At 51.6% G+C, this 137,980-nt stretch overlaps 6 protein-coding genes and 1 long non-coding RNA gene across 16 annotated transcripts; 4 read left to right on the forward strand and 3 right to left on the reverse strand.

The window, feature by feature from the left end:
- Positions 1–22,275: 22,275 nt before the first annotated feature.
- On the reverse strand, positions 22,276–39,734 carry LOC121480040. 2 transcript variants are annotated; one of them, XR_005984878.1, is made up of 3 exons: positions 39,525–39,734; positions 39,216–39,406; positions 22,276–22,433 (listed from the first exon to the last, which is right to left on the reverse strand). It is a non-coding gene; the product is annotated as an uncharacterized LOC121480040 (long non-coding RNA). The 2 variants fall into 2 exon arrangements; XR_005984879.1 differs by adding an exon at positions 22,634–22,856 and having other exon boundaries at positions 39,216–39,734.
- A 161-nt stretch (positions 39,735–39,895) lies between these two features.
- Positions 39,896–69,138, forward strand: EIF4B (eukaryotic translation initiation factor 4B). 4 transcript variants are annotated; one of them, XM_041736300.1, is made up of 15 exons: positions 39,896–40,037; positions 48,892–49,029; positions 50,024–50,232; positions 53,802–53,918; positions 55,677–55,731; positions 56,352–56,486; positions 60,494–60,631; positions 60,734–60,907; positions 63,926–64,154; positions 65,214–65,326; positions 66,804–67,017; positions 67,566–67,621; positions 68,166–68,274; positions 68,553–68,625; positions 68,955–69,138. In XM_041736300.1, the coding sequence occupies exons 1-15, from the start codon at positions 40,025–40,027 to the stop codon at positions 69,033–69,035; spliced, it is 1,854 nt and encodes a 617-aa protein (XP_041592234.1). In that variant the 5' UTR covers positions 39,896–40,024; the 3' UTR covers positions 69,036–69,138. The 4 variants fall into 4 exon arrangements, with proteins under 4 accessions (XP_041592234.1, XP_041592235.1, XP_041592236.1 ...); XM_041736301.1 differs by having other exon boundaries at positions 68,169–68,274; XM_041736302.1 differs by having other exon boundaries at positions 65,214–65,311.
- A 1,472-nt stretch (positions 69,139–70,610) lies between these two features.
- Positions 70,611–73,928, reverse strand: LOC121479820 (keratin, type I cytoskeletal 10-like). The gene is made up of 2 exons (XM_041735616.1): positions 72,269–73,928; positions 70,611–71,232 (listed from the first exon to the last, which is right to left on the reverse strand). Exon 1 carries the CDS (start codon positions 73,926–73,928, stop codon positions 73,365–73,367), a length of 564 nt encoding a protein of 187 aa, XP_041591550.1. The 3' UTR covers positions 70,611–71,232; positions 72,269–73,364.
- A 521-nt stretch (positions 73,929–74,449) lies between these two features.
- TNS2 (tensin 2) lies at positions 74,450–89,836 on the forward strand. 5 transcript variants are annotated; one of them, XM_041736294.1, is made up of 29 exons: positions 74,450–74,557; positions 78,912–79,020; positions 79,502–79,539; positions 80,404–80,442; positions 80,755–80,793; positions 80,920–80,969; positions 81,096–81,267; positions 81,516–81,566; positions 81,880–82,002; positions 82,096–82,160; positions 83,019–83,102; positions 83,549–83,661; positions 83,753–83,813; positions 84,050–84,125; positions 84,358–84,487; positions 84,581–84,646; positions 84,756–84,869; positions 84,982–86,193; positions 86,317–86,467; positions 86,585–87,177; positions 87,294–87,383; positions 87,590–87,715; positions 87,890–87,982; positions 88,074–88,151; positions 88,292–88,369; positions 88,609–88,777; positions 88,851–88,919; positions 89,051–89,080; positions 89,207–89,836. In XM_041736294.1, the coding sequence occupies exons 1-29, from the start codon at positions 74,480–74,482 to the stop codon at positions 89,343–89,345; spliced, it is 4,236 nt and encodes a 1,411-aa protein (XP_041592228.1). In that variant the 5' UTR covers positions 74,450–74,479; the 3' UTR covers positions 89,346–89,836. The 5 variants fall into 5 exon arrangements, with proteins under 5 accessions (XP_041592228.1, XP_041592230.1, XP_041592229.1 ...); XM_041736296.1 differs by lacking the exon at positions 74,450–74,557 and adding an exon at positions 75,062–76,332; XM_041736295.1 differs by lacking the exon at positions 74,450–74,557 and adding an exon at positions 76,344–77,275.
- A 217-nt stretch (positions 89,837–90,053) lies between these two features.
- On the reverse strand, positions 90,054–105,507 carry SPRYD3 (SPRY domain containing 3). Its single transcript, XM_041736304.1, has 11 exons — positions 105,419–105,507; positions 103,007–103,153; positions 101,503–101,578; positions 100,863–100,987; positions 100,411–100,546; positions 99,360–99,545; positions 93,225–93,374; positions 92,788–92,845; positions 92,023–92,142; positions 91,764–91,936; positions 90,054–91,423 (listed from the first exon to the last, which is right to left on the reverse strand). Exons 1-11 carry the CDS (start codon positions 105,439–105,441, stop codon positions 91,289–91,291), a joined length of 1,329 nt encoding a protein of 442 aa, XP_041592238.1. The 5' UTR covers positions 105,442–105,507; the 3' UTR covers positions 90,054–91,288.
- Positions 105,508–118,833: 13,326 nt separating this feature from the next.
- IGFBP6 (insulin like growth factor binding protein 6) lies at positions 118,834–122,840 on the forward strand. The gene is made up of 4 exons (XM_041735404.1): positions 118,834–119,246; positions 121,512–121,654; positions 121,838–121,957; positions 122,498–122,840. Exons 1-4 carry the CDS (start codon positions 118,916–118,918, stop codon positions 122,618–122,620), a joined length of 717 nt encoding a protein of 238 aa, XP_041591338.1. The 5' UTR covers positions 118,834–118,915; the 3' UTR covers positions 122,621–122,840.
- An 840-nt stretch (positions 122,841–123,680) lies between these two features.
- Positions 123,681–133,165, forward strand: SOAT2 (sterol O-acyltransferase 2). Of its 2 annotated transcripts, none has more exons than XM_041736943.1 (15): positions 123,681–124,143; positions 124,538–124,671; positions 125,183–125,319; positions 125,636–125,695; positions 126,151–126,258; positions 127,121–127,397; positions 127,737–127,806; positions 128,395–128,479; positions 128,984–129,029; positions 129,232–129,361; positions 130,499–130,596; positions 131,010–131,108; positions 131,605–131,740; positions 132,359–132,504; positions 132,707–133,165. In XM_041736943.1, the coding sequence occupies exons 2-15, from the start codon at positions 124,666–124,668 to the stop codon at positions 132,755–132,757; spliced, it is 1,449 nt and encodes a 482-aa protein (XP_041592877.1). In that variant the 5' UTR covers positions 123,681–124,143; positions 124,538–124,665; the 3' UTR covers positions 132,758–133,165. The 2 variants fall into 2 exon arrangements, with proteins under 2 accessions (XP_041592877.1, XP_041592876.1); XM_041736942.1 differs by having other exon boundaries at positions 124,616–124,671.
- Positions 133,166–137,980: the final 4,815 nt, after the last annotated feature.

Here is a 137,980-nt window from a genome sequence, read left to right on the forward strand (position 1 = left end):
TCTGTGTCTCTCATGAGCAAATAAATAAAATCTTTTTAAAAAGGAGAGAGAGAGAGGTAAAAGTAACAGGCACAAAATCCAAAAAGAAAGAAGGAAATAAAATTAAATATTTCCCATCCACTCCAGAGGTAACCACTGTAAAATAATTTCCTAAATTGGACATACATGGACACATTTCATTTTTTTTAAACAAATATTAACAAATATTCAGGAAGTACTTACTTTACACCAGGCCCTGTGCTAGGATGCTGAGTATATACATGGTAGACAAAGTGGGTATTGCCCCTACCTCATCGAGCTCACAGCATTTTGGGGGCTCCCGGCTGACTCGGTTGGTGGAGCATGCAACTCCTGATCTCGGGGTTGTGAGTTCAAGCGCCGCATAGAGTGTAGAGATTACTTTAAAACATAAAATCAGGGATCCCTGGGTGGCGCAGGAGTTTAGCACCTGCCTTTGGCCCAGTGCGCGATCCTGGAGTCCCAGGATCGAATCACACGTTGGGCTCTCAGTGCATGGAGCCTGCTTCTCCCTCTGCCTGTGTCTCTGCCTCTCTCTCTCTCACTCTCTCTGTGTGACTATCATAAATAAATAAAAATTAAAAAAAATAAAATAAAATCAAGGGGTGCCTGGGTGGCTCAGTTGGTTACACATCTGCTTTTGGTTCAGGTCATGATCCCAGAAGCTTGCGCACTCTCTCTCTCAAATAAATAAATAAAAATCTTTTTTAATATAAGGTAAAACTCATTTTAGTGCATTTTTATGGGAGATTTCCCAGTTTTAAGAAGTTGCATGAGAACACAGCAATTATAGATGGTGAGTTTTACTGAAAACCAACACAAGATGGATGCTGACAGCTTCATCTCCTTTGGTTCTCCTAATAGTTAGGACCACCTTGGGCAAATTACCCCGAGTTTCAGTTTCCTTGCCTATGAAATAGGGAAACAGATTCACTTCAAAAACATTTTCTGAGCTCGTACCACAAATCAGGCAGTGTTGTGAGGGTGGGGGAGCAGAATTGCACAAAACAGACAAAAATCCCTGCTCTCAAGGAACTTACATTCTGAAGGAGATTGGAGGGAAGATAAACCCAAACCCCCTTTCCCTTGTCTTGTCACTGATTTAAAATGTATTGTATTTTAAAAATATATAAAATAAATAAAATAAAATAATATAAAATTTATTGACCTTTGTGAAGTTAGCCTAGGCATCCCAATTCTCCTAAAATATATAAAATAAATAAAATAATATAATATAAAATTTATTGCCCTTTGTGAAGTTAGCCTAGGCATCCCAATTCTCCTAAAATAAATAAAATAAAATAATATAAAATTTATTGCCCTTTGTGAAGTTAGCCTAGGCATCCCAATTCTCCTAAAATATATAAAATAAATAAAATAAAATAATATAAAATTTATTGCCCTTTGTGAAGTTAGCCTAGGCATCCCAATTCTCCTTCTGAGTTGCTCACCACTCATTTCTCCTGTGGTTACATGCGCTGCATGTGTAAATAAAATCTGTTGTTGTTTAATTTAAAAAAATCTTTTTTAAAAATCTAAGGAAAAAAAAGTGTGTGCATTTTTATCTATCCTTCAGCAAAAACTTAACCGAATACCTACTATGTACCAGCCACTCTTCCAGGCCTTAGAGATACATCAATGAGCAGAAAACACAAAATCACTATCTTCACAGAGCTTGTATTCTGATGACAGGGGACAGATAAAGGAACACAACGCGTGTGCTAGCAGGTGGTGAGTGTCCTGGGTCTGGAGGAGCCCACGAGGAAGGCCATAGTGGGGAGAAGTCAGAAGAGTGAAGAGATGATACGTGAAGATCCTAGGATAACAGATCTTCAATCTCTAAAACTATGGGATCTCGGTGGAGAAAAGCCGAAGACAGCACTACCCGAGGTGCTTTGGAGGAGCCCAGGAGACTGTGCCCAGACAGGCCGCCCCGAGGGGTGGGGTGGGGAAGCCCCGGAAGGACAGGGTGGGAGTCCTTCACACTGCAGGGCCTGGGCTGCTAAGGGACAGAGCCAGGGCCCCTTCCTGAGCCAGTTACCCAAGAAGCTACCTGGAGCTTCTGCGGGCAGGGACCACGCTGTCCCTGGACTCCTGGGTGCTCCTACCCAGAGGAAACCGTGTAGCTGAAAGCAAGGCGCCCCTGCAAGGGGCTTCCAGCCTTCTGAAGCCTGCCTTCCCGGAGTCACCGCAGCAGTCCCCCGTCCCACGGCTCGTTCAACCCCTACTTCTTGCGCGCCCTCCTCCCCAGTCTCTGTGGGAGTCTACAGGACACAAAGCTTGGAGACCAGGTGGTTGAGTCTCACTTTCTGAGATCTGTTTTAGGAAAGCAATCGGAGTGGTTTTCTTGCCTGTCCCCCCCGCCCCCCGCATTGTTCCGAATCGGTAGGTGTAAAGCTGACTGTGCTCCCTCCGAGCACACAGAAGCCCCAGAGCCCACCAGGCCCGACCCCACCTCCGCGAAGGCCTGCGTGGCCCTGCCTGGCCCTCACTGTAATTTGCTCAGAAGGAATCCAGCTTCCTAAGGCCCCCGAGATGGAGAGACTGATGGCCAGGCAGCCAGATGTGGGACTGCGAGCAACCGCTGGGGATGCAGACCTGCCTGAGGCTGAAGCAGAAAGCCCCTGGCAGAGCGGGAGCAGCGTCTGTGGCGGAGTCCAGCTGACCAGGGTAACCCAAGACGACGCACCTGATATGACTATCCCTCCCATCAGACAATGTCTCACAGTTCCCAGGGCGCTAATGCACTTGATCCCCATTACAATCCTGCGAGCTATGCAGGGCACAGGGTATTACTGGCTCTGACGCAGAGAAGTAGGTGCCGAGGTTCCCAGGGATCATGTGACTTGTCTGAGGCCTCGAGCTAGAAGCTCAGAGTAGAAAACCACACCTCCAGATTCTCAGTCCCAGCTCTCTCTTCTGTGGATTATAACTTAACCCCAGGGGTTCTCAGCCCAGGCTCCAATTCCAATCACCAGAGGCATTTTACCAACAATACGGAGGCCCAGGTCCCATCGGCAAAGATTCTGATGCAGTTATTCTGGGGTGAGGACCCGGGCCCCCTGGGAAGTGTTAAAATTTGACTTTGGTGACTCCAATAGGCAGGCAAAGGTGAGACTCAGATCCCAGCTGTACTTAGGGTCACGACCACGGCCTTCCCTCCTGATGCAAGTCACGAACGTGCCTGTTTTAAATTGCACACTCTTGGGAAAGCTCAAGGCTTCTGGGGCAAACCTCCTCAGCCTCCACTTGGGAAGATGACCGACTTCATGAAGGGCAGGCCATTTTGTCCCTTGAGTGCCAAAGGGGAAAATTAGCATTCCAAGGTTATCATGGGGAGTCATGTGCTTCACCTCATCCAATCCCCTGTCTAGGTGCAATCCAGCCCAGATCCTAAATTAATAAATGCTGCTGGAAGGTGCAGAACTACATGCATCATATACTGACATTTGCGGGGTTTTTAAAAGACAAAAACAACGAGAGATGATAGATGATGATAGATGATAGATAGATAGATAGATAGATAGATAGATAGATAGATAATAGATAGATGATAGATAAAATATGTGTATATTCATTTGTATGTAGCCTGTATATGCAAAGCTCTCTCTGGCAGAATATACAAGAAATCTAAATTAATGATAGACTATGAGAACAGAAATTGGGGTGGGAAGAAACAAAGGTGGGAGGGAAATTTATTTTCCATTGTGTAACCTTTGTACCTTTTGAATTATATATGACTAATACAAACACCAAAAAAGTTTTTTGTTAATCTTTATAATGGTACAAGAACCTACAGCTTTCCACAGAAGATTTTGGGCCCATCTTTCTGACCCATTCATTCAGTCAGTCAGTCAATAAATATTTACTGAGCCCCTAGTATGTGCCAAAAACTGTTCTAGTTGCTGAGGATACAGTGGTGAAAAAACAGACAAATAATCCTTGTTCTTGGCAGAGCTTACATTTTAGCCGATGGAGGCAGATGGCAAATGCTAAACGTAATAAGTAAATTATATTGTATATTCGGTAAGTACTGTGGGAAAAAATAGGGCAAGATCTAGAGAATCGGGAGTTAGTAGGTGTATTAGTTTCCTATTTTTGCTATAACAAATAATCATAAATCTAGTGGCTTAAAACAATATACACTTGTCATCTTATGGTTTGGGAGGTCAGAAGTCCTAAAATCAAGGTGTCAGCAGGGCTGTGTGCCTTCCAGAAGCTCTAGGGGGAATTGATTTTTTTTTTTCCCCAGCTTCAAGAGGCCACCTGCATCCCTTGGCTTATGGGATACCTGCAAACTGCAAAGCCAGCTGCTTATCCTCAACTCTTTCTTCCTCTGACTTCAACCACAAGTCTGATCTCTTTTTCTATGAGTTTGGCTTATGGTTTTTGGTTTATAAATGACATTATTCAGTACTTGTCTTTCTCCAACTTATTTCAATTAGCATAATACCTTTAAGCTCCATCCACATTGTCGCAAATGATAGGATTTCCTCGATTTTTATGGCTGAATTATATTCCGTTGCATACGCACACCACAGCTTCCTTAAGCATTCATCTGCTGATAGACGCAGGTTATTTCCATGTCTTGGCTACTGTGGAGAATGCTGCTATGAACGCGGGGGTGCAGATATATTTTCAAGTTAGTGTTTTCGTTTCCTTTGGCTATATTCCCAAAAGCAGAATTGCTGGATCCTGTGGTAGTTTTATTCTTAATTTTTTGAGGCTCCTCCATACTATTTTCCATAGTGGCTGTACTCGACTGGGTTTCAAGGCAGTGAGGTCTCAGTAACCACATGTAATGGCAAAACTGTAACTTAATTTACCACTTGGGGCAACCTGGAGTGACTAGCCTTTGGAAGGTAAGTCTTGGGCAAACTACACAGCTAATAGACCATTACAGTGGGAAAAAGGAAATCTAGGGCTCTCTGGAGGGATCTGGCTGCTTTGGCTACCCTGGTGAGCTTAGAAAAAGGAAAATGGAAGCTCCAAGTTTTAGATGCTTGGCTCAAAAGTACCAGGCTGCTTCTAAGACTTCCTAGATGAATCTCTCTGTAGTCACAGGACTGATGTAGCTGAAGCCTGACACCGCAGCATAAGTTGAAATCACAACCAGGTCTTATATGAAAGCCAAGGCATTGGAGGAATCCTAAAAATGGGAAAAGGAGGTCTGGGATATCTTTGAGGGTGCTGAATGCCCAGACCATGCTAAATCTTCCTGACTGCCAGAGACAGCCCTTCCGTCTTGGTCTCATGAGGCTGGTTCTATCTTGCTCAGAGACTCTGTAAGGGCTTCGCCTGAGATAGTTAACATGTAATAAATGACTCAGACACAAAACTAGGGGGAATGGGGGCACCTGGGTGGCTCAGTGGTTGAGCATCTGCCTTAGGCTCAGGGCGTGATCCCAGGTCCTGGGATCCACATCGGGCTCCTCGCAGGGAGCCTGCTTCTCCCTCTGCCTGTGTCTCTGCCTCTCTCTGTGTCTCTCATGAATGAATAAATAAAATCTTTAAAACACACACACACACACACACACAAAACCTAGGGGGAATGAATACAAAGTCTGACCTTAGAGAGGACTCACAAGCCAAAAGATTTGCAAAACTTTTCCCAGTTTATATAGATACAAACTTGGGGAATTTGTATGGAGTTGGATTCTATGGGTGCTGAACCAGAAAGGAAGACACAGTTTTAGAGTGGGCTGAATTTATTTATATGGGTTTATTTGTATGGATTCAGAGAATCCAAACTCAGTGTGCCTGCTCCAACAGCCAGGAATGATTTTATCTCTTTCCTTAGTTGATTAGCTAAAATCTGGTCTCAGAGGTAGCATACAATAAGTGAAACTGAGATACAAGAAACTCTATTGCATAATTCAGAGGAAGGAATCTAAAGATTTACCAAGAAAGGAATGTTGGAATGGGTTTATCGTGTACAATCTACTCACTCACCCCTAAATAATTCTCCCAAGAGGGGCTAGAAAATATTCTCTCACTGAGGCATTGGGAAATACACCATTAGGGGAAGCACAGCATTCTTAAAAAGTGCTGTGCTAATTTTTCTCTGTGTGCTTGGGGAGGAAAAGGGAAGGGCCGCTATGGAAATAGGCTTCCGGGTTTGCTAGCAGTGATGGGATCCCAGCATGACAGAGGCCAGGTGGCAACAGCTGACCACCAGAAGCAAAGAGAGTATGGTTGCCTTAAAAGGCAACAGGGTCGGAGCAATAATCAGAATGGTCTGACCCACAGGAATCTTTGGCAATAATTGCCTGATCATAGGGTTCTAGTGTTAAATGGTCGGTCTATTGTAGTCATCTCATTATTTTATTACAAATGTGACTACTAGTGAAGTGCCTGGCTGGCTCAGTTGGTAGAGCATGCAGCTCTTGATCTCAGGGCCTCAGAGCTTACTAAATAAATAAATGTGATGAACAGAAAAAAAAAAATGTCAACCATTTCCAAATCTATGCAAAGAGATACACTCAAAAACACTACCAACTAGGGTGCCTGGGTGGCTCCATTGGTTAAGCATCTGACTCTCAATTTTGGCTCAGATCATGATCTCAGGGTCGTGAGGCAGCTCTGCACTGGGCTCCACACTCAGCACAGAGCCTGCTTCAGATTCTTTCTCCCTCCCTGTGCTTGCTCACTCTCTCTCTCTAAAATAAATAAGTAAACCTTAAAAAAAAAACTACTAACTAATCAAAATGGAGTTCTAAAAAAGTTTAAGCAACCAATTAGGAAGGCCAGGAAAAGAAATGAAAAGCAAATCGAGAAAAAAAATAAAATGGTAGACTTCAGTCCTAATATATCAATAATCACATCAAGTGGTATAAACAAACCAATTAAAAGACCAATAGGGGCAGAGTGGATTTACAAACTACATGCTGTCTAAAAGAAATTCACTTTAGGGACGCCTGGGTGGCTCAGTGGTGGAGCATCTGCCTTCAGCTCAGGGCTTGATCCTGGGGTCCTGGGATCGAGTTCTGCATCGGGCTCCCCGCAGGGAGCCTGCTTCTTCCTTCTTTAGTTATCCTAAAATCTATATGGAAAGACAAAAGAACTAGAATAGCTAAAACAATTATAATAAAGGGGGGGAAATCAGTCTATAATATTTGAAGACTTCATATATAACTATAGTAATCCAGAGTGTATGGTATCGGTAGAGGGGTAGACACACAGACCAATGAAACACCATGGAGAACCCAGAAATACATGCATACAAATATGTCAAACCGATTTTTGACAAAGGCATAAAGCAATTCAGTGGAGAAAACAGCCTTTTCAACAAGTGGTGTCAGAGCAACTGGACATCCATAGACAAAAAACAAAAACAATCTTGACCTAATTCTCACATCTTAATAAAAATTAACTCAGCATTGATCACTAACTTAAGTGTAAAACATAAAATTATAAAACTTTAAGTAAAAAACATTTAAGAAAAAACTGAAAAAAAAACCCACAGAAATCTCAGATCTAGGGCTAAGTGGAGCTTTTAGACTTGACATCAACAGCGTATCCATAAAAACTGGTAAATTGGACTTCTCCAAGATTAAAAGTGTTTGTTCTGTGAAAGAGGCTGTTCCGAAGATGAAGACAAGCAACAGACTAGGAGAAAATATTTGAATACCGTATATCCTACAACGATTGGTATCTAGAATATATAAAGAATTCTCAGGGGTACCTGGGTGGCTCGTCGGTTGAGCTTCTGACTCTTGATCTCAACTGGGGTCATGATCCCGGGGTCATGGGGTCAGCCTGTGGACGGTTCCCCATTCAGCACTGAGTCCATTTGGGACTCTCTCTCTCCCTCTCACACACTCGAGCATGCTCTCACTCTCTCTCTCTCTCTCCCTCTCTCACTAAATGGATAAATAAAATCTTTAATTAAAAAAAAAAAAAAGAATTCTCAAACTTCATGGTACAACACAAACAAGCCAGTTAGAAAATGGGCAACAGATATGAAACGACATTTCCTTGAAGAAGGTACACAGGCTGCAGATAAGCTCCTGCAAAGATGTTCAACATCACCAGATGGAGGGAAAAGAAAATCAAAATCACAGCGAGATGGGGACGCCTGGGTGGCTCCGTGGCTGAGCCACTGCCTTTGGCTCAGGTCTTAATCCTGGGGTCCCGGGATTGAGTGCTGCATGGGGCTCCCCGCGGGGAGGCTGCTTCTCTGCCTGTGTCTCTGTCTTTCTGTGTGTCTCATGCACAAATAAATAAATAAAATCTCTTTAAAAAGTCACAGTGAGGTATCACTACACACCTATTAAAATAACTAAAATAAACAACAGACAACACCAACTGCTGGAGCAGATGTGGAGAAATTGGATCACTCCTACATCGCTGATGGGAATGCGAAATGGCACAGCCACTCTGAAAACAGTTTAGCTGTTCCTTAAACATCTAAACATAGAAAAAATAAAAATAAAAAAAAATCTAAACATAGGGAATCCCTGGGTGGCTCAGCGGTTTGGCACCTGCCTTCGGCCCAGGGCATGATCCTGGAGTCCCGGGATTGAGTCCCGCGTACGGCTTCCTGCATGGAGCCTGCTTCTCCTCTGTCTGTGTCTCTGCCTCTCTCTGTGTGTGTGTGTCTCTCATGAATAAATAAATAAAATCTTTAAAAAAAAATCTAAACATAAAACCCAGCAATTGCTCTCCTGGGCATTTATCCTAGGGAAATAAAAACTTATGCTCACACAATACCATGTATAGGAAAAGCAACTTTCTTTCTTTCTTTCTTTCTTTCTTTCTTTCTTTCTTTCTTTCTATTTTTCTTTCTTTCTTTCTTTCTTGGAGAGAGAGAGAATGTGCAGGGTAGAGGGAGAGAAAGTCTCAAGCACAGTCTGTGCTGAGCACAGAGCCCACAGGGCTGGGTCCCAGGACCCTGAGATCACGACCTGAGCTGAAACTAAGAGTCAACCAGCTGGGCCACCCAGGCACCCTACAACTTTATTTGTAAGAGCTAAAAACTAGAAAGAATCCAGATGTCCTTCAACAGGAGAATGAATGGTTGGACTGGGACACATTCGCGCAGTAGAGTACTATTCGACAATGAAAAAGGAATGAATTTTTTTGATACGGGCAACAGTCTGGATGAACCTCCAGGGAATTACGCTGAGAAAAGCCAATCCCAAAAGATTACGTACTGTATGATTTCATTTACATGACATTCTTGAAATGACAAAATTCTAGAAATGGACAACAGCTTAGTGATTGCCCAAGGGTTAAGGAGGAGATGGGGCCATAGGGGAGTGAGTGTGGCCATACAAGGAAAGCACCAGGGATCCTGTGGTGATGGAAACGTTTTGCATCTTTACTCTTATCAATGTCACCATCGTCCCTGTCCTATCATACCACAGTTGTGCAAGATGATACAAATGGGGGAAACTGGGTAAAGGGTACATGGGATCTCTCTGTATTCTTTCTTACAACTGCATGTGAGTCTACAATTATCTTAAAATAAACAGCTTAATTTTTAAAAAATGGGTATGTAAAAAGTTGTGCATTTATTTTCTCCAAGAGAAAAAAAAAATTTAATACTCAATTCTTACCCTACACCTGTGCGCACACCCAACACCCGAGACTTTTGCCCTTGAATGTTAGGATAGGAAAGAGCTGCCCCTTGTCTCAGGAGCCTGGCGGGGGGGTTGGGGGGGGCTTGCAGGTGCCCTGGGGTTCACGCTGTTTCCCCCGAGTCTCAGGAGGAACTGGAAGCCAGGAGCCCCTCCTGCTAGAGGCCAGGGTGCTGGGGAAGCAGGGCGGAGGCGGGGAGGCTGCGGGGAGCACCCCGAGGTCCGGCAGAGGGCGGGAGGCTGGGGGAGCACCCCGAGGTCAGGTGGAGGTGGTGAGGCTGCGGGGAGCACCTCGAGGTCGGGCACCCCAGGGTCGGGCAGAGGCCGGGAGGCTGGTGGGGGCACCCCGGGGTTGGGCAGAGGCCAGGAGGCTGAGGGGGGCACCTCGAGGTCAGGCACCCCGAGGTCGGGCACCCAGGCCCGGGGAGGCCGCGGCCAGAGCCCCCGGGAGGCAGCGTGGGGCTGGGCGGCCAGGGCTGCCGTCCGGTGAGCCGCTCACTACCTGGCCGACCCTGCGGGCTCAGTTGCCCTTGTCCCGGGACGGGCGGAAACGCACCTGCTTCTGGGGCTCCAGAGGGGACTGAACGACTCAAGCTGTCGACGAGTTTCCGACCCGTCGGCCCAGGGACGTGCTTCCTGAAGCTTGATGTTATGCTGAGGGCCTGAGCACCGGAATTCAGGCGTCCTCTTGCCCCTGGCGTCCCTGCCCCTGCCCCTGCCCTCTCTGGAAGGCTGCCACTTCCAGGCCTGGCAGTCAGTCGCCAGGAATGAGGAGGGCACTTTGCAGACGCCCGCACAGTCCCCCCGCCCCGGCCCAGGCCTCTGGAAAGCCTCAGCTCTCTCTGATGAAGGGAGCCAAGAAGAGAGATGTTCTGGCCTCCACTGGTCTGGTCACCCACCAGGGTGAGAAAAGCTGGTAAGACCTGAAATCTGAATCCATTCCCAGCCCTGTCACACCTCTGTGACTGTGTGTCAGGCTCTCTCTGGGCCTCAGTTTTTCATCAGTGACATAAAGACGTTCCGGGGCACCTGGTGGCTCAGTGTTTAAGAGGCTGCCTTGGGCTCAGGGCATGACCTGGGGTCCTGGGATCGAGTCCCACGTCGGGCTCCCTGCATGGAGCCTGCTACTCCCTCTGCCTGTGTCTCTGCCTCTCTCCCTGTGTCTCTCATGAATAAAAAAAATCTATTAAAAAAATCTTTCTTTTTCTTTCTTTCTTTCTTTTTCTTTCTTCCCCTTCTCCTCCTCCTCTTTCTCCTCCATCTCCTCCTCCTTCCTTCTCCTCCTCCTTCTCTTTCTTCTCCTTCTTCTTCTTTGAGCTCTGCACCCAATGTGGGACTTGAACTCACCACCCTGAGATCCAGAGTCGTATACTCTACCGACTGAGCTCACCAGGCACCCCAAAACATTCTTTTCTTGAACCCACACTTATTAGGTGAGAGACACTGGCCTGGCCCGGCCTAACCATCTAAAGGGTGGTTGTGAGGATCGCCCAGAATAATGCAGGTGGAGGTGAGTCGTGAGGTTCCATACAATTCCGTACATTCTACAATCCTCACATTATAGGAGGCCTTCCAGGTCACCCTGTGCTTGTCTTCCCACCCCTCCCACCCACCACCCAGGGCAGCTCCAGGAGGTTAAGCATTTCTAGTTCATCTTCAGTGGTAACCCCAGCACCCAGCACAGTGCATATAACAGGTGGTCAATAAATACGTGTTGAATAAATGACTCAACGGTTCAAACTTGGCCTCTCGACCTAGAAATCCTCTTTCTGGCCTTCCCGACTTTTTCTGCATGGAGATCTTAAAACAGCACAGCCCCCTTGAGCACTGTAGTTATTAGAACATTATCACTCCTTCCGCTCGGGTGGAAACTGCCTCCTAACCTTCTAGACCAGTTCTGCCCGCTAGAGCTGCACAGGACTCCCCCTTCCACAAGATTTCATCGCGGTGACTCTTCTCCCAGCCTGAGTACAGGAGTCCTGAGCCCTGTGTAAGGAGGAGCTCCGCCACTGGCCTCGGCTCCGCCTGCCTAGGGGTGAACTGAGGAAGCAGACCCCTACTTAGGAGCAGCTCAAGGAATGAGAATTTCAGGGATCCTCGGGTCTTGGGAGGCTGTCTCTACTGAAGGCCCTGATCAGAACACGAGGAAGAGGCTGGCGCTACAGCAAGAGGGTTTTAGGGCAAAGTGGGGATTTGAAGGCATTACAATGCTGTGGGCCCAAAGCCCACCGAGTTCTCTCCACTGAACACCCTACCCCAGCCCTCCCCTGCCCCCGCCCACCCTGGCAGGAGAGTAGAGCAGGCCCCTGCCAAATTGGCTGACCTTTCTCCATTGCTCACCCCATTGAGAGACCTGAAGCCATTCATTTACACGGCTGCGCTGCCCCCAGGCCCTTCCCACACATGCCTGGGTTTGAGTACTGCTTAGTGTCCGCTGCTAGAGCTAATGATTTACACTCAAGGCCAGATGAAAAGGCTGGAGAGCGGAGGCCAAAAGGGGGCAGGAAGTCAGAAGCTCTGAAGCAGCCCAGGTTTGAGGAGTGAATTCTAGCCCCTTGTGGCCACAGGCCCCCACCCCAACTTCGTCCCATCGCCAGACTCATGCTGTCCCACCAGCCCTGCAGTCTCTTCTGGGGCGCCCTCCCCGCTGCATCTGCATCTGCATCGCTCTGCTCGGCTCTGCCCCCAGCACCCTGCCCCACCCCCGCTGACGTCAAAGCAGTGTTTTTCAAATTGCAGGGTCCTGAGCAGGAGAGTTGATTAACAGGAGTATCTGCAATAAGATGAATAGAATAAAGTAGAATAAACTAGATCAAAGTGCATACCACGTGGTAAGGGGAGGGTGAAAACTGCTGTACTATTTCCTGAAACTTCTGAGACAACCCCCCCACCCCCCCATCCCTTCCCCAGGGCACTTGTTTCTATCATTTTGAAGGTCTAGTCTGGGTCTGGGTATATGACCCTTCCGCCTTACCTGTTCCTCTTCTTCTGCCTCTAGGCACCATCGGATAGAACTTTCTGTAGTGGTGGAAATATCTATGTTGTCCGATACGGTAGCTGCCAAGTACTTGTGGCTACTGAGCACTTCAAATATGGTCAATGTGACTGAGGAGATGATGTTTGTATCATACTCAATTTCAATTAATTTAAACAGACCCAGGAGAGACTAGTGGCTAACGGCTACCACGTTGCCACATGGCAGAGCCATCCCAGACTGTAAGCTCCACGTGGCCAAGACTAGGCCACTTTGTTCACTGTTACACTCCTGGGATTTAGCACAGCTCGATCATAGGTCAAGTCACCAATATGGCAAGGAGGGTACGGGGGGGGGGGGGGGGGGGGGGGTCGGGTCGGGGAGGCCAAAAAAAAAAAAAGTAGCCCTGACCTATAGCATTTTCCAATTTCTCTAGTGTAAATACTCCCACAGTGGTGATTTCAAGCTACTAAGGGGTTTAATTCTGGCAAGCAAAATTTCTGAATTCAGCAATCTGCTCTCAATAGCTTTTGTTGGTTTTTTTTGCCTTTAAGATTTTATTTATTTATTCATGAGATACACACAGAGAGGCGCAGACACAGGCAGAGGAAGAAGCAGGCTCCCTGTGGGGAGCCCGATGTGGGGACTGGATCCTGGGACCCCGAGGGGTCACGCCCTGGGCCCAAGGCAGACGCCCAACCGCTGAGCCACCCAGGTGCCCAGTCTCATTAGCTTTTGAATGAATCAACAAATAGAGGAACAAAAAAGCTACCAGAATAAGGCTCTGGGGGCAGAACACCCAAGGGAAGGAGGAACTGGCAAGTAGAGGGACAGTTGGAGCTGTCAACACCCATCCTCCTCCCTCTGGAGCTTCCCTGTACCAAGAAACAGAGCACAGCGGAAGGACGGCTGAAGGTCCTGGCTCCAAGGCGCCCCCCCCCCCCCCCAAGCCCACAGCTTTAAGGGCCTTTCTAAGTCATTCTAGCCAGGGGAAAATCCTACCTGCCACGAAGGCCTTGGGACAAATAAGCAAGCCTGTGGAATGAGCCTGACGCTCTGGCCAGGTAGCTGCCACCGGTTCTTCTGGGCACAGAAATCACACAGTCTCCCCCAGTCACTGAAAGGGCCTCTGTCATGGGAAAGTGCTAAAACTATAAATCTTGCTGTCATTCAGGAATGCTTAGGGCCTTGGGGATCCCTGGGTGGCTCAGTGGTTTGGCATCTGCCTTCAGCCCAGGGCGTGATCCTGGGGTCCTGGGACTGAGTCCCGCGTCGGGCTCCCTGCATGGAGCCTGCTTCTCCCTCTGCCTGTGTCTCTGCCTCTCTCTCTCTTGAAGCCCACGTCGGGCCACTTGCATGATATTTCCTGACACCACCCCCCCCCCAATGCCATGCTAGGCCCCTCTGGGCAACACGACGACGTGTGCTCTACGGGACGAACTCGGGGAGGGACAGAAGGGGCACACACAGGTGGCAAAGCAAGAGTGGACCGAGCAAATTACACTCGATGTCAGGGAGAGGAGAGGAGAGTCTGACCTGGAAGAAAGGGAGGTGGGGAGGGGAGAAACTTGTCCTGGGCAGCGGCAGATGGGCTCCCCGACTTACCCGGCAGCTTTCACAGAACACTTCCCTCCCTGGGCCCGTTTCCCTCCCCATTGAGCCTTCCATCTCCACGGAGTTCCCTTCCACTTTCTGTGATGCCAAAATATCTGCAGGATTGTCATTTAGAAGGGAAAGTGGACCCATCTTCGTGACCCCCAGGGGCACCGCGGGACCAGCGTCAGGGAAGCCGCGGGAGGTGGGTTTCTGCTCCCCCGAGGGACTTGCTCAGGTGCTCCCTGCAGTCCGGGGGGCTCCCAGCCTCACCCCTGCCCCAGACAGGGGGCCTGGGGATGCGGGGGGGGGGGGGGGCGGGCAGTCAGAGCAGCAGGCCACGCCACCCAGAGGGGCTGTGATCCTGGGGGCTGAGCCCCAAGAGAGGCCCCGCGCGTTTGCAGAGCCTTCCCCAGCTTACCAAATGGGTCCATCTGGTTCCTGCTTGCAGCAGGTTTAGAGACCGTGGGGTAGGAGCTCAGGTCCCAGTGCTCAAGCAGGCCTGGGGGCCCAGGACCCTAGACTAAGAGAACATCTTCCGGGGCCCTGAGATTAAGGGCCCTTGCACATTAAGGGAGGGGAGCATATCGTCATCTATGCACATAATACACCAGATGCAAATTATACACCAGAGAGCAGATATATAATCAGTGGGGGCTTAGCCTTGAGGGGCTGGCAGGAGTCTAGGGGACAGGCCCTGTCCTCACAACCTCTGCAGCTGGGCGTTTCTACCCCTGTTCTCTCTCTCTCTCTCTCTCTCTCTCTCTCTCTCATGCACACACATCACACCATTCCTCTTTCCTCCCTCCAACCCCTCCCATCAGCCTCTCTCCCACGTCACCCCCACCCCACCCAGGAGGAGATGCAGGTGCTGCCCTTGAGGACTATGACGTGTGGCCGGGGCAAACCAGACTAACCCAGCCACAGGAAGCCACGGGGGACCAAAGTTCCCCCAGAGTCTGCCCTGCTTTGTCATCAGAGAGGAGAGGTGCACCAAGGGTTACAGAGGAGGAGAGGCGGGGGGGGGGGGGGTGCTTCCTGGAGGCCGTGCATCTTGCTGATAGCAAAGGATGAGTGGAATGTGGGTGGGCAGAGGATGGGGGCAGAGAGTGGTGATGGGAGCCAGGGCTTAGAGAGTCACCTGCCTTGACCCATAGAGAAATCCCCTTCCAGAAGTAAAGCAGGGGCCATTTTTGGAGAGGACCTGGGGACCACGGAGGTGGGGACATAGATTTAATACTATGAAAATACCCCCTCTTCCTTGATATTTGGAAGCCTGCTAGTTAGAGAGAGAGAGAGAGATGGAGGCATCTGTGGTCCCAGAGTCCCAGGGGCCAAATGACACCCCGGCCCCAAGACAGAAGGGCCTGCAGAGAGCACCACCGCACCAAGCTCAGAGCTGAGCCGCGTGTCCCCCACCTTTCCAGCCCTGCCCTGAAGGAGAAATGACTAAGTGGGGAGAACCAGGACATGAAGAAAGGCAAGTGGCCTGCCTTGGGGCAAAGAGAAAGATGAATCCCTTCGTGTAAGAGCAGCTCCAGACGGCACAGGCCCAGATTCCCAGAGACGGAAGCCAACGCGTCCAGCCAGTGCCCCCAGAAGAACAACCCTGGAGAGGTCACCGCCTCCATCCGCTGTCCCTGAGACTTTCTCCCAGACCCCAGGACTCAGGGTGGCTCTGCCTTCCAGTGGACTCTTCCCAAGACCTGACCCCTGAGGGAGGAGGAGAAGGGAGGAAAAGTGGGGGTCAGTGAAGCTTGGGTCTGCGGATCGCAAGGAGAAGTGGGGACACTCTGGGGCGCCTCTGTAGGTGACTGAACCTCCAGCGTGTCCCCAGGGACCCAGTGAGCTTGTTCCAAACCATCTCCCGGCCAAGGTGAGAGCCAGGTGCCCACAATCATCTGGACCCTTCCCTGAAGGATGCCAGGCACTCCGGCCCGGAACAGTTCATCCCGTCCTACGCTACCTGAAAGGCAGAAAGGCTCTGAGGTCCAAGCTTTACTGTGGACAGAACCCCTAGGCAATGTGGACGCAGTGTCTGAGAGTCACTCCGATTCCAGATCTTCACTCCAGGGACTGCTGGGCTGGCTGAGACAAGGGTACCAGCCGAGGGGGAGGTGTGGGGGTGGTAAGAGAGCACGGGACCCTCGCCCTGCTTCCCGAATTACCTCTAAATGGGCATCTGTCCCCCATCTCCAATCCCTCCCCCAATGGTATACACCTCGACGGTCTTCCCACTGCTGAGGGTGTAAGATCCAGCCTCCTGAGCCCTGCATTCCATCTCTTCCCCCACCCCCATAACTGTCTCAGCCTTTAACTCTCCCATCTCCCCCTTCTCTAAACCCTCTGCTTCACCTGAGCTGATCCCAAGCAATGGTTCCCACGCTGCCTCCTGCCCACACCTCGCTGTCCCCCATTCCCCACGCTCCCTCAAGTAGGCGAACCCGCCTCCTCCCTGAGGCCTTCTCTGTAACCGCAGCACCCGCTGGCTGCCGATGCCCTCTCCTCTGGGCACCTCTGATTAGCGCCACCCGCCCGGACTATTCTTTCAGTACTTGGGGTGCCCAGCGCCACGTGTTGGATGGCAGTAGCTGTTCGCACTGGATTGGCCCAACGCTGGGGAGCGCTGTACCATCCCAGAAGACACAGGGTACAGAGGCCCACAGCAGAGGTCAAAATCCCACAGCACGAACCCAAAGAGATACCCACATACTGATTAAAATCTGAGGTCCCCTCCAGGTTCCCAAGCACAGGCCCCGCCTGAGACTACGAAGCCCCTGGGGTTACAAAAAGGCCCAAAGACCGAGACAAAGGCTGGGGAGGGGACATGGAAAGAACTTGAGAGGCAGACTCCTTCCCCCCAAGGGAGACATGACCCGCAGGAACCAGACGGGCGGGACTAGCTCCTGGGAAAGAATGTGGTGTTCACCCTGGAAGACACAAAATAGAGGAGGGGGGCCTGGGCTTATCTGATGTTTACATTCCAGAGGGTCCCTGTTGCTTCTCCTCGGCTTAATTAAAAAATACCTGAGGATCCCTGGGAGCTGGGAGAGAGGAATTCAGGTGCCTCCCCGCCCCCCACCCCCACCCCATCCCGTCACCTCTGACCTCTCTCCCGGCTTGATGTGTCTCCTTGGGCTGATGGGAGCTGGGCTCTGTCTCCATTTCTGTTTCTTCTTCTACCCGGGGCTGATCCTAGAAGCTGGATTCCTTGGGTGATAATGCAGAGAGTCTGGGAACTGTCAGGGCTTCACTCTTATGGGGGCGGGGGGGGCGGGGGGTTCGGAAAATAGTGGCTGAAAGAGCCAGTGGTCTCAGGAGGCCCGCCGTACCCCAGCCCCTCGCCCCCCCACCAGGATGCCTGGGGTGCTGACACATCACCCAGTCGTCCCCCCAGCCTGCCCACCAGCATTACTTACGAGGCCTGCTCGCGCATCAGACAGACGCAGTGCTGCTGCTTAGGCGCCTGTGTAGGACTCCCCATCCTCAAGAATACACGAGAAAAGCTGTAACCCAGCCATAAGCCTGCTGTGCCCCTGGGGACGACCAAGTTGTCTTGTAGGACCCCAGGAAGGTCCCAGAAGCAGTGATCCTGGTTCTGGAGGGTCAGACAAGTGAGCCTGGGCTAAGGCGAGGGCGGCCCTGACTGTGGGCAGAGGGAAGCAGGCAGGAGCAGAGGTCTGGACCCCATCGCCTCCCGCGCACCCCAGTGGACCTTGGCTCTGCTACACCAGCTCTCTCTCCTGCTCCGCCAGATCCTTCCCATTAGCATCCCAGCATGTTCCGGTGTTGCCCACCGTCCAACGGGCCCTGGCCCACCTTCCCTAGCAGCTCCCCCGGGCTCTCTGTTCCTCCCCATAGGCTCTCCTCCTGGGCGCTAGCCAAGCTTCCCGGAGACCCCGCTTGCTAAAATCAGTGGACACTTGCCATCCTCTATGCCCCCTGACTGCTGAGCTTTCAGCCCCAGAACCCTGGCTCCTGTTTGAAGCGCTCCCCTTCCCCGAGCCGCCTGCCTGCCTTCAGCTCTTCCTCCAGCGGTAGCTTCTCAGTGGCTGTCCCCAGCCCACCCTCCTTCATCTGGGCTAGAAATGTGACCGCACCTCGGGGCCGGGTCCTGGACCCTCTTCCCCACTACTACGTACTATTCGCTTGAGTAATCTCACCCTCCGCTGTGGCTTCCATAGCACCTTCCATACAGCCAAGGCTTCCAAACTCAGATGCCCGGCCCAGGTCTTTCTTCTGAGCTCCTACACAGTCTCTGGAACTTTCTACTGGATGCCTGCTTTTGGATATCTCTTAGGCTTCTCAGATTTAATCTGTTCAAAACGGAAAACTGGAATTATTGATCTTAACCCCATACCCACACACACCAACTCAATTATTGCTCATCTTAGCAAATGACACACCATCCATCCACTTGTTCATGCCAGAAACCAGGGAATCATAGTTGACCCCTCGTACTCTCTCACCCCACCCCTCCTGCACCTAATGAATTACGAAGTCTACTTCCAAAATATAGCCAAACCTACCCCCTTGCCCGCACCCGCACACCATGTGCAGGATGCAGCCTCACGCCTCTGTACTATTAACACCTCCCCAGCAGAAGGTCTTCTCTTGGCCACCTCAGCCTGTCCCCTACACCATCTAGTGAGGTCTTCTTTAAAAATCAATCTCGGGGCACCTGGGTGGCTCAGGTCATGATCCCGGGGTCCTGGGATTGAGTCCCGCGTAGAGCTGACTGCAGGGAGCCTGCTTCTCCCTCTGCCTGTGTCTCTGCCTCTCTCGTGGGCCTCTCGTGAATAAATAAATCTTTAAAAAAAATAAATCTCAGCATGTCCCTCACCTACTTAGGATCTTTCAGTGTTCTCGCAAATGTCCACACTACACGGTCAGCCCCCTGCCTCTCTCCAGCCCTGTCTTTGCCAGTCTCTCCACTCCACGCACGCACGTCGCCCCTCATCCAGCTCCCTCAGGAATCTTTCCCTGGCCTTCCAGGCTCTGGCTAAATGCTCTGGTACCCAGGAAGTGCCCAGTGAATATGGGGGAGGAAGGGAGGACCCTGGGAGGGATGGCAAAAGCATGGTGGGAGGGTGAGGCTCAGAGCAAGGTGTCCAGTGGAAGCGGGGAGGGCTGACCGAGGAGCTTGGAGAGGTGCCTTGAGCTGCCCCTTGGGGCCTCTCGGTCCAAGACCCACACCTGTTTCGCTCCTGGCACTTCGTTGTTGTAATGATCCACTTTATTGAACGGCGGCTAAGGGCGATGAGGCCTGGTGGCTCCCGGCGGCCCTGCAGAAGCTCCTCTCAGCCTTCCTCTGCCCCCTGGTGGCCCGCCAGGTGCAGCCGACGGGACTGCCGGGCCGGGCTCCGATCTCCTGTCTTCTAGCACCACCGTTTGGCCAAAACTGCGACCGGTCGGCTTCTCCACCCGCGTGGGCAATCTCCTGGAATCCCGGCCGTTTGGAGGGCAGGCAGGTGTCCTCACTGCGCAGTGTCCCATCCACAGCGTCGTCCGTGCTTGCAGCTTATTCTGGAAGGACATCTGGACGTGCGGGTCCGGTGGCAAATCACCACGGTCCAGCGGTCAAGGGCCCAGCAGGCTGAGTGCCAGGCATGAGGCCCCGACCCCTGCCATCTCCCTGTGCCCAAGCTACCCCAGGGTTCCTGCCCTGCCCCCGCTGCCCTCCCCGCCCCCAAACCCTTTTCACCCTCCTCCTTCACCTTGTGTGGAAAGTCTGGGGCCTCCTCCCAAATGTTTTTCCAGATTAGCTGAGGCCTATTAACACAATCTTTTTTTTTTTCCCCTATTAACAGTCCTTGATCTCTGTCCATCTAATTGTCACCAAGCTTTAAAAATAAATGTAGTTTTCCCTCATTACAAAAGCAGAATATATTCACTGTGGAAAATCAGAAAACACAGATGAGCAGAAATAAAATTCTAAAATCTCCCACATACCACCTAGAGATAAACCATTGTTGGGATCCCTGGGTGGCGCAGCAGTTTGGCGCCTGCCTTTGGCCCAGGGCGCGATCCTGGAGACCCGGGATCGAATCCCATGTCGGGCTGCCAGTGCATGGAGCCTGCTTCTCCCTCTGCCTTGTGTCTCTGCCTCTCTCTCTCTCTCTCTCTCTCTGTGACTATCATAAATAAATAAAAATTGAAAAAAAAAACCATTGTTAATACCTTGATGTGTATCCTTCGGGATCTTTTAACCGGCATTTGCTTTCATTTCACAACAGTGAGATTGCATTGCACCCGCTGTTTTACTTCCTCTTTACACATAATATATATAAAATGGGCATTTCTGTCCTTGTCAATCAATAGTTATGTACAGAGATTCTAATAAAATTAGTTTTCAGGATTGAATAGTTTTCTCGCAGGGAATGCATATACTGTGATTTATTTAACCAGCCACTTCTAGGCTTAGACACTTACGTTGCTTTTTTTTTTTTTTAAGATTTATTTATTTATTCATGAGAGACACAGAGAGAGGGGCAGAGACACAGGCAGAGGGAGAAGCAGGCTCCATGCAGGGAGCCCGACACAGGACTTGATCCCGGGTCTCCAGGATCACGCCCTGGGCTGAAGGCAGGTGCTAAACTGCTGAGCCAGCGGGGCTGCCCCTTACGTTGCCTTTTAAAAGTTCTCTGCTACCATAAACTGAACTGCAACAAACATTCCTCTGGCTAATTTTTTTAAAGATTTTATTTATTTATTTATTTATTTATTTATTTATTTATTTATTTAACAGAGAAAGAAGATGAGCAGAGGGAGGGGCAGAGGGAGAGGGAGAAGGAGAAGCAGATTCCCCACTGAGCAGGGAGCCCAACGTGGAGCTTGATCCCAGGACCCTGAGATCACCACCTGAGCCAAAGTCAGACACTCAATCAACCGAGCCACCCAGATGTCCCCTACCCTGTCTGGCTATTTTTAAAGTAATTTTGCATTGTAAGTGTTCCCTCTGGTGGCACGCTTACCCTGTTAAATTGTAAGGACCCCACAGATGGAGCTGCCCCACACCTCCTTCCCTCAAGCAGAGCCACATAGCTATCTCTATGGTCCATCCCCTTCTCCCCTCCTACAGGCACAGGGGCTGCCCGATGCATTTCTCACCTAAACCCACCCACCCTAGCTCTCACCTCCCCCAGGGCTCCCACGCTCCTCGCTCTCTTCTTACCTAGACATAAAGCGGTACCCATCTATGAATTTGCCTAGAAGTAAGGTGGTATTTTCACCCTGCTGTCTATGTCCTTTGTAATAATTCCTACTATTTGCATAATGTTTTGCAGCTTATCACTCATTTTATTTTTTTAATTTTTATTTATTTATTCATGAGAGAGACACACACACACAGGGGGAGAGAGAGAGAGAGAGAGAGAGAGAGAGAGAGGCAGAGACACAGGCAGAGGGAGAAGCAGGCTCCATGTAGGGAGCCTGATGTGGGACTCGATCCCAGGACTCCAGGATCTGGCCCAGAGCTGAACGTGGCGCTAAACCGCTGAGCCACCCGGGCTGCCTCTTATCACTCATTTTATACGGAGCTACCACTCTTTGAGTGCTCACTGTGTGCCAGGTCCCAGGCTTTGAATTTGGAATAAATTTTCCCCGGGCTTCCCAAGATAGGTAAGTGTTAGCGGCCCTTTGTTATCCGAGAGGAAACTGGCTCAGGGTGAGGCCAACGGCATAGTGGAAAGAGCTTTGAAGTCAGCCCTGACGAAGTTTGATTGTTTATTAGTTGTGGCACAGGCTGTCAGAAAGCTGCCTGTGAACCCCTCTAGGCAGGACGTGCACTTGTGACTTACACACGGCTTTGCATAGCTCCTCTCTGAACCCTGACAGCTTTTGAACTTGAGACCCCTGAAAAATCATCCCAAGTGCTCTTTAACAAGGACCTCGTAAGGAGGGCAGAGCTAGGGGACCAGTACACCCTAGGACAGGCAACAAGAGTACCCTCTTCACCTGTAGGGAACTTAAAAACAAGTAAACTGGCTGAAAGCCTAACTTTTTATTATCTTTATATGTGGGCAATTCTAAACAAGGCCAATGACAAAATTCTTTTTTTTTTTTAAAGATTTTATTTATTTATTCCTGAGAGATACAGAGAGAGAGAAGCAGAGACACAGGCAGAGGGAGAAGCAGGCTCCATGCAGGGAGCCCGATGTGGGACTCGATCCCAGGACTCCAGGATCACGCCCTGGGCCGAAGGCAGGCACTGAACCGCTGAGTCAGCCAGGCGTCCCAGTATGTTTAAATTGTTAATTGTTCTAAAGCTGAAAAGTGAATGAAGAAAATAATGATTATTTGTAATTTTGTCATTTAGACTGTCAAAGGCTCTAGGTATGCCACTGGAGAGACCTAATTTTTTTTAATATATTTATTCATTGGCTAATTAGAATTATTATGAACTAATAACTTATTTGCTGGTTAATTTGTATTGTCTTTGAATTGATAATGTTTGTTCTACAATTACCTTATCAGTCAGAGTTCTCCGGAGAAACAGATTCAGTAGGATATATAGAGATACATAAAAAAAAAAAATCTATAATGGGACTTGGCTCCTACAGTTATGGTGATCAAGAAGTCCCACAATCTGCCGTCTGCAAGCTGGAGAGCCAGGAAAGCTGGTGGTGTGATTCAGTCCAAGTCCGAAAGCCTGGGATTTGGTGCACAATGTTGTAAGTCCTTGTCTGAACCTGAAATCCCAAGAATCAGGAGCCCCAATGTCCAAGTGCAGAATAAGATGGATGTCTCAGTTCAAACAGAGCAGATTTACCCTTCCTCCATTTTTTTGTTCTACTCAGCCCCTCAAGAGATTGGATGAAGCCCACCTGCCCTGGGGGAGCTCACTCTTCCTTATTCAGGATGCTGAATCAAATGCTAATCTCTTCCGAAGACACTCTCACAAATACACCCAGAAATAATGTTTCATCACAGATCTGAGCATCTCTTAGCCCAGTCAATCCTCACAATTACAAAGTTGAATAGTACAAAAGATATACGATGAAAAATTAAGTCTTTCCTCCTATCCCAGATGCCTCACCCCAGATGCAAACATTACAGTTTTTTATATATAGGTAGATATAATTTTAACCCCATTTTACAAATCAGGAAACTGAGACTCAGAGAGGTTTTGTGACTGCCTGAGGTCACACAGCTGATGGAGCTAACAGAACTGACACCACCCTGCTAGCCAGGCATCATCTGTGTTTTTATATATGTCCTGAGTGTGCATCTTGGATTGAGGACCCTGAGCGAGAGAGGACTGCACATGAGAGTTGCTCAGGAAAGTACCCAGCACTGGGCCACTGGGCACTATAGCAGGAGGCCTGGATTTGTCCCCCAATTAACCTGCTGTGTGGTGCTGGGCAAATCTCTTGATTTCCTCACCTGGCCTTCTTATTCACTGGGCTAAGTGGGGACTGAAACAAGCTAAGTAGAAAGATGTTTGGGAGATGCCTGAGTGGCTCAGCGGTTGAGCGTCTGCCTTTGGCTCAGGGCATGATCCTCCATGCATGGAGCCTGTTTCTCCTTCTGCCTGTGTCTCAGCCTCTCTCGCTCTGTGTGTCTCTCATGAATAAGTAAATAAAATCTTAAAAAAAAAAAAAAAGATGTTTGGGAAGGAAAAGTGTCATATAGATTCGAGGAAAGGAGGGGTGGATATTGATGATGGGGAACTCTGTACTTTATACATACTTATCCTTGTTTAGATGTTAAATTCCTAGAAGAGTGTTGCTTGTTTGCTGCCTCTCTTTTTTTTTTTTTAAGACTTTTATTTATTTATTTGAGATAGAGTGAACAAGAAAGAGATCAGAGTGGGGGAAGAGATGGAGACGGAGGAGGAGAAGCAGGCTCTGAAGGAGAGCAGGGAGCTTTATGCGGGGTTAGATCCCAGGACCCTGAGATCATGACCTGAGCCAAAGGCGGATACTTAACAGCCTGAGCCACCCAGGCGCACTGCTGCCTCTCTTCTTTGAAGAGGGTTGACTCTTCAAGCATCAGCCCAGTGCAGATAATGAGCCTATCAAAGGGGCTACGTGGGCACTTAGAAATGGGGCTAAACCATATACCCAGGTAGTGACACTTCCTGCCAGGAGCAGCACAGGGGTCGCGACCAGCTGAGTGACTGCACAGCTGAGCTAGGAAATTCAACCATGGTGAGCAATCCATATTCCCCAAAGAAGAAACCCTTGTCCCTGCCCCTGGCGACACTCTAGGACTACACAGACAGCACTGCGCCAGTTTAGCCATTGCTGCATAAAAAAACATCCTAAGACTTAGCTTAAAACAATACCCGTTTATTAGCTCGCATGCTTCGGTCATGCTTTCCAATCCGCCACAAGCTTTACACTCCATCAGTCAACAGTCCTCATCAGTTACCAGCCTGCACTTACTGAACACCTGATACGCACTAGATGCTGTGTCAGATGCTGAGGCATAAAAGAACTCTAACACGTAGGCTATGCAGAAAAAGCCATGAAAGTCTTTGAAATGAGCAAAACTTTACTGAGGGCCTTTCAGTGGAATGCTAGGCTTTGTCTAGGAAGCCTTCAGCGTTGTTTGATTCCATGGGGGTCTGTGCCTTTATTTTTAGGTTTATAAAAATAGTTTATTTTAGGGGCTCCTGGGTGGCTCAGTTGGTTAAACATCAGACTCTCGATTTTGGCTCAGGTGATGATCTCAGGGTTGTGGGATCAAGCCTCAAGTCGGGCTCCAGGCTCAGCAGAGAGTCTGCTTGTCCCTCTTTCTCTGCTCCTACCACCCCCACCGCCACCCTCGCTCTCTCAAATAAATAATCTTTTTTTAATTTAATTTTTTTAAAGATCTTTTAAGATTTTATTTATTTATTCATGAGACACAGAAAGAGAGAGAGAGGCAGAAACACAGGCAGAGGGAGAAGCAGGCTCCATGCGGGAAGCCCGATATGTAAGCCGGGATATGAGGCAGGACTCAATCCCAGGACTCTGGGATCATGACTGAAGCCAAAGGCAGACGCTCAACCACTGAGCCACCCTGGCGTCCCTTTTTTTAAATTTTAAAAAAGTTTCTTTTCAAGATTTTTCATAGACCTTCAAAATTTTATTTTCAGATATACCAAGAAGATAATCTGTGTTCAGCATAACCTTTGATCGCCTCTGACTAGATGAATTTATAGCTCTGCAAGTTGGAAAAACCGATAGTAACACAAATGATTTCTGTACATAGAAATGCAAATGAACTTTGTCCAGTGAGATAAAAACGGCTTCTGTCCAGTAGATGACTCCAAATATTACATTTTAGTACCTATAGGATATTTACCAGTTTTGTACCTATAAGCAAAATTATTTTGGCATTCCTAACTTGCCTATGAAGGTTTACTCTTCAGATTCTCCTTGCAATCGGTTGTAACAAATTGTAGGTTTCCCCTTTAATGAAGGAGTTAAATAAAATCTTCAGTGGGTGCTCACTTTACATTTGTGTGAAAGTTATTATTTTACTTTTTTGAAAATTATAACAGTTTCCTCATCTACAAAATGGCAATAATAACCGTAGGGTTGTTGAGGGGATGAAATTAGATAAAATATATACATGGATTATCACAGTATAAAGCTCATAATAATGCTTAATAAATATCAGCTGCTTTATTGTTTTTATTAGTCAAAGGACTTAGAATTTTTTTTTAAGATTTTATTTATTTATTCATGAGAGACACACAGAGAGAGAGGGGCAGAGACACAGGCAGAGGAGGAAGCAGGCTCCATGCCAGGAGCCCAACATAGGACTCGATCCCGGGTCTCCAGGATCACGCCCTGGGCCAAAGGCAGGTGCCAAACCGCTGAGCCACCCAGGGATCCCCCGGACTTAGAATTTAAAGATTGATTGATTGATTGATTGATTGATTTGAGAGAAAGAGCACACAAGCAGGGGGAGAGGGGAAGGGCAGAGGGAGAGGGACAAGCAGATTCTCTCCTGAGCAGGGAACCCGATGCGGGGTTCATGACCCGAGCAGGGAACCCGATGCGGGGTTCATGACCTGAGCTGAAGGTAGACCCTTAACTGACTGAGCCCCCCAGGCACCCCTAGAGGACTTAGAATTTAGTCAGGAAATCACACAACACAGAAGCAAAGAGTTCCAGGACATCATTAAGTTCTACAGTCTACATCAAAGATTATTACTTCTGGTATTTGAAAAAAGTTATTGGAGTCTGGAGTAATCCAGGGAGGCTTCCCAGAAGAGGAGTGGTCTTAGCTGGTCCTCAAGGGATGGGCAGGATTTGCAGAAGAGAAGAGGGAGGAGACCAAACCAGGCAAGGCAAGGTCAAGGTGGGAAGAGTATATAACTTGGCCAGGCTCTGTGATGAGTTCATCCCCAGCTCCTTCCCCAATCGCATTTATCTTTACCTTTTTGTTGTTGTTGTTGTTGTTAGAGTGGGAGAGGGGCAGGGGGAGAAGAAGAGAGAATCTTAAGCAGGCTCCATGCCCGGAGCGAAGCTGGATGTGGTGCTCTATCTCACCAGCCTGAGATCATGACCTGAGTCGAAATCCGGAGTCAGATGCTTAACCAACTGAGCTGCCCAGGCGCCCCTTACCGTTACCTTTGATCGTCTATTAGAGAGTACTTCACGATTCATTTCTCATTTATACACAGACTTACAAGAAAAACATTAATCAGATGAATTATTTATCAGCACCTACCAAGAGCCCACAATTAACCATAAATAAGTAAACTCTGAGGAGCAGGGATCTGGCCTTTAGTTGTTTCTTAAACACACTTAAGCATTAAAAAGCTTGACCTTGGGATGCCTGGGTGGCCCAGCAGTTTAGCGCCTGCCTTCAGCTTGGGCATGATCCTGGAGTCCCGGGATCGAGTCCTACATCGGGCTTCCTTCGTGGAGCCTGCTTCTCCTTCTGCGTAGGTCTCTGACTCTCCCTCTCTCTGTGTGTGTCTCATGAATAAATAAATAATCTTTTTTTATTTAAATAAAAAAAATCTTAAAAAAAATAAAAAGCTTGACCTAGGGACGTCTGGGTGGCTCAGTCGGTGAAGCATCTGACTCTTGGTTTCAGTTCAGGCTGTGATCTCGGGGTCTTGAGATCGAGCCCCACGTCAGACTCTGTGCTCAGCGTGGAATCTGATTTTAAAGACACTCTCTCCTTCTGCCTCTTCCTCCCCATGCATGCTCTGTCTCTCTGTGTCTCTCAAATAAATAAATAAATCTTTTTTAAAAAAATTAAAAAGTTTGACCTGGTAAGTGAGAAGGAAAGGACAAGAACTTGAACCTGCTACTGTCAAACAAAGCTGTCCTAGCAAAAAAACCCAGACTGCCCTCCTGCCTGGCTCCAGAGGATTCAGGCTCGAAACACTGCATGGGAAATCTTCAACCAAAGTCCTCACCAGTCTCTCCTTTGACTAACAATCACCAACCCAGGAAGTGGGAACTATAGCAACTTTCATAGTGTAGGTTGGATAGGGGAGTGGGGAGACCACCTATACCCTTGAAGCATAAATTCTCATCAAAAAGATTACAAAGCACATGGCCTTGGAAGAGAAGAAACACAAACGTGTATAAAAATACCTCCTGGAGTCCAATTAGGAGGATGAAATAAATCAAATACACAACTAAATAGGAGACCAGGCCAAGATGATGCCTTGGGACACTGACTGGAGTAGGTAGGCTTCTCCTGCAAACGATCTGTCAAGACTGAGAAGGTACAGGCTATTCTAGGTGAGGAGAACAGTGAGTAACACTGGGAAATCTCAGGGCGAGACAGAAGTAGGGAGTGACGGGTAAGGTTAGAGAAGCAAGAAGGACACAGATTACTAAGTGCTTTCAAAGCTAGAGACTAGTACCATGGAAAGAGATATGACACGTATTAAATTTCTCCAGAGAAAACAGAGCCAAATGGAGAGGGGAAGGAGGAAAGGGAGAGAGAGACAGAGATTTATTTAGGAATTGGCTCACATGATTACAGACGCTGAGAAGTCCCATGATTTGCCATGTGTAAACCAGGGAACCAGGGAAGTTGGTGGTGGTGTAATCCAGTCAAATCCAAAGGCTGAGAACTAGAAGCACAGCTGTCTGGGTTCAGGAGTAGATGGATGACTTAGCACCAGCAGAGAGAGCAAATTTGTCCTTCCAGCTGCATTTTTTGCTCTATCCAGGCCCTCAGTGGATTGAATGATGCCCACCAGCATCAGTGAAAGGGATCTATTCACTCAGCCAATCCAAGTGCTAATCTCTTCCAGAGATACCTCACAGAAGCACCCAGAAATAATCTTTTACCAGCTCTCTGGGCATTCCGGAGCCTAGTCAAGGAGACACAATAAAGTTAACCATCACAGAGCTCGGTTTTAGGAAGATTGCTCCAGGCACCATGTGCTGGGTGGACTGGGGAGACTGAGTGGAGATGAAGTGGAGACAGTCCAGAGTGGAAAGGAGAGTCATAACGAGAGCACGGGCAGTGAGGATGGATAGGAAGGGAAGGACGGGATAGTTGGGCAACAACCCCTACCACCCTCTCCCGTGCCCACCCCGTTCCAGTCACAGTGGTCTCCTTACTGGACCCCAAACACACCAGGCACACCTAGGGCCTTCGGCTTTGCAGCCCTCCTCCCTGACACCTGTCATCTCAATTCTTCATTTCCTTCATCTCTACACAAATCCCCATGACTACCAAGCACAAAATAGCGCCCTTCCCCACCACGGCCCTCTTTTGCTTTGCTTTCTTTTTCTCGATGGTACTTATCACCATCCGACCTAATACATATTTATTTATTGTCTGTCCATTACTGATAGGATGTAAGGTCCATGAGGGCACAGATTTTTTTTTAGGTTCACCATTGTATCCCCATTGCCCAGAACAAAGCACGCAGTATGAATCCTCCATGAATATTTGGGTTGGGGGGCACCTGGGTGGCTCAGTCAGTCAAGCATCTGCCTTCAGCTCAGGCCGTGATCCCGGAGTCCCGAGTCCCCAGATCAAGTCCTGCACTGGGCTCCCTGCTCGGTGGGGAATCTGCTTCTCCCTCTGCCTCTCACCCCGGCACATGCTTGCACTCTCTTTCTCTCTCTCTCTCGGACTCTGTGTCTCAAATGAATAAATAAAATCTTTTTAAAAATTACAAATAAAAAAATAAAGCTGTCTAAGACGCCATCAAAAATCCAGGACGAAAAAAAAAAAAATCCAGGATGTATCTAGAGGACACAGAGTAGAGGAGAGCAGAATCCAAATCTCCAATGAGTGAAAAAAGGAAAACAAAATACAGAGAAGAAACGTTTACTGGAGAAGCAGAAGTGACAGGTATGAGGAGCATGATGCAAGGCCACAGATGGGAAAGTAAATCACTAGATCAGAAATAATAAGGAAATGACTGGGTTGAACATGAAACCTATCAGGAAAAGGAGATGGGGTGACCACCACGAGAAAGAACCTTTAGGCCTTTTTCCCCCCAAGACCTTATTTATTTACCTGACAGAGGGAGGGAGGGAGAGCACACAAGTAGGGGGAGGAGCCCGCAGAGGGAGAGAGAAGCAGACTTCCTGCTGAGCGGGGAGCCCCGATGCAGGGCTCGATCCCAGAACCTTGAGCCAGAGGCAGACACTCACCCAACTGAGCTACCCAGGTGCCCCGCCACCAGGCCTCTGACCAGGCTGCATCTACAGCCTGGTCGGTGCTAGCCACAGGGGGCCAGAGAGGACAGATGCACCACTTAAAGAACACACAAGAGCTGCCCTCCAGAACGTAGGCCGAGGTGAGAAACCCAGAGTCAGGGGCATCTTTTGAGCTCATGGAGAGCTGGGATTCAAAGATATGGTCTTGGGGATCCTTGGGTGGCTCAGCAGTTTGGTGCCTGCCTTTGGCCTGGGGTCCCAGGATCGGGTCCCGCGTTGGGCTCCCGGTGCATGGAGCCTGCTTCTCCCTCTGCCTGTGTCTCTGCCTCTCTCTCTCTCTCCCTATGTCTATCATGAATAAATAAATAAATCTTAAAAAAAAAAAAAAAAGATATGGCCTCTGCCCCATGTGAACAGGAGTGACAACAGCAGCTTTGGGAATTGACGAGTCACTAGGAAGAGAACACGGAGCACGAGCTGCAACTTGTGGCCCGGGGCTCAATCGGCCCCCAGATGTGTTTTATTTAAGCTACACTTGGTTTTAATTGTTGAAATTAAGTCCACTTTCACATGTCGGAAGCTTCACAAAAAAAAACTGCTCCCTCTGGTTGATCTTTTAAAACCCGGAAGAGCTAGCGGGTGCCGGGCCCGCGGTTGAGCGGACATGAGTCCGGCCGAGTGTGACCGCCGTCTTCAAAGGCAGCTGTGGGCAGTCGAGGCCTCGTACCCAAATGGGGCCTTCAGGGAACGGAGACTTGGTTCTTGTTCAAGCCAAGCCCAGGGTGAGGTGGGCAACTCTCCCGGGGCCTTCCGGCCTAGCAGCGACCGCGGGCCCGGCTGCTGCACCTGCGGCTCTTCCCCACTCGGTCCTCCCGGGCAGCAGGGAGCGGCTCCAGGCCGCAGTCCCAGGAGCTTCTCCGTGCCCCCCCCCCCCCCCCCCGACGTGCTACTTCCCGCCAGTCCGGCGCAGCGGCCTCAGCTAGTCACGCGCCCTCCAGCAGAGGCCCGAGGTCTCTGCCACCCTTACCTGCCCGGGGCCTGCAGGCGCCCGCGTCCTCACTCTACCGTCCTCGCTCCCGGAGGCACTGGCATTTGTAGCTCTGGGTGCCTGGGACGGGAACCTTGTGGAGCGCCACGGCCACCGGCAGGAGCTCGCAGCCCAACCTGGCGCTGGCAGGCAGCTGGCAGGCGCCGGCCGCCTCTCCCCTCCTCCCCGGGGGGCTGCTGGGGACAGGCCCTGGTGGCACCGGCCCTATTTTCTCCTGGGCCCTGAGGGGGTGCCTGCTTCCTCCCCAGAGTCGAAGATTCAAAACCTTCTCGGTTCCAACCTGCTGCTGACACCGAAGTCCTCACAGTCAAGGCGACTCCTCTACCTTGGGTCCAGCTTGCCTCCCCCTGCCCGGGCTCCGCAGAGCTGACGAGGGCACCGCTGCGCGGGCGTCCGCCTCATGCTCTGGGCAGCACAAACCCCAGGGCAGAAAGCTCTGCAAGAAGACGATTTATGTGTCGTCCCTCAAGAGGGCTTGTTTTATACATCTTAGGTTTTCTCTCTGGCTTTCAAAATCATCACCCTCAGGGATCCCTGAGTGGCGCAGCGGTTTGGAACCTGCCTTTGGCCCAGGGCGCAATCCTGGAGATCCGGGATCGAGTCCCATGTCGAGCTCCCGGTGCATGGAGCCTGCTTCTCCCTCTGCTGTGTCTCTGCCTCTCTCTCTCTCACTGTGTGCCTATCATAAATTAATTAATTAATTAAAAACAAAAAACAAAATCATCACCCTCACCTGTTCCTCCTTTTCTGCCTTCTTTTGGATTATTTTTTTTAATTCCACATTACCTTATTTATTGTATTTTTAGCTGTGCTTCTTTGCATTATTTTTAATGCTTAGAATATATTTCCTTAACCTTTCAGGGCCTACTCAGACTTAATACTGTATCTCCTCAGATAGAAGAAAACCATCATCCTTTACGGTATAGCTGTAATTTGTACGTCACATCTAATTACATTATAAATCCCACAAGATTCTAATATTGGCTTTCAATAGTCAAAAGTATTTTAAAGGAATTAAGAGGGGGGAAAGCCTCTTGTATTCACACAGCAATTTACTATTTCAGATACTCTCCACTCTTTCCTGAAGATCTGAATTCCCCTCTGGTATCATTTCCCCCCAGCTTGAAGAACTTCCCTCGGCTTTCATCGCAGTGTAGGGCTACTGACCATGAACTTGCCATTTTCTTGTATCTGAAAGTGTATTTATCTGGCCTTCATTTTTTTTTTTAACAGCTTTGAGATACAATTTACGTACTGAACATCGAAGTGCACAATTCAGGGGCACCTGGGTGGCTCAGTCGGTTGAACATCTGACTTCACCTCAGGTCATGATTTTGGGGTCCTGGGATTCAGCCCACATGGGGCTCCCCGCTCAGTGGGGAGTCTGCTTGTTCCTCTCCCTCTCCTTCTACCCCTCCTCTAGTGCATACTCTCTCTCGAATGAATGAAATCTTTAAAAAAAAAAATAAAGTATACAATTCAGTGGATTTTAGAGCTCACTGGAGTTTAAAGTTCATAGAGTTAAGCGAGCATCATCACAATCAATTTCAGAATATTTTCATCCCACCAAGGGAAACCCCACACTTTACAGTAGACATCTCCCATTCCTCCCATCTCCACGGCCTTAGGTAGCCACTAACCTCTTTCTGTCTTCTATAGATTTGCCTATCCTGATCACTTCATAGAAATGGAATTGTGCAATATGCTGTGTCTTATGACTGGCTTCTTTCACTTAGTATAATGTTTCATCCCTGTTGGGTGGCATGTATCAGCACTTGGTTCTGAGGCATAGAATTCCAGAGTGACCCATTTTCGTCATCTGTCATTTTAAAAAAAATCTTCTTTGTCTTCTGGCCTCTATCATTTCTGATAAGCCCATGGCCATTCAAATTGTTCCCCTCTATGTGGTGGGTGACTTTATTCTAAATGCTTCCAAGATTTTCTAGTTGTCGGTGGCTTTCATCATGTCAACCATAAGCCAATGCAGTTTTCTTTGTACTTATGCTGCTCAGGGTTTGCTGAACTTCTTGAATCTTAAACAAATGTGGGAAATTTCTTGAAATATTCTTCACCACCCTCTCTCTCGCCTCTCCTGCTGAGACCTCAATAACATGTTACATCTTTTCATATTCTCCACAGGTCCCTGAGGCTCAGTTCATTTTTTTCCTCCATCTTTTTTCCCTCTCTTTTTCAGATTTGGTCATTTCTATTGATCTACCTTCAAGTATAGAGCTCTTATCCCTATTTTGCTGTTAATCTCATGAAATTTATTTCAGATACTGTATTTTTCAATCCTAACATTTCCATTTAGTTTTTATATTTCTCTGCTGAGTTTTCCTAACTTTTCATTCATTACAAGTATATCTTATTTTATCTCAATGAGCACAGTCATACCAGCTGCATTAAAGTCCTCCCCTAATCATTTCAACATCTGAGTCATCTTAGGGTTGGCCCCTGTTGACTGCCTAATCCCTTGGGAATGGGTCACATTTTCCATGTTCTTAATGTGTTGAATGACTGTGATTGTATCCTGCGCATTGTAAATGTTATGTTATGGAGACTCCAGATTCTGTTAAACCCCTCTGTTGTAGGCAGAATAATGGCCCCTAAAGATGTCTGAATCCCTGGAACCTGTGAAAGTGTTATGTCACATGGCAAAGGAGAATTAAGGCTGAAGATAGAATTAAGGTTGCTAATTGGCTGATCTTAAAATAATACTGGATTACCCAAGTGGGCCCAACGTATCACGGGGGTCCTTAAAAGTGAAAGAGGGTGGGGAGTGCCTAACTGGTTCAGAGGGTAAGACATGACTCTTGATCTTGGGGTCGTGAGTTTGAGCCCCATGCCGGGTATAGAAATTACTTTTCTTAAAGGTGAAAGAGGCAGAAGGGAAGTCAGATGAGAGTGATCAATACAAGGATTCAACCTGGTGTTTCTGGCCTTGAAAATGGAAGAAGGGGACCATGAGTTGAGTCAAGGCATTATATGGAAGCTGGAAAAAAGCAAGGAAACAAATTCTCCTGGAGAGCTTGCAGAAGGAATGCAATCCTGCCAGCATTTTGATTTCAGCCTAGCGTAGTTCATTTCAGACTTCTGACCCAGAGCCATAAGAGAATAAATGTGTTGTCTTAGGCCACTCAGTTTGTGGTAATTTCTTACAGTAGGAACAAGAAACTAATGTATCCTCCAAAGGTGATCATGTTTTTATTTTAGCAAGCAATGAAATTGGTTAGACCCAAACTGCAAACTCTCACTTGAAACAAGCAGCTCAGGTCTTACTTTCAATTAATTCTCTCTCTTTCTCTCTCTCTCCCCCTTTCTTTTCTCAGCTGAACTGTTTACAGCCTGCTTTAGGACTCAAAGACCAGCCAGATACTGGGGCAGAATCAACATCAGAACTCTCTCTTCCTCACAGGATTCCCTCTCACTTTGTGGGAGCAGAGACTGTCCTGGGCAATGCCTTCTTAACAGCAGAAATGCAGCAGATTTTCTAGTGAAGCTTGAGCCATCCTGTACCACACCTGGCTGTAACACCCCACGTTGGTACCTTTTTCCAAGTTTCAGCTCCCATCCAAAATCTGCTGGTCTTTGTTCCACAGCTTTCAGATAGCTGTGGGGCTTTTTTTTTTTTTCCAGTTTATTTTTACCTTTGAGAGAGTTAATCCTCTAGGAACCTATTTACCAAAACAGAAACAGAACCCCTATATAATCTTGATATATATTTAAAAGTAACCTTACAGTCAAAACTCAGTGATAAAAAGACTTACATTTCAGAGAAATACATATCTTTAAAGCACTGATATATTTTTGGGTTGTGAGGACATAAAGCAGCAATAATAATTTGATTATTTCAGCTACCCAAGCTTAAATGAACCATATTCCATTACTAATGGATTAACTTAGTCCTGGTTATCTAAGAATTGTCTTTGCCAGCTTTACCAGAAGGAAGACCATAATATCCACAATTAGCATCACAGATTCACAAAATGACCAAAAAAAGGTTTTTTTAATCATCTAGTTTAATACCCTCATTTTACAGATTAGGCTGCCAAGGCTCAGAAAAAAACAAAGAGAATGCTTTAGCTAAAATTTGTTAATTAGTGTACTTGAGATTTTTTTTTTTTAATGTAAAGCTTCCAGGGGCACCTGAGGGGCTCAGTCAGTTAAGCATCCAACTCTTGATTTCAGCTCAGGTCATGATCTCAGGGTTCTGATCAGGCTCTGTGCTCAGCAGGGAGTCTGCTTGAGATCCTCTCTCCCCCTGTCCCCTTTTCCCCCTCCCCCTCCAAAATGAATAAGTAGATCTTTTTGAAAAAGACAAATGACGGGGATCCCTGGGTGGCTCAGCAGTTTAGCGCCTGCCTTCAGCTCAGGGTGTGATCCTGGAGTCCCGGGATCGAATCCCACATCGGGCTCCCTGAATGGAGCCTGCTTCTCTCTCTCTGTATCTCTCAGGAATACAAAAATAAGATCTTAAAAAAAAAAAAAAGACAAAGAAAAATGTCCAGCTTCCAGACATAATTATTTATATATATTAGGAAAACGGGAGTTTTCAAAAGAAAATTTGGACAATTTCAATTAAATTATTATGTGAACCTCAAATACTAAATTAACCCAATTAGCTTAGTAAATTCAGAGTCCGGAAAACAAATATAAATTTACATGCATTCACTTGTTTGCTTTGTGGTATTTTTTTTTTTTTTTTTAGATTTATTTATTTGAGAGAGAGAGCATAAAGGGGAGAGGGAGAGGGACAAGCAGACTCTCCTGTGATCAGGGAGTCCGAAATGGGGCTTGACCTTGGGATCATGACCTGAGCTGAAGGCAGATGTTTAGCCGACTGAGCCATCCAGGTGCCCCCTGTTTGCTTAATTTAGTTTCCAAACATCTTTCTACTTCTGACTAGTCTAAAGGAAGTAATCTTTTTTGCTTTATTCCTGTGAAAGAAGCCACTGCTTTTAAGGGCTGTGTTTTCTAGTTCAAGAATAATAAATGAATCCAGGCATATGAGTCAATATGCATCATGATAACTTCTTAAAAACCACCTCAGTGAATATAAATTCCTTGAAAATCTGACTTCAGCACCAGAAAATACATATTGAGCACCAACAGTGTTCCACATGCTGATGCACAAAGAGCACAAAGATAATCAACATGGATGTCGCCCTGAAGGAGCTGATAGACCAGGAAGGAAGGCAGTTTAAGGACGAAGGTAACAAGTGTCAAAAGGAAGGTGAAGGCACAGTCCTGGTGGGGTTCAGAGAAAGAAGCTCGGAAAAAGCTTCCTAGAAAAGGTAACATTAGAAGAGCCTCAGAAAGATAGATTTCTTTGCTGACCCATTCAGTAGTGAAAGAGGAAAAAGTATTCCAGGCAGAGAGAAGAGCAAAGAGAGAGAGAGAGAGAAAAAAAAAAAGACTCAACATTAGGAAAGCACAAAGTATCCATGGCTGGAACATAACAGAAACAAGGAAGGATAGTAGGGAATAAGTGCAAACCGGTCATTTGTGGTGGAGTAAACACAACCTTCCATGTCTGCCTAGACCATAGTCATAGAAGGTAATGGGTGGGGAAATGTGTTCTGACCTATGCTATAGGATAATAAATCTGGGGGCTGCATATAACATGGATTGAGGCAGGGGAAGTCTATAGGCAGGAAAACTCATTAGGAACTAGCATAGTGGTCAGGGTGAAAAATGACAGGAGAAATAATAGGAGCACGGAAAAGAAATTATCAAAATCAGACACTGCAAATGTCAAGACTTGGCAAATGATTTTTTTTTTTTTTAAGTATTCTTGTTTTTAAGATTTTATGTATTTGAGAGTAAGAGAGATAGTGAGACAGCACAAGTGAGGGAGGGGAAAGGGAGAAGCAGCACCCCTACGGAGCACAGAGCCCGAGGTGGGGCTCCATCCCAGGACCCTGCGACCATCACCTGAGCAGAAGGCAGACGCTTTACTGAGCCACCCAGGGGCCATCTCCACCTCCCTTCCCCCAACCCCACTGCTGGGAAGTGATTTTTGATAACCACTTTCTGACCCACAAAAAATGAGATAAGAAATGTTTACTGTTTTATGCCAGTAAGTTTTAGAGTAGTTCATTACATGACAATGGGTAATTAATAGTTTATTCCTTCTGTATTTCTTCAGAACAAATGACACAAAGTGGTTACCATGGATGTATTTTGTGATTTTAATAGTTTTGCTTATTATCATTATTATTTTTTTTAGTTTTATTTCTTTTTAAGATGTCTTTGGGAAACTGGAAAGAACATGGACCTGATAGCTCTGCCACTTGCTGGCCATGTGCACTTGGGTTAGGCTACTTATTGTTTCTGAGCTTCAGAGTCATTATCTAAAAATAGAATTATTTACCTTAGAGGACCACTGTTGAGAATGCAATAAGCTAGTTTGTTAAGTGTCTGATATAACTCCTGGGATATATTAGGTGCTTGGTCACTATAAGTCTCTCCCTAACTCACACGACCCTGCCTCATCTAGCTTTTCTGTGAACTTTCTAAAATCTATTGTCCCCAATGGCCAATGCTTTTTTTCTTAATTTTCAAGTAACATTCCCTTTTAATGGTCCGAACCGGAAGAAATACAGAAACTCAGGCCTTACCCTACTCCTATTAGATTGGAATCTAACTTTCAACAAATTCCCCAGGCGGTAAGTAAATTCATTGAAATATGACAAGTAGTGGACTAACCTAATATGACCAAAAAAGAGCCTATACACTTCTCTGAACCTGCCTCACCCCAGGCTTTGCCATGTAAGTAAATGGGATCACCCAGGTGTTAATGCCAAAAACACATAGTCTTCTTTGATAGCTCCCTCTCCTGTTCCCCTCTCATCTAACGAATCAGCAAGTCTAATTCCAAAATTAGATATGCAAAATATATCTGCATCTGTCTCCTTCCATCCCTACACTCACACCTAAGCCACCACCTTCTCTCACCAGGACTACAGGAGCCAGGCCAACTTATCCGGGTATAGAAGGTACAGTAGCTGGGCTCCACCATAATTTTAGGGACCCTCAAAAACATTTTAGTTTAAAATCATAATAAAAAACAGGGATCCCTGGGTGGCTCAGCGGTTGAGCATCTGCCTTCAGCTCAGGGTGTGATCCCTGGGTCCCGGAATCGAGTTCTGCATCGGGCTCCCTGCATAGAGCCTGCTTCTCCCTCTGCCTGTGTCTCTGCGTCTCTCTCTCTCTGTGTCTCCCATGAATCAATAAATAAAATACTTTTTAAAAACTATAATAAAACAGGGCAGCCCGGGTGGCTCAGCGGTTTGGTGCCGCCTTCGGCCTGGGGCGTGGTCCTGGAGTCCTGGAATGGAGTCCCACGTCAGGCTCCCTGCATGGAGCCTGCTTGTCCCTCTGTCTCTCTCTCTGTGTCTCTCATGAATAAATAAATAAAATCTTAAAAAAAAAAAAAACCTATAATAAAACAAAGGTTTAGGTCAAAACATGTCTTCATGTATAAAATTAATATACTGGCCAGAAATCATAAAGTATAATTCTATAGTTAATTGTGCTGAATTTTTATGTATATACTGATGTAACCACCTCCCACATCAAGATACTAAGTCATCCTTTTCAAAATTTTATTTCAAGTCATGACATTAAATCGCGTAACTTTACTGCATAAAATTGCACAAAATCCTTCCATGCTTTCCCACTCCCCTTGGAATAAAATCCAGGGACCCCCTAGGTGGCTCAGTGGTTGAGCATCTGCCTTTGGTTCAGGGCGTGATCCCAAGGTCCCGAGATCGAGTCCCACATTGAGCTCCCTGAATGGAGCCTGCTTCTCCCTCTGCCTGTGTCTCTGCCTCTCTCTCTCTCTCTGATGAATAAATAAAATCTTAAAAAAAAAAAAAAAAAAAAAAAAGGAATAAAATCCCAACTCCGAAACCTGGTTTACAAAGCCTCACGTGACCCAACTCCCCACTGACTCTCACTGGGCCTTGCATCACTCTTCCCCTTCCCTCAGCATCCCCCAGCTACCAGGCCTTAAATGCCTCCACTGGTCCAGGAGCGTATGACCTGCCTGCATCTTCTGCCTTCTTCTAAAGCTCTTCCTAGGGATGTGCAAGAGGTGGCTGGCGATCTGTAACCCGGATCTCTTTATTTTTTTTTTTAAGATTTTATTTATTTATTCATGAGCGACAGAGAGAAAGAGAGGCAGAGACCCAGGCAGAGGGAGAAGCAGGCTCCATGCAGGGAGCCCGATGCAGAACTCGATTCCGGGACCCAGGGATCACATCCTGAGCTGAAGGCAGGTGCCAAACCGCTGAGCCACGCAGGGATCCCTACCGGGATCTGGTTAAACGTCACCTCCCCAGAGGCCTTCCCTAGCCAGGCCATCTAAAGTCGCACCCGATCACCTGTGAATCCAAGCACCTTGAAATCACCTGCAAAGTGTTCATCCTTTCTCAACATTCATTCACAGCTTCCCGTCTGTCCTTCCCTCACTTGGACTAAGAACACCCTTCGCAGCTGTGTTTCCCGTCGAATCGAGAAATGCCAAGAATCGTGCCTGACACGTGGCAGGTGCTCCACGAAAGCTTCCCTGGAACGACATCCTGATACAGGATACGACAACCTGGAACAAAACGCAGCGTTAGGGTGAAGGGCTACGTAGGCCAAGGCCCATGGCAATCAACTTGCTCCGTATTTGCTCCTTATTCCTTCTTTTTTTTTTTTTTTTTCTCCATCCTTACGCAAGACACCGGGTTTGTTTCGCTTCGACAAAAAGCAATCAAAAAAAAAAAAAAAACGTTCAGTAACTTAGCCACATGCGTCTCCACACGTGGAAACACCAAAAGTAAAGAAACTCAGCATCTTCCCTTTCCCCCAAAGCCAATCGCAGCGCAGCATCCCGCGGCCCCAGCCATCCAGGTCCCGCCCGCCTGGCCCCGCCCCTTCCGCTTACGCTTACGCACCGCCCGGAAGTCCGCCGGCCCTGGGGCCCGCCCCCTCGCCCGCGCGGAGCCCTGCGTAAAGCGAGAGGGACTTCGCGACAGCCCAGGCCCCACCCCTTTGGCCACATGTCGCGCAGGCCTTCCCGTCGGACGCCGCGCCGCCTCCTCGCGCTGCTTTACGAACCCAGAGCAGCGCCGCCCCGCCCCCTCCCAGTTTCGCCTCTCCTAGCCCGACGCTCCCGCTATAATCACGTGATCGCCTCATCCGGGTCCTTTGCGTTCTCTCTCCCTCTCCCAACATGGCGGCCTCAGGTGAGTGAGCGGCCGAGCGCGGCCGAGGACCAGGCTCGTCCGCCGCCCTCCGAGCCTGATCCGCGGGTTCCCCGGAATCGGGGAGCGGGCGGCAGCGCTCTCCTTCGGACTGCGGGGCTGCGGCGGGCCGGCGGCTCGGCCACGTGAGGTTATCGCCTCGGGATGTCGGGGGGGGAGGGGACGGCGTCCTTCCCCTCCCCCTCACACCCTTTTCACCCCGTCAGCGCGAGGTTGGAGCGGGGAGGAACGCCGGCCTCCGGCTGGGGCCCGAGCGACGGGGCGCGGCGAGGAGGCTCTGCGGGAGGCGGGGGCCTCCTCGTGGGCGGTTGGCGCGCGGGCGGGCACGGCGGGCTACGTGTGCGAGGCGCGAGGCCGCGGCGGGCGGGGTGGGGGCGGGGGGGCGGTTAGAACGCGGGCGGGGAGGGCGCGGCGCGCGTGCGCGGTAGGGCGGGCGAGGGGCGCGGGCCTGGGGCGCGGCGGGGCCGGGGGCGCGGCGGGGGCGCGGGCCTTGCCCTGCCTCCCGCCTGCCCTTGCGCTTGCTGCGCTCGGGGTCGCCCGGTGCGGCCCGCTGCCCGCTGCTCCTCCGAGGGTGGACGTCGCGGGGGTGGGGGTGGGGGTGGGGAGCCCGGTGCGGTGCGCCCACGTGTCGGAGCAGCGCGAGCCAGGATGGAGACCCAGATGGTCTCGAGGCCTTTCTTTCTTTTTTTTTTTTTCCCCCCTGCCTCCTTCATCAGTACGCCTTTACTGATCAGAAAGCAAGCCAGGCATGTTCTAGGTGCCGGGGAGGGACCACAAAAAAAAAAAAAAAAAAAAAAAGGGTGAATAAGATCAGATCCCTTGACAGCTTCCATTTTGGTGTATTTTGATAGGTCCGATAGTAGAAGTCAGTTTTTCTTTCTCTCTCTTTTTTTTTTTTTTTTTTTTAAACTACTGGGGAGTGCTTTTAAAATACTAGTGGATACAGTTGGGGTATTTTTTTTGTTTTTGTTTTTTTGTTTGTTTATTTTAGAGGACTTTGGAGTAGGGAGTATCAGGCAGTGTCCTGCAAGTCTGCGTTTCTCAAGGACTTGGCGATGGGCTTTGGAACATTTTCAGCATTCGCTTTAGTTTGGGGGATGATAATTTATTTCTCTGGCATGATCATGGGTGCTGCAAAACATTGCTTGCTATCCCTAAGATACTCATTTCTCATTAGAAATGGATTTTCTGGGGATTCCCCGGGTGGCTCAGTGGTTGAGCGTCACCTTTGGCCCAGGGCGTGACCCCGGGGTCCCAGGATCGAGTCCCATGTGGGGCTCCCTGCATGGAGCTTGCTCCTCCCTCTGTCTGTGTCTCTGCCCCTCTCTCTGTCTCTCATGAATAAATAATTTTTTTTTAATTGACTTTCTCTGTCAACCTAGGACACTAAGAATTAGGTATGTTTTTGGAAAATGTTGGGGGAATTGAGGTGCACTTGAATATTATAATACTTTTCATTGGTGTAGCACCTGACAGTTGACCAGGCACTTCTGTGTATGTATGTTCTCATTTGATCCTCTGTTAGATAACGTGGGCAGATGGTGGTATCTCCAGCAGAGAAAGATGAAATTGTTCAAGGTCACATGGCTGCAGGTAGCAGAGCAAGGTCAAAATCTTGGAAACTCCTGACTGTCCTCCATTATCAACTTGGAAATTACAAAGTTGGCTTCCATGTGATCGTATTTTGGGGATCTACCCAAAAACTTTATCTGAATTAGAGTACTTATTTGGCCTGGATTTGCCATCTTGACGGCTTGGTGCCATAATTTAGTGAAAAGCCCATAATTCGTTTTTCACTATAACGTGGCTTTTTTTAGGGGTGGAAGACACGTTGGCAGTCTGTGCCCTGCATTTTATAGAACTGAGTGAAATCTAGACTAAAGGGATTTGCTTGGTGTCCGCTTCTGTTCTTCCACATTTACTCTACCCCCTTTTTAGGCCCCTCATCTCTTTACTTTGGTTCCATAAATCTTTTTAGCTTTGTAGTATGTGTAAGAAACAGTATCTTGAGTACGAGGTTACATCCGACAGTCTGCCCTTGGGGAATTTGGTATTTATCAGACTTTTCCCACTTTGCATCCTTTCCAGTCTCATTGGTTTTGTTGAGTGGCTAATATTACCAGATACGGCCATGGTAATGAGACTAAAATTCTTGGTGTATTTTCAATATACTTCTTGCTGATGCTCAATGTCTTGTTGAAAGTATATCTTATATTTTCTCAGTGAAAATACCCTTGATATGATAGAACTTCACAGGCCCCTTGTAAATGAGACCAAAAAATTCTTTGCAGCAATACCAGTATCCAGTTGACCCCTCATCAATTTTCAAGAACCAAAAGTGTCCCAGAACGGACTATTGAACTGCTCTCCTTACTTGAGACAAATGCTTTCAAATTGGAAAAGTGGTTGTATGCACAGAAGGCCTTTCACTTGTATAGCACTTGAAAATGTCATATGTGGCATCTTGTTTAATTATTTTCACAGGGATGGAATAGTTGTCTACATACAGTGCTTTTCCTTAAAGAGTAACAGTTTCATTATATACTGTTCACATACAGGTTTCCCCTGCTCTCCAGGGGTAGAGCATTTTGTAAACTGGAATGGCATAAAGCAAAGAAGCGATGACCATTAGTTTTTAGGGAAATTTTTTGGAGCATTCCTGGTACCTTGGGGTGTATCTTGCTAACAAGATAAAGCACAGATATTCACACAGTTCAAAACTATGGTAGTTTGATGTTGAGTATAATTCTGGGGGAATGAGCTTGAATGTGGCACACTGTTGAAAGTGTGTGCTGCCTGCATTATGGCTTATAGCAAAACAAACACCTGATGCTGTTTTTTGTTTTGGTAAGAGCAAAGATCCTCTCTAGGTTTCTTTCAGTTAGGGAAAACAAGTAATGATGTAAGTCTTTCATAAAAGCAAAATGGCATAATGCAGCCTTTTGAAAAGCTAGGGCTGGGGATCCCTGGGTGGCTCAACGGTTTAGTGGCTGCCTTTGGCCTGGGGCATGATCTAGAGTCCCGGGATCAAGTCCCGCATCGGGTTCCCTTCCCTGCATGGAGCCTGCTTCTCTCTCTGCCTGTGTCTCTGCGCCTCTCTCTCTCTCTCTGTGTGTGTCTCATGAATAAATAAATAAAATCTTAAAAAAAAAAAAAAAGCAAGGGCTACCTATATTACTATTTTTTAATTCCATTCTCTACCATATGTTATTCTGGGATCAGGATACCCAGATTCAGAAAGCCAAAACTATAAACTGTATGAAAATTTAAATGCAGATAAAAGGAGAGTGTCAAAGTGAAACAGTGTTTCTAAGTAATGTAGTTCTTAAAAAATATATATGTATACTTTTAGGGGTGCCTGGGTGGCTTGGTTAAAGCATCTGACTCTTGATTTCTGCTCAGGTCTCCATCTCAGGGTCATGAGAGCACTGAGTCAGCTTGAGATCCTCTCCCTCACTACTCCTCCCTACTCACTGACTCGTGCACACACTCTCTAAAATAAAAATAAAGTCTTTAAAATATATATATATATATCTTTTAGACAGCTTTTTAAGTTCAAATTTACATACCATATGTGTATGGCTTGACAGTATATCCTACCACTTTGTTCATATTAGTCGCATAGCAGAATGTATTCACTTTTCATGAAGATGGGGGAAAGAATTAACCTCGGAGTATTGGTTTTAAAAATTAAGTGCATATTTCTAATTAATTATATGTGTGTACACTTAAGTGCACACACCAAAGTCAATTTGTGTTTTTACATCAACAACCATAGTGAGTGTGGAAAGGTAAGGGGAAGGCAGTATGGCATTTTCCTCCGACTGTCAATATGAAGAAGTTGAGTCATGTAACTGAATTGGTGAGGTCAAGGTGGTGCAGCTTACTCTTACTTGGCTTTTATTCTCTACTGTGCTCAACTGTAGTGCAGTAAGGTGAGGCCTGTGGACATTTTGATATTACGTTGTATGAAACCTCATGGCTGGTTTTAAACAGCAGCATAATTAATTTAGTTCTAGGCACTCTAGTATAGGTGGACTGAGTGCATTTATACGGTATTGTTTCTTTAAGGGAACATTTGTTTATCATTATTCGTTTTTAATTCTGGAAGATTTGGCAAGATTCACTTTCCAGAAAGAAATGCCTTGCCGTATTAGAAGTCATTTCTTCCACCACCAGCCCCCAATCTGTTTATTTGTATTTACCTATTCTAAACATAAAAATGAAATCATACAACGTGGAGACTTCTGTTACTAGCTTCTTTAATTTAGCATATTTTCAGGGTTCATATATTGTGGGATGTATGGGTACTCATTCTTTTTTATTGTAAAATCTGTTGTATGAATATTTACATTTAACTTATCCATTCATTGTTTGATGGGAATCTGAGTTGTTTCCCGTTTTTTTCCTATTATGAATAACACTGCTGTAATCTTGTATGGGTTTTTATGACATTTTCTGACTTCTTAGCCTGTAGATGCTAACATTCAGAAGAATTGATAACCCTATAAAATAAGTGGGATTTAGTCTGACAAGATCTAAAATTAAGGAATGTAAGTTTTGACAGAGCCTCACATGAATGTTCGGGCTTTGTGAATTCTTCCTAAATAAGAAATAATAGCTAAAGATGGAGAAGTACAGCTGCATTGTACAACAAATAAGCTTTATTGCTTATAGTGCTTTAAGATGTCCTTTTGAAATTAGGATCTAGCAGCCAGTCAATAGACTTTGTCACTTCAGTATCTGACATTTGCTGCCTTTGTTGCTAATACAATGCAGTGGTAAAAGGAAAACATTCTGAGAAAACTAAAGGAATCCTATATTTTACATACAGCAGCCTGATAATCCTGAAGACTCAGTATTGCAGTCACTTCTAGTAGTGTGTTTTATACAGGGCTAGCATCTCCTTTTGTTTGTCCTTTATTTATTGATGTGAAGCCACCACTTAAACCAATGTTTCTCAACCAGGAGACAATTTTGTCTCACCCGTCGAGGAGTCATTTACAGTGTCTGAAGGCATTTTTGGTTGTGACAGCAGGGTGGGGGTTTTGATACTAGCCTCTGATGAGCAGAGGCTGGAGATGCTGTTAAACATCCTACAATGCACTGGACAGCCCCCCACAACAAAGAATTACCCAGCCTAGAATGTCAGTGGTGCAGAAGTTGAGAAATTCTAAATAAGAGTTAAGCTGGTTAGTTGTTTTAAGATATTATTTATTTATTCATAGAGAGAGGCAGAGTCACGGGCAGAGGGAGAAGCAGGCTCCCTGCAGGGAGCCCGATGTGGGACTCCATCCCAGGTCTCCAGGATCAGGCCCTGGGCTGAAGTCGGCGCTAAACCACTGAGCCACCCGGGGTGCCCTGTATTTATTTTTATATCTGTTGTAGGAAACCCTGTTTATTAAGGACACAGATGTTTTTGTCTGCAGTTTAAGGACAGGTAGACTGAAAAGTTTTTTTTTTTGTTTTGTTTTGTTTTGTTGTTTTTTTGTTTTTTTTAATTTTTTTTTGACTGAAAAGTTTTTAATGCTATCTTTTAAGGTCTTTTATTTAACCTGTACAAGTATATAAAGAGCTTCACAAGTACCTGGTACTTGTTCAGTAAATTGCAGTCGTGATTAAGTCAGCAGACAGGATTTAGTAAAATTTCTAAGGTGTGTGTGTTTTCCCTTAGTCTGTGTGGGTCTGGCCTTAAATAATTGAGACACTTACTGTTTCTTACATGAGGTAGTTGGTTTAACTTTTTCACCAGTTCACATCAGATTTAAAGAAATTAAGAGTTGGACCAGTTTGATCACATGGCAAGTGATTATCCAGAGAAGACTTGAAATCCTAAGTGTGTAATGGGCCTAGATAGATATTGGAGGAGCTAAGGGCATGGAGGATTTAGATAACATCATCGTTTCTCAGTTGTTGGAGTAAAATAGAATGGAAAAAACACTAGCACCCACTTTAGTTTGCTGATTTTACTTTCTAAGGGCTGGTTAGTTCCTTTAAATCTGTTTATATTTGTACTAAGTCAGTGCTGCTGGTAGATGTAAATGAACATAAGTTACAGATCCTGTGAAAGAATTTTACCCTGTCTTTAAATGAAGACTGCCCATCATCCAGTGATTTCTCAGCCAGAAGGTTTTGGAGGGGACAGCAACAGAATGAGAGAGAAAAGGGAGATGTATGGTTTAAAAGATACTCTGAACCAAACAGTGCTCTAATTTTTTTTTTTTTAAGTTACGGTGTTTACTTTATTATTTTGAAATTCTCAATAACATAAAAGGAAAGGGGGATTTGTTGGTCAAGAGTTGGGGAGAGGGGGTTAAAAAAAATCAAGAGATAAAAGTTGAGAAACCCTGATCTAGAAAGTTGGTAAAAGCCAAAGTCAGACCAAAGACAGGTTAATTCTAGATTCTGCTGTTTGATATTAGATATGTATATAGAACAAGGGGGACAGGGGTGCTTTAATAAATTATTATTGTTTTTATGTTGAACTTGACCTCATGGACTGACCACCAGTTTTATATTTATTTCCCCAGTGACCAGGCAGATCAATAATTGGGTATTAGCTGATGGTACTAGGTTAAGCCCCATGAGAGTAAGGCTCTCTAGGATCATATTAGTCCCCAACACTTTTTCAATTCGAGGATGTGGAAAGGATGAAAATAAGCCTGTACAGTGTGAACATTCTACTTCAGAGGCAGGCTTTATATCTTGTTCACATTTGCTTAATAAATTTTTCCCAGGCCTTTGCATATAAACCAGGTGTGCAAAATTGATAGCTACAGGACCCAAACTCTGGATAACTGCTTTCTTTCATAGCATAGAATAGATCCAAAATATAATCTGGTTAATCAGAAATGATGCTTTTATTTATTTATTTATTTATTTTTAAGATTTTATTTATTCATGAGAGAGAGGCAGAGACACAGGCAGAGGGAGAAGCAGGCTCCATGCAGGGTGCCCGACCTGGGACTGGATCCCGGGTCTCCAGGATCACACCCTGGGCTGAAGGTGGCGCTAAACCGCTGAGCCACCCGGGCTGCCCAGAAATGATGCTTTTAAAGCAGGATTGGTATTAAGTCACTTGGAAGAATCATGGAAACTACATCCAACACTATTTTCCCTCAGTATTATTGCACCCGAGTTCATCTGGTTGGCACATTGAGACCATAATGCCTCAGGTTCTTAGTATGTCCAGAAGTCTGTTCATAACATTCATAGCAAGCAGGTCACATTTATTTCCTGAAAGTTGGGTGGGTTTTTTTGTTGTTGTTTGTTTGTTTGTTTGTTTGTTGAGGTGGGGACAGAGGGAAAGAATCCCTGCTGACTGCAGAACACAACGACACAGGCCTCAGGCTCTATCCCACCACCTTGAGATCACGACCTGAGCAGAAACCAAGAGTCAGCCACTTAACCGACTGAGCCACCCAGGAGCTCCCTGAAAGTTGGATTTTTTAAAAGAAAGGTGCCAGATGAGAGAGCATCCTTTGGTTAAACAAATGGTTGCATCATGTTACAAATTCTTAGTCTTCTTGGATTGAAAATGAGATGAGAATTGGAACATGGAGGAGGAACTCATGATTATAAAAGCCACAAAACTGGTCTTTGTTAGAACAAAGCTGCTTGCTTTTTTCTTATCATGTAGGGGCTGCTTTCAGGAGTCAGTTTTAGGATTTCAGTCCTTTTGGCTCTTCTGCAGTAGCCGCTGACTGGTGCCATCTCAGAAAAAGTCCTGAGAGATAGTTAAAGAACCGAGATCAGTCCACTAAAAAGAGCCACTTGGAAATGTGTAAAGATTTCATAACCACAGAAAACATTTGAATGTGTTCGTTCTTAGGGGTTACTTATGCTTTCCCCTTAGTACCCTGTCTCATCTTTGTAGTGTTAGGGTAGGTGAGGAATTTTTTTTTCCCAGCAGGCAGAGAAGTCCAGCTCTGTAGAGTCTTACATTGTGAACACTTTAAAATGACAGTGAGTAATACACTTTACCATGGTTATGGTAACCCCTGCCCCTCCTTCCATAGAACTAATAGCAAGTTCTTAGGGGCTGAGGCTCCTGTGGGAAGAGGTCTAGATTTGGTATCCAAAACCCTGGGTTTAATTCTAGCTCTGCTATCTAATATCTCTGTAACTGTAGGATAGTCATTTAACCTCTCTGAGGCTTAGTTTTCTTTTTTGTAAATTGATAGTAATGATTCCTACCTCATGTGGTCATTTTACAAGTATCAAACAATCCATATAAATGCCAAAATGAGTATGTTCTTAGGGGTAGGAGCTTTGTTTTAGTTCTTTGTATACCAGGAGCAGTGAATGTAGTTGCCTATCTTTTTTTTTTTTTTTTTTTTTTTTTTTTAGATTTTATTTATTCATTAGAGAGAGAGAGGTAGAGACACAGGCAGAGGGAGAAGCAGGCTCCATGCAGGGAGCCAGATGTGGGACTCGATCCTAGAACTCGGGGATCATGCCCTGGGCCAAAGGCAGACGCTCAACCGCTGAGCCATCCAGAGATCCCTAGTCTCCTGTCATAAACACAAGTAGTTACTAAATTAAAATTTTCCAATGGTATGTGAATGAATATAGTAGAAATAAAAGGTTGATCCCACCTGTCTTAATGCTGAAACTTTCTAGACCCTTCATACATAAGCAAATTCATTTTGGCAGTTTTCACTGAGTTTTCTTGCCATATGCCAGTGTATCATGCTTTGTCCTCATTTATATCTGTATAGTATGCCGTCTTGTCTTTTGGTGGCTCTTCATGTTGCTTTAACAGTAGTGCACTGTACCACTCTTTAAATACCCAAGGAAATGATAAACAATCTTTCTTTTTGCTTTTTTAAAACAGCAAAAAAGAAGAATAAGAAGGGGAAAACTATCTCCCTAACAGACTTTCTGGCTGAGGATGGAGGGACTGGGGGAGGAAGCACCTATGTCCCCAAACCAGTCAGCTGGGCTGATGAAACAGACGACCTGGAAGGAGATGGTAATTTTTTTTTTTTTTATTTCCCACAGTGCTTGGAGTTTTCATTCTTTTCAAGGCCAAACCCGTTCCATAGTAATAGTTCACACTTGTATTCTGAAAAGAACCTACTCATTTTGTAGAACCATAAGTTTTATGTATAGAATTTAAGGTTTAGGCTTTTGAGAGTTTATGACTGGGGGCTGAACAGATTTTTCTCAGGGTATTATTATTTTCTTTGCAAAGTTGAAGACTAGACTACTAATGTGACGTTCTGATACCACAGTGTAATCTGCAAGCTGTTTATATTTCAGAACCAAGAAATAATTTCTTCTGGGAGCTATTTTTATGAAGTCGGGGGTAAACAAAATGGTCTGAGGAACGGGATGGGATTGAGTTGTGTTTTGTTTCATTTTTAAGAGGAGGATAAACCACGAAGAAAACACTTTGTCCACCCAAAAAGTTAGGAATATGAGAGTTGTCAGCAGTGTTTAAATACATCTGGACTGAGAGGGACCCGGGTTTGAGTTCCACCTCTACTAGGATTATCATCTCCTGCTCTGCCATCTTTGTAAACTTGATCAAGTTATTGAATATCCCTGACATCTGAGTTTCCTTTTCTGTAGAAATGAAACAACCTCACAGGATTATTAAAAAGATAAGATGGGATATAATGAATATATAATACCTGGCTCATAGTAACATTCCATTAATAGTTGTTTCTTTTTCTTTGCTGCATAAGGAAAAAGAGTTACAATAATGTCAACAAAAGCCTGGGCCTTCAAAGGCCTCAAAATACTTAGAAACCAAGAGATAGTGAATACTGGTTGCATTGTTAACCTGGTTCTGACATTTCAGTAGCACTTTCTCTGTGTAAAGTGCCCTTGTTTAAGTGCCTTTTTATTACCTGTTTCTCTGTGTAGCTTATTTAATCCTTGGCATTTACCATGGGTCCTCATCCTACAATAGCAGTAAGGGAAATTTTCTCTAATTTTTTCTGTTTACTTTTCTATCCTAGTTTCAACCACTTGGCACAGTAATGACGATGACGTGTATAGGGCACCTCCAATTGACCGTTCCATCCTGCCCACTGCTCCACGGGCTGCTCGGGAACCCAATATCGACCGGAGCCGTCTTCCAAAATCGCCACCCTATACTGCTTTTCTAGGGAACCTGCCCTATGATGTCACAGAAGATTCCATTAAGGAATTCTTTAGAGGATTAAATGTAAGTGTAAAGGTTTAAGGAAGTAACTGCATATGGAGACTAGCATATTGGTAGTGACAGTCTGAATTTCTAAGCTGGGAAAGGTTCTAAGGCTGTCTCTAGACTTGGAAGAAATGGGTATATAATTGATGAAGTGGTGTTTAGGCACTTTGAGAATGTTCTCATCCCACACCAATCAGATAGTCTTGAGCCTTAGTGATGCAGAGCCTTAGTGATCTCTCAAAAACCTACACCTCTTCTCATTAAGAATCTTCAAAGTGATATACCCAGGAGCACCTGGCTGGCTCAGTCAGTGGAGCCTACTCTTGATCTCAGGTCATGAATCTGAGCCCCACATTGGGTATATAGATTACTTAAAAAAAAAATAGACCAGTTATGTTGTAAGATTCAAAGTTTCTCTGAACTCAGTCATTCTGTTAATGACACTCAGGCTTATATCAAAATCACTTTTTAGTTTTACATATGAATACCTTTAACTGAGAAGATACATAATTTACATTAGCAAGAATGTGCTAAAATTATTAAAGGTTCTTGGGCACCTGGGTGGCTCAGTCGGTTATACATCTTTCTTCGGCTCAGGTCGTGATCCCAGGGTCCTGGGATTGAGCTCCATGTTGGGCTCCTTGCTCAGTGGGGAGCCTGCTTCTCCTCCCTCTGCCTGTCGTTCCCCTTGCTTTAGTGCACATGAGCTCACATGTTCTCTTTTTCCATGTCAGATAAATAAAATATTTTTTAAAAAGATAAGTTTCTATGAGCTTGATGCCACATATAGTGCAATTCACAGTGTTTATAGGCATGCTTAAAAAGCTTAAGGGAGGATGTTTGGAATGCTGATCTAGAAGATTCCAGAATGATTGAAAAGTGAATATACAAGTGCTTAGGAGAAGCTGTATTTTTCAAACTTTGATTTAAAAATAGTTAGGACCCCTGGCTGGCTCAGTCAGTAGACCATGTGACTCTTGATCTCAAGATTGTAAGTTCAAGCCCTGCATTGGTTATAGAGATTACTTTAAAAAAGAAAATCTTTTTTAAAAAAGAAAGAAAGGTGGGGCGCCTGAGTGGCTTAGTTGGTTGAGCGTCTGCCTTTAGCTCAGGGTGCGATCCCGGAGTCCTAGAGTCGAGTCCCACATCAGGCTCCCTGCATGGAGCCTGCTTCTCTCTCTGCCTCTCTCTGTGCATGTATCTTATGAGTAAATAAATAAATCTTAAAAAAAAGAAAAAGAAAAAAAATATTTAGGACTTCAAAAATCAGAATGAGTCACAATTTCCAGTTCTCTTGGGTTTTTCTCCAGGGTCCAATGGCAACGCATTAAAAAATACATTTCCTTGGGGTGCCTAGCTGGCTCAGTCTGTAGAGCATGTGACTCTTGATCTCAGGGTGGTGAGTTCAAGCCCCGTGCTGGGGATAGACTTTACTTTTTCTTTTAAAAAGTGCATTTCCTCTAAAGATCTACTCTCTCCTCCACTTTTACTTTGTTTTTTGACTCCCTTCTGAGATCCTGTTCTCTGTATGGGCTACTAGCTTTTATGGCTGGATTTTCTGGCATGATTTAAGATTTTATTTTTAAGTAATCTCTGCACCAAATGTGGGGCTTGAACTCCCAGCCCTGAGATCAAGATTTGCATGCTCAGGGGCCTAGGTTGGTTCAGTTGGTTGAGCATCCAACTTGGTTTCAGCTGGGTGGTAGGATTGAGCCCTGCCTCAGGCTCCACACTCAGCAGGAAGTCTGCTTGAGAATTTTCTCCCCTCTGCCCCTGCCCTGGCCCATGTGTTCATTCTCTCTCTTTCTAAAATAAGTAAAATCTTTTTTTTTTTTTTAAGATATTATTTATTTATTCATGAGAGACCCAGAGAGAGGCAGAAAAGCAGGCTCCGTGCAGGGAGCCCTACATGGAACTCGATCATGGGACCCCGGGTCACACCCTCGGCTGAAGGCAGGTGCTCAACTGCTGAGCCACCCAGGGATCCCCTAAAATAAGGAAAATCTTAAAAAAATAAAGTCTCATGCTCTACTGACTGAGCCAGCCAGGCACCCCCACAGTGTGATTATTTTTTTGACTGCCACCTATAAATCTTCCTCTCTGTACAAATAGGTAGTACAATTAGAAGGCTGACCTGTTTTTTATTTCACTTTCTTGGCCTTTTCTATAGAGTGTTAAGTAACCTCTGGCCTATTCAGAGCTTTTCACTGTTAATGCTCTAGAACTGGATTTGGAGCTACTTCTACCTTTTATATTTTGTCCTTTTCCTGCTATCTTCAAGAGTTGAGTTAAATTAGATTTTTTTTTCCTTAAACTAGAATTTAAAGAGGCTATAACAAAATCTGTATGTTGGGAGTCAGAATAAATGATCAAATCAGTGATGTAGAAGAATATAATTTGAATACATGCAAAATACCAAAGAAATGAAGTAAACGGGTAAGAAAACATGTGGAAGCCCTCAAAAAGCTGGCCAAAAATAGTTTAAAATATTTGGAAATGAAGAGTAGTATGTACCTTGTAAATAACAAATACAAGTTAGTGCCACGGAAAGTTTTATGAAAATTGAAAAGAGGGAATCCTGCAAACCTACAATTAGAAAACACAAGGTAACCTCAAAATCAGGTTAGTATAAATTTTTCCTGTACTTTAAGAGTAAAAATGCAATAGTTTGCCATCTTAGAATTAATAGGAGGTAGGGTTTGTGGGGATTTACAATACAGCGTTTGATTCAGTAAAGCATTGGTTAATATATGAGTTGACTAATATTTCTCAGGTAAGGGCTCCAAAAAAAATACACTACCTAGAAAACTATGGCAAAAATGGAGTCAAATTTCTGAAATAGAAATATACATATTAAAACCAAGTACAGGGATCCCTGGGTGGTGCAGCAGTTTGGCACCTGCCTTTGGCCCAGGGCGCGATCCTGGAGACCCGGTATCGAATCCCACGTCGGGCTCCCAGTGCATGGAGCCTGCTTCTCCCTCTGCCTGTGTCTCTGCCTCTCTCTCTCTCTCTCTGTGTGACTATTAAAATAAATAAATAAATAAGTAATTAAAAATAAATAAAACCAAGTACAATATAAGCATAAAGAGATAAACTGTGGGATGGGCAGTTAGTTGCTCTTTATTGAAAAACATCTAAAAACTAGACTTGTAAAATGAGGCAAAAGTCAGGGACTCAGAGACTACCCTGAACTCATGTTTGGGGTTTTTTTTATTTTGGGGGATATTTTTAAGGGTTAAATTCATAATCAAATCGGGAAGGTTTAATGGCATAGAGTGAAGTCTTCTATCTCTTTGCACTGCTTTCTCTTCTGGAGACAATCAGGATCTTGTGGTTTGGGGTTTTTGTTGTTGTTATTTTAAATAGGCTCTAGGCCCAGCATGGAGCCCACTGTGGGTCTTGAACTCAAGACCCTGAGATCAAGACCTGAGCAGAGAATAAGAGTCAGACACTTATTCTGAGCCACCCAGGCACCCCAGTTCTTGTGTGTTCTTTAGAGAAATTCACTGCATATGCAGTGGTTAGGGGGGAAAGAGACAATGGGCAAGAACACTTAATTGGGAAATGTTTCTTTATTCCTTCAGATCAGTGCAGTGCGTTTACCACGTGAACCCAGCAATCCAGAGAGGTTGAAAGGTTTTGGTTACGCTGAGTTTGAGGACCTGGATTCTTTGCTCAGTGCCCTGAGCCTCAACGAAGAGGTAAAAGAAAGAAAATAAGGTGGGGAGTTTGAGGGGTGGGAGCTAACCAATCTTATGTTTATCAATATGTTTTTGGTTGGGTCACTAGCTATTTCAAAGTATTTCATAGTATCTACCCAAAAAAAGCAATAGTGTAACAGTTAATATTCAACATCTAGCAAGTCTCATTTTCCTCAGGCAAGTTCAACAGACTCCAGTAACTCAGGGAGGTAACTTAGGTGGAAAATAATGGAAGAAACCCACCACACCAAGTCTTTAATAGAAGCTCTCGTTCATTGATTCATTCATTCATTCGCAGCTTTGTCTCCGCTCTTAGGGCTTTGCTCTTTCAAAATAATTTTACCAGATCAAAGGAAATAGAAAAGTTGTGTTAATCATTTTAGTGTTAAAGGCATTATCTGGTTTTTAGGGAAGTTACTGGTGTTTTTGATAATTTTAAGAGAGTTTAGAAACGTTTTTCATTGGGATGTCATTTGTAATAGGGAATCTCTCAGGAAAATGACAGTAAACATTTAGTGCTTCTGCTTTTTAACATTGCCCAGAGATGTTTTTCTGTCCAGACACACTAGAGATTTAGTAGGAAAAGGAGATTGAGCTGTTAATACATTCGGGGCTGTGAGGATTAAATCTAACTAATGACAGTTTGATTTTTGTCATGCAGTGATCCTTAAGATAGCCCAAGCAGGATATTGAAGCATTTAGTTAGTTACCTATTAGTAATAGAAATTTCTAGTAAAGGACCTGCATTTTTTTTTAAACTTCTAGTGACTAAAAATCAAACTAATTATATCTGGGAAGGAAAAGGACTCCCTTTCTCTCTTTTCATTTGACACAGTTTAAATCAATACCTCTTAAAATACTCCTCCTGTCTCATAATTAAGTACAACCATGGTAATCTGAAGGAAATGTCAAAATTAAATATATGAAAAGCTTAAAGATGCTCCAGAGTTTTTCTTCTCAGATCATTTTTAGGTTTTATTAACATGACTAATTTTTAACTTCTCAGTCTAGATAAGGGAAAGAATACCATATGGTTTCATTGTTTGAAATTTGCTGTATTATTTTTATTATGTAAAATGCTGTCATGGTCCAGACTTAGGAGTTTCTTTGTTTCTAGAGATTTCATCATGGTGATATTTAATATAATCCTAGGTGTTTTCAACTAAAATTCATTGTTATCCTTCTTCAACTGTAGATTCTACTGTGAAATGAGGAAAAATCAGCAGTAGAATTAATTGGGTTCAAAGTATATAAGTAATGATGTGGGAAAGGGAAGTCAGAGGGTGTCCTGGAGGAACTGATTAATCCGAAGGTAATAGTGAAAGAACTTGAGATAATAGAGATCATAATTACTGCGCTTTTGCTGGCGCATAGTAGGGACTCTGCAAATGTCTGAATGAATAATTGCTCTGGACCCAAATATGCCTTTTATTTTAGCTAGTTGCCACACTTGATAAATTGCCTTTGGTAGTTAAAAGGCTAATATTGTGGAGTACAACTTTATAAAAATAGTAAGATGCTTGTTGTGACGTTGATATAAGCCCAACTCTAAATTTGTTAATTCTAAGGGGTTATTTCAGTTTTCAAGTCTTTATAAAGGATTCTTTAGCCAACAAATTGGAGTGTTGGCTAGATTACAGTGTTTTTCCTTTATCTTCCTTCCCCCAGTGCTTCTGCTATGCCCAGACGTTCAAGGTCACTCATGGGATTTGTGCATAATGGGGCAAAAGGTTGGTTAATGTGGTCCTATGCTCTCAGTCTCTAGGTAACAGGAGAATTCGAGTGGACGTTGCTGATCAAGCACAGGATAAAGGTAAGAAAGCTGATAGAAATCTTTGTTTTGTTTTGGTCCTAGGATGACAAAGCAGAAGTACCTCTTCTCAGAAGTTTTTAATAGAGGTGGAGAGCATAGGCCTGCTTGAAACTGGAACACTAGTTCTCAACTAAGATGATTTTGCCCCACAGTGGACATTTGTCGACCTGTGGAGACAGTTTGGGTTTTCAGAACTGAGGAGTACTGCTGACCCCTACTGGGCAAAATACAGGGGTTGATCATAGGATGCACGTAGGACAGACCGCTTGCCATAGCAAAACACTAGTATTGATTGAGCTGGAGAAACTGATTGATCTAGTAGAACATTTAATATGTAATAGATTAGGTGTACCTAGGAGCACCAGAGGGGCTGATTCATTTTTACTTCAGGGGCTCCTAGCCTGTACACAAAAAGAGACCAATAAGCATTAGACCATGTGAGGAAATGAATTACTCGGTTCAGTTGAAGATGCACTTACCGGACTTGGGGCAGCTTCATGGTGGTGCTGAAACATGAGGAGGAAATCCAGTGTATTGGAGGAGGGGTCTGAACATAGGAGAAATACCGGGCAGAAGATTTTGTGTGCTAACTTGTGTTTTTTAAATTTATATATCTACAGACAGGGATGATCGTTCTTTTGGCCGAGATAGAAATCGGGATTCTGACAAAACAGATACAGACTGGAGGGCGCGTCCTGCCACAGACAGCTTCGATGACTACCCACCTAGGAGAGGTGATGATAGCTTTGGAGACAGTAAGTTTATTTTTATCAAGTGAGTTTCTTCTGTGTTCTGGGGACTGTTTTGTAATAGGACAAGTGTATGAATGTAAGTGATCACATTAGTGGAAAGGGAGCAGTAGACACAGAAAAATTTTATAATATCCAAAAGAATTGATAGATGCAGAAGAAGAATTTGATAAATTTAAATTTAAAAAAAAAACTTGCTAGACAACAGATGGGAGATTTTTCTCTTTGGAGAAACAGTTGTTTAGGGGGCGCCTGGGTGGCTCAGTCACTTAAGTGTCCAACTCCTGATTTCAGCTCAGGTCATGATCTCAGGGTCCTGAGATCGAGCCTGTGTGGGCCCCTGGGCTGGACATGGAGTCTGCTTAAGATTCTCTCCCTTTGTACCCTCCCCAAAATACTACTAAAATAATGTAAGAACAATTGTTTACAAAGAAACCCAACAGCCGTCTGCCTTTGGCTCAGAGCGTGATCCTGCTTCCCAGGATGGAGTCCCGCATCAGGCTCCCTGCATGGGGCCTGCTTCTCCCTCTGCCTATGTCTGCCTCGCTCTCTCTTTCTCTCTATGTGTCTCTCATGAATAAATAAATAAAAACTTAAAAAAAAAAAAAACAACAGATCTTCTAAAGTAAGGCACTAACGAAAGTTCAGCAAGATTGCTGGGTTAAAAACATTATACAAAAGTTAGTTGCATGACCAACAGTCAAAAATGGAATTTTTTAAGGTATCTTTTAAAATAACTAAATTCATTCTCTCCAAAAATAAGGGTCTACCATATGCTAGATAGTGTTTTTTTTTTGTTTTGTTTTGTTTTTTTTTTGTTTTTTTTTTTTTTTTGCTAGATAGTGTTCTAAGCTCAGGATATAGTGGTGAACAAAACAGACAAAAATTCTATCCTCATTGGATGTTCTTTATACTAAGGAGAAAAAACAGTGCTCAAATAACTAATTTAGAGAAAAGAAAAGGGAAATAGAGAATGTTATGGGGTAAGAGTTGGAGTGAATCAACAACTTTCACATATACTGCTGAAGTACAACAGAAGATAAGCAAAACTTTTATGGGGAAAACCAGGCAACTTTATTGAAATACATGAAGAAAGAACTCTACTTCAGTGAAGAAACTATGAGATAGTGGTTTGTCCATATAACGTAACATACAGATAATGATCCAGATAAAATTCAAAATCTAACATTGAGAGGGTAAGACAAAATTGTGTAAAAATTTGAAAAAACTATCATACAGTGTTAATACATAAGTTCCAAAAATGTATGCATGGTAACCTTCATGACCGTGAGTGAGAGTAGAAGGGAGCCCTTTAGCTATGTTTGTAATCCTACTAAAAAAACTGAAGTAAACACGGCAAATTATTGGCATCTCCAGGCAGCCCTGGTGGCGCAGTGGTTTAGCGCCGCCTGCAGCCCAGAGTGTGATCCTGGAGACCCAGGATCAAGTCCCGCGTCAGGCTCCCTGCATGGAGCCTGCTTCTCCCTCTGCCTGTCTCTCTCTCTCTGCCTCTCTCTCTCTCTCTGGGTCTCTCATGAATAAATAAATAAAATATTTTTAAAAGAATTATTGGCATCTCCTAAACCTAAGTACAGTTACAGAAGTCTGGTGTAATTGCTTCTGTACTTTCCTGTTTGAGATAAGTAAAAAGAAGTAGGACAATCTCAGTTCATAAGCATTTTAATTCTGTGAGACATCTTGTGAGCTCTGTACCAAATAAAATTGAGGAAGCAATAAGAGAGAGAATTCGCATTTTTGAATATAGAGTCCTCCCTAGCCTAATAAGATGTCTGGGAAGGAAGAAAGAATCAAGTTTATATCTGACTTTGATCAAGACTTAGTGACCAGGCAATGCTTTGGGAAGAACTCCCTGAGGTATTTTACTTTGACATTTATGCAAGAGGTTGTTAATGGGAAGAAATGGCTCTTAAAAGAAAGAGCAGTCTAACCAAGGGTCTTGTTTTGAATCAAGGGACATCACTACTTTTTCACTTATGACCTTGAACTTAGAGCAAGCGGGGTGAATAATAAGAAAGGGAAAGTGCTGTTATTACCCAAAGCTCTCAAGTTTGTGAGACTAGTTGATGGCCCAGAAGTCAGCCCTTCCAAGACCTTACAGACTCCCGTTCATGCATTGGGCCCATAAGAGACATGGCGGCAGGGGGTGGGTAGTTGTACTAAATGCTATTGTAAAATCTCGGCAAACACTTGTGTCTTTCCTGGCCAACTGTTTTAGTGAGGGCAAGATTATTATCATTTTAATTATCTAAGCAAAATTAAGTATACATAGAGTTCATTTGCCTCTCTAGAGATCAGATATATATTCCAAAATAAACACAAGGTTGATTTTTTTTTTTTTCATGAATTCTGTTTTAGATTCTCTTCTGTGTATAACTGTTTTACCAACATTAGCATATCCTTTAACTTACAAATTTAAACTAGCAGGGAATGTAGACAAACTGATGTTTCCAAAATTCAAACATGGTCTTAAAAATAAACTCGGTGATTGATCTGCATGCATAAATTATTAAGTGCAAAAATGTTCTTAAGTTTGTTTTTGTATTAAAATTGAGGTTTTTCATATAAAAATGGGGATTCCCAGCTTTTCCAGAAAATTGGAACATCTGGCAGGCTAGCCAAAGCTAAGTAGCCCCTGCCTCCTTTTATAAATGCCTTACACCATGTAGTTTGCCCCTGAGCTCTACAACATTCTTTTATACTAATTTCTGGCATTTTGGCACCTGTGATCCTGATATTTGTATATGTGTGTAAAATACAGTTCTCAAGTGTTGTGAACACATAGACAGCAAATATATTTTTCATTCCATTTTTAACAGTTGCTTTGTATAGATGCCTCTGATTTATTTAACCCATAGCTTGTGAACTCGATAGCCTTAATATTAAAAACAACATTGTAGGGGCACCTGGGTGGCTTAGTCAGTTAAGCATCTTGCCTTTGGTTCAGGTCATGATCTCAGGATCTTGGGGTTGAGTGCCTTGTCCTGCTCTCTGCTCCTCCCTCTCCCTGCCACTCGTGCTCTCTCTCTCTTTCTCTCTCCTCCCTCTCTCTCTCAAATAAAATCTTTGAAAACATATAAAATAAACAGCATTGCAGTGAGCCTCCTTGTACATGTCTTTTTAATATGTCCAGTTATTTTCTCAGGATAAATTCCTAGAAATTGAATTGTTGGCCCACAGGGTACACATGATTTTAAAGCTCTTAGTGTATAGTTGTGAAGCAACTTTCAGAGTGGTTGTGCTGTTTTAGACTCCGCACCAGCAAAGGAATTGACTTATTCCCCTAAATTTTACCAACACTGAAAGTATTTTTTATTTTAAAATCTTTGCCATTTTGGTGGTGGGAGATGTCCTGTTAATTTTAGTTTCTGGGGCAGCCCAGGTACCTCGGCGGTTTAGTGCCACCTTCAGCCCAGGGTGTGATCCTGGAGACCCAGGATCGAGTCCCACGTCGGGCTTCCTGCATGGAGCCTGCTTCTCCCTCTGCCTGTGTCCGTCCCTCCCTCCCTCCCTCCCTCCCTCTCTCTCTCTCTCTCTCTGTCTCTTGTGAATAAATAAGTAAAATTAGTTTCTGTTCTTTAAGTAATAGCCAATTAATCCACTGTCCTATGTCATACATATTTTTCTCATTTTGTTTGTCTCTGATTTGGGTTTGTGTTTTCCAATGCTAAACTTTGTTAAGTGGCCTTTGATTAGTTCTTTAGAACGAATAAAAAATAGAGATTCCAATTATATTTTTTTCTTTAACTCTTAAATTATTAGCTTAGCAGTGTTTATTGAACCATCGGAGAAAATTTTTTAAATCAAATACCAAGAAAACAATTCAGTGCACATTTTCCCACTTTGAATTTAAAGGGGTTTATTTTTTTATAAAAACAACATAGCAGTGACTGTCAAGTCACGAAAGCAAATTGACTTCATGGGCTATCATGCTTCTTTCTGTTAATGATGTCAAGGGAAAAGGAATGACATTACCTTGTCTGTTTTCTCTCTAGAGTATCGAGACCGTTACGATTCAGACCGATACCGTGATGGATATCGGGATGGGTATCGTGATGGTCCACGCCGAGATATGGACCGATACGGAGGCCGGGATCGCTATGATGACCGAGGCAGCCGAGACTATGACAGAGGTCATTACAAAGCACAACTAAGTGAAATTGCTTTCTTTCAAGAACTGCTTTCTTGCCTTTTTTCCTCTGGTGTGATGATCATAATTGGGGATATATTTACAGGCTACGATTCCAGGATAGGCAGTGGCAGAAGAGCATTTGGTAGTGGGTACCGAAGGGATGACGACTACAGAGGAGGCGGGGACCGCTATGAAGACAGATATGACAGGCGAGACGATCGGTCCTGGAGCTCCAGAGATGATTACTCTCGGGATGACTATAGGCGTGATGATAGAGGTAATCATTTTCGTTTGCTTACTAACAGAGCAGACCACTGAAGAAGCTGATTGGAAAATTACCCGTTATGTCTCAAACCCCTTAAGTGGGGTTTTTGGGAGGAGGGGGGTGTTTTTGAAGATTTTATTCATTTGACAGAGCACAGGCAGGGGGAGCAGTCCCGGGACCCTGAGATCACGACCCAAGCCAAAGGCAGACATGTAACCTGTTGAGCCACCCAGCGCCCCCTTAAGTGGGTTTTGAAACAGGATGAATTTACACGTTGTAAAAGGTGTGGCACAGAGTAAAGCAGGAGGAGCACTGAGGAAATAGAGCAAAGCCTGTTTTTTTGTTTTGTTTTGTTTTAAGATTTTATTTATTTATTCATGGCAGAGAGAGGGAGAGGCAGAGACACAGAGGGAGAACCAGGCTCCACGCAGGGAGCCTGATGCGGGACTCGATCCAGGGTCTCTAAGATCATACCCTGGGCTGAAGGTGGCGCCAAACCACTGAGCCATCGGGGCTACCCAAATCTGGTTTTTCTGAGTTGCTTTAGCATAGAGATTTTTCACTTAAAATTTATTGAATATACAAATGGGCCAAAGGAAAACATTTGCCACAGTCTCCTAGCCAGTGATTGGCACAGCAGAGTTAAAAACCAAGCGATGATGATTTCAGTGCTTTGGCACCACAAGTGATTGATACTCATTAACTAATGGTGAGATGTCAGGCCCCTAAAATGATCTCTCAAAAAGTATCAGTAAATGGCCAAGATTCATGTTCTGACTTCATTAATGTCATCAAAAAAGTAAGATGTCTGGCCCAGAGTTTTTCTCTTCAATTATTTTTAGACAGCTTGCCTGGCCTTTTAACATCCCCCCATGTTAGTGCTGACTGTGTGCCAAGGGCTTTTTTTTTTTTTTTCTTTCTTTTTAAAAAAAAAAAAAAACTTTCAGTTCATTCTTAAAAGCATTGCTGTTAACTATTTCCTCTATTTCAATGTGTGCAACTTAGAAATACTAACACTGAGCATTTACTCTGCACCATAAGTGAGCTGAGTGTTCTCACAGGTATTATACAGTCTTAAGAATTCTGTCTGGTGGGATCCCTGGGTGGCGCAGCGGTTTGGCGCCTGCCTTTGGCCCAGGGCGCGATCCTGGAGACCCGGGATCGAATCCCACGTCGGGCTCCCGGTGCATGGAGCCTGCTTCTCCCTCTGCCTGTGTCTCTGCCTCTCTCTCTCTCTCACACTGTGTGCCTATCATAAATAAATAAAAAAAAATTTAAAAAAAAAATTTTTTAAAAAGAATTCTGTCTGGTATAGATAGGATTTTCATTTCCAATTTACTAGAGAGAAAAGTGGAGTCTTGGGTGTGGGCTTTGAGTCTCCTTGACTTATGACCTTTTCCTCTCTCAAACCATTCTTGCCTCCCTTGGTAACTGCATCCCTCATCTTTTTTTTTCCCAGTGATCTTGCCCTGGGTTCCCTCTTAAGATCTGCCCTTATTTCCAGAGTCACTGCCATTGTTTATTCTTCATTGCTATATCCACATTACTAACAAATTTCCCTTCCTCCTTCCATCTTCACACTGGCCCAAACTGTCTTTTTGGAACAATGGCTAATTAGATTATTCTGTTCCTAGTCTCTCTGTGGCCTGAAAGGTAGCCTTTTGGGGTTTTGTTTTGTTTTATTTTAAGATTTTATTTATTCATGAGAGATGCAGAGAGAGAGAAAGGCAGAGACACAGGCAGAGGGAGAAGCAGGATCCTCACAGGGAGCTCAATATGGGACTCAATCCCGGATGCTGGGGTCATGCCCTGAGCCAAAGGCAGACACTCAATCACTGGGCATCTGCCTTCAGCCCAGGGTGTGATCCTGGTCCCAGGATTGAGTTGCACATCAGATTCCCTCCATGGAGCCTGCTTTTCTCTCTGCCTGTATCTCTGCATCTCTCTCTCTCTCTCTCTGTTTCATGAATGAATAAATCTTTTTATTTAAAAAAAAAAAACCCTTATAGAAAATTTAAATTTCGGTAAACCATCCCCTCTTTGCAGATACATTCGTATGTCCTTTAGTAAAAGTTTGCACGGGAATGATAAGCCCCAAATTTGAGCATAGAGGTTATAAGAACACAGCTAGGTGTGTCATCAGGGGAAAGATAATCAGGAGCCTTCAGTGGACTTTTCTAGTGTTTTATTACTTAAGCCAGTGGTTGGTATACATAAGCTTTATCTTGTTTATCTTTTGTATGTTTGAAATTATTTAGGATAAACACTAATTTTGAGAAATACAATTCCCTTGAAACACTAAGATTTGTCTTAAAATATTCTGACAGTTTGGATCCAAGGAGAAATCAAATTCCTTTAGAGTTTATATTTAGCCGTTTGGTACTGTATGCTTTGCTCCATGAATCATTATGAGATTTAGATTCCACACAGAGCCGAGAGTATAGGAACTAGAGTCTTTCCCATTGTATCGTCACAAGCTCTTCTCAGCCTCCTGAAGTAGTTCATCTTCCAGACCACAAATTTGACCAAGATACTTGCATCCAGTAGTTTATCATAGTTGACCATTTCTTCCTAGTAATAGTAACTGTGATGACTAACCACGTAAGTCCTCAGTGTGCCCTTCAGTGTAGCACTGCCTCATGGGTGGCGTAGTGGGAAGATTGATTGTCCTTGGTTGTTTAAGCCACCCATTTATTTTCTAATGCTCTCCCTTCTCTACTGGATTGGCTAGGCTGCTACTCTCCCGTGTGGCATTTTGTTTTCTTTTAAGATTTTTATTTACTTGCTTATTCGTGAGAGACACAGAGAGAGGGGGAGAGACATAGGTAGAGAGAGAGGCAGACCCCTCGCGGGCATCCTGATGTAGGACTTGACCCCAGGACCATGGGATCACAACCTGTGCCAAAGATAGATGCTCAACCACATGTCCCCCCATGTGGCATTTTCTAAGAGCTGTCTGGGCATCTGACTTTTGGCCATCAGCTTCTGAGGATTTTGAAAAACTGTTACTTAGAGTTTTATTTAACTTAGGTCCCCCCCAAAGACCCAAACTGAATCTAAAGCCTCGGAGTACTCCTAAGGAAGATGATTCCTCCGCTAGCACCTCCCAGTCCAGTCGAGCGGCCTCTATCTTTGGAGGGGCAAAGCCTGTTGACACAGCTGCTAGAGAGCGAGAAGTAGAAGAGCGGCTGCAGAAGGAGCAGGAGAAGCTGCAGCGCCAGCTGGATGAGCCAAAACTAGAGCGACGGCCTCGAGAGAGGTGAGGCTCTCTTCCGTTATGGATCTCTGATCTGGGAACGAATTGCTTCCTGAAGGACGGGTGTGGTATACATCCCAGGGCACATCTGGGAAATTCATGCAGACGTTCTTAGTTGTCACTTAATAGCATCTAGTGTACACAGGCTGGGGCCAGTAGGTGCGCTGCAGTATATGGGACAGTTGAACCCTATGAAGAGTTAGTTGCCTGGCCCTCATGGCTTTTAAAGGGGCTTAATTGGGCTTAACTTCTGACAAATATAAATTGATGATGAATTAATAGAGGAGTAGGCAAATTACGGCCTATTCCTCCCCCCGCCCCAAATCCATTTATTTGAGAAAGAGCACAGAGAGAAGCGGACTGCTGAGCAGGGAGCCGATGCGGGGCTCCATCCCAGGACCCTGGGATCACGACCTGAGCTGAAGACAGACATTTAACCAACTGAGCCACCCAGGTGCCCCAGTCCTGTTCCATATTGTGTAAATAAAATTTATCTGATCCATTAAAAAACTGACCAAATCTTGCTTTAGTATGTGGGGTAAAGCCACCATTATGAGATGAGTGGAAGTGCCTCTATTCGAGTTGCTGGAATAAAGAGAAAATGTTTTTACTTCTATAAAACATAAACTATAAATTATTTTACATTTATTTTTACTCGTGTGTATGTCAGGTATATTATTTAAGGATATTTCAGGATGGTAAAGGAGTCGGTAGTGAAGTGTTTGTTATTAAAAAGTGGCATTGGACCTAATGGGGTAGAAACCTGTAAAATGGCCTAGTTTTAAATGGCTTTTAGAGTTGTGTTACCAGTAAGGGAGGGCTGTAGGTTAGGTAGGAGAATATTCTTCATTCTAGTTGAAGCTTCAAGTGTTTAGAGCCAAAGTGTATTTATGCTTGTAGCTTTCAAATGGTTTGAGAGAAACAAGATGTGCACACCCACCCACAAATACAGCAAGCCTGATAAGTATGAAGTGATGGTTCTTGAGGGGTCAGCATGGGTCCAAAGTGGCCTTCAGTGAGCTGGACGTAAGTTGTTTTCTTTTTTTTAATCTCTTTGTACAGACACCCAAGCTGGCGAAGTGAAGAGACTCAGGAACGGGAACGGTCCAGGACAGGAAGTGAGTCATCACAGACTGGGACCTCGGCCACAACTGGCAGAAGTAAGTCAGACCAGGGTGGGTATCACGTGTTATTGCCTCTTTCCATAAATGAGCCATAACCAAATTATGCAGTCACTGTGGGGTATTAAACTCAGTCATGGGGGCTTTATTTCAGTTAGCATAGGTTGAGCAGAATATTACATCTCCTGGTCTGAAAAATCTAAGAAAATGGCATCAGAAGAGACTTGGGCGACCTGTTTAATGATCTTCTACTAAAGAGTATACTTGACTGTTAGATTTGTCCCTTCTTTTTGTTTTGACATTCCAGAATTTTCCTTTATTTAGAGCAGCACAGTCCTACAGCTCTCTTGCCAGCCTTTTTGGATGTCCTGTATGACCAGAGCAATGTCTGGAGCGATGATCTTCTACTCTTGATCTTTCTTTCCTTCCTTCCTTCCTTCCTTGAATTTATCGATTGGTCACAAACATCTTTAGTGTTTTGGAAACTGAACTATTAAATCATAACACCTCCCTTCCCTTATTGCGAACCGGTGTTTTGTTTTTTAAGTTTCTTCCTCCCACCTCTAAGTTGATTTGTACTTGAGCATTTCAAAGCATGGCTCCAGACTGAGATGATTTGGAAGTTCATCCAAGTGTTGTAGAAGTTTTCTGGAAATTATTCATACTGGAGTAGCCACCCTTTTTAGTAACAGGAAGGTAATGTCTGTGACTAGGTGGAAGTGTGATGGTTGGATTGATTATATACCTCCTGAGGAGGCTGCACTTAAAACATAGAAAAAATCTGACAAAATAAACATTTAGTTGGTTTTCTGTTTGGTTTTGGTTTTTGTTTTTTTTTTTTTAAGATTTTATTTATTCATGAGACAAAAAGGCAGAGACAGGCCGAGGGAGAAGCAGGCTCCATGCAGGGAGCCCGATGTGGGACTCAATCCCGGGACTCCAGGATCACACCCTGAGCCAGAGGCAAACGCTCAACCAGTGAGCCACCCAGACATCCCAAAACTTCTAGTTTTGAGAAGACATTTACTGCCCTTTAAAAAAAAAAAAAAAAGATGGCCTGTTTTTCCTATATATCACATTGTGTGTGTGTGTGTGTGTGTGTGTGTGTGTGTGTGTGTGTGTGTGTGTTGAGCCTCCAACTTGGAGTTAACTCAGTGGATCCTGGGGTTTGAGATTTATCAGAGGTCCTCTTCACACATATACATATTCTCTGGTGTAGACATTTTAACACTGAAAACGTAGCAAGGCTATAATCCTAAAATAAAGAGTACTCATTTCTAGGAACAGTCAGGTGGCTTTTCTTGGAGAGCCATTATTTTTCCTATTTTTCTTGAATCATTAAAACATTTCCTCAAAGTGATCATTAATAGCCACTGATTTAGGGATAATTTCATCTATTGGGAGCCATATCCAGGTCTTTAAGAATAATGAAAAGACGTCAATTTGGGTGGGGACCATTTTCCATTCTGTTGAGATCCTAATAGATCGTTGCTTTTCCTGATAAGGTAACCTTCCCACTCTGATTTCACAGATGCACGAAGGAGAGAGAGTGAGAAGTCTCTAGAAAATGAAACACCGAATAAGGAGGAAGACTGTCACTCTCCAACTTCTAAGCCACCCAAATCTGAACAGCCTCTGAAGGTAATGCCAGCCCCTCCACCAAAGGAGAATGCTTGGGTGAAGCGAAGTTCTAACCCTCCTGCCCGATCTCAGAGCTCGGACACAGAGCAACAGTCCCCCACGAGGTGAGTCAGCGTGCCAGCGTAACGGTTGCTTAGCTGTAGAATCTCAAACCTTGTGATGTCATGCTGGAAAGTGCCCTGTTGGTCTTACGGAGCGTCTTTTAAGTTCTGCTATCTTGGCTCGCAGCTCCCATTCAGCGCGTGCTGCCGCGGGCTCATTTAAGCCATTGTTCAATTCTCTAGAGTCTTGATAAGTGGTTGGCATCACTTTGGCTACTCAAAATCTGCAGATTGGTATTCAAGACCTGCCACTGCCACCTTCGGCGGCATGGCTTTAGGGGTCAATTACTTCCTTAGGTCTTAGGATTCTCATTTGTAAAATAGAGAGTCCTACTCCCCCTGCAAGATCAGGATGATTCTGCAGGACGGTACTTCTACTTGGTGAGTGATCAAGTAGTCGCTTTCATTGTTGTCTTTCCTGTATTTCAGTGTCCTACAACGTTAAGTATATATTTTTGGTTCTCTGTAAAGTTTACTGTTTGGCGAACGATTGGAAGTTCATCTGTTCCTTCCCGAAGACTAGTGAATGTAATTACATGCTTTTCTTCTAGTGGTGGAGGGAAAGCAGTCCCGGCTCAGCCCCCGGAGGAAGGACCAGCAAGGAGAGGTAAGACCAACAGGAAGTCCGCGTTTCACGTAGCCGGAGTCCTCAGTGAAAAGCCTGTAGAGGACTCCAGAAACGACCCCAGTGTCCTCCTGCACCTGTTTTGTGCTCAAGGTTCTTAAGTTACCTACCCCTTTTTTTGCCAGTAGAGGGCAGGAGTGGTCTCTTTGGAGAAAGCACAGCCCTGCCCTTTCCTGGTAGAACATTTCTTTGAAAGGGAAAAAAAAGAATCGGAAGGAAATTCACATGCTCAGTCCAGATTAGAAATGTCACCATCTGTAAGGCCAAGGTCACTACTGAGCGTCACAGTCCTTCATTTCCAGTTTGCTCTTCATGATGGCATCACCCTACCGTGGAACTTTTTAGTGGGTCTTAACTTGGGGTGAGGGGAGCGTGGGAAGAAGGGCTTGGGAGGGAAGTCTGGGTTGGGGTGAGGTTGAGTTTCCCTCGATGCACAGGGGTACGCTTTTCTGCAGCTCAAGGGAAACTAGGAAGGAGACTGGTTCTTTGACCTGCTTTTCATTTGTTCTTGGCATCTCCACTCAAGCAGATGAAAACAAAGTAGATGGGGTGAGTGTCCCAAAAGGCCACAGTGGGAACTCCAGCCGTGGTCCAGGAGACGGAGGGAACAAAGACCACTGGAAGGAGCCGGATAGGTACGCATGTTCTCTCATCACTCACACTCTCACCTGGTGCTACATACGTGTCTTGTAGTTAAGCCGCCCTTGGTCCTCCGAGCACTGCCAGGTCTCCTACTGTAAACAAAGGAAGGTCAACCAGACAGTTAGCGTCCTTCTAAGAATCTAGAAACACAAGTCCACGCAGATAGCAAGGACTGCTGCCTGGAGGTACCTGCGCAGGGCCCTCCCAGTGGCTCATGGGTGTTGGGACAGTCCCCTCCTAAAGATGTGGTTTTATACTCACACCTCTGTAGGAAAGACGGCAAAAAGGATCAAGACTCCCGATCTGCACCTGAGCCAAAGAAACCTGAAGAAAATCCAGCTTCCGTAAGTGCGGGGTGCTTGCTCGTTTTTTGCCCTTGAGCCCCTTTACGTTTGGGGCTACAAGCAGAGTGGTGGGAAGTCGGGTGCTGCTGCTTGTTGGGAAAGCACACACAGCCTAGTGTTCCCCGCACGTCTCCTCCCCTCTCTGGGGTGAAAGGTGGTGTAAGGGCCTGTGGGCCTCTGACCTGCTCTCCCAGGGGAAATGCTAAGAAAGCCAGTGGGTGTGGCCTGGGCTGGCCCCTCCTTTTTGCCCAAGTAGCAGTATCCTGTTTCTTGGTTTGGGATGTGAGAATTCAAGGCCTTAGAGATTTTCTCACTCTTGTCCCTTCCAGAAGTTCAGTTCTGCAAGCAAGTATGCTGCTCTCTCCATTGACGGTGAAGATGAGAATGAGGGAGAAGATTACACCGAATAGACCTCTGCATCCTGTGCTTTCTCCTAGTCTCTCCACCCTGGAACATTCGAGAGCAAATCAAACCTCTATCCAGACAAGACAATAAAACTCACCATCTCCTGGAGACCTTTCTTAACTTTTTTTTTAAAAAAACAAAAAACAAAAAACAGTGAAATGAATTTCTTTTGCATGCTGCTGCAGCCTTTAAAGTATTGAACTAACTGGAGCATCGCCATTGTAGCCAGAGAGAAAGAGACGTACAGCTTTTAACAGAAAAGTTGTGCATTTTTCCGACACATGCAGTTGCTGTGTGATTAGTGCCTGGGGGCTTCCATTTAGCGGTGGGCCGAGTCTGGAATGTGGGGGCAGGGCAGGCTTGAGGAAGAGGGAGGGGCTACCTCCCGATTCTCACTGGTCCTCACTGGTCCTCACTGGTCCTCACTATTCTAGTGCGGCGGCAGGAATTCTCAGGCGTCCCCTGAATACATTTTCCATCCTTGGAAAGGTAGGTTTAGTCTCTGAAGTGGTTGTAGTCTCCAGGAGGCTGGCTGCCCCCCCACATTTAACTCTGAGTTCCTGGGGGAATTTCTTCACTTTTACCCCGGGGGGTGCTTGACAGTCTGTAGGCCGCTGAAGGACAGGGCTGCGTGGTGACCAAAATGAGCGGGAAATCGTGGTTTAAAAAGAGGCGCTGGGGAAGTGAGAAGTATCTTGCACCAGTGATGGGGGGAATGTCATGACCTCCAGTGACCCCTGGGGCAGGAAGCGCTTCGGGGTCTGGGGGTCCCCAAGTCTTCTGTACATCCCGGTTTTGCCGCCTCTCAGACACTGTCCTCCTGAAAGTTCACACACACCCGTATTCTGTTGAAATCTTGAAGCTTTAAAAAACGTAGACTCTCGCCCCGGGCTTCCGATCCTCGTGCTCTTTGCCGTCACCCCCCAGAAGCAGCTTCGGTTGAAATCCCCCGATCCAGGCGGTCTCTGCGCCCCGGGAGCAAGGCGAGCGCGGAGTCGCCGCTCCTCCAGCAGGTCAGGGCTGCCTCGCGGCTCCCACACCTCGGGACTCCAGGACTCCTGGTCGGAGGTGCGAGGGAGGGCGGGTTGTGAGCCGTCCGACCACCTCCATGGGGCTTTTTGGTTTTGTTCTGACGAGGTTTCTCTCCACTCGAGTCCCACACAGTGTGCGGTTGGGGGGCTGTGGGGGCTTGGAGGGGTTTTTGAAGCTTCCCTTGAGAGAACAAATGATGGGGAGAACCTAACCAGGGCCTGGTTTGTGCTGCAACACAGTAGCTTCACTTGCCTGCTTTTACGTGCACCTTTGTACTGTCCGCCCAGGAGCCGGCGTCCTGAGGGGTGACCCCCCCCACCCCCCGCCTCGTTGGCAAGCCCCCTGCCATCGGTCCTGCCCGGCCCCTGCCATCGGTCCTGTGCGGCGAGCGGGGTGGGGGTCTGCAGCAGAGCTAAGGAATCCTTTACCCCGTGGACAGAAAAGACTTACCAGGTGGAGGGACTTTAAATAATTGGCTTCGATTGCCCGGTAGCCAGGAAGTGGCTTTTAGAGATACCCAAGGCTGAAAGGGTTTGGTTGGTTGGGGGTTTTTTTTTTGGTTTTTTGAACCATTGAAAAGGTAGGTTTTGCCCTCTTCAGGTCTATTTCCAAATGGTTGTATCCAAAAAAAACTGGTTTTTTTCCCACTCCCCACCTGTCCCCCTGTTGCCACAGAAGCAGGGGCCCTGTCCCGCTCCCTAATACGTGTAAAATTTGTACAAAATATCTTCTATGAAAATGATTTGTAATCTTAGACTCAATACCTGGGAGATGTCTTGAGATGTAAAATCCCATCCTCTGGGTTGTGGGGTTTTTTGTTTTCTCCAAATAAATCTGATCTTTAAAGTTCACCTTAATGCTGAAATTCTTCGGACCGTATACCTGTGCCTTTCTGTGGCTCCCGGCACTCAGCTCTGCGGGTGCGGGGGTGGGTTCCGGGGGGCCCGTGTTTAGGGCTCTGAGAAGGCGAATTTGCATCCGCTCCCGCCAGCGCTTCTGCCCGGTGCTAACCTTTAACGTGACCTTCCCGGACTCCGCTTCCTGCTTCGTGGCCGGGAGGCCGGGCCGCGACCTGTGGCCCGCGAGGCTCCTGGGCCGGTTGGCGCCGAGGCCCTTTCCCCTTCGTTATTTTTTTAATCTGAGCTTGATCACTGCCGGCAGGAAGTCGGCCTGTTGCGGTTTTTTGAGAAAAAGGGGGGAGGGGAGAACCTCAAGCAGGCTCCGCAGCCAGCGCAGAGCCCACGGGACCCCGCGACCTGGGCCAGCCGGGCGCCCCCTTCCCCTCGTGCCTAGCTCAGGCGGGACCTCCCCAGGGGCAGGAAGGCGGATGCCCGGAAGGAACCTGGGGGGCCCGGAGCCCAGGGACCCCCGTCCAGAACTGGGAGGAAGATGGGGGGCCGTGCAGACACCCGGGAGCCCAGCCGCCAAGGGCCCCCGGCCCCCACGCGGGCCCCACGCGGGCCTTCGTTCGGACCCGTGGCTGCGCCGAGTGGCTGAGGCGGGCCAGCTGCGGGGCTCCGCGGCGGGGCACTGGGCGGGCGGGGGCGGGGGGTACGGGGAGGGGGGGGGCGCGGGCAGGCCCGGTGGAGCGCAGGTGCCCTGCAGCAGGAGCCCGGGATCGGGGCGCCCGAGGAGGGTCGCTTCCGGGGTGCCTGGGCCCCGCAGGCCTGGACCCGGGGGGACGGGGAGGCCCGGGGGGCGGCGGCGGCTCCCAGCATCCGGGCCCAGGAGGGGGCGAGCTCCACGGCTGCCCCCATCCGCCTCGACTGCCCTCACCCAGCAGGAGCCCGAGGAGGCGACCCCCCAGCACCCGAGCCCCACCCGGTGCTCCCCGCAGCGCCAGCCCGGCCGAGCACTCGGCGCCTGCCCCTCACCTTCCTCAGCTGCCCTCCGGCCCGGCCCGGCCCTGCCCTCAGTCTGAGCTGAAGTCCGGCTGCCATCTGGGGAGCCCCCAGTTCCTGGGAACCTCACGAGTCCCCCGCAGGGGCAACACCGCCGGCCTGAGTGGGAGGCTTAGCCCTGCCCACGGCCCGGGCCCAGCCTCGCCCCTGCCCCCTTTAAGGATGAAGACCTGGGGCGCTGCCTGGCTCAGAAGAGCCTGGGACACTTGATCTAAGGGTCGTGAGTTCAAGACCCACGCTGGGTGCAGCGACTGCTCAAATAAATAACAACCTTATTTAAAAAAGCAAACAAGCTTAGAACTGACCTACCCCCTTGGCAGGGCTCCCGGGCTCCTCGTCAAAGACCCTAATGGCATCTGGGAAGGCCGAGGTTCTAGAAGAGCAGCTATAAAGGGGCGCTCGGCTGGCTCAGTCAGTGAAGCGTCCGACTCTTGATCTCAGAGGTGAGTCCAGGCCCCAAACTGGACTCCAAATTGGGCCTGGAGTCTACTTAAAAAGAAAATTTTTTTTTCTTAATTCAAAAACAAAAGAACTAACTATAGACTCAAAAAAAACAAGCAAATTTTCACATCCTGTGTATCTGGATTACATAATCAAATCTTCCCCCAAATACCCAGAATGACCCTCAGCCCTGCCCCCTGGCCACTAGCCTCTCATCCCTGTGGCCTTCCTTGGGGCTTCCCCAAACCCCTGCCTGTCCCCTCCTCCCAGTGCCTCCCCACCTGTGTCCTCCCCCACCCCGCCCCCACCCTCCTTCCAGTGGTTCCTGCAGCTCCGACCCTGCTCTGACCCCGAGACCCAGGCCCTCTAGACCTACTGGACACCAACCCAGCCACGAGCAGTAAGATCTAGGCTCCCCAGTCCCACCCACAACCCCCCCTCCGGTTCCAAATGCCAGTCTCCGAGGGACCCACGCTGTCACCATCTCTCCCCGGCTGCCAGACTGGAATCAGAACCAGGTTGGAATCAGACCCTTTGCCAAAGGCCAGGGAAGCACAGAGGCGACCCAGTTGAGAGCTGAGACAGGGAGGGACAATGGCCTTGGAGCTGGTGGCACTGGCTGCTTTGGCAGGCCCTGGATATTGAGCCCTGGGCACCGGCTTCTCAGAACCCACACCCCCCACACGCTGGTTTCCAGCACGGGAGATCCAGTGGGGAGGGGGAGGGGCAGGGTCAGAACGTGCTCAACACTAGGGACCCATGTGGAATCTGAGAATGGGAGAAGATGCAGGGTTTCTAGAAAGACCTCCGTCCCTTCCTTCCAGCTTCCCCTCCAGGGAGACCCAAATCATGCCAGGGCCCATGGGATGCTCCCTGGCACTGGGTCCCCATGCTGCACAGGAACGGGGGTCAGTGCCGAGGGGACGCGTCCCTGAGCCCTGAGGACAGCTTTCTGTGCGCTCAGGAGGGAGGGAGGGAGGGAGGGCCAGCGCCAGCTCCGGCTCCAGCTCCAGCTCTGGTTCCACCTCCAGCTGCTCCAGCTCTGGCTCCACCTCCAGCTGCTCCAGCTCCAGCTCTAGCTCTGGCTCTGGCTCCAGCTCCAGCTCCAGGTTTAGCTCCAGCTCCAAGTGCAGGCTCCAACTCCAGCTCCAGCAGCTCCAGCTCCAGCAGCTCCAGCTCCAGCTCCAGCTCCAGCCCCGGCTCCAGCCCTGGCTCTAGCTCCAGATTTACCTCCACCTCCAACTCCAGCTCCAGCAGCTCCAGCTCCAGCTCCAGCCCTGGCTCCAGCTCCAGTCCCGGCTCCAGCTCCAGATTTACCTCCAGCTGCAGCTCCAGCTCCAGCAGCCCCATCTCCAGCCCCGGCTCCAGCCCCAGCTCCAGCCCCGGCTCTAGCTCCAGATTTACCTCCACCTCCAACTCCAGCTCCAGCAGCTCCAGCTCCAGCTCCAGCCCTGGCTCCAGCTCCAGTCCCGGCTCCAGCTCCAGATTTACCTCCAGCTGCAGCTCCAGCTCCAGCAGCCCCATCTCCAGCCCCGGCTCCAGCCCCAGCTCCAGCCCCGGCTCTAGCTCCAGATTTACCTCCAGCTGCAGCTCCAGCTCCAGCAGCCCCAGCTCCAGCCCCGGCTCCAGCTCCAGATTTAGCCCCAGCTCCAGCCCCGGCTCCAGCCCCTCCAAGCTCCAGCCCCGACTCCGGCAAGCGCCGAGGGTTGCTGGGCCGCCGGGGGTCCCGGGGGTCCCGGGGGTCCCAGGGGTCCCGGGGTCGCGGCCTGGGCCCCGGGGCCGGCGCGGGGCGTCCTCGCCTGCCTGGGGCGCGGGGACCCGGGGCCCTCCGAACCGTGCGCGCGGCCTTCCGGGCTCCGGCCTTCCCGTCCCCGCGTCCCTCCCCGGCCCGAGCCCCGGAGAAGGCGGGGAGGCCGGGAGGGAGCGGGCGGGGGCGAGGGGCGGGGAGCGGGGGAACGTGGGGATTGGAGCCCGCCGGCGGGAGGGGAGGGCGGCGCGAGGGCGGCGCGGGGCGCGGGCCGGGCGGGAGCGGGCGAGCGCGGCGTCGGCGGGGCGCGGGCCGCGGGCCGGGCGGGATGGGCTGGCCCGGGGGCTCCCCCTGCTGCTGCCCCGCCCCCCCGGCGCGCCCCCGCCCCCCCGGGCGCCCCCCGCAGGTGAGTGGCCGCGCCGCGCGGGCGGGAGGGCGGCGGCCCGGGCGTCACGGAGGGCGGGCGGGGCCGGGGCCCTCGGGAGGCGGGGACGGGGGGATGGGGACGGGGACGGGGACGGGGATGGGGACGGGGACGGGGACGGGGAAACGGGGATGGGGACGGGGGGACGGGGATGGGGACGGGGGGCCATGGGCCGGGGATGGGGACGGGGGGACGGGGATGGGAACGGGGGGCCATGGGCTGGGGATGGGGACGGGGGGACGGGGATGGGGACGGGGGGCCATGGGCCCGGGATGGGGACGGGGGGACGGGGATGGGGACGGGGGGCCATGGGCCCGGGATGGGGACGGGGGGACGGGGATGGGAACGGGGGCCATGGGCCGGGGATGGGGACGGGAGGACGGGGATGGGGACGGGGGCCGAGGGCCGCGGGCAGCCGGGAAGGGGAGCAGGGGGCGGGGCGCGGCCCGCGCTCACACGGCGGTCCCCCGTCCCCCGTCCCCCGTCCCCCCGTCGCGCGTCCCGGCCCCGCGGCCCACCCGGCCCCCGCGCGCCGCAGCCGCCTCCCCGCCCTCTCCCTCCCCGGGCCTCACCCCTCCTCCGCGGCGGGCTGGCGGCCTCTCCTCCAACCACAGCTATTTCCAGGAAGGGGGAGTGTGGGTGGAGGGGTTTCTCCAAACAAACCCGAGGCTTGGGAGTGAGAGGGGGGCCGGGCCGGGGAGAGACTGGCCGGCTCCGGAATGTTCCAGGCAGCAGGAGGGTGAGGGTCCCAGGGGTCTCTGCCCTGAGCGCCCTCCCCCTGCACCCTGGCTCTCCCATCCCCATCACCCTGCCCACTAGTGGGGAGGGACCCAAGCCGCTTCCCCAACACAGACCCAGGAGTTAGGGAGCCCCCCCCCCAGGGAACCACCAGGTGAGGGGACTTCTCAGGCCCTCTGGGGGCGGCAGGTGCAGAGAGAAGGGTGCCGGGGGGTCCTGGTCAGGGGCCGCCCCAACCTAGCCACCACCACAGTGCTCCTCCTCCCTGCAGCTCCACTGCGACCCAGACCAGACCGGGCCCAGTTGCCCACACTGGCCAGGGCCCTGGAATGTCCTGGGGCCCAGCGGGGTTGGTGGGATGGGAGTGGGTTGCACAGCCAGCGCCCCTCTCCAGTTACACGCTAGGGACCCAAGCCTGGCCACAGAGCTACCTCCGGGCCAAGGTACTCTGGGGACAGACTTCCTGACCTGGAAGGGGAATTAGAGCTTCAAAGGCGAAGCCTCAGCCCAGACCCCTGCCAGGCAGGCTCTAAATAGTGTCCCGAGTGGACTCTGAAGGGGGTCTGAAGGGGGCTCGTCCCAGAGGAGGCAGGATTAAACCAGCCCTCGGGCACGAGGGCACGAAGGCGGGAGAAGCCTAAGGACCTGGTGGGAGAAGCCCGAGCTCTGGTACATTCAGTAAATTCCATGCAAATGAGGGAGGCACGTTGGCACATTCTTCCAAGTGACAGCTCCAGCCAGCCTAAGGGCTGCCGGCCAAGGCTTAGGCCTGAGGACCCCGTGGCCCTTAACCCCATATATTTTTGGCAGATCACTCCCCCCACACACACCCACTTCCAAGGCCCCAATCCACCCCCTTCCCTCCACTCCCGGGACAGGAAGTTGGCCCTGTTCCCAGGAGGGAGGCAGGAGGCCCACGGAGGGGGTTGGAGCATGTGTTGGGAGGGGGACCTCCTGTCCAGTCCTTAGGCCTGGGACAGCTGCTGAGGAAGGAGAGCAGAGCTAGGAGGGCCATGAAGGTAGTTCTCAGGCTGGGGGGGCGGGGCAGGGCCCAGCGCTAGGGCCTGGGTCGGGGACTGACACAGCAGCCTGGGAAGAGGGGCTGAGGGGCTGGGACGTCTGGCCAGAAGAGGCCAAGGAATGGGGGCGCGGGGCAGGGTGTGGGGAGGACATGGGGACTGTCAGGAACAGAGCAGTGGGGTGCTCTCAGGAGAAGGCCTTGGTCTGGAGCTGAAGGCTCATCTTGTGGCGAATTAGGCCTTCCAGTGGGGGAGGGGGGGGCCTACTTCCCAACCAGTGGAACTGAGGCAGGAAGCTGCCCCTCAGGAGGACTCCCGATGCTGGGCTGGCTGGGGCAGTGTTCCCAGCTCCCCCTTCCTCCCCACCAGAGGTCCCCTGAGAGCCCGACAGTCCAGGCTGGGAGGCTGGCCTGACAGGGACACAGCGTTCCCCACTGGCCCTTGAGCCCTGCCCTGAGACCTGAATCCTCACCCCGCCCCCACGCCGCCCCACGGAAGAGGGGGGCTGGATCTCAGGATCCTTGTAGATCCCTGGACAGGGTGGATCCCTGCAAGGAGCAGCTCCAGAGCAAGGGGACTGGGGGGCCAAAGATCCAGGACGGACACTCCCAGCAGGGTAGATCCTGGGAATCTGATCTCCTGGCCTCCCCCACATCCTCCCCCCCCCCACTTCCTGGAGCAGCGACCTGCCCCTTTCCCGCCTGCACTCCCCTCCACTTCCAGGGCCGGGCTTCTCCTCACACCAGCCAGAGAGCCTGCCCTCCACCCAGGGGAAGCAGCTGCCTCCGCCAGGCCGCTTCCAGGAAGCCCCGGGCCGGGCCCCAGCATTGTTCGGGCCCGCGGTCGGCGCCCCAGCCCGCCGGACACCATGAAGTCCAGCGGCCCCGTGGAGAGGCTGCTCAGAGCCCTGGGGAGGAGGGACAGCAGCCGGGCCAGCAGCAGGGTAGGAGTGCCCGCCGGCGGGGAGGAGGTGTGGGCAGCGGGGACGGGACCAGGACTGGGCCAGACCCTGCCCGCGCCCTCCCGGCTCTGCCGCTCTGGGCTCTGCCTCTGGAGCAGCGGGGCTGTGTGTGAGCAGCACAGTCTGGATCAGAGCAGACCCCGCGTCCACCCCGGCTCCGCCGACCTCCCGGCCCGAATTCAGGCCGGCCCTGGGGATCCCCGCCCCCTAGAGCTGCACTGGGTATACTTCACTGTGGGACCTCTCCAGGCACTATCCTGGAGCCCCAGAGCAGGGCTAAGAGATCAAGCCCCTACCCTGAACCTAAGAAGTTTGGGGGAAATGGGGTGGAAGTGGCAAAGGGAGGGGGCGCGGCGGCCAGGTCTGGAACGTGCTTCAGATTCTGGGGCTTTGCCTTCCCTTGACATCATCCGTGCATGCTGTTAATGCCAAGATGCACCCCACTCTCCTGACAGGTCCAGCAAGGCTGGTCCGGAGAGTTCAGGTGGTGGTTAATCCAGCTGCTTCAGGACAGCCAAGAGAGCAGACGTGCTTCCCGGGGCCCCAGGATGGCGGGCCTGGAGGCCTATCACTCCATCTCCCCACATTTTCCCAGCCTTGCCCCCCAAAAGAAGCAGCTCTAGGCAACATGAGACAATATTACTGCGGCGGGGGGTGGGGCAGGGGTGCAGAGGGGGGACGGAACTTGAACTCCCGAGGGAGTGGCCAAGTGCCTCTTAGGAGTTTGGGGCTTGATCAGGATGGAGGAGAAAGAAACCATTCAGTGCAGAAAAATGGGTAGAAGGGAGAGGAGGCATAGGTCCCCGGACGGACGAGGGAAGGGGACCCACAGCGGGAGGAAGGGACTGAGGGCCCTAATGGGGCCTCCCCACCTCACTGCACCCCGGGTAGGGAGGGGCGGATAGGGCATCTCATCCACCCCTGCCCCCATCCCATGCTGGAATCCCCAAATGACAGGGAGCTCCCTACATCCAGAAGTCGCAAGAAAGCTAATGTCTCCCCGGCGCCCCGCTCCTGCCTGCCTGTCCCTCCAGCATCACCACCCCCTCCTTACACAATTGCGGCCGCCTCAATGCACAATGAGTAAACATGTTGTTCTGACAGAGGGGGAGGAGGGCATGTCAGCTGTCTGAGCGTGGGGACAGCGGGAGCCAGGGCAGCAGAACTGGCCGAGGCCGCTCCTGCAGGGTCAGTCTGGGTGTGGGGTGGCTGACATCCCACATCCGTGTCTGGATCCCCCTCCTGCTCACTCTCCACAGGGACCTTCATCTGGGGAGGGCATATGGGAGGAGAAATGGGGAGCCCTGGGCAGAGAGCACCCCTCACCCAGGAGGGAAGCTCCAGCGCTCGGGGAGGCAGTGACCACCCGGGTTCACGCACCAGGGCCCTCCGAGGGGCCCGAGTGATTCCTCAGAGAGGAGGTGAGCCAGCTGGGGTGATGCAAGGGGGCAGATTCCACACACCCTCAACGACAGGCCCCACAGTGGCTCAGAAGCAGGTGTGGCCGAGGGCCTCTTAGGAGTTCGGGGGCTTGATCAGGACGGATGCCGAGACCCAGCCCAGACCCAGAGACGGCGCTGAGCCCTGACACTGCGCCCGTGTGTCCCTCCACCCCTAGCCTCGGAAAGCCGAACCACATAGCTTCCGGGAGAAGGTGTTCCGCAAGAAACCACCGGTCTGCGCGGTGTGTAAGGTGACCATCGATGGGACTGGAGTCTCATGCAGAGGTGAGGTGCCCTGTCCCATGACTCAGAGCCTCCACCCAGCACCACTGGGGGCACAACTCCAGCGGGCGCACTCACAGAACAGCGGTCGTACCGTGCGTGCTGCCCTGGACTGGGCAACATGGGAACCAAGAGGCAGCTGCCTCCCCTCCGCACGGGCCTCGCTCCCCATGAGACACCCCCACCCCGCAACCAGGAGACCTCTCTTACCCTCGGCTGCTTCCCTACTCTGACCTGTGATGGGCACTTCCCTCGCCCCCACCCAGCCCAGCACTTTAGCCCAGCCTGGGCAGTACTACCCCACTGCCATATGCTTCCCCTGAACTGCCCCTGTGCCCCCACCCCCTGCTCCATCTCAGCACAGTCTCGGAAGTCCCAAGATCTGGTCCCAGGACCTGGGGGGGGTAAGGGGTGGGAAGGGCCGCCCCCCCACTGCCCCAACAGGCCCTTGCTAACCTCTCTTCTCCCCACCACCCCTCTCTAGTTTGCAAGGTGGCAACACATAGAAAATGTGAAGCAAAGGTGGGTGCTTGATCGGGGGAGGGGGACTAGAGTCCCTTGCTCTGACATAGGCTTCTCCAGCCACACTGGCATCAACCTTCCACCCCTCATCATGGGGGGACCCCTGCTGGGGTGGGAGAGGGTGCTGTACTGGGCCCTTTAAGAACCACCCTACTCCACCCCCTGGAGGGCTGGCCCAGGCCGGTGGACAGGAGACAGCGTTTGTCTTGGTGCTGTGCCCAGGCTGCAGCTGGCGAGAGGATGGGGGTGGGGAAGAGGAGGAGAATGAGGAGGAGGAAGGGTGGGGTGGGTGGGCGGGGGAGCAGGATTTCAAAGACTGGGCAGCCGGATGGGCTGTGCCTTCCCTCTGGGGAAGGGTCCTCAGGATGCCTGGGTGGGTCTGGTCCTGGGCCCTGGACAAGTCAGGGCAGATGGCACAAGATAGCAGCACTGTCCACGGGGGACCCGAGACGGCCCCATGTCAGGAGGTTCCCCGGTCCTCCTCCTGCAGTGTGGGGGGTCCCGGGGCTTGGAGTTGGCCTGGGGGGGCTGTGTGCCCAGGGGCGGGGTCTCCCGGTGAAAGAGGCCAGTGTCGTCCCTAGCCATGGCCTGCCTACATGGCTCTATATATAACTCCGGCCCCGCAGCTGGATGAATGGGGGTCTGTGTGGGCAGGGGGCTGGGAGCCAAGAGCAACAAGTGGGGGGCCCAGGGGTGGGGGACCGCGAGGCCAGAGGGGAGGCTCCCTTAAATAGAGGCACCTCGGCTGGAGTGTGTGGCCAGCTGCTGAGAGCCCCTCCACCTTGCTGAAGCCGGGGGCAGCCCCATCCTCAGGCGCAGGAGAGCCTCCTGCACCAGCGCAGTCCCCCCTCGGTGTCCTTCCAGGTGACTTCGTCCTGTCAGGCCTTGCCTCCCGCCGAGCTGGTGAGTGTGCGGAGGGGGGGGGCAAGGAACCTGGCTGAGGTGCCCCAAGGTCTGGCGGCCACCCGAGGGCCCCCGGGAGGCGCCCCTGGGTACCTGGGTGACTGCTGTGGGTGTCGCTCGTCCCGAGGGACAGGGAGGAACTGAGCCCTTCCGCGCTTCTTGCCGGTGGGCCGCCTGGGGGCAGGACTCCGTGCCCTCGGCCCGACAGCCCCCGACAGCCCCCGACAGCAGGGGCGCCCTCCGCACCGTCCCGGGGCCCCCCCCTGGGCCCCGCCCCGCCCTGACCCCGCCCTCCTCCCGCCCCTCCTCCAGCGGAGAAACACCGCCCCCGTGAGGCGCATAGAGCACCTGGTGAGTGATGCCGGCGGGGGCGGGAGCAGGTGCGCCTGGGAGCGCGGCCCCCTGGGGACCCCCCGGGGCTCTGGGGGGCGCCTGGAGCGCGGCCCAACCCGTGCTCGGTGTCCTCTCCCCCACCAGGGATCCACCAAGTCCCTGAACCACTCAAAGCAGCGCAGCACCCTGCCCAGGTAAGCGAGGACGCCGCGGGGGGGGGGCAGCCCCCACCTGCCCTGGGGACCCCGAGGCCTCGCGCTGCGCCCCCGCCGGCCCCCGGAGCCCCGGCCCGTGCCCGACGCTGGCTTCGCCCCGCGCAGGAGCTTCAGCCTGGACCCGCTCATGGAGCGCCGCTGGGACCTGGACCTCACCTACGTGACGGAGCGGATCCTGGCCGCCGCCTTCCCCGCGCGGCCCGACGAGCAGCGACACCGGGGCCACCTGCGCGAGCTGGCTCACGTGCTGCAGTCCAAGCACCGCGACAAGTACCTGGTGAGGGGCGGGGCCTCCCGCAGCCAGCCAATGGGCGGCCTGGGCGGCCCCGGGGGCGGAGCCTCCCGCTGACGTCGCGCTCGCGGGGCGGGGCTGGGGGCGGGGCCTGCGGGGAACGCCCCGCCCCCCGGGCCGTCCGGGCCACACCGAGCCTGCGACCTCGGGTTGGGAGGACTTTGCTTAGGGCCACAGCAGGGGCCGCCTCGCTCCTGGAGGTCCCCTCCGTCAAAGCCCCCCTTCACTTGCAGCTCTTCAACCTTTCAGAGAAAAGACATGACCTGACCCGCCTAAACCCCAAGGTAGGCGGGGATTAAAGCCATAAGCTGAGCTCCCCCCAGCCCCCCCAAGCCCCTGCAGCCTCATTAATGGTAGCGATTGGCATCCACCTCGTTCTTGCACTGTCCCGGATGACTTGCTCCCCGAGACACTCCAAAGCATGGCGCAGCAGGTACCAACCCACGTGCCAGCGAGCAAAGTGTGAGGCTCTCCTGGAGGACCAAGAGCCCCTTGACGCTGGCCCCGACTGACCCTACACCCGCTCCCTCTTCCAGCCCCACGCGTCTCTCTCCGGTCGCAGCCCCCATCCTCAGTTGTACCCCCACACCCGCCCAGGTCCAGGACTTCGGCTGGCCCGAGCTGCACGCGCCCCCCCTGGACAAGCTGTGTTCCATCTGCAAAGCCATGGAGACGTGGCTCAGTGCTGACCCACAGCACGTGGTCGTACTGTACTGCAAGGTGGGCTGGGACCTCGGGTTCACGGGGCTGGGGTGCCCTGAGCCTGGGGCGCCGGCTGGCCCTCCATTCCCCTCTCTCTCTCCCTGTCCTCAGGGGAGCAAGGGCAAGCTCGGCGTCATCGTCTCCGCCTACATGCACTACAGCAAGATCTCTGCAGGGTGAGGCTCCCTGGTGCCTGACCGGCCCCTTCCCCAGTGACCCCGTCTCCAGCTGCTGGTGATGGGCCCATCTCCCTTGAAGCCCCCCTTTGTGTTTGGAGAGCCGTTTCCTATAAACTTGGCCTTTCCGCCTCCTTTTTCTCACTTGTATCTCACCACAGTTCCCAGCAGAGGATTTGTATCAGGTTCCCAGAGCTGCTGTAACAAAATGTCACAGACTGACTCAGTGGCTTAAGACAACAGGAACTAGCTGTCTCCCTGGAGGCTAGGAGACTAAAACCGAGAGGCCGGCAGGGCTGCGCTCCCGCTGAGACCCCGGGCAGGACCCTTCCTTGCCCCTGTCTAGCTTCTGGTGGTGACCAGCAGTGCTCGGCGCTCCTCGGCTTGCCGCTGCGTCCCTCCAGCCTCCGCCGCGGTCATCACGTGGCTTTCTTCCTGTGTGTGTGTCTGTGTCTGTCTGTCTCTTCTCTTCTTCTAAGGGCACCCATCATAGTGGATTAAGGGCTCATCCCTACTCCAGTATAACATCTTAATTAATTCCATCTGCAACGACCCTATTTCCAAATAAGGTCACGTTCTGAGGTACATATCTTTTGGGGAGACACAGTTCAACCCATAACATGGTCTCATCACCCCCATTTTACAGAGGAGGAAACTAAAAACTCAGGGAACACTTGCCTGAGGTCCAGCGAGTAGTCAAGTGACTGTATGTGGGGCTCTAGTTCTTTCCACCTCCACCCTGGGACTTCCTCTAGAGTTAGGGGATCACACATCTCCTCCCTCCCCTGGGGCTTGGGGTTGGGAGGCCTGGACGGATACCAGCCCCTAATCCCCCACACTTGGCCCTGCGGTCCCCAGGGCAGACCAGGCGCTGGCCACGCTTACCATGAGGAAGTTCTGCGAGGACAAGGTGGCCGCGGAGCTGCAGCCCTCCCAGCGCCGGTGAGCAGCCGGGGTGGGGCTGGGCCACGGGAGCAGCACGGTCCTTGGCCGCGAAGGCCGAGGGTCGCTCGTTGGAGCAGCACGCGGGGAGCACCTTGTGTGCCCGGCACAGGGCCTGTGCTGAGAACTCAGGCCCAACACGGTCCCTGCTCTCACGGAGCTTGTGGGAAAGACAGACTTGCAGGACAGTCGGAGCCCACCTTGTCATGGGAAGCAGAGGGCTGGGGGAAGAGCAGGCCAGGCGGGGGAGCCAGCAAGTACAGACCTTTGAGACGGCAGAGGGTTGAGGTTAGATGTGAGGAAGAACTTTCCGGTGAGCTGGGAGACGGGAGGGGCGTGCTGAGAAGGGCCGGCCTTCCAAGGCTGGGCAGGGGTGTGCTTAGTAGAGATGAAACAGAGGGACCTCCAGGGGAGGGGCTCACGTCCCCCCCCACCGACCCCCGCAGGTACATCAGCTACTTCAGCGGCCTGCTGTCCGGCTCCATCAGAATGAACAGCAGCCCCCTCTTCCTGCACTACGTGCTCGTGCCCGTGCTGCCAGCCTTTGAGCCCGGCACCGGTGAGTGTGCCCCGAGGCGCCCCGCGGGGAGGCCTGTCCGCCAGCCCCTCCGCTGAGCGCCCCCCCTGCCCTCTCCCGCCTGCCCCTCCAGGCTTCCAGCCCTTCCTCAAGATCTACCAGTCCATGCAGCTGGTCTACACCTCGGGAATCTAGTGAGTGCTCTGCTCCCGGCCTTCCTGCCCTTCCAGCCTCCCCAGGCGCCCCGCCTCCAGCTCCGGCCACTGCACCTGGTGCACCAGGAGGGAGAGGCTGATGCTGAGCAAGCTGGCGGCGTCTCACTGGGGCTCAGACCCCAAGCCCGCGGCTCCCTCCTGACGCCCCACACCCCCGCCGCCACCCCAGCCCCACTGTCTCCCATTCAGCCTCTGTCCCGTCCTCTCCTCCTCAGTCACATCGCGGGCCCCGGGCCGCAGCAGCTCTGCATCAGCCTGGAGCCGGCCCTCCTCCTCAAGGGCGATGTCATGGTGAGGGGGCCATCCTGGGGAGGGGTGCATGGGGGGCCGTACCCGCCAGCTGCACGGTCTCCCGTGAGTCATCCAGAGGCTCACTGGCCGGCGGAGAGCCCGTCCCCAGCAAGGGCATCGCCTTGAGCTGAGGCAGGGCAGAGCCGCGGCCAGACAGTCCCCAGGACGGAAGCACAGAGGGGACGCCAGCGGACAGGAAGGCCTGACCCCCGGTCTCCCTTCCCTCATCCAGGTGACCTGCTATCACAAGGGTGGCCGGGGAACAGACCGGACCCTTGTGTTTCGAGTCCAGTTCCACACGTGCACCATCCACGGACCACGGCTCACTTTCCCCAAGGACCAGCTGGACGAGGCCTGGGCTGGTGAGTGGGAGACAGGTGTGGGGCCGGAGCCCGGGGGTGGGGGGGGCGGCCAGGGGGCCTGGCTCCTCACCGTGTCCCCCGACCCCCTTCCAGATGAGAGGTTCCCGTTCCAAGCCTCCGTGGAGTTCGTCTTCTCCTCCAGCCCTGAAAAGGTCAAAGGTGAGAGCCAGCCCCGGTCGGGGCTGCAGGTCAGGGCTGCAGGTTGGGGCTGCAGGTCAGGGCTGCAGGTGGCGCCCGGGCCCTCAACACCTGGGTGGCCCTTCCGCAGGCAGCACCCCACGGAATGACCCTTCGGTCTCGGTTGACTACAACACCGCAGAGCCCGCCGTGCGCTGGGACTCCTACGAGCACTTCAATCAGCACCATGAGGACAGCGTGGACGGTGCGGGGCAGGCCCGGCCGCCCACTCCCTCCCTCCCCGCCGCAGACGCCCCTGAGCTGGAGCCTGCTGCAGGCCCCCAGCATTCACTCCCTCCCTGGTCCTCTCCCGCCAGGCTCCCCCACCCACACCCGGGGACCTCTGGATGGCAGTCCCTACGCCCAGGTGCAGCGGGCCCCCCGCCAGACCCCGCCGGCACCCTCCCCGGAGCCACCTCCGCCCCCCATGCTGTCCGTCAGCAGCGACTCCGGCCACTCGTCCACGCTGACCGCCGAGCCGGCCGCCGAGTCCCCTGGCCGGCCTCCCCCGACGGCCGCCGAGCGCCAGGAGCTGGACCGCCTCCTGGGGGGCTGCGGGGTGGCCGGGCCGGGCCGGGGGGCCGGGCGGGAGACGGCCATCCTGGACGACGAGGAGCAGCCCCCCGCGGCCGCGGGCCCGCCACTCGGAGTGTACTCGGGCCGCAGGCCCGGCCTCAGCCGCCACTGCTCCTGCCGCCAGGGCTACCGGGAGCCCTGCGGGGTCCCCAACGGGGGCTACTACCGGCCGGAGGGAACGCTGGACCGGCGGCGGCTGGCCTACGGGGGCTACGAGGGGCACCCCCAGGGCTACGCCGAGGCCGCGGTGGAGAAGAGGCGCCTCTGCCGCTCGCTGTCCGAGGGGCCCTACCCCTACGGCCCGGAGCTGGGGAAAGCCGCCGGCGCGGACTTCGGCTACCGGGCCCCGGGCTACCGGGAGCTGGTGATCCTGGAGGACCCGGGGCTGCCCGCCCTGTGCTCGTGCCCCGCGTGCGAGGAGAAGCTGGCACTGCCCACTGCGGCCCTGTACGGGCTGCGGCTGGAGCGGGAGGCCGGGGAGGGGTGGGCGGGCGAGGCGGGCAAGCCTCTGCTGCACCCGCTGCGCCCCGGGCACCCGCTGCCCCTGCTGGTGCCTGCCTGCGGCCATCACCACGCCCCCATGCCCGACTACGGCTGCCTGAAGCCGCCCAAGGCCAGCGAGGACGGGCACGAGGGCTGCTCCTGCGCCTTGTGCCCCGACGGCAGGTATGGGCATCCGGGGTACCCGGCCCTGGTGACCTACGGCTACGGAGGAGCGCTCCCCAGTTACTGCCCGGCGTACGGCAGGGTGCCTCAGAGCTGTGGCTCCCCGGGTGAGGGCAGGGGGTACCCCAGCTCCGGGGCCCACTCCCCCCGGGCCGGCTCCGTCTCCCCGGGCAGCCCGCCCTACCCACCACCCAGGAAGCTGAGCTACGAGATCCCCGCGGAGGAGGGAGGGGACAGGTACCCGATGCCTGGGCACCTGGCCCCAGCAGGACCCCTGGCATCCGCAGGTGAGGACAAGCGCCCAGGGAAGAGGAGGGTTCTGGGAGATGGGGGGGCGGCACAGAGGGAGACAGGGCCAAGCTGGGCAGCGGGGGCCGCGGGCTCACGGCCCCTCCCGTCACCTTCCCCAGAGTCACCCGAGCCGGTGTCCTGGAGGGAGGGCCCCAGCGGGCACAGCACCCTGCCTCACTCCCCCCGTGATGCTCCGCGCAGCACGTCCTCCGAGCTCTCGGGGCCCTCCACGCCCTTGCACACCAGCAGCCCGGTCCAGGGCAAGGACAGGTACGCGGAGGGGCCGGGGTGGGGGCGCCCAAGCAGCCCGGGGGGCGGGGTGGGGGGAGCGGCTCCCGCCGGGGCTCCGTGCCCTGCTAACCGCCCGCCCGCCCTCCCAAACTGCAGCACCCGACGGCAGGACACCACGTCCCCCACCTTGGCGCCCACCCAGAGGCCAAGTCCCGGCGAGCCCTTGCCGTCGGTTCCCCAGGGAGGCGCCGAAGAAAAGGCTCCCGAGGCGCCAGCGAGGAGCGGGCTTGAGCTTCCGGCCCCGAGCCCCTTCCCCGCCGCCTCCCCGCCCGGCTCACCCCACGACTGGCCTCAGGAGAGGAGCCCGGGGAGCCGCTCGGACAGCGCCAGCCCCCGGGGCCCCGTGCCCACCACGCTGCCTGGCCTCCGCCATGCCCCCTGGCAGGGCCTCCGAGACCCGCCGGATAGTCCGGACGGGTCCCCCCTCACCCCCGTGCCTACCCAGATGCCCTGGCTCGTGGCCAGCCCGGAGCCGCCGCAGAGCTCCCCCACGCCTGCCTTCCCCGTGGCCGCCTCCTATGACATCAGCGGCCCCTCGCAGCCGCCACTGCCCGAGAAACGCCACTTGCTGGGACCTGGGCAACAGCCAGGGCCCTGGGGCCCCGAGCAGGCCTCCCCACCAGCCAGGGGCACCAGTCACCATGTCACCTTTGCACCTCTGCTCCCGGACCAGGTCCCCCAGCCCCCAGGTATAAAGGCCTTGAGGAGGGGGGGGCCCCCCTTGGGAGAACCCTGTCCGCCTCCCAGGGAGGGACACGATGCGGGCGCTAGGAAGCACCGGCGAGCCCAGTCCCTTCCGTCCTAGAGCCCCCTGCGCAAGAGAGCCAGAGCAATGTCAAGTTCGTCCAGGATACGTCCAAGTTCTGGTACAAACCACACCTGTCCCGTGACCAAGGTGAGAGGCCAGCGTGCCGCTCCCATCCCCCCTCCAGGCTTGGCCTTGGCTCCAGGACCCGTCCTTCCAGTTGGCGCCCTTCCCCTGGGCTGAGTCTCACTAGCAGGTGGTTCTGGGCTTTGGGCCCAAGGAGGTTTAGACCTGACAGTGCAGAGGGGCGACCCGGGGCTCAGGCAGCCACTGACACTGCTCCCGCCTCCTCCCAGCCATTGCCCTGCTGAAGGACAAGGACCCTGGCGCCTTCCTGATCAGGGACAGTCACTCGTTCCAAGGAGCCTATGGGCTGGCCCTCAAGGTAGCCACAGCTCCACCCAGCGCCCAGCCCTGGAGAGGTACGCGTGCCCAGACCAGAGGGGGAAGGGGAGACGAGTGGAGGGGACAGGCTGCCAAGGCAGGACAGGGCAGGCTGGGCTGTGCCACCTGCTGCGGGGGAGGCAGGAGGTGCCCAGCAGGGGCAGAAGCTGGTCCCTAGGGTGTGACCGAACCTTCCCATCCCCTCCCCGCAGGGGACCCCCTGGAGCAGCTGGTGCGCCATTTCCTCATTGAGACTGGGCCCAAAGGGGTGAAGATCAAGGGCTGTCCCAGCGAGCCCTACTTTGGTGAGCAGCGGGGGCCGAGGTCAGAGGTTGGTCCAGGGGGGCCGGCAGGAAAGCTGGGGGCGCCTCAGGACCTGCCTCCCTCCTCCCGCAGGCAGCCTGTCCGCCCTGGTGTCCCAGCACTCCATCTCCCCGCTGTCCCTGCCCTGCTGCCTGCGCATCCCCAGCAAAGGTGGGTGTCCTGTTGTCCGTCCACCCGCTGCCCGTCACCCGCTGAGCCCAAGGCTGTGCCCCCTTGGGCCAACAGAGTCTTCGGCTCCCAGGGAAGGTGACTCCCCGCTCAGCTCCGCCCTTGGCCCTCCCTTCCCTCAGATCCTCTGGAGGAGACCCCAGAGGCCCCGGCGCCCGCCAACATGAGCACGGCGGCAGACCTCCTCCGTCAGGGCGCCGGTAGGAGCCCCCCCGGGGGCAGGGGGGGTGCTGCAGAGAGGCCCTGACGTGGGGGGGTGTCTGCGAGGGGGGGGATCGTCCGTCTGGGACCTCAGCATCATGGGCACCTGCTAGAACACAGGTTCCCGGGGCTCCTTCCGGCGGCTCCCACCGTGGATCCGGGGAAACCGTAGCGTCTGCCCATCAGCAGGTGCGCGGAGGGTAGGGGAGGGTAGGGACGAGGCCTCTCCTGCCCCTAGCCTGCAGCGTGCTCTACCTGACATCGGTGGAGACCGAGTCCCTGACCGGCCCGCAGGCGGTGGCCCGGGCCAGCTCGGCAGCTCTGAGCTGCAGCCCCCGGCCGACCCCAGCCGTCGTCCACTTCAAGGTCTCGGCCCAGGGCATCACGCTGACAGACAACCAAAGGAAGTGAGTATGTGCACCAAGCCCAGGGAGCCCAGGGGACCCCGCTTCTGGCTGTGACCCCCCATCCTCCTCGCAGGCTCTTCTTTCGCCGCCATTACCCGGTGAACAGTATCACCTTCTCCAGCACCGATCCTCAGGACCGGAGGTGAGCGTCCCGGCCGCCCCCCGGCTCTCACGGCCCAAGCTCCCGCCAGGCAGCCCCCAGACCTCCTCCCCAGACCTCCTCCGCGACACACACCCTGGGCGCGTGGCTTCACCGTCCTTCTCTTCCCGCAGATGGACCAACCCCGACGGGACCACCTCCAAGTGAGCCTCCCACGAGCCCCTGCCCCCCACGGGACCCAGGCGCTGCCTCCCTCTCCGGCCGTGGCTCAGCAGTGTCTTGTGGAAGGGATGTTGAGCCCCGTCCCCACTCTGCCTCTGCACCCCTAGGATCTTTGGTTTCGTGGCCAAGAAGCCGGGAAGCCCCTGGGAGAACGTGTGTCACCTGTTTGCAGAGCTTGACCCAGACCAGCCCGCAGGCGCCATTGTCACCTTTATTACCAAAGTCCTACTGGGCCAGAGAAAGTGAAGGCAGAGGCCACAAGCTCGGAGCCCACGCCAACACCGCGCACCTCTCAGCACCCCACAGTCCTCACTTCCCCGGGCCCGGGCCCAGGAGCCCCAGGAGCCAGCCCCCTCCGTCGGGAGCGGGGAGCCCGGGACACTGCTCTCCTCCCTGCCCCCAGCCTGCTAAGCCAAGTGGATGGGCCTGTGAGAGGACCTTGCATGTGCGCAGATGGCAGAGACGGGCGTGTGAAGGGTGAGGCGGCATCGGCAGTTGGACCCCGGGGGTATTTGGACAGCCCCGCGTGCAGAACGTCAGGCCTGGCGGGGAGACAGGGCTTGCCAGCTCCACCCAGCTGCAGGTCCCAGCCTGGCAGGGCCGGGGAGGCGGGCGGGGAGCAAGGCACTCCCTCCTCTGCCTCCCCTCCGAGCAGAGGGATCAGAGTGGGATCACATGAATAGGGGAGAAAAAAAAAAGAGTCTATTTTTGTCTAATAAAGAATTTCTAGAACATTACCTCGGAGTCGGAGTCGAGCCTTGCTCACGGGAAGGTCAAAGCCTCGTGTCTCCTGGGGCATCCCAGGCCACAGCCAGGTCCACAGAACACACACGATCCCCATCCTTGGCCTCACATTGGTCCAGGTCTCTGGCGAGCAAGCTGCCTCAGCTGCACCCACCTCTAGCCCTGCCCCTGCCCTATAGACTGGAAAGGACGCCCCTGTCCAGACTGTACTGATAAATACAGAAACTCCGTCTTTATTGGCTGTATAAACATCTCTGGGCTGTACATACATTTCATACATCGTAGCGGAGGGCCGAAGGGGGGACCCCAGCCACACAGCAGCTCACCCCCTTTCCCCAAGGCCCACCCACTCTGTGCAAACCAAGGCTAACAGCTCCCGCCCCCTCTTCCTCCCAGGAGAAGTCACTGTATGGGAAGGGAGTCGGGGTCAGGAGGCAGGAGACAGGAGGGCTTGGCCGGGGAGGACACATGTAAGTGCTAGAATCAAACACTGAGGCAAAACAGGCAACTGGCACAGGCAGCAAGCTGGGGCCTGGGTGGGGCGGGGAACGGGGGAGAGGGGCCACACTGCCCTCTGGGCTCACGACCACGGCTCTGGGGGCTCGGCCTCACCACGGCAGGGGAGACTGCTCTGGACTCTGCCTACAGCCCAGGGAACCAAAGACGGGGCACCATGGGTAGCCCAAGGATGGCCAGGAGGGAACGGGAGCCAAGGCCCAGCCCCCACACCGAGCAGCCCCTCTCACTCCATTAAACACACCACGGACACCTACCTAGGTGTGTACGGCTGCGGGGAGCCGGAGACCCAGATTCTCTGTGGGACTCTACGGCACCTGAGCAGGCGGCGAGGGAGCAAGCGGGCTGTCAGGGGAAGGAGCGGAGACCCTGGAGGAGCATTCCTGGGACAGCAGTCAGTGGAAAGAGAGGGAAGGCCCGAGAGAGCCCCCCTAGCCCAGCCAGGGGGGACGACAGCAGCAACTGGTCCACACGATGAGGACAAGGAACAAAAAAGAGAAGATGCAAAGAGAAATACTGTGATAAATAGGGGAGTGGGCAGTCTCTACTCCACCCTCTGCAAAGCCTCATGCCCAAATAGCAGCTGAGACGGGGCCCACTCCTCTCCACTTGCACAGCCCGTGGGGAAAAGCGGGTGCGGGAGTCCACCAGCCAAAGCCAGGGGGACCCACCAGTATAGCAACACCATCCTTTGGGCCTGTTCCTTTCCAACCAGGGATTTAGGCCCAGGACTGACTGATGGTCAGGATGGCACAGATCAGGAACATGGGCACAGAGGGGCGTGGCGGGGACCTGTCCGGGAGAGGCAGAGGGGCTACGCACTCCCTGGGGCCTGCTGGGTAAGCAAACCTGGGGGGAGGCAGGAACTGGGCACCTGGTTCTGCAAAGGGCGAGGGAAAGGAGGCAGGGCAGGTCTAGGGGAGAAGCCCCTAGCCACTTAGGGGATGCAGATCCACTTTGACTTTCTCCCCACAGCTCAGCATCCCGATGGTGGGGAAGAAGCCCCCAGAAGGTACAACAGCATCCTTCTTCCCGATGATCTTGCCGTTCCGAGTGAAGAAAACCTGGGGGTGGAGGCAAGGCGAGGAGTGGAGCAGGCTGGCTCTGGCCTCCTCTGCTGATGCCACAGTCACACAGGCAGGACCCAGGGCACCCCCCCCTCCCAAGCCCTCCTAAGGGGAGCCTCAGCGTGATGCGGGAAGCGGCCACTAGAGGGCGTCTGGAAACCAGGTCCCACCGCGGCCCAGGGGCGCGTAGCTCCTCAGAACAGCAGCCCCTGCCAGGGCTCCCCTCTTCCGCGCACTCTGGGTCCCGCGCTCTGTGTCCCATCCTATCCCCCGCGGGGCAGGCCCCCCAGACCCAGGAACCCTAGTCCAACCCCCATCCCACACCCGCCCCACTCACCACCACCTTCTTGCCCTCATGCTCTTGCTCAATCTCTTCCCCATCTTCTTCCTCTTCCTCTTCCTCCTCTTCCTCTTCTCCCTCCTGGTGCAGGTACATGACATTGCGGACGTTCCGGACGGCGCGGGCAGTGGGGGACAGGATCACTGTGTCACAGCTGTCATCACTGTCACCTAGGAGGCCGGGAAACGTGAGCCCCTGTGGTGCTGCCCCCACCGTCGGCCCGACACGCCTGGCCGGCCACCCTCAACCCACTCACCCTCACTGTCCAGAATGTAGTCCCGGGGGAACATGATGCCACAGCCCATGATGTCCCCTTTGTAACAGCGTGGCCCGAAGGGGTCCCCCACGCCACTGCCATGGAAGATCTTCCCGTCATCTGTTGAAGAAAGGGGAGAAGAGGAGACCCGCACCCGAAGGAGGGGCTGACACTCTGCCCCCGCACACAGAGAGGCCCCTGCTTCAAGCAGAATGCCGGCCTGCCTCCCTCTCTGCCCACCCCCCAGGGGTGGAGGGGTGTCAGGGTGAAACAAAAATGGCAACAGAAATAGGAAGAGGCCCCAGATTAAAAAAAGAGACACTCTGTTCAAGGGGCTGAGGGACAGACTCCCTCAGGGAGCTGGAGGGACAGGGAGAGGGCTGAGGAAGGGATGGGGTGGCACCAGGAGCTCAGGGCAACTGCTTTCTAAAGAGAGCCCTAAAGGAAATCAAGCCGATCCAAAAAAAAAAAAAAAGGCAGGATCTACAAGAAGGCGCAGAGGGAGCCAACTCAGAGGCCTGGAATGTCCATTTTGGGCCCAGATCCCCCGCCCCTGTTCGGCTCCCCTGGCTTTTCAGGCTACGAGGAAAATCAGGAGAAAGCACTACCAGCCTGGGAAAGGGAGAGGAGACAGCAGCCGGAGAAAATCTCCCCTGCCAGAGGCTGGAGGGGAGACCATCGGCGGGAGGGGTGGGGGGGGTGTCAGGAACAGGCGTGTCTCTATGCCTCCACATACCGCGCAGCTCTAGGGCAGCCCCCACTCACCTGCATGATAAGCCACAGAGCCTCTGCTCCAGCCAGGGTGTCTGTTCTTGGGATAGTCCTGCACCAAGAAGGAAAAAGAAAACCTATGGTAGGTACCATGTGCAGAAAGAGGACAGGACAGAGGGCGTGTGAACCTTCAATCTTTTCAGACAGATGGCTCTTCACAACCCGGTGGCCTCCCACGCCTCTCGGGCACTAGAGAAGCCAGGGAAGCGGGGAGGGGGACGAGGGCGCTTGGCTTTCCCAGCCAGGGCTGCAGGCCGCCCCATCCCACCTTCAGGCCGACCTTCCATTGGGTCCTAGGTCATGGGGGAAGGGGGCTCTGTCCCAGGTTAAGACCCTCCCTCCACAGCCTGCCCACCTCCCCCCAACTTTCCCAAGAGCTTCTGGACCCCATCCCGCCAGCCCCGGAGCAGCGCAGCTCTACAAGTGCCCACCTTCCGGGCCAGCCCCAATGCGATGTAGCACTTCTCTCCAGGGTCCACGATCTCCACCTCAAAGTAGTGGCTACGGGTGCTCAGCGGGTGCCGCGCCTGGGCCAGCCCCACGTCAACGATGCTCTTGCCTTTGCCTAAGTACTCCAGCAGCTGCAGGGGGAGAGCCGAGGGCAGAATGACACCTGCCCCAGAAACCTGGTCCCAAGGCACTCAAGAGCAGCTTCCTGGGTCCAACAAAACCTCTCGCCAAAAGGGAAAGGATCCTAGAGGCGCATCGTGGGCCCCAATGTCCTAGGCAGGCATGGGAGAATGGGGTGCAGTGTGGGTAGCAAAGGTGGCGGCAGGGGCAGGAGGGCCGGGCCTCGCAGCCACCTGCCACCTGAGCCGAAGACGCTCTCCTTGCCTCGGGAGAGAAGTGGGCAGCGGCGCAGCAACCAGGCGGCCAGGCGCCAGTGGCCATGCTGGGGGCCTCTAGGCTCCGGCACCCCCTCCCTGAGCACCTGCTGGACAAGGCCTCCCTGGGGGCCCTGGGCGCAGAGAGGACCCCTGGAGGGGCCTAATGGGGACAGGGAGGGCACAGAGGGTAGGTGGCAGCTCCAGATGTCTGAGGAGCAGAGGAGAGCTCAGAAACCAACGTGCCTGGATGGGACTACCAGAATGCCTCAGGGCTGTTCTACTTGGCTTTGGACAGAGCTGGGCCGGAGCGGGGAACCCAGAACCACCGGCTCTACTCCTTTACCTAATGGTCGGCAGCGGGAGAAGACACGAAGGCAAGCCTTCCTGTTCATAGCCCCCCGCAGCTCTCTCATAGCACAGGGGAGTGGGGGGGCGGGGGCAGAGGGGAGGCGACTGATGGACTCTTGGGGCTCTTCGGTTCCACAATGGTCCTGCCTGGGCATGATGGGGCGGCAACCCCCAAGCTGGGAGGATTTATTTATCAGTTGTCATGGTAACGGTGGGGTTCTGACTCAACCCCATCCCCTCTTGCCCCACCCTAGCATCACCTGGGAGTCCTTAATCCCTTTTTAATTAGCCAAACTGCCCCTCAAGACTTTACTCTACCCTCCAGCTCCTCCAGCCCCTCCAGCCCCTCCAGCCCCGAAGACAACACTGCCTGGGGACCTCCTCCACTTATCCCTGGCAAGCCTCTGACCCTGGCCTCACCACCAAAGAACTCCTGCCTGAACAGGAAAGGAATTACGTTCGCCTGCACCAGCGTGGAAGCCTGTGTGTGTCTCCGGCAGACGCAGGGCCTCCATCCTCACCGCTTTCTTCAGAGAGGAACCAGAAGGACTGGGTCCGTGCTCAGCCTTGGCTCCCCGGAGCCCCACCACCCCAGGTCCATCCTCCTCTCCTCTCCAAAAGAGACCTGGAGGTGGGAACGGGGCTGGGGGGGGGGGGGGGGACGACAACCAGGGGAAAAGCCAGAGCTGCGTGGGCAACCTCCTACATCCACACTCAGGCTCTTTTTCAATTTCCTCCAGCCATGACCCTCTCTGTTTCGGGTTATGCTGGCCCTTGCATGTTTACGCCCCAGCCCAGGTGTCCTCCGTTGGCTCACACTGCTTTCTTTCTGCAGAACGGGGTCCCTGGCAGGCCATCTTCTGACTTTCAGGGTGCTCATGAAGGCCCGTGCGGCTGGAATTCCCCTCACGGCCCCCTGTGTTCTCAGCTCAGCCTGGGTTCCTCCTCTGAGTCTCCCCACAAGCAGGAGGAGTGGCGCCTGGTGCACATTCACTGGCTTACACTCCACCCAGAGAGAGCAGCCCCCAGCCCACCCTCTCCGGCCAGCATTGCAGAACTGGGTGGGGGACCCCACAGCTGCCCTTGACCCACTCCATCCAACTGGCCTCGGTGTAGGAAACACAGTGTTCTCCACTCCCAGAGCCAAGAGCCAGCCGCTCCAGCTCCTGATCCTTGGGAAAAACCCGCCCAACCATCCCCTCGGCCTCAGCCCTGAGGAGGGCCGCCGCTGCAGTCTTGTCTGTGGACAGGGTGGGGACGCTTCCTCCAGCTAAAAGGTCAGGAGGATGAAGCAGACGACGGTGGGACTCTGAAACCCACTCCCCAGCCGGCACAGCGCTCAGACAGGCAGACGGATGGACAGATGGACAGACAGCTGCCAGCTGGGAGGCCAGGTCCCTGCAAATGCTGCCCTCCGAACGAGAGGGACACCCACCCCTCAGGGCAGAAGCTGCCCGAATTCTGCTCCTCCCTCAGCTGCTCTCCCCTCCTGCCCAGTGATGTCCCCCGAGTCCTCAGAGGAGTCATCCAGAGCTTTCTCAGCACTTCCAGGGGCAGGTGGGCACTGTGGTCTCCCCGACAGCCTGGCTCCAGTTCACTCCTCCCTCCTCAGACAGGGCTGTTGGCAACCGAGAGCGGACGAGAGCGGACAGAGGTCAGCCCGATCGGGCCTCCGCAATCTCCACGCTGGTCCCTCAATCTGCACCTCAGAAGCCTCAGTTGGAAAGACAATCACACAGTAACTCCTGTGACTTACGAGCCCCTTTGAGGAAGTGACTGGCTGCTTTAGGCCTCAGTTTCTTCACCAGTAAAAGAGGGTAACTACCACCCGCATTTCCAAACAGACTAAATGAAGTACGGCAAGTGCCGGGGGTCATTACGTGTCTGCCTTTCCCTAATCAGGAAGTGGGGTCTAGACCGGAACACACCAGCTCGCCAATGCTTAAACGCTTAACAGTCACCCCAAAGCTACAAAAGACCAGACGTGCCAATTGCAGAAGGAAACAGCCCTCCATCTCAGCCCTTACCTCCAACTACAATGGCCTCTGAGGCTCCCAGAACCGTCACCTTTCCCCCTAAGAGAGGAGCACGCCCCAGATTACTCTATCCCCTCCCAGCAGAGCAGCAGTCCCCTCTTAGTGCTTCTCCGCAAACAATGCCCAGCCAACAATGCCCAGCAGATGGGTCCCCTACACGTTTGGTGGGGGGAGGGGCGCCCTTTCCTTGGGGCTCTCAAGCCCCCCGACTCCTGCGCCTCCCTCCCCACACCCACAAAGCCTTGGAAGGCCAGACAGGTGGACTGGAGGGCACAGAGCTGAGGCTGCAGAGGCAAGTGCAAAGAGCCTCCTGCACTCCAATCCCCACCTGGTACCCACAGCACCACCCCAGCCTCCTCTCTCCCGCTGGTACCCGCCCTCCTCCTCTTGCCAGCAGAGACCCTAATCCCTCTTGACAGGAGCAAGGCTCAGTGCCCTGAGGCCTAGAAGCAGCTGAAGCAGGAACCCAGAACGTGCTCCCCACCAGCCAGCTCAGGCCCCAACACGGTCTCCTCCTGGGTTGGGTCCGGGAGGACCCCTGGAGGGTGGGGCCTCAATCACCCCTCTTTGTGTACCAAAGCTGTTGCCCCGTCACTAAGGAGTTGTCAGAGGAGCTATGTGCATGAAACAAAGACAGAATGAGTTTAATCCCCCAGCTTTACCTCCTGCCCCCCACCCTCCACACACAACCTCACTTTGCAAGGCCTGGGGGCAGGGATGAGGTGAGGAGCAACACCCCCATCCCTAAGCAAACACAGCAGCAATTCTTCAACACCCTCATAGCTCTGCAAAGGTGGGGGGACTCTAGGAGGGGAAACTGAGGCCATAGGACATAGGGGCAAGACTTCCATTCAAGAAAGAGCCAGGTCTGTCTGTATAAAAACAATTGAAGCTAGGTAGTGGGTAGATGATGGATGCTCACTGTATCATTTCTTCAACTTTTCTGTACATAAGAAATTGTTCATAATTTAATGTCAGAACCAAAAAAATGGGGGTCAGGAACTTGCTCTTCTTTGTGGGAAGAACCAGTGAGAAAGGAAGGGAGAAGATAACTGAGATTCCAAACTGAGAGAGAGGCCCGGGAGGCAAAGGGTCCCATGGCAGCCCAATAAACTCACCTAGAAGGGCTGTGGCTAAGGGAACCGGTCAGGAGACTCACAGGGAAAGTAGGAACTTAATCCTGGGAACTCCAGATCCATCTTATAAGGGCCAGGAGGAGAGATGACAGGCTACAGAAGGGGAGCTGGGAAGAAGGACATAGCATGTATCTGGTAGTGAGTGGACAGGGCAGGGGCAAAGGATCAAAGAATGAATATCCAGGCTTGGTTTTGCTGCTAATTCACTGTTTGACGTTTGAACAAGTCTTTTCACTTCTGTTTGGGGCTGTTTTTTCATCGGCTGCACCAGAAGAGATCTGGGAACAAAAGGGCTGTCACAGTGACTATGAGAGGTTGCTCTAAGTCATCCTGGGTCTGGGCGCCAGGGATGCTAAACATCTTGCACGTCAAGTAATGGTCTCCAGCTCCATCCTGGGAAGACCTGGACTAGATGACATCAGAGTTTCTCCCAAACCATTAATGTTCTGAAGGACATTCTACTGGAAACGTCACCCAAGACAGTAGAAACAGGCTCCAACCAACAACAGAGGTCTGAGGCCCCAGGGAAATGCTCCCCACAGAGCGGACAGGAAAACAGGAAGAGCAAAGAGAAGAAACAGCTGAGCTAGACATCTTTAGAAATGGGAGAGGCACACGCATGGCCCAAATGACCTCTCCCAGGCTCCTCCAGGAAACACAACTCTGGTGGCTGGATCAGAAACACAGTGGATGGTCAGAAGGGACAAGAGGGCGCAGGGCAAGAGACAAGTGGGGATGGAGGAAACTGGGTAAGTCACTCTCATTTGGAAGATGGGGTAGTTGGCAAGAGGAGACAACAGGCATACAAGTCTCAAGAGGCTCATGCCCAGTCTCTTCCCCAGAGGACCAGGCGCTCAGGGAACAGTGTGCCCACCCTGCCAACTGTCCCAAGCTGGGGTGAGGGTCTAAGAGAAGAGCCAAACGTCGCAGCTTATGTCTAAGAAAGAAAAAAATTCTCCAATGTGTGACCTAAGGGCATTGGGGGAGGGTAGAGAGGAAGGAAAGCTATTTTTAAACGTCTACAGGATCCTACATCAATTAGAAAAGATTGCCTGGGAGGAGCTGGGGGCAGAGTGGGGACAGGTCCAGGCAGGGAAAGGATGCCAGGAAAACACTCTTGAGGAGAGGTCAGGGATGAGAGCTGGAACACCGCCCTGGCTCAGTCCCAAATTCAACTCTGTAGATGTTGTCAAATGATGGTGAAAGGGGGAAAAGAAAGGAGAGAGATGAGGGTCAGGGAGTGGGCATATGAAGCCCCCGGCTTACAGCCATCCCGTCCTCAGACTCCAGTGCCAGAGGGGGTGCAGAGTGTCAGAAGCAGCAGGAGGGCACATGGTCCATCTTCCCTAAGTCTGACTCACCTCAAACTCCAGAATGGGGGGAGCCTGGCTCATAATCTACTCCCACCCCCCACTGTTTCTGTTTTGCTATCAAAGACTGAGTTGAAAACAGCCTGGGTTGGGGTGAGAAGGCCAGAGGGTGGAGAAAAAGGTTGAGCCGGAGCAGGAGGGCAGCACAGGGACAATTCCAAGTGGGAGGTCCGAGCAGCCCACCAGAGGTCAGGGCCAGCACCCTGACTCAGCATCCACTCACACCCAACCCAGGACGAGGCATAGAGGGTAGATGTGAAGAATTTCCCTCTCCCGAGGTCCGTTTGCTCCCCCAAGAAAGTTTCAAATCCAGGGAGAGACCAAAGCAGGTACGATGGGAAGATGTATAAAAAAGCAAACTTTGGAGAGTCAAGGATTCTCATGGAATCTTCCTCTGCCTTTATTCTCGTCTATTAAAACGTAGGGGGAGACAGAAGACACTGACATTCACACTGACTCCAAACGGATCTCACTTGGTGGCTGGAACAGAACATGCCCCACAGCACAGTGAATGGACAGCTCCAAAGGCACGTGTGCAGAGGGCAGCAGAGGGTACCCGATGCAGAAGGAAGCAAAGAAGGCAAAAGAGAACTTACTGCTGTTCTGAGAGCAAAGCAACTCACCTGAGCTCTCAGGGACAGGGAAGGGAAGCAGACAACCAGCACTAAGGAGAACACAGATCTGGATTCTAAGAATCATGTCAAGGCCCCTGATGCCCATTTCCCAAGACCCTGCAAGAAACACCACCTTGCTCCCCATTCTAAGCAATTCAGACACGCTTATATGGCCCGGGGAGTGCGGCCCAGCCCTCCCTGGCAGTGACCACCGCATCCCATGCTTCTCACTTACAGTTCCGCAGACTCTGACATCATGCAGCCGGCCCCACTCGTCCTCGTAACTGTCCACCATCATGACGCTGTCATCCTCGCGGCCCAGCTCAGCATTGAGGTGCAGCCGCACCTCCTCACCCAGAGAGTGCATGCCCACCGCTGGGAACAGTCCATCTGGGGACATGGGCATGATGGTGGAGCCCACCTGGAGTGGAGGGAGGAAGGGAAGGAGAGAGCTGCCGCCAGGCTCCCTTTTCCATAGCTCACCTGATTCTCTCCAGGGTACTTTCGAGATGATGCAACAAATAATTATCACACACGCAGACAGAAAAACAAAAGTACAGAAAAGTTGGAAAAGTTGCTAAGGACTCCTGGCCAAGCAAGGTATCCACAGAGCTAGATGGCAAATGCAAGTCTCTTGACTTGCTGCCAAATGGTTTCGGTACATGTGAGTGTGTTCTGGAGCAGGTAAGTGAGGAGGCATGGATCCTATGGAGGGACAACCTCGTGGCCAAGGCCTGGGACAGCGATCCTCCCAGGGTGGGAGAGGGAGCTGGGTAGGAGAAGTAAAGAGCTAGGGGGCTCTCTCTCTCTCTCTCTCCTACTTGCTCTTACCCATCTCTTCACCACTACTAGCCTCTTTCTGAAGCAGGAAGGAAAGAACAAGTGAAACAAAAGAACGCACAGAGGGGCATATCCTCACATCTTCCAGTCAAAAGCTCCGAAGAGGACCTCTAGCTTATGCATCCAGGCTGTAACTTCTCCCTCTCTTTCTGCTCAAAACCTTCCCCTAAATCACCTGATCCTTTCCCCAACAATCTCTGCTCACCCTCCACTGCACAAACCTACCCCTCTGCATCTATCCTCCAGACTAATGTCCCGGCATCCCTGGGCAGGGGCGGTGTCTTCTCCTATATGCAGACTTCAGGAGAAGCTCAAGATGGCCTGAAGGAGATGGAAATTCAGCCTCGGGGTCCCTGGGCAAGCCCCAGCCAGTAGATCATTTGCACACCCACAACTCTTCGGATGGCTTCAAGCCCCTCAAATCCCACCCAGAATGTCCCACTCACCCGCTTCCCATTTTTGGTGAAGAAGATCTGAGCAGTCTGCACATCAAAGGACACAGGCTCAATGCCACAACCAATCCGGTCCCCAGAGTTGCACTTTGACCCAAACTGGCGGCCTTTGGCTCGGCCGTTGTACAGCCTGTGGACAGAGCAACACAGACACAGGACCTAAGCCTGGCCTCCCAACTTCTCCACGGCACAAAGCCCTGGGGCCTACCTTGCTGCTCCCAGTCACTCTGCATCTACTTGTGTCCACACGTGAGCTCCACCCGCCCCTCTAAGTCCGAGAACCTCCAAGCCTAGCTATTAGGCCACCTTCCCATCCTGATCAGAAAAGTCCATGAAAACATGCCAAGATAGGTGACGGAATGGCAGAAGCAATCCAGGGCAGTACTTGGTATCTAAGGTTCCCGAATCCATAGGAAAGGGGTCAGGTTCCACAAGAGGCAACTCACTTGCCATCATCAGCATGGTAGGCTACGGAGTCAGGCAACCAGCCAGGCTGGTGATCCAAGCTGTAGTACTGAGGGACCAGCCCCACAGCAATGGTGCCCCGGACCCCGCTGTCCACAATCGACACCTGGAGGAAGGAGAGCAGGGCACAGTTAGCAGGTACCAGAAATGCGATGAATTGCTGGGGGTGCTGGGGAAGGGGAGCAGACATCAAAGACTCAAAGAGGCTCAAAGAGACGAAAGACATGCGGATTGGAGAAAAGACAGGGCACTCTGAACTGGGGAGACTAGGGCCCTACTTTATCATGATTACTCAGAAAATCATTTCCAAATCATGGGAAAAGATAGGACATGGCGCAGAGGCTGGGCTTGGGTTAGCAGGTGGGAAAGGACATGGGTCAGAGCCTGAGATACGGGTCAAAGCTACTACCTAGCTGAGGGGCAGGAGAGCAGAAGGACCAGGGTGACAGGACTAGGGCACCTATCTCTCATCTGAGACGCCATGCTATCCTCTGCCCTTTTCTCAGCTAAAAAGACAGCCCAGAGGGAAAATTAAAAGGATCAGATCAAGAATCTAATAAAAGAGCTCCCTGGAGCTTAACATGCTCACCCCCTGCTCTGCCCACCCACTGCCTTGATCACCTCAAAATAATTGCTGTCCTTGGTCAGAGGTCGAGAAGCCACATAGCAGCCAACTTCCCCGGAGTTTCCATGGTAACTGATGGAGGAATGAGGGCGGAGTTCCATTAGCAGCCTAGCCCAGGAGTTGGGGGGAGGGCCTCAGATCCCCACCCCCCCAACCCCACAAGGGCCAACACAGAGGAGAATCCATCAGGTCACACTTCAGGACATCTGCACAGACACCAGAACAAGATACTTGAGGTCACCTACCCCTCCTGCTGCCTCCAGCCAGGGTCCAACCCACGCCAGACCAACACAAGCCCAGCTCCTTCATTTCCAGGGGGAAGAGAACTAAGCAGAGCCTCGCTTAGTTGCCTAATGGGGGGTGTCACAACCCTGTCTAACCTCAATCCCTCATGCTGCAACTTCGGCCCTTTCCCTCTGGCTCTGTCTTCAGTGGAGCTGAAGAGCCGCTAGTCTTTATCCTCTGTACCAAAGCCCTTCGTAGACTGGAAGATGGTTATTCCATCCCCAGGCCTCAGCTTTCTTGTCTCCGGGCTAAAAAGCACTATTCTTCCCCGGTTCAGGGACAACTTTGAGAGAGAATCAGGCTCAAGAGGAGTCAGGGAAGGGGTCAAGCCAGAAAAGAAAGAGAAAACAGGGGATCCCTGGGTGGCTCAGAGGTTTAGCGCTGCCTTAGGCCCAGGGTGTGATCCTGGAGTCCCAGGATCGAGTCCCACATCGGGCTCCTGTCATGGAGCCTGCTTCTTCCTCTGCCTGTGTCTCTGCCTCTCTCTCTCTCTCTGTGTGTGTGTGTGTGTGTGTGTGTGTCTCTCATGAATAAATAAAATCTAAAAAAAAAAGAGAGAGAAAACACACACACACACACACACACACACACACACAGCACAGGGCTGGAGGGTGGTGGGCAGGATGTACTACAGAACCATCCTTCCCAAAACAGGAAATCCACTGCCTCTGAATCCACAGCCACTCTCCATCGGACCCAACCTGACACGCAGGCTGAGGAGACACAGACACCCCACACGCCCCTGGAGTCCTCTCTTCCCCACAAGGCACTTGGGCAACTCGAGACGCCAGCGGCTTCCTACCTCTGACGTGAGTGCTTGCAACACAGACCAGAACACAGTGACCCAGAGAAACAGGCAGAAGGGGGCATGGGGTGTAGCCGCACACACTGCCCCACTCAGAAAGGCCTCCAGGGTCAAAGGCCCTCCCGGTACAGTGCAGACAGTCTTCTGCTTCAGAAAAAGCCCTTTGCATCTCTAAGACCTGGCAAAAATGGGGATCCCCGGTGGCTCAGCGGTTTAGCATCTGCCTTCGGCCCAGGGCATGATCCTGGGGTCCCGGGACCGAGTCCCACGTCAGGCTCCCTGCATGGAGCCTGCTTGTCCCTCCTGTGTCTCTGCCTCTCTCTGTGTCTCTCGTGAATAAATAAATAAAACCTCAAAATAATAAGATCTGACAAAGCAAGGAAAATGTGGAAGCACTCCCCTAAACTCACCTCAAAGTGTCTCCATCTACAAGAATGTGCTTGAACCTCTCCTGGTATCGGAAAGCCCGGACCTCTCGAATCTCCCGGATCCTCCGGCGCCAGTTCAGAAACCGGTAGTGCAGGTTGAGGTCATCCATCTTGTTCATGAGAACAAACCTGTCACGGAAAGAAGGGGACTGAGAAGGAAGTGGGGCCCCGAGCAAAGCACCTCAGCCTGTTTGACCCAGAATGCAGAGAGGGCACCGGATGGATGCGAAGCCAGCCCATGATCCCCATCCTCATTCTTCCACTCAGCAAACGTTTACTGAGCTCCTACTACGTGCCCTGTTCCTGGTGCAAGGGGTATGGCTGTGAACAAGATGGGTGGAATCCAGGCAGCCCGGGTGGCCCAGTGGTTTAGCGCCACCTTCGGCCCTGGGCCTGATCCTGGAGACCCGGGATCAAGTCCCACATCAGGCTCCCTGCATGGAGCCTGCTTCTCCCTCTGCCTGTGTCTCTGCCTCTCTCTCTCGCTCTGTGTCTCTCATGAATAAATAAATAAAATCTTAAAAAAAAAAAAAAAAAAGATGGGTGGAACCCGAGCTCAGCACTTCCAGTCTGGTCAGGGAGACACGACAGGTAAGATGTGGACCCAACAGCGCCGGACACTGGAGGACACAGCCGCGTGGTGACACGCAGAATAATGAGTCAAACTCTAAAAACGACTTTGGATACAGGGGACCGAGGAAACCTCTCTAAGCTGACATCTGAGTTGAGATGAGAAGAGGCCCAAGAAACAGTATTTCAGGCAGAGGGGACGGCCGGCAGTTGGGTCCTGGGGTGGAAGGGGGCAGGCATGGCAGAGGAACAGACAGGCCAAGGTGGCTAGTCCGTAGGGAATATCCAAGAAGAGGACGGGAAGAAGGCGGGGGCCAGCAGGAGGCTCTAGGAGGCCCCATGGGCCACGCTAAGGAATCTGGATCTTATCCCAAGTGGGCTGGGCAACCTCCGGAGGGCTTTAAGCAAGGAAATGATAGGATTTCAAGGTTCAAAAAATAAAAAATTAAAATAAATAAAAATAAAAGAATTTCAAGGTTCATCAGGTCGTTCAGGTCATTCAGGCGGCTGGCTCCGAACTGATCATAAGAGAAGCAAGACCCCAAGGGGCAACCAATTCGGCAGGCAACCATGAAGCCACAGCATCCACGGGGATGGGAGCAGTGAAGGCAGAGAGGAGGGCGGTGGAAGAGGACCAGGGGAGTTGAAGCCACCGGTGAAGCTGATGGATGCATGGATGCATGGATGGATGGATTTTATGAATGAATGAATAAATGATTTTTTTTATTTTTTTTTTAATTTTTATTTATTTATGATAGTCACACACAGAGAGAGAGAGAGAGTCAGAGACATAGGCAGAGGGAGAAGCAGGCTCCATGCACCGGGAGCCCGACGTGGGATTCGATCCCGGGTCTCCAGGATTGTGCCCTGGGCCAAAGGCAGGCACCAAACCGCTGCGCCACCCAGGGTTCCCTGAATGAATGATTTTTTTTTTCCTGGAAGCCAAAAGTGAGCAAAAATGGGAGGTACGAATGAATGAGTGAGTGAATGAGTGAGTGAGTGAGTGAGTGAATGAATGAATGAAATTTTCCTGGAAGCCAAAAGTGAGGAAAACGGGAGGAATGAATGAGTGAGTGAGTGAGTGAGTGAGTGAATGAATGAACGGATTTTTCCTGGAAGCCGAAAGTGAGGAAAACGGGAGGAACGAATGAGTGAGTGAGTGAGTGAGTGAATGAATGAATGAATGGATTTTTCCTGGAAGCCGAAAGTGAGGAAAACGGGAGGAATGAATGAGTGAGTGAGTGAGTGAGTGAATGAATGAACGGATTTTTCCTGGAAGCCGAAAGTGAGGAAAACGGGAGGAACGAATGAGTGAGTGACTGAATGAATGAATGAATGAATGGATTTTTCCCGGAAGCCAAAAGTGAGGAAAACGGGAGGAACGAATCAGTGAGTGAGTGAATGAATGAATGAACAGATTTTTCCCGGAAGCCAAAAGTGAGGAAAACGGGCGTCCTCTTCCTGTCGCCCAAGCCCTGGGCTGCCGGTGCCGCGCCCCACAGCGCCCGTCAGCCGCCACCACGCGGCCCGGAGGGGTGGGCTCCGGGGGCCGCCAGCGGCGCCCCACAGCCGCGTCCGGCCGCCCGGAGCCGCCCCGCGCCCCGCCTCCCGCCTCAGGCCCCGGGGACACCGAGACCCGGGGCCGGCGTCCGGCTCGTCAGGGCGTCCGCGCGGCGTCCCGGGCCCGGCGCCCGGCAGGCGAGGGTCCTGAGGCGGGAAGCCCCGCGACCGCGGCGCACGCCCCGCCCCGGCCCCCCCGCGCCCCCGCCCCCGGCTCGGGGGACACCCGAGGCCTCCGGGACCCCGCCCCCGATCCCCGCCTACCGGGGCCGCCGCGTCCTCCTCATCCATAGGCCTCTGAGCGCCGCACACTAGCTGCTCGGCCGCCGCCACCACACACATCCGGGTCCCCGCCCTTCCTACGCGCCCCGAGGCCCGCCCCCCCACCGGGCCGGCCAATCCGCAGCGGCGCAGGGCGACCGGCACCCGCAGCAGCCAATCGGAGGCCGCGGGCGGGGTCGGGCGCGGCCCGCGGAGCCGGGCGCCAGCGCGGGGCAGGGGCCGGCGAGGCCGGGTGCGGAGGGTGGGCGGCGGCGACGTGGCGGCGGGACGGCGCGCTGGGCGGTCACGGGCGGCTGCGGCGCGGCGCTGGAGGGCAGCCCCGGGGAGGTCCCGACCACCCAGCCCCGCCGGGCGGCCTGCCCCGCCCGCGAGGACCCCGAGGCCGCCCCCCCCCCAGGCCCGCGGAGCACGTGCTGCCCGCGCTGCACACGGCCCCGTGCCGAGGCGGGGAGGACGGCCCGGGGGACGGGGCCCAGGACGCCGCTCAGCGCCGACGCTCCGGCCGCGACCCCAGGGCCCTTAGGGGAGGACCCTCGCCCCGCAGGCCTCTCGTCCGCGGTCGCCCCCTCCGCACTTCTCGTACTTTCTCACCGCCCTTCACTGTCTGGAGCCACCTCGGGGCGCGGTCTGGCCCTGCTCGCCAGCGGCCGCCTGCACACCCTGGCCCGGACGGCAGCAGCGCTGGACGCCGCGGGGAGCACATGCACGCGGGAAACTGCGGAAGCCGCATTAGGGCCTCGCTTCCGAGCGCCTGAGCTCGACCCCTAAACAAGAATCTTGAGGGCAGCCCTGGGGGCTCAGCGCCTTAGCGCCGCCTTCAGCCCAGATCATGATCCTGGAGACCCGGGATCGAGTCCCGCGTCGGGCTCCCTGCATGGAGCCTGCTTCTCCCTCCTCCTGTGTCTCTGCCTCTCTCTCTCTCCCCCTCCCTGTGTCTCTCACGAATAAATAAATAAAACGTTTAAAAATAAATAAAATAAACAAGAATCTTGAACCGTGTGGTCTCTAGGCTCCCATCCACCCCCTGGGTGACATGAACCCCCCAACTCATCTCCCGCGTCCTTCGTTGCTACTCTTTGACCTCCTCTTCCCGAATCATGAGAACACCCCAAGCCTCAGCTCAGCTCTTCCCAAAGGCAGCCAAAAAGCAACTCCCAGAGTCAGGCCAGGGCGACTCCCAGAGTCACAGCCATCCCACGTAGGCTCTCCTGGCTCCTTCCAGAACCCGGCTAGCTAGTTAGGGCATGGAATGGACAGATGGCAGAAGAAGGTGTTCCCAACGTGTCACTGATGGTTGGTGATTCCACTCAACCTTTCCTCATCTTCAGGTTCCAGATGCAGCGCCCCGGCCCTTTGGGTGAATCCTCAATCTGTTGGCGTTCTCGGGATTTAATTGGCAATCTGTGCTTGGTATCTAAATCCATTTGACTAAACAACGTTATTGGGATATAACTGACGTGCAATAAGCCCCGCATATTTAAGGTGTACAGTTTGGTGAGTTAGGTATACACCCGGGAAAACGCCGCAGTCGAAAGAGTGCCCGTATCATTACCTCCAGAAGTGTCTTCCTGCTGTTTTTGAAATCCCTCCCTCTCACCGTCTCATCCCCAGGAAACGACTAATCTGCTTTCTGTCACTAGTTTAGCTTGCATTTTCCAAAATTTTACATAAACGAAATCACAGAGTATATGCTCCTGTGGGGGAGGAGTGTCTGGCTCCTCTTATTTGTCAGCATAACTATCTTGAGATTCGTCCACGTTGTGTCATGTCTCAGTAGTTTATTCTGTTTTTTTTGTTTGTTTGTTTGTTTGTTTGTTTTTGCTGAATAGTATGCTACTGTATGGATATGCCGCAATTTGTTTATGATTCACCTGTTGATGGATGGACGTTTGGTTGTTTCCAATCTTTGGCTGTTGCAAATAAAGCTGCTAGGAACATTTATGCCATATCTTTGTATGGATACACATTTCATTTTCTCTTTAAGATTGTATTTATTTATTCATTCATGAAAGACACAGAGAAAGAGGCAGAGACACAGGCAGAGGGAGAAGCAGGCTCCATGCCGGGAGCCGAAGGTAGGACTCATCCCGGGTCTACAGGATCACGCCCTGGGCCGAAGGCGGCGCCAAACCACTGAGCCACCAGGCTGCCCTTAATTTGCATTTTCATAATGACTAATGATATTGAATATCTTCACGTGCATATTTGTCATCCATATATCTTCCTTGGTGAATATTATTATACTTCCTTTTTGCAGATGAAGACCCTGAGGCTGGCCTCCATAACTAATCCTAATAGGTCCACAATCAAGATAACGAACATGTCTGTGCAAGTCATTTGCCCAGTTTTAAAAGTTGAGTTGCCTTACTTAATATTGCATTTTGAAAGTTTTTTATATATTCTGAATTCAAATCCTTTATCAGATTTGTGATTTACATTTCTTCTTGTCTTCTCATCATTTAACAGTGTCCTTCAAGGAGCAGAAGTTCTTAATCATGAAGATGTACAATTTATCAAGTTTTAACTTTATGAATCATGGTTTTGGTGTTCTATTTAAGAAATTTTGCTTAACCCGAGGTCACAAAGATGTTCTCTTGTGGTTTTTTTTCTAGAAGTTTTATGGTTTTAGATTTTTACATTAAGTCTATAATCCATTAGTACATTTTTTTTTTAATTTTGAAACCACTTATACTTGCAAAACTAGTACATGGACTTCCACATGACTTTAGCCCAGCTTCCCCTAATATAACATCTTACCATAGGTTAATCGTTGAAACCAGGATATTAACATTGGTATAATACTGTTAAGTGATTTACGGACCTCCTTCAAACATTGCCTACTGTTCCCCTAATGTCCTTTTTCTTGTACAAGATCCAATCCAGGATTTCACATTACAGTCACTTGTCATCTCTCCTTAGTCTCCTCAATCTGAGACAGTTATTCAGTCCTTCCTAAAGGGTAGTTAACCCTTGAACAACACAGTTTTTTTTTTAAGATTTTATTTATTTATTCATGAGAGACACAGAGAGAGGGAGAGAGAGGCAGAGATTCCGGCAGAGGGAGAAGCACGCTCTATGCAGGGAGCCCGACACGGGACCCGATCCCAGGACCCCAGGATCACGCCCTGGGCCAAAGGCAGTTGCTAAACCACTGAGCCACCAGGGATCCCCCGAACAACACAGTTTTGAACTGTGCAGATCCACTTATATGTGGGTTTTTTCCTGATAAACACAGTACATTTGTGTATAACTTTTGACTTCCCCAAAACCTAACTGCTAATAACCCACTGTTGACCAGAAGACTTACCAATGACACAAACAGTCGATTAGGTATTTAACAAAAGACATTTCGTATGTTTTATATATATATATATATATATATATATATATATATATATATATATGATATTGTATTCTTATGACAAAGTAAGCTAGGGAACAGAAAATGTTACTAAGAAAATTACAAGGAAGAGAAAATACATTTACAGTGCTCTACTGTATTTATCAAACAAAATCCACGTATCAGTGGACCAGTGTACTTCAAACCCATGCTGTTCAAGGGTCAACTGTATTTTATTGTGATGTATAAGGATGTAATTGCTATCTCCCTAAATTTACTCTGTTTGTTTAATATTAAATTCTAGGCTCTCAGGCCAAAATTTTAGGGAGGAAAAAAGAAATATTTGCTACAATCAATGTTTTATTAGAGCCTGGGATACTTCCTTCAGCAGCTTTGCCAGAGATAGGTTATAAAGAGGGCATAGCTGGCCTGCCCAAAATGGTAGGGACCCAGACCTCAAAAAGCCCCACGTTGCCTTTGGAAAAAACCCAGACTCAGGCTGGGGATAGTCTCACAGATCAAGAAGGAGAAAAAGAGGAGGTCTAGTCTTTTCATGACTTACCAGGGACCTTTTACCTATGATCTTATTAATTCTTTTTTAACTTCTTTTCTTTTTCAGTCTGTGCTGTTTATCATAATTATACATTTCTTGTGTTTATTCCCACCCTACCCCCAACATAAGGCTACCCTTCCTTTTTTTTATTTGCCTTAAAACAACCTCTCTCTAGCTCTAGAAATTACATGTGGTTTGAGTATTTCGATAATTTAGCAAAGAAGTCTGTATTTAACTTATCCAAAGTCTTTGTTTTTCTAAATCTTCAAAGTTTTACGTTGAAGTAAAAAGAGCATTGAACTTGGAATCCAGTGGATCCCACCATCTAGCTGTGTGGCCTTTGACAAGGTATTTAACGTCTCTAAATATGTCTTCTTATTTGCAAAGTAGACATGGTAATGGAACATTGTGAGAATTATGCAAAATGTGAATAAGCAGTCCATGAACTTGAGTTGAATCTAAATGTCTCTGCCTCCTCTTCAGATTGAACAGCCCTCATCTGCTTGGTTAGCTCTCACAGGCCAGTATCCTTGCCCTGCTGTAACATTGCTGAAAGATTTGGATCTTTTCCCATCCAGTGAGGCCTCCCAGAGCACAGAGTTCAGAGGTGAACATGATTTTGAACCAGGGTAGGATCATTCATTCAGTAAATGCTAGGTACATTAGTGTAGGCCAGGAACTGAGTTAGACACTTTATTCATTACAGGAAAACAAAAACACCGAGTGCCTACCATGTACTTCACATGAATTTCCGCTAACAAACTCACAGTAATTCTGTCAAGTAGGCATTGCAACCCACATTTTATAGAGGGGAAATAGAGGATGTGGCCCCTATCCTAAAGGCATCCAGAAGCCAGTTAGAAGAAGATAAGATACAGTAAATGAAAAGCTGCTAGAAACACAAAACAAACTGTAAGAGATGCTAGAAGATATGTGATCAACAGCCATATGACTGGTAAAGACAATTACTGCTCCCTCTGCCGAGAAGCCTTCCCCTCAGTCCTTCCCTAATAAATGTTTACTCCTCCAAGAATCAACCAAAGCATCGCCTCCCCTGTGAAGCCTTCTCTGCTTCTCCAGGCAAACCTGAGTTCTTCTCCATGTGTCTCACTTAGCCCTTGATCCCTCCTACCCTTACATAGTGTCATTGTTGATGTGCTTGTCTGTTTTCCCCAGACACTGTGAGCTTCTTGGGGTCAGGGTGAACGACTTACTCAACTTCACCCGCAGCTTCATAATAAAAATTAGAGAATACAAGGTTAGAGAAGGAGGGAAAGTTTAGGAGTGTGATTATGAATAAAAGCTCAGGGTATGAATTTAAAGGGCCTATTTGGTCAAGGGGTGGGTGGTTCTTGTAAGATAATGATACGGGTTTTAGAACAAGTGGATTAAAAACCCAGGATTTGGACTTGATCCTGGAGTTATTAGGGAGTCATTAAAGGTTTCCGAGCAGACGAGTCATATGCTGTATTTTCATTTCAGGAAGAATAGTCTGGGTAGAGAGTGGGTAGTATCTAAAAACTGGGCAGTCCGTGGGAAACTATCAGCGTGGTCCAGGTAAAAGACAATGAGAGCCCCAAACCATCAGGATGGCCATAGAAATGGAAACCCTTTAAGACCAGGTATGGGGGGTGGGCAGCAGCACCTGGGTGGTTGGTGTAGTCTAACCGTCTATTCTCGATCTCAGCTTAGGTCTTAATCTCAGGGTCTGAGTTCAAACCTCACTTTGGGCTCCACAATGGGCATGGAGCTTACTTAAAAATAAAAAACAAAAAAAACAGATTGGGGAACCAACAGAAATAGGTAATTTAAGGAGAAAAGAGTGGAGGATGACTGGGAAATTAGGACAGTGATGAGACCACTGACAAAACAGGAAAGCTGAGGAATGGTTTGTGGGAGGAGAGAATAAGTGTGGTTTTAGATGCGTCGGGCTTGAAACAGGGGCAGGTGGGACATTCTATTAGGATCTCAGGTAATAATAATAAATAAATTATAAATAATAAATAAATGAAATAAAAATAAATAAAAAATTTTTAAAAATTAAAAAAAAGGGGGATCCCTGGGTGGCGCAGCAGTTTGGTGCCTGCCTTTGGCCCAGGGCGCAATCCTGGAGACCCGGGATCAGATCCCACGTCAGGCTCCCGGTGCATGGAGCCTGCTTCTCCCTCTGCCTGTGTCTCTGCCTCTCTCTCTCTCTCTCTCTCTCTCTCTCTCTCTGTGACTATCATAAATAAATTTTTAAAAATTTAAAAAAAAATTAAAATTAAAATTAAAAAAAGGATCCCAGGTAATGCCTTCTGGTTTACTTCCATATTCTTCCTTCCAATGCCTACTGTTCTGATAGTCATGTTGGTTGTAGCGACCTCTTAAAGGCTGAGAATTTAATCACAGATGCTCTGTGGAATGACCTTTTTCCCAGTCCAAGTAATCATGTATAAAGAGGCTTTTCGGAGATGGATTTGCCCAGGAAATGGTTCTAAGTAAAGACCTCCAGCGACACTGTTAAAGATAACTAGGAGGTGGCGACAATGAGGCAGGTCACAGAGGGCTCAAGTGAGATGTGAGTTCAACCCCCTGCTCCAACACTTCTCTCTGAAGACTCCGTGACTCCCTATAAGAATAATAATGGGACTAAGAACATCGCCCACTTTATAAACTTGCAGTAAGCATTAAATGTAAAGTGCTTAGTGTAGTTCTCAACATATAGAAAGTATTAGATTATTAATTAGGATTATCATTGTCATTGATGTGGCCATCCTCTGTAGACTGTGATCTCCTTGGAAGCAGGGGCCATCTTACTTATTTCTGTAGCTTCAGCTCAGGGTATAGGACATATAAAATTTTTTGTTTATTTGTTGGTTTAGAAACACTTAAACCATTACTATGATATATATTTTTAATAAGCCTTTTATTTTACGATAATTTTAAATTTATAGCAAAGTTGCAAAGATAATACAGAGTTCCCCAATACGTCTCACCCAGTTCCTCCCACTGATAATATTTACATGTCCATAGTATATTTGCCAAAACTAAGAAACCAACACTGGTACATTACTCTTAACTATATTCCAGACTTTATTTGGATTTTTTTTTTTAAAGATTTTATTTTTAAGCAACCCCTGCACCTAACATCGGGCTTGAACTCACAACCCTGAGTTGCATGCTCTACCAACTGAGCCAGCCAGGCATCCCCCCAATCCCACTTTTTTTTTTTTAAAGATTATTTGCATTTGATCATTTTGATCATTTGATCATTTTTCCGCCGATGTCCTCTTTCTGTTCTGGGATTCAGTCCAGGGTACCACACTGCTTTCATTGTCATCTGTCTCCAGTCTCCCCTGGTCTGAGGCAGTTTCTCAGTCTTTTTTTTTTTTTTTTTGCTTTTCATAACCTTGACAGTCTTGAGGAAAACAGGCCAGGTATCCTGTAAAATGTCCCACAATCTGGATTTGTCTGATGTTTCTCTTGTGGTTGGATTGGGTTATGGATTTGTGGGAAGAAATTCACAGAGGTGAAGTGCTTTCCATGTCATCATATCAAGGGGCACATGAATACCCACCTGACATCTGTCTTGATCACACGGTTAAGCTAGTGTTTGCCCCGTGTCTCTCCTATGAAGTTACTATTTTTGCTTCCTGTACTATATTCTTTTTCTCTCCCCTCTCCCTGGTACTCTTGGAAAAACCCCCTTTACCCCTGTACTCTATTCTTTTATCTTTCTTTTTCCCCCTGTACTCTATTCTTTAGAAGCATGGTCACCAAGTCTAGCCCAAGGTAGGAGAGGTGTTAAGCTCTGCCTTCTGGAGGACAGGGTACCTACATACATTGGAAGTCTTCTGGAAGGAAGATTTCTTTCTTTCTTTCTTTCTTTCTTTCTTTCTTTCTTTCTTAACTTCAACTGCTTGTTTATATCAGTATTATGGACTGAATTGTGTCCCTCAGAAGAAGAAATGTTGAAGTCCTAACTGCCAGCACTTCAGAGCGTGACCTTATTTGGAAATAAGGTCTTTGCAGATTTAACCAAGTTATGATCATTAGGGCAGGTCCTAATCCAATATGACTGGTATTTTTATTAAAAGGGGAAATTTGGATAGATGCACACGGAGGGTAGTGAATGTGAAAATGGCCATGTGATTACAGAAGCAGAGATTAGCCTGATGCATCTGCAAGCCAAGGAACGTCAAGGATTGATGGTTACCAACTTGAAGTGAGGAAACGGCAAGAAAGGGTTCTACCCAGAGTCTCAGAAAGAGCATAGCCCTGCTAGCACTTTGGTTTGGGGCTTCTAGTCTCCAGAACCGGGAAGCAATAAAATTCTGTTGTTTTGAACCACCCAATTTATGGCACTTTGTCACAGCAGCCTTAGCAAATGAATACAATCGGTCTGCACTTGTATATTTTATTTATTTATTTATTTATTTTTTATTTTAAGATTTTATTTATTTATTCATAGAGGTGCAGAGAGAGAGAGAGAGAGAGAAAGAGGCAGAGACACAGGCAGAGGGAGAAGCCGACTCCATGCAGAGAGCCTGACCTGGGACTTGATCCAGGGTCTCCAGGATCACGCCCCGGGCTGCAGGCGGCGCCAAACCACTGCGCCACCAGGGCTGCCCTATATTTACTTTATACCGTATTTAATTCAGTATGATATTATGTATTTGTTGCACAAAATTTTTTCAGCTTTGACCTTTGAGAGTCTTTTCAGGTTGGTTCTTATGTGTCTCTAATATGCTCCCATCCTTTTGTTCTTTGAGCACTTCTTTACTTGCTAGTACTATAAGAAGCTCTAGCTCCTCTTGTTTCCCTATACCAGGCCTAGAATCAGCTATTCCTGGAAGGAGTTTTGCTTCCTTTTATTGGAGAATGGTACTTAGAAACCAAGATCTGTGTGCTAGCTGTGCTCACCGCTATTGGGATGCCATTGCTTCTAAACCCTTACATGAATGGAGTTAGATAATATGTATGCTAACCCATGTATATACACAAACCTAGCTTTCTTTTAAACCTTTCTTTCTTTTAAAGATTTTGTTGTTTGTTTGTTTGTTTATTTATTTGACAGAGAGAGAAAGCACAAGCAGGGGGAGTGCTGGGCAGAGGGAAAGGGAGAAGCAGACCCACTGCTGAGCAAGGACCCCGATGCGGGGCCCTGGGATCATGATCTGAGCTGAAGGCAGATGCTCAACTGACTGAGCCACCCAGGAATCCCTAGAGTTGTTTCTAGCAATTGCCCATCTATATGTATATGAAGCTAAATATAAGTTCATATTGCAGTCTCTGACTCCTAACCAAGCACCAGAAGATACATTCTAGCCTCCCCCCCGTTACTTATCAGTGACTTCTCCCACCAACAAAGAGAAACCTGGCTGCCAATATCCATAACTTGTTTGTTCAATCCCAGTATATATCCAAGGCTGCTTCAAAAATTTGTAACCTGGGGCACCTGTGTGGCTAAGTGGTTGAGCATCTGCCTTTGGCTCAGGGCATGATCCCAGGGTCCGGGGATCGATTGAGTCCTACATCAGGCTCCCCACAGGGAACCTGCTTCTCCCTCTACCTGTGTCTCTGCCTCTCTGTGTGTCTCTCATGAATAAATAAATAAAATCTTTTTTAAAAATTTGTAACCTATAAGCCTTTGAGAAAATTTATCAACTAGAGCACGGTGTTTATGTAGATTATGCTGTGCCTTTAATCGTTAACCTTATAGTTTCTAGTCAACACACAGTTTTCTAGAGTTGCTTAGGTCAGCACCTTTTTGCCCCTCACCCCCTTCAGTATGTTTATGTCATAGATCTAGAATACAGTTAGATTTATTTGTAACAGTCTACATTCTATCCTGGAATACCCTAGAATCCTTGTTGGTTTTTAAGTGTTTATGAGGTGTGTACTTGATGGACATATATAAATTCTAAGCTCTCTGAGAGCACAATTTCTCTCTATATGTGGCCATATTACCTATTCAGATCCACATAAATAGATGCTCCATGAATCTATTGAATATTCTCTTGTTCATTTAATTGCAAAGAGGCAAACCTCAGATCTGCAGTTGCTGTTCCTTGTCCACTAATGATCCCCAATTCCCAAACTGTCTGGCTGATTCCAGCCTAATCTAGAAAAATTCCCTGTTGTCTTCCCAAACTTTCCCAAACTCTATTATAAAGTTGTATTCTTTAGAAAGCCCTCTTTTATTTAATCTGGAGCCAGGTTTCCCTCTCCTATTGCACCCTGACCACCCTCTGGGCCTCTTAGACTCTTTGGCCTTTACTTTGGCCAAAGCAAGGGGAAGAAAAAAAGAGAGAGGAGGGCTGAAGGGGTGGGAGGGCCAGGAGACCTCCTGGGGTGGGCTGAGCTAGCCCAGAAGTTCAGGAGCAATGGTGGAACCTCCAGAAGAGGTACAATGTGCCCCCGTCACCTCTCATTGCCCTCCCCAGGACTACCTTTGCTCCCACCAGAAACACCAACCTTTACTTAAATCAATTCCAAACTCTTTATATGGGAGCTGGGGGCCTAGAGACAAGGAGTGTGTAGGGCCCCTGTCCTCAAAGTACTTACACTCTAACTGGAAAAGTAAGACACATGACTAGATAAACAAAAATTTAAGACGGCAACACAATAATGTGGATGAATTCAAAGGAAAGCAGACAGCTGGCCCAGCAGGTGAGGAAGAGGGGATAGAATTTGGTTTGTATTGAGGGAAATGAGGATTCTATTCCTGTGAGCTGAAAGCTTGGAGTCCAGAGGAAGAAATCACCTCTGAGCACCAGTTAGGGCCACACATTCACTTCCCTAATCTCCATTCAGGCCCAGAGATGGGAGACTGCCAGGGGGTTCTGGGGAAGGTGATCCAACCAGCTGGCTGAACCAGGGCTCACTGTCCACAGGGCCCTGGATGGTTTTATCCAAGTGGGATGTAGGGGACATGACATACCACAGAGGCCTTCAAGGAGGAGAGAGTCATATGAGCAGGACTGTGGGCAGCAGGACCAGCTGGAAGGTTGTGTGGGAGACAGATGGCGGGGATCAAAGGCCGGAGGCCAGCTGAGTTTATCACAACAGTTCCCATCCAAGCCACACCAGACTTGGGCCGCGTTATTGATCCGCATCCTGGGGGGCTTTCTGCCTGTGAGATGGGCCACCACTTGAACTCAAAGCTTAAAAGGGTCTAGGCAGGCCCTTTCCATTACCCCTTCCCCTCAAAAGGAAGTCAGCACCTGGGGTGCTGGGGACTTGGACAGACAGGCTGGCCATGAGAGACAGCATAAGGGATCCAGAGAATGGAGCGTCCTATGCAAGAGAAGGAAGAGGCCAGCAGAGTTTACTTCTGGAAAAGCCTGTTTCCCCAGCCCTGGCAAAGCTCTCAGCAAAGTCTTCTCTCACAAGGAGGCCAGAGTCCCAAAGGTCTGCACCTTGGCCCGCACTCCATCCTGAGCACTCAGCATCTGCTTCAGATCCCACTATTTCCGGTGCTGTGGTAAAGGGCATCCCAAAGGGAGGAAAAGCAGAGTCCAAGAGTCTCAGCCTGCAAGAAAGAGACTGGTTAGGCTCCAACAGCCACAGAGTGCAGCTCTGGACCTCCACGCTGGAGGAGCAGGGGAAGGGCAGTGTGGTGCTGGCATGGTGGTGGTACTGGACTGGGCCGTCCAGCCTGCGCTGCAGGGAGGGAGAAGCTGGGCAGGTGGGGGCAGTAAACGGGGTAGTTCTGTTGTAGGGGTGCTGGCATTGCAGGAGGGGGAAGGGGGTATGAGGAGGGGGTACGGAGAAGGAGTGGTGGATGTGAGAGGCTACCCAAGTAGGGGGCTCTCCTGCAATATAACCTACAAAGGAGAAGTATGAACATTTAGAAAGTCACACTTGTATCCTGCAGGGAGGACTCCATCTCCTCCTCATCCCAAACTTCTGATGGCCTTCCTGTTTGAGGTGGGAACAACATGCTGGAACCCATGCTCAGGGCAGAATAAACAGTGATATGGGTTTGGGGACAGGATGAAGCTAGTTCTCCACCCTGAGGTCAGAGCTTGGGGCAGGAGGTCCCAGAGTCTCCGCAGAGTGGGGGAGAGCTGCCCCCCCCACTCCCTCTCCTCCCCTCCTCCCAGCCTGTCCAATCTGCCTCTGCAGGCCGGGAGCTACTGCAAGACACTGCTCCCCAGATTCCTGTTCTAGGGTCCCAGGGTAGCCAGGGAAGGCGGTGGAGGGGGGCCGGGAGTGAATTTCTTTTTTGGTATTTACCTAAAAGCTCAGGAAGCCCTTGCTGACATTACTGCTTGGGGGCCCAGAATTTAAACTTAGTCACTGCCCAGAGTCCTTGTTTTAGGAAAGAATGAGATGGCTCTTGTTGCGTAATCCGGAGCAGGGCGGGTGTGAGCTGCCAAGAGAAGCGGTCCTTCTTCCGGCCTCTAGGAAGGCGGGCGCTGCTCCGAGGCTGGGATGGGTGGGGCAGTGCCCCGGGAGGGGAGGTGGGCAGCGCGGGTGGGGGAGCCGGTGGAGCGGAGGCCGCCCAGACCAGTCCCAGGCCAGCACCCCCTGGCAAAGCCGAGGAAACCGATGAATCCAGGCAACCCAATGGGTGATACTGGGAGTTAAGGGGCAGATTCTAAGAAAGAAAGGAATGGAGGCCAACCTGGATGAAGGAGAGAAGTCGGGGAGGGGATGGTTGTTCTCTGTCCACTGTTCCCAAGAGCACCCAGAGTGTGGGTTCCCCTAACTTTTGCCCCACCCGCCTCCACCTCCATAATTGCAAGGGGCCAGTCTCTCATCAGTGCCCTGTCCCCACCTGCCAGGTGTTCAGCTATTCCCACCCTTGCACACTGGGCCCTCTGGGCTACTCCGGTGGCCCCACCACCATCCTAGGGTTAAAGCCTACACATTCGAGGTGCGCCTGCCCACCCTCTCCCCACCTCTTGCCTTGCTTCCCCCCAACCCCTTCTACAGCCTTAGCCCAGTCTGGCCCCCCGGCCCCCGTTTTCCCACAGTAACATGTCAAACCCTGCTCTTCCTCTCCTCTCCCCTGGGCTACTTTCTCCCATCAGCAGTCGCTTATCTCAAGACCGCATTATCCATCCTCGGGGCCTTCTTTTCTTTCCCTTTACACACATCCCTCCCGTGACTCCCACACCCCATCCCTTCTCCCTTCCTTTCAAACAGCACCCCCTCACTCCCCACCAGGGACCCCGCGCCCCTTCTTCACCCACACATACACATGAACTGGGTTCCTGGATTTCCCTTCATCCCAATTCCCGTCCTCTCCTTCTTCCACCCCTCCCCACCCTCTAGTGCCTGCAGCCAGCTGTCCAGCTCCCAAATTCCGGCCCGAGAGTCCCGGGAACAAAGCAAGAAAAATCAGAGTAATTTGGGAAGTAAACAGAAACTGGGAAGGGAGAGGGGAGAGTAAGTGGGGAGGACCCAGGTGGGGGGGGCCTCTCCAGTCCCACCCAGTTTAGGGAATGCCCCTGCCTTCTCCCCCACCCCCCTTCACCTGGCTCTTAAAGGGCCCGGCCCCTGGCCGGCGGCTACTTAAGGCAGAGGGGCGGCGGCGGGCGGCAGCTGCTGCACGACTGCCCTGCGAGGAGCGGACGGGGCCGACACCCTGACCATGACCCCCCGCAGGCTGCTGCCGCCCCTGCTGCTGCTGGGCCTGCTGCTCGCTGCCCGCTCGGGAGCCGCCCTGGCGCGGTGCCCAGGCTGCGGGCAGGGGGCGCAGGCGGGCTGTCCCGGGGCCTGCGTGCAGGAGGAGGACGGGGGGCCGCCGGCGGAGGGCTGCGCCGAAGCGGGGGGCTGTCTCAGGAGGGAGGGGCAGCCGTGCGGGGTCTACACCCCCAACTGCGTCCCGGGACTGCAGTGCCAGCCGCCCGAGGAAGACGAGGCGCCCCTGCGGGCGCTGCTGCTGGGCCGCGGCCGCTGCCGCCGGGCGCGCGGGCCCCCGGGTGAGTCCCGCCCCGCCCCCCGCCCGGAGCCCCGCCCCTGCCCCACCCAGAGCCCCGCCCCCAGAGCCCGGCTCCGCCCGGAGCTCCGCCCCTAGCCCCGCCCCCAGAGCCCGGCTCCACCTGGAGCCCCGCCCATAGCCCCGCCCTCGCCCCGTAGCCCCGCCCCCAGAGCCCGGCTCCGCCCGGAGCCCGCCCCTGGCCCCGCCCCTAGAGCCCGGCTCCGCCCGGAGCCCCACCCCCGCCCCAAGCCTCGTCCCTAGTCCCGCCCCTAGCCCCTCCCTAGCCCCGCCCCCAGAGCCCGGCTCCGCCCGGAGCCCCGCCCCTAGCCCCGCCCTCGCCCTAAGCCCCGCCCCCATCCCGGAGCCCCGCCCCCTCGCGCGGGGGCTGCGGAGCGGGGTGCGGGAGACCCCGCGAGCCCCTGGTTTCTGCCCCGATGCTCCGTCTTCCTCACCCTGGGGAGGGGGCAGGTTTTAGGGGGCGAACGGGCCAGGGCGGGAAGCAGCTAGAAGCCTGGGGCGCGGCCGGAGGCCCTGAGGGTAAAGCAGGGAAATGTCTGAGCTCTCCATCTCTTTCCCCCCCTCTGTTTATTTTCCCTGGAAGGGAAAGGTGGGGCGGGAGGGGTTTCGGGTCAGGTCCTAGGCCACAGCATCTCAGCTCCTTCCCTCGACCCCAAGCCCCCCGAGCTGGAGAAAGGATCCAGACGGTGTTCCCAGCTTCCATTTGGAGAAAGAGGGAAGGGAACCCAGACTCCCAAATCCCGCGCGCACTGGGAAGTATCCCCCCTTCTCCCCTTAATATCAGGGTGTCCAAAGCACTTGAACGTGAAGTCTAGAACAGAAGATGCCCCAAACCCAGAATCGTTTCAGACTAGACTAGGGTCAGAGGGCAGGCTCTGGGGGCCTCCCGAGAAGGGGACAGAGGTGGGAAAGAAGGAATCTGCCAAATCAGGGTTACGAGCTGCTCAGAACCCTCCACCCACCCTACCCCACCCTACCCCAGGGAGGAAAATAGAAGGCTGAGTCATTGGGTGGGTGGGACAGAAGTGAGTCAGAATCCAGAAGATGGGGGGCAGCATGGGACAGAGGGAGGACAGGAAATGAAAGCAGCCCCCCCACCCCGGGGCACCCGAGCTCCTGGTTCCTTCCGAGGCAAGGGAGGAGATGGTAACGTGAAGTTTCTTTCAGTCCTGAATGCCTGGGTCCAGGCTGCTAGGGGTTGCCTGGGTGGGTCAGAGGAGGCAGTGGGAGCATGCGGGAGGTGGGGTGCTAAGTGGAGGGAATGAGGAGCGTGGTCTGAGAAGGGCGGAGGAAGAAGGATGCCCAGGGAGGCAGGGCTGCAGAGGGAATGGCTCTGGGGTGGCGGGGAGTAGGCAAGTGGGAGCAACTGTCTAGGTTTTGGGATCGGGACCTTGAGCAGAGCTCGTCTTTGGACACGGAAGAGGAGAGATGATGCCTTTAGGGGCCACAATATCTAATTGTACAGCTGGGCCAAATTCCAAGCAGTGCATACTTCCCTCCCTGCCTTTTCCTCACCCTGGCGTCCTGATTTATTTCCTCACCCCCTTCCATCCTGAGCTTTCCCCAAGCCGCTCAGACACCATGTGTGACACTTTCTCCAGAGCCAGGAGCAGCCCACAGGTTAGAAGCTCCTCATTCCCTGCGTCTTTGCAACCTGACCTCCGCCTGCCCCTGCTCCTGGGACCACTGGGGTTGAGCTGGGCTGAGCCATGGGGGACCAGAGAAGGGAGAGGACTCCGCTGCGGTGCCCCAAAAGTAATCGTCAGAAGCCTGGGAAGGGTGGGCTGAGTCACAGCAGGGTCACACGGGGGACACACATTCCACTTGGGTCCCTGCTAACCCCCTCCACACGCCTGGCTCTCCTGCCTCATCCCTCTGGCTTGGTGCACCCCCTGCCGGCTTCTGGAGGAACAGTCAGGTCTTTTCACCCCAAGCCCAAGGCCTCCCAATATATTTGTATTTGTCCTCCGTTCTGCTTTCCAAAGTGCTTCTCCCTTATAAGACCTAAGACTAGTCTGGGGGTATTGTCAGGAAAGGTCATATAACCCTTTGTCAGAGAGAGAAACTGAGGCCAGAAGAAGGTAAAGGTGGAGGCAGGTTCTAACCACCCTCATTTCCACTACTTGGAAAGACCTTCTCTTCCTCCCACTGCAGGGAGTCCGGGCAAGCAAGGCTCTCTTCCATTTGGTTCTGGTCTTTGACATCTGATTCTCGGACTCTCCCTTCCTCGTTCCTCTTGTGGCTGTAGGGGAGAATCCTAAGGAGAGCAAACCCCAAGCAGGGACCACTCGTCCACAGGATGTGAACCGCAGAGACCAACAGAGGAATCCAGGGGCCTCTACTACTACTTCCGGCCGGCCCAATCCTGGTGGTGTCCAAGATGCTGAAATGGTGCGTGTGCGGCTGGCAGAGAGCAGGAGGGGTGGGGAGCCCCGGACATTCCCATCCGAGGCTGTCGCCTTGAGCTTGGAGAGGTTTCCCACGTGGGTCCTGGAGCCTGACTATGGGGGGAGCCAGGGGGCCATGTCCTGGAGGCTGCAATGGTTCAGAGTTGCCTGCTGTCCCTTTTCCCAGGGCCCGTGCCGCAGACATCTGGACTCAGTGCTACAGCAGCTACAGACCGAGGTGTATCGAGGGGTTCACACCCTCTACGTGCCTAATTGTGACCATAAGGGCTTCTACCGGAAGCGGCAGGTGAGGCCCCTCCTCTCCCCTCTTCGACCTGGTCCAGCAGGAGGCTCCTGCCAGGGATGGGGCCAGGGGAGCTTATAAAGGGGCATAAGGAAGACACTGCCCCTGCCTTCAAGATCTCCCAGCTTTAGGGCCCACACAAACGTAGAAGAGGAGCCAGACCGCCCAACTCAGGAACGCCTAACTCGGAGGTTCACATTTATGAGGTGGCTCAGAGTCACCTAGGGGCTGAGAACAGGCCAGTCTCTGAGCCTACCGCAGAGTCTGAGGATTTGCATTTCTAACACAGCCCCTAGTATTTTGAGAACTAGGGTTCTGGTCTAGAAGAATAGGCCCAGTTTAGTGGGTAGAGAAGAGGGGAGCAAGAGAAGGGAGCCCAGAGAGCCTCCCTGTCCTAAGGGTTCTCAGATGTTTCTGCATATTACGACGGCGGGGGGGGGGGGGGGCGGGGGACACAGCCCATCCCCACCCATGGGCCCTCGTGTCCCTCCTGCTGGAGCCTCAGCGCTGCTGCACCTCTGATCCCTGTGCCTCTCTCCCCAGTGCCGCTCCTCCCAGGGGCAGCGCCGAGGTCCCTGCTGGTGTGTGGATCGGATGGGCCAGCCGCTGTCGGGGTCCCCAGATGGTGATGGAAGCTCCTCCTGCCCCCCTGGGAGCAGTGGCTAAGCCTGGGGGCAGGGCTGGGGGCACTGCCCGGCCAGTGGAAGGAGCACGGGGCTGTCCTCTTGGGTCGTTTGTTGAGTGACGAGTAACTCGGAGCCCTAAGCCCCACACTCCACCTTCAGGCCCCCCCCACTACCCCCCAACCCCCAGGACCCTGCACATGGAAAGATTGTTGGTGTGGGCTTGGGGTGTCAATAAAGCTGTGTTGGGGGTCTCTGGCCTACGTCTCTGAGTCCACCTCTCACATCTGTGGAGCCCCTGGCCCCTCTGTCTCCCCCCTTCTGCCCCCACCCCCAAGCCCGCAGTGCAGCTCTCCTTCCCTGTGGACTGCTTGCTGGCGCTCCTGTGGCACTTGGAATGCAGGAGACAGACAGTGGCAGAGGTTTCCAGCCCTGGAGCCTCACCTAACACCCACCAGGGAGTGGGAGCAGGGGAGACATGGAGGCCGTGGCCTCTGTCTGAGTTTGTGACCTTGTTTCTAACACTAATATTTGGACACAACGGGAGAGGGGAGAGGAGGGATTAATAGTTAATCCCCAGCAGGAACCCAATCAAGAGGAACTCTCAAAGCATTTACCTTTCTGCTACATCCTCCTAAAAGGGGAAGGAAATTCTTACTTATCAAGTCCCTCCCAGGGGCCAGACCCTGGGCCGTGTGTTTTTATGTGGATTACCTCATTTTGTGCTTACAATAAGCTTGTGAGGTAGGGACTTTTGCCCCTGTTTGTTCAGAGGAGGAAACTGTGGCTTAAAATATTTGGGTCACTTGCCTGAAGTTACACAGCCGGGAAATGACCGAGGGAGGATTGAAATCTTGTTCTTCCATCTGTGCCAATGCCTGGCGTCCCCCAGGCACTGAGTGCTCCTTTGGCCTCCTTTCTGCCTACGCGCTAACCCAAGCAGGTGTAGGGAAGAGCTGCCGCCTAGGGGCCCTGGCGCCCAGCACTTCCTGGAGGGGCCGCAGCGTCACCTTTGTCACAGGTGTCAACCCCATCAGAACATGAATCACATGCATGGAACACATCTTATCTCGTGGTCTAAGGGAGCTGAGGGCACCTGATGATCCTTCAGCCTGCGGGGAAGGAGATCCAGCAGGCAACTCAGGCTAGGCGATAAGCCCCAGGGAAGCCCAGGCCCCCGCCCCATGACACAGACAGGTGCAGAGCTGCAGAGCCGCTGTCTCCGCTGTCCCCGTGGGAGGGGCAGCTCACTCAGCTAGGCACCTGTGTGGCGGGTTGGTCTGTTGGGGGTTAGTGACCATCCCCGGGGCAGCCAGCAGAGCGGAGCCTGTAGCTGAGAAGCGTCACCCTCCGACCGGATAACCTATCTGTGCTCCCTGGAAGGACTTTAGTCTTTGGAGCTGATGAGCTGAGTGAGATAAGAGTTTGGCAGCCTGCGAAGGAGGGGAGGGAGCACTTCACTGCCGTCTGCTGCCCAGTCGGGACACATCATGGAGCCAAAGGCAACCCGGCTGCGGAGGGGAGAAGGGCCGAGAGGAGAGCAAGAGGACCGGCCCTCTGGAGAAGGTGAACCCCCCCTCTGGGGGTGCAGAGAGCTGGGGGGTGCTGCAGGTGGGGACGCACCGCGGAGAGGGCGCTCCTGCAGGCTCGGGAGGCTTGGGAAGGCAGCCGCTGCCCCTGCCCCTCACTGCCCAGCCAGGAGAGGGAAGTGGAGAGATGCTCAGAGCTGGGGCCCTGCCTTATCTGGTGGACTCTTTCACCCCCCAACCCCCAACCCCGTCACGGGGGTGAACGGAGTAGCTTCCTGTTTCCCAGCTAGTGTCATCAGGCTCCCAGTGGCCTCCTCATCCCCTGCAGTATAACTTCCTCTTCTGATGGCCCCCCACGATGCTAGATACTCCACTGGTTGGGGGCGGGGAGGCTGCTGAGCTTGGTCTCAGAAAACATTTCCTGGACATAGGATGCTTCTGGGTCCAGTACGGGGCAGCAGAGGCCTGACTCCTCCCCCTTGGGTGTGCCCTTTGACCCCTCCTCCTAGGAAGCACCGAGAAGGATAGAGGCCTGGACTTGGTGCAATGGACACGACATATGGAGGTGAGGAGGTCAGAGGTCAAGGTGGACAGGTCTTGGAGCAGAGGGAGGGAGTAGGGGCGAGGACTGGCTCGGCAAAGACGATTTGTTCTTGGGTTCAAACCCCTCAGATCAGGTTGGAGCCAAGGATTAAGATGGAGGGGTTCGAAATACAGGTCAGCAGGGCAGGGGCCAAAAGTCAGCCAGTGAACAGACTTCTGTTAGTGGGACCAAAGGGCAGGAGAGGGAAGGCCGAGGACAGGGAGAGGACAGCAGGGTGAGGGATGGCAGGCGGTCGGCATCCAGACCCTGGCGCTGGAAGGGTCTTTCCGGGTTCCCCCCCTGCTGCCCTGGGAAGCCAGAGAGAAATAAACTGCGGGGCGCGGTGGGGGCCCGGGCACGGGCTGTGCTTGTTCACCATTCTGTCCCCAGCACTTAGGACCTGCACCCAGAGAAGCTCAGTAAGCATACGGGGAAGGAGAGGAGAGCTGGCTGGCTGGGGAGACAGCGGGCCCTGCCCTGCTTTGTCCTGTAGGTTGTGAAGACACAGTTGCTAGAACATGCACGGGGACAGCTGACAGAGCTGCTGGATCGGGCCATGTGGGAGGCCGTACGGTCCTACCCGCCGCAAGGCGGACCTCTGCCCTCCACGCCTCCAGATTCCTTGAGCAAGTAAGAGCCTGAGGGACTGGGGCCTGGGGAATGGCTGGAGCAGGCTCCTCTCTCATGAGGCTTGTGAGCCGTAATGTCACCTCGCACCTCCTTTGCCAGCACTGACATGACCCCCACGTCCACCTTCTCTCCTCCGCCCTGATCGCTTCTGCCTGCCTGACACTGACCTCCACCTCTGGCCTTGTTCTGTCCCGGCCCTGACCTTCCACTTGGTCCTGCCCTCTGGGGGCCCTCACTCTGACCTTCCTCTGCTACTGCCCTCGGCTCCCAAGTCCTGACCCTTTGGGTCCTGACCCGAACAACTGTCTTCATTCAGGGGCCGGGAGCCATCCCCCGGGAAACGGAAAATTTTCATCATCCGGAAGTCCCTGCTCGAGTAAGTCCACATCAAGGACAGGGGGTGGGAGGAAAAGAAAGAGCTTTGGCTGGGGGTCCAGAACCCCTCATTCCTACTCCTCAGGTTCTAGGTGTTTGGAGGGAAGACTTGGAGAGGGTTTTTTTTTTTTTTTAAGATTTTATTTATTTATTCATGAGAGACACAGGGAGAGAGGCAGAGACACAGGCAGAGGGAGAAGCAGGCTACATGCAGGGAGCCCGACGTGGGACTCGATCCCAGGTCTTAGAGAGGTTTTCTAACGTTTGGTTTTCCCACTTCCCCCGGCTGTGATTGTGGAAGAAAGGCCCCAGCACGAAAAGGCTCAGCCATGTCCCTGCCCTTAGCGACAAGTTCCCAATCGCTAGTCCCCTACCTCACACGTGTACAGTGCTGGAGCTGGTCAGCACGACCTCGAGGACCCTCCTACACCGACACTCGGGCCCCTGTCCCTGCAGTGAGCTGATGGAGGTGCAGCATTTCCGCACCATCTACCACATGTTCATCGCCGGCCTGTGTGTCTTCATCATCAGCACCCTGGCCATTGACCTCATTGATGAGGGCAGGTAGGACACCTCCCGCCTGGGATAGGCACATAAATCAGACCCCCAAGTCTCCAGCGTCCCACTTGCCATTGGCCAAATGAGTACAGGCCCCCTGCTCTTTGATCCTTTGATTATTGGACACACATCAACGTTGCCTCCAATGATCTTCCCAGCTAAAACTCATTCTTAGACTTCTTCTTCCCACAGCCTTTTAACAGTTTTGAGAGTTTCCCTCCAGCGCATTTTCCATGTCTTGGCATCCACATGTATATAAGAACCAAGAGGGGATATGTTGTGGGGTTTTACATAAGTAAGATACCCACTCCTTAACAATTTACCTTCCTATCTTAGAGATTGTTCCATGTCAGCCCATTGTTATTGATGACTGCAGTCTGGCACGCCAGCTTTGGTCTTTTCCTAAGGGACATTTAGGTGGTTTCCAATTTTTCACCATTACAAACCATACGGCCTTAACATGAGCAAATAAAAACACCCAACAACCTACTTTCTACTAACTCCCGTCTACAGCTATAAACACTCCAAAAGAACACCACTAACGAAGATCGAGGCTAAATTCTAAATACCTCATATTCTAGTAATACCTGCGGCATACGAAGCTCTGAGCCCTCCTGCGCCACCGTAAGATGCAGAGGGCTCTAAAGGTCATTCATGAGCAAGCCCGTCCCATGATTGAGTCTTTCCGGCAACACCTTGTGCTGCAAGTGCGGGACAACAGAGGTGCACCTTGAACACCTTCAGATATGGGGCGCTGGAACCCTTAGCAAAATGCCTGGGTTTACCTTCCAAGAGCTCTGACTGCAGAGGGAGGGGACAGGGGTGGGCCACACATTGGTCTACGTCGTTTCTCCCTCTCCATTCCAAGGCTGATGCTGGAGTTTGACCTCCTGATCTTCAGCTTCGGACAGCTGCCCCTGGCGCTGATGACGTGGGTGCCCATGTTCCTCTCCACCCTGCTGGTGCCCTACCAGGTCCTGCGGCTGGGGGAGAGGCCGCGGGCCAAAGGGGCCTGGGTGCTGCGGGCCGGCCTAGGCTGCGTGCTGCTGGTGGCCCACACCGTGGGGCTCTGCGCCCTCCCGGTGCTCGTGGCCCTGAAGTACCAGCTGCCACCCGCCTCCCGCTGCATCCTGGTCTTCGAGCAGGTGACCCGACGGGGCGGGGCTGGGCGGGCCCCAGGGAAGGGGGGCTCTGGGGGTTGGGGCGCTCTGCAGGCTCCAAGGAAATGCGCGGCTGGCTTTGCGGGGAGCCGCAGGGGTTGGCTGGCCCGAGGCCCCGCCCTGGCCTCGCAGGTGCGCCTTAGCCCTGGGCTCATCCCAGCAGCTACCTGTTAGGCTGTGAGACTGTCCCACGAAAAGATAAAGTCCGGGCTTTGACCGCATAGATCTTGCAATCTGCCCGCCTCCCTTCCCTAAGCGAGGCACAGAGATCCTGAAGTCATCACAGCCCCGCAGCAGCTTACCCTCCCTTCCGTTCCGTCTCAGGTCAGGCTCCTGATGAAGAGCTACTCCTTCCTGAGAGAGGCTGTGCCCGGAACCCTTTGTGCCAGAGTAGGTGAGGCCTTGGGTGGCCCTGCTGTGAACTCGGGCCTTTAGGCTGTTGGAGTGAACCAGCGGTTGGGAGACTCTCATAGAAGCTTTGACTTCCTAAGGCCCTGTTGCCCCCAGGGCAGATCCCTGGCCTCCAGCTGGGCTCTGTGGGCCGCAGTCTTTGGGCGTTCTCAGGTCCCGCCTCTGAGATGTGGCGCCTCTGTTGCCCGGGACTTCTGGCACTTTCCAATGTCCAGGACTAACTTGGAAAGACCCAGGGTATGAGAGCCTTATCTCAGGAAGTCAGAACAGAAGGAGAGAAAGAATGTGTGGTGGAACTTGTGGTGCCTCATGAAGCTCCGACCACAGCAGGTCCTGCACCAGAAAGTTAGGGTGCAATGGAAGCAAGAGTGTCGAAGAGCAGCTTCAGCTCCTGCCTAGTCTCCCCTTCCCCAGCAAGCCTCCAGATCCAATGCCAGCCGCTCACCCATCCCCATCCCCTGAACCCCTGTCCTATCCAGCCCTCCACCCACCAGCCCCAGCCCTTCCCCAGCCTCCATCATCACCCCCTTCCTTCCCCCCTCACTGATGGCTCCCTCTCACTCCTCCCCAGGTGAGGGCATGCAGGCCCCCAGTTTCTCCAGCTACCTCTATTTCCTCTTCTGCCCCACGCTGATCTACAGGAAGACTTACCCCAGGTAAGACCTGCACCTCTTTTCCAAATGCCCAGGCCCATCAGGGACCTGGCCCTTCTATTTTCCTCTCTCTGAGGTCTTTGGCCTCACCCCAGACACTGGCCACTTTCTCAGGAAGCATCCCATAATTAAAACGGGAAGTAACTGGCAGGTAGACTGCCCCTTCTCCTTTGCACAACCCATGGTGACACGAGAGTGACCAACTGTCCCGGTTTGCCAAGGACTGTCCCAGCTTTAGTGTCGAAAATCCTACCCCCTGGGAAACCTGTCGGCCTGGAGCAAACTCCTGATGGTTAGTCACTTTAGTTGACACTGGAGCTAAAAATCTGTCTGCCGTGTCTATTACGGAAGGTTCCAAAGTGTTCTAGACCCTTACCTCCCAGATAGTCCTCCCAAGGCCTGAGCAATTGAGGGAGCTTCGGGGAGGGGGCCCTAGAACCTGTACCCCAAGCGGGCAAGGAACAAAGTAAAAGGACGAGAAACATCTTATCCTCCTTGCTGCTGCAGGACACCCAACGTCAGGTGGAATTATGTGGCCAAGAACTTTGCTCAGGTCAGAAGATGGGGTAGAAGGACAGACTTGTGGTGGCCGAGGGGGCATTTCTGGGAGGGAGGTGAGGAGGCCCGGGGAGGGAGGAGGTGGGAGGGTGGTGCTAAGGTAAGAGGAGGTGGGTGCTGGGCCCGAACCAATTCCAGAGCGGAGGGGCAGCTGCGTGACGCCTCCCAAGTGTGTGTCCCCCCCTCTGCACCCCCAGGCCCTGGGCTGCGTGCTCTACGCCTGTTTCATCCTGAGCCGCCTCTGCGTTCCTGTCTTTGCCAACATGAGCCGGGAGCCCTTCAGCACCCGGGCTCTGGTGCTCTCTATCATGCACGCCACGTTGCCAGGTACGCGGCCGCCCGAGGGCAGGGCCGGGAGGGCTGCAGCTGGTGGAAGGTTTCCTGGCCGGGCCGCCTCCCTCCCCTCGCTCTTTCCCTTCTGTCAGGTTCAGCGCCTCCTGCCTCAGAACCTCTCCCACGGGTGCCCCCCCCCCCATTGCTCATTGCCAGGGCCTCAGGTCGGCACCACTGCACTCTCGCTTTCCACGTGGGCGTCCTCACCTGTTCCCTTACCCCTCCAGCGCTTCCTTTCCCGCCTGCCCTGACGCTGCCGCCCGCAGGAACCGCCCTCCTACAGGTTATCATTCCCCACCCTTGGCCTGGCATCCAAAGCCCCCCAGCTGGTCTTCTCATCCTACCACAAGCTCTGCTCTTCCCTTTTTTTTTAAAAAAAAAGATTTTATTTATTTATCCCTGAGAGGGGCCGAGACACAGGCAGAGGGAGAAGCAGGCTCCCTGCGGGGAGCCCAGTGCGGGACTTGATCCCGGGACCCTGGGGTCACGCCCTGAGCCTAAGGTAGAGGCTCAACCGCTGAGCCCCAGCGCCCCTCCGCTGTTCTTGAGCCGCCTGCTCCTTTGCCCCCAGGCCTTTGCTCGCTGGGTCCCTCAGCTTGGAAGGAAGGAAGTTAAACCTCATTTTCCTCATTTTCTCATTTTCCAGCCGTGAGATCTGATCCCTTTTTGTTTGTTGTTTTGTTTTGTTTTGCTTTGCTTTCTGATCCCTTTTTGGAGGCCTACACGGAGTCCTCCTCATCTAGGAATCCTGTCAGTGTTAGCCTTCCATCACCTCGACCTCCCCCTGCTCTGGCCTCCCAGGTGCACCCACGGCTACCATGCTTAGCTCCCAGCACATCCGACCCTGATGCACGGTTCCATATGTCTCTGCCTCTGTCTGTCTCTCCCTCTCTCTCTCCAACCACTCTGTGAACTCCCAACGGTCAGGGACTTTGGGGTTCATCTCTGCATCCCCCACATCCGCCATGGGATTCATGAGCAGATGGACGGAGTAATATGCATGAATCAATGAGTGACTAATAAATGGTTGGTGGGGAGTCGGGGCCCTGGTTGCTGATGAGGGCCCCTCAGAGCTTCCCGGGGGATCCAGGTGGGCCAGGCTGACCTGCAACCCTTGTCCCCACTCACCAGGCATCTTCATGCTGCTGCTCATCTTCTTTGCCTTCCTCCACTGCTGGCTCAACGCCTTTGCAGAGATGCTACGATTTGGAGACAGAATGTTCTATCGGGTGAGGCCCAGACCTGGCTGCATGGGAGCTGGATGCAGGGAGGGCTGGGGAGTGATCTGGGGAGGATGGTAGCTCCACTGGGTGTCACCCCAGCTGTGCTGTCAACCTCCCACATGAGAAACGCGCTCCTCCAGGTGTGGCTCCAATGCCAGCCCTCCACCCCCTGACCAGTTAAGGCTAACTGCCTTTGTGTGCTCGGTGCTTTGGAATCCTCTTCTCCTGAGAGGGGGTGAAGGAGGGAGGGCGGGCCCCAGGTCCTGAAGAGGCAGCTGGAGAGTGCTTGCTGTCTGTCTTCTGCCAGAGGCCAGCCCTTGTGGAACACTGGGACAGGGTAGGGTGCAAGAAGCAGGGAGGAGCGGCTGGGGCCTGGAAGAGTCAGGACCCTGATGCTCTCCTCCTTCCCTCTTCCCCAGGACTGGTGGAACTCGACGTCCTTCTCCAACTACTATCGCACCTGGAACGTGGTGGTCCATGACTGGCTGTACAGCTACGTCTATCAGGACGGGCTGTGGGTACGGGCTCTGAGGACCCCTGGGCCCCCACAGTTAATGGAGCCTCTCCAGGACATTCTCCCTCCTTCTGTCTACACCACCTACCTTTTCCAGACCTAGGGGCCCCCTGACTCCCTCTACCTTCTTCTACCCAACCCAGTGGGCAGAAAATCCTCCTTATGGTCTAACTTCCTTCCTTCCTGAGCCTTAACTCCGCCCCTCCGCAGAACATTCCTCTTCTCCTTAGCCTTCTAAGGACCCTGCATATAGTAAGTCTCAGTTGCCAAGACTTTCCACGTACGCAACCTGCACAGTGCCCCTGAGAAGCAAGTGTTGTTATATCCCCTTTTAAAAATTGCACGAAAGGCCCAAGAGCTAATACAGTGCTCTAAAATAAGCCAATTCGACCCCTCAAATACCATATTCTATTCCGTTGTGCTGTACACTCTCCTGGCTTCCTTGAGGAGGGGGCTCTGTGGGGGTCTTGGGGAGACTCACCCCACCCCCCCACCCCCAGCTCCTTGGTGGCCGGGCCCGCGGGGCGGCCATGCTGGCTGTGTTCCTGGTTTCTGCAGTGGTCCACGAGTACATCTTCTGCTTTGTCCTGGGATTCTTCTACCCTGTCATGCTGATACTCTTCCTTGTCATCGGAGGTGAGCTTGGCCTCTGCGCCACTGGCCTCTGTGTGCCTCTCCAGCCAGAGGGCGGAGCCCGGAGTCCTGCTCCTGGAGATTCCACCCTTGGGCGACGGGGAGCTTGGGAACAGGGGGGAGGCAGCAGGGATGTAGGAGAAGATTTCTGGCTGCAGAGGAGCATCTGAGCGGGGCACACACGGGGGGCAAAGGGGAGAGCTGGCGTGGGGCTGCCGGGGTTAGCATGAGACCCAAGATGCCGACGTATGAACCGAGGGGGCCTGCTTTTTTAAAAAAATTTTTATTTACTTATGATAGTCAGAGAGAGAGAGGCAGAGACATAGGCAGAGGGAGAAACAGGCTCCATGCACCGGGAGCCCGACGTGGGATTCGATCCCGGGTCTCCAGGATCGCGCCCTGGGCCAAAGGCAGGCGCCAAACCGCTGCGCCACCCAGGGATCCCCCGAGGGGTCCTGCTTTTACATGAGCCCCTTAGAGCACCGCGTGTTGCTGGAGCCGGGCTCAAGACCTTGCCCCGTGCTGCCTTCCTGTCCCATCTCCCCCCAGCGCCCTGGGATGGGAGGCAGCCAGGGAGACAGGTGTCTGGAACCGGAGTAACAGCCCTTCCTCCTGCATCAGGGCTGATGAACTTCATGATGCATGACCGGCACACAGGCCCCGCGTGGAATGTGCTAATGTGGACCATGCTTTTTCTGGGCCAAGGCATCCAGGTCAGCCTGTACTGCCAGGAATGGTATGCTCGGCGACACTGCCCCCTGCCCCAGGTAAGGGACCACGACCCTCACTCAGCTCCCCATCCGGAGGGACACACCCCCCTCCCCAGCAGCCAGCCCTCTGTTGTTACCCAGTTCAACCCCCCGGGTCTGGGGCCAGGGCCTGGTGTGGGGGTGACGTGCTCTGGTATCTCAGATGTGTAGGGTGGGTACAGGAGGGAATTCATGCATGGTTCACCCTTCTCTGGCACAGACAACCTTCTGGGGGCTGGTGACACCTCGATCCTGGTCCTGCCATACCTAGAGGTCAGGGCACCCTCATTGCCCAGATGACACCACCACGTTCCTCTCAGCCTGCAAAGCCCGGGACCGTGGCTCCTCTGCCCGCACTCACAGACCTGGCTCCAAGCCACGGGGGCCTGGCACGCATGACCCCACCAGGGAACTCCAGGAACTGCCATCGGTGGACCTGTAGGACAGCTGAGCACGGACTCAGAATGGTGGTGGCTCTTGAGCCGCCAGCCCCCTCCGCTGGGCACAGAGCCCCCTCCTACCTCATGACTGCCCAGACTTGAGAAAACTTGAAGGATCTTCCAGATTTGGTGAAGGCAGGGTGACCAGAGAAGCCGGAGCCCCTAGGTCTGAGAAGGGCTTGGCCCGCCCTTTATATGGCTTCCAATACAGTAATAAACTCCGTGTCTCTTTTTATTCATTCATTCGTTTATCCTTCACTCATTGTTTGTTGAAGGCCCGCTCTTGGCAGGCACGACAGATGGACTGAAGAGTTGTGCCCGCGGAGCCAGACTTGCAGGTGGAGGGCTGAGGGTCTTGGATGCCCTCCCCTCCCCTAAACCCAACCTCACCTTCCCTTCCACGTCTCCTCCTTCTTCAGCTCACATTTCCACAAGCCCTAATCCTTCTGCTCCCAGCAACCTCTGGCGCATTTGGAGAGGGCACCCCGCAGGCCTCCTTTCCCTCCGCAGACCCCGGAGAGAAACTGCCTGCACAGACCCGAGGCAATTATTTTAACTTCATGAGCCACGGTTTCCACAGCCATAAAGTGGACCTTAAAATGAAGAGTGTCCTGACTGTATGCGTCCAGAGAGTCAAAATATTCGTGTTCATCACCACTCCGGAAACCAGACTGTGGTCACTGTAAGGAGAGGATCGTCTCTGTCCTCCTTACACAGGTCCCCCACGCAACCTGGTGCTGGGAAGACATTTAGATCAGGAACCTTTCAGGGACCTAAGCCCCAAGGGACAGAGACCAAACCAACCAGGGTCACTAAGAGAAGCATGGGTGCTTCTTTTTTTTTTTTTTTTAAGATTGTGTTTATTTATTTGATAGAGAGAGAGAGAGCACAAGGAGGGGGATTGGCAGGCGGAGGGAGAGGGAGAAGCAGGCTCCCCGCTGAGCAGGGAACCGGACCCAGGGCTCAATCCCATGACCCTGGGATCATGACCTGAGCTGAAGGCAGATGCTTAACCAACTGAGCCACCCAGGCGCCTCCTTTTTTTTTTTTTTTTAACATGTTAACAATACGTATGGATATCTTGCCACGTCTATACTATAGATCTGCTTCATCACTTTTAATTACCACATGGAATTACATGGCGTGTATATACTAGAATTTATTTAACTAACTGCATACGTGTCAATTGTTTCCAATATTTTGCTCTTATAAAGAATTCTGTGGGCAGCCCGGGTCGCTCAGCGGTTTAGCGCCGCCTTCAGCTCAGGGCGTGATCCTGGAGTCCCGGGATCAAGTCCCACGTCGGGCTCCCTGCATGGAGCCTGCTTCTCCCTCTGCCTGTGTCTCAGCCTCTCTCCCTCTCTCTGTGTCACTCATGAATAAATAAATAAAATCTTAAAAAAAGAAAAAGAATTCTGTGATGAACTCCCTCTTGTATATATACACATCCTTGTGCATTTTCCTACAGGAATTTTCTAGAAGCAGAATTACTGGAACATTGGGCCGTATTACTTTCAATTTTATATACATTGCCAAACTTCCCTCTGGAAGGTTTATCTTTTTTAAGATATTATTAAAATACGAAGTTTAAGGCATACCCTGTGAGGAGCTGATATATGTATACATTGCACAATGGTTACCACAAAAAGGTTAGTTAGCACCTCCATCCTCTCACAGCATGACCGGCGTGCGCGTGTTTGTGCGCGTGTGTAGTGATAACATTTGAGATCTTCTCTCTTAACAACTTTCAGGGGATCCCTGGGTGGTGCAGCAGTTTGGCGCCTGCCTTTGGCCCAGGGCGCGATCCTGGAGACCCAGGATCGAGTCCCGCGTCGGGCTCCCAGTGCATGGAGCCTGCTTCTCCCTCTGCCTGTGTCTCTGCCTCAATCTCTCTTGCTCTCTGTGTGACTATCATAAAAAAAAAAAAAAACTTTCAAACACATAACCCAGTATTAAGTAGAGTCACCACGCGTACGTTAGCTCCCGGAACTCACGCCTCTTACAGCTGGGAGTTTATGCCCTTTGACCAACATCTTCCTTTTTTTAAAAAAATATTTTATTTATTTATTCATGAGAGACAGAGGGGGGGGGGGCAGAGACCCAGGCAGAGGGAGAAGCAGGGTCCATGCAGGAAGGCCCATGCAGGACTCGATGCCAGGACCCCAGCATCATGCCCTGGGCTGAAGGCGGCACTAAACCGCTAGGCCACCCGGGCTGCCCAACCAACACCTTCCCATTTCCCTCCTCCTTGGCACCTGGCAATCATCAATCTACTCTCTACTTCTATGATTTGACTTTTTTAGAGTTTACATAGAAGTGAAAACATCCAGTATCTTTCTCTTTTCTCTACTTGATTTATTTCACTTAGCACGACGCCGTCTCTCATGAATAAATAAATAAAATCTAAAAAAAAAAAAAAGATGTTTTATTTTCCTGGTACTTCTACCCAGAGAAGAGAGACCTTTAGACTGCCTCCCACCCCAGGTTGGGCTGAGAGGGCACAGTGCTCAGGGTCCGAGGTACACTTAGGTGTCTGTCCAGCTTCGTGAGCGCTTAACGGCAGGAAACTTGGCCAAGCGCCCTGCTCACCGCAGGCTTTTTCTCCCCGTTGTCCTCCTCTATCTTGACTTCTCTATCCTCTAACCAAATTTTTGCTTGAGTATTTTTCTCAGGTGAGATAAAAGATTGATATACTCTTTAGAGCTCAAATATCCTTCCTTTGCCCTGACAGGTGAGAGCTTTTCCGGCAGGGGATGAGGTCCCCGGGCAGCCGATCCTTTTCTCTCACTGTCCCCACGTTTAGTTTCTCGTGCTGCAGGTGAAGAGTCCAGGGTCAATTTGATTCTTTTCTCTCTATTTTATTTTTTTTTTCTTTCCTCTTTATACAGAACTTGCTCTTTCTGTCTAGAAACTTGAAAATGTTTTTCTTTAATCTTGGAATTCAGAAGTTTCCTGCTTAGATGTCTGTTTCTTCTTTTCTTTCCTTCTTTCTTTCTTTCTTTTTTCCTTTTTTGTGTCTGCCTGTGTCCTTTCGGTCTGCAAGCTCAGATCTTTCAAGTCCCTGAAGTATTTTTCTATTTTTAAATTCTTGCCTCTCCTCCATCTATGCCTTTTTGTTCTTTTGGAGCTAATATATTTGAATGTTAGGACTACTGGATCTCTTCTCCAAGTCTCATATTTTCCTCGTTATTTCCATCTCTGTATTATTTGCTCCGTGCTTGGAAATATTTTTTCCACTTGTTCTTCCAAGCCACTAATTTGAGCGTCAGCAGTGACCAGACCTCTCTCTTTCGATGCATACACTAAATTTTTGGTTGAAATAACATTTCTTTAGTTCCAGAAAATTTGTTTTTTTGTTTTGTTTTGTTTTGTTTTGTTTTGTGGGGTTTTTTGTACACTCCTCGAATCTCTAAGTGCTCCTAGTATTTTCTGAAACTGTCTTACAACTCTTCAGTGGTTCCTGTGCCGTCTGGTACGCAGGAAGAGCAGCCACGATGACCTCATCCCTGTAAAGCCAGGGTCCTCTGAGTCATGTTCTTGCAGGATCGCCCATGGTCCTGACCTCTGCTTAGGGGCTCTCCAGAGCTGGTCTCTAGACTCCTACACGGTGAGAGTGAGGAAGCTCCTCACCAGGTCTGCTCATTAGGCCTTCCCCTTACTAACTCCAAGTTCAAGCGATCACTTGCACACCGTGCCCCTGGCCCCAGCAGCAAAATGGTTAAGGAGAGTCAGGTGCTTGGAGATGGGATGGAAATTCCCTTAAAACGGTGGCTGTCAAATTTGAGCAGGCCCTCAAATCGCCTCCAGGGCTCGCTGGGAGAGATGCTGAGCCCCACCCCAGGAGTTTCTGATTCATTAGGGCTCGGGCATGGCCTGAGATTTTGCACATCTAACCAATTCCCAAGGAACGCTGATGCTGCGGGTCTGGGAACCCCACTTTGACAACCACTGCATGAGAATACACGAAACCAAGCTGTCCTCCTCCTTCAAAGTTACACGGTTTTTTTGCGGTAAGGAAATTAATCCAACGTCAGGGAGGTATTGTCTCCTCATTTTACGTTGGGTTCTTCAACTTGTTCATAGTCCTGAGGCTTGTCCGTGACGGGGCTCCATCCAGGCCCCCTCACCCACTCACCAAAGCCCCCGAGGGTGCTTCGCTGCCCTGACTGCTGGTGTGAGAAGCGGGGAGTGGCAGAGGGCCAAGGACGCCTTTGGGCTGCACCAAAGTGGAGTAGAGGTGGGCCAGGCCAGAAAGCCTCCTCCTGCATAGGCTCAGGACCCCCGGTACCCCTGTTTTACCCTGGTATCCGGAGGGTGGGAGCAGAGCTTCCCCAGCTCTCCCTCCGGGTCGTCAGTGGGGATACAGGGTGGGAAGCGCCCCGAGTGAGGGTACCCGTGTGAGGCAGGAGGACGCTGCCGCCACCTTCCCACCCAGCAGGGCTCTCCTCCTGGGCTACGAACCACCTTGTCTTCCTGTCTGGGGTCTCCTCGCTGCTGCCCTATCTGTACCCCTCAAACTCTATGCCCATCCTCTGCCTCAAATACCTTCTCTTCACCCCTTTGATTTTTGTCTAGTCTTTTCTCCAAATCTCCTTGCTTGTCCTGGGATCCCCATATGACAGCCACTCCCCTCTTCTGTGGTCCCCTCTTCCTAATCTGTGCTGGCCCAGTGGTCTGTGGCCTCCATAACATCTCAGACTCCACTAGTTGGAGTTCCTCCTTCCCACGGTAGTCCTCCCTCGCTCTACTGCTGGGGCACCCCTCCTACACACACACTCCACAATTCTGAAACACAACTCAAATGGGCATTCCAGTGATGTCCAGTGATCCTATTAATCTCGAGGACTCCTTTTCCACTCTCCAAAAGAACAATTTCATTTCTTCTCTCTTTTCCCACCATCCCTCTCCAACTCTATAGGTCACCCAACAACACACACACTCCCCAGCTTTCCTCACTCCAAGTTCCTCCTATGAGCTGCAGGAATTTGCCCTCTTCACATCACAGGCCATTCTCTTGCCTCTCACACCTCAAACGCTAAGTCTCTCTTAGGGGT

The sequence above is a fragment of the Vulpes lagopus genome, chromosome 21 (assembly GCF_018345385.1).
Source record: "Vulpes lagopus strain Blue_001 chromosome 21, ASM1834538v1, whole genome shotgun sequence".
In the NCBI taxonomy this organism is placed as follows: domain Eukaryota; kingdom Metazoa; phylum Chordata; class Mammalia; order Carnivora; family Canidae; genus Vulpes; species Vulpes lagopus.

What these genes read in the sequence shown, in the direction of transcription:
- IGFBP6 (XM_041735404.1), top strand. Translation starts at nt 118,916, where the DNA reads ATGACCCCCCGCAGGCTGCTGCCGCCCCTGCTGCTGCTGGGCCTGCTG. An exon ending in GTGTCCAAGATGCTGAAATG is followed by an intron (nt 121,655 to 121,837) that starts GTGCGTGTGCGG and finishes CCCTTTTCCCAG; the next exon opens with GGCCCGTGCCGCAGACATCT. An exon ending in GCTTCTACCGGAAGCGGCAG is followed by an intron (nt 121,958 to 122,497) that starts GTGAGGCCCCTC and finishes CTCTCTCCCCAG; the next exon opens with TGCCGCTCCTCCCAGGGGCA.
- TNS2 (XM_041736294.1), top strand. Translation starts at nt 74,480, where the DNA reads ATGGGCTGGCCCGGGGGCTCCCCCTGCTGCTGCCCCGCCCCCCCGGCG. An exon ending in CCATGAGGACAGCGTGGACG is followed by an intron (nt 84,870 to 84,981) that starts GTGCGGGGCAGG and finishes CTCTCCCGCCAG; the next exon opens with GCTCCCCCACCCACACCCGG. An exon ending in CTGACAGACAACCAAAGGAA is followed by an intron (nt 88,778 to 88,850) that starts GTGAGTATGTGC and finishes TCCTCCTCGCAG; the next exon opens with GCTCTTCTTTCGCCGCCATT.
- SPRYD3 (XM_041736304.1), bottom strand. Translation starts at nt 105,441, where the DNA reads ATGAGGAGGACGCGGCGGCCCCG. An exon ending in AGGACAGCAATTATTTTGAG is followed by an intron (nt 100,988 to 101,502) that starts GTGATCAAGGCA and finishes TCCTTCCTCCAG; the next exon opens with GTGTCGATTGTGGACAGCGG. An exon ending in CTACATTCTGGACAGTGAGG is followed by an intron (nt 91,937 to 92,022) that starts GTGAGTGGGTTG and finishes CCGGCCTCCTAG; the next exon opens with GTGACAGTGATGACAGCTGT.
- LOC121479820 (XM_041735616.1), bottom strand. Translation starts at nt 73,928, where the DNA reads ATGGGGCTGCTGGAGCTGGAGCTGCAGCTGGAGGTAAATCTGGAGCTG.
- EIF4B (XM_041736300.1), top strand. An exon ending in AATTCTTTAGAGGATTAAAT is followed by an intron (nt 50,233 to 53,801) that starts GTAAGTGTAAAG and finishes TTATTCCTTCAG; the next exon opens with ATCAGTGCAGTGCGTTTACC. An exon ending in CTGAAGAAAATCCAGCTTCC is followed by an intron (nt 68,626 to 68,954) that starts GTAAGTGCGGGG and finishes TGTCCCTTCCAG; the next exon opens with AAGTTCAGTTCTGCAAGCAA.
- SOAT2 (XM_041736942.1), top strand. Translation starts at nt 124,068, where the DNA reads ATGGAGCCAAAGGCAACCCGGCTGCGGAGGGGAGAAGGGCCGAGAGGA. An exon ending in GCATCCTGGTCTTCGAGCAG is followed by an intron (nt 127,398 to 127,736) that starts GTGACCCGACGG and finishes GTTCCGTCTCAG; the next exon opens with GTCAGGCTCCTGATGAAGAG. An exon ending in AACCCTTTGTGCCAGAGTAG is followed by an intron (nt 127,807 to 128,394) that starts GTGAGGCCTTGG and finishes ACTCCTCCCCAG; the next exon opens with GTGAGGGCATGCAGGCCCCC.